General features: G+C 44.7%; 1 protein-coding gene across 1 annotated transcript; it reads right to left on the minus strand.

Moving 5' to 3' along the window:
* Positions 1-5,625: 5,625 nt before the first annotated feature.
* Positions 5,626-101,523, minus strand: MARCHF11 (membrane associated ring-CH-type finger 11; the record flags this gene model as incomplete). The annotated part of the gene is made up of 4 exons (XM_055325530.1): positions 5,626-5,948; positions 27,161-27,353; positions 99,899-100,054; positions 101,284-101,523. Coding segments are annotated over 4 exons (912 nt in total), but the record flags the coding sequence as incomplete, so codon positions are not given.
* Positions 101,524-144,179: the final 42,656 nt, after the last annotated feature.

The raw sequence follows: 144,179 nt of genomic DNA on the forward strand, positions 1-144,179 counted from the left end.
TGGGTAGGAAATATCAGAAAGGGAGACATGAAGACTCCTAACTCTGGGAAACGAACTAGGGGTGGTGGAAGGGGAGGAGGGCGGGGGGTGGGGGTGACTGGGTGACGGGCACTGAGGGGGGCACTTGACAGGATGAGCACTGGGTGTTATTCTAGATGTCGGCAAATTGAACACCAATAAAAAATAAATTTACTATTTAAAAAAACATGTAGATTTTAAAAATATGTAAGGATATAAATTTGAACAATATTGACCCGTTTGTCATAACAGAAATTTCTAGAATATCACAACTAACAATTGTAAGAACACATATTTTTTCAAGAGTCCGTGGAAACTTCATGAAATGCAGTACATTAAACATGGCCCCAAATTCATTGTCCCTCCTCTCGTCAAGAGGTAGCATCTGATTTTCCCACTTTTTAAGTCTGAGCTTGCCTGGTGATCTGCTTTAACCAATGAAGCAAACCAAGCCGAATCGATGTTAAACCACTTGTAAGTCAAGGCCTCCGAGGCCTTGTCGCCTCGCCCCACGCTCTTGCGAGGCTGTTGCGAGGAAGCCAAGGCTAACCCGGGGGCAGCCTCTCCAGCCCACTGCGGAGCCAGGCCTTGGTGACATACCCAGCTGGGGCAGCCGGGGGCCCCGCCACGTGCCGGGATCACAGTGCTTTTAACAATGGCACACGGTGATCATGACTGTGCCTCGTCCAAGCCAAGAATAATGGGTAAGGAGGGGGAGGTAGAGAAGGAAGCATCCCGAGAACTGCAGCCCCCAAAACAATGCATGGTGCAGGGCGTAGTTAAATGGTGTTACTTTCTCTTCTCCTGGTCTCTAGATCTATGCTTTGGCTCTTCCTTCTGATTAACTCTTGACATTCCCAAGAGTATGGTTGGAAGTGTGTCCCGTAGAGCATTTGCAGCCCCCATCCACATCGTCCTTGTTATCATAGCAGCTTCTGGGCAGATCTCCTGTGTTCCCAAACCCCAGTGGATCTGCGATGAGGAGCTAGAGGTGCCACCCCATAAGCCGTCTCCCCCCATGGTCCCGCTCACTCACAGCCGATGCCCCTTCTGTGGTCCAGCAGCTGGTTGAGCATCCTGCCTGATAGCTCCACAGCGCCTAAGTCACCATTATCCACCTACAAACATTAGGCTCCATTCCCTATGCATCTTGGAGCAGACCTCTTTTTTCTGCTTGCTGCATTAGAAAAGATAATTTTCCCCCTGAAAGGCCATGTCACATATAGAAAAACTTCTCAGAAATATGAAAACAAGAAAATTAAGTGACCACTAACTTGTTGTGGAAAATAATAAATAACACAGGTTTTGGGGTAAAGTTTATGATGTGCTTTTTAAAAAACACTGGGTCCTACATCTATACTTCCTAGGGGGAAAAATCCCTTAAAATAACTTTGAAGTCTTTGGCTAATTTACTAGATAAATCCACTGTGTATAAAATGGCATCTTTATGAGATAATGAATTAATCTCTAGGTTCCACCGGGGCCTAGAACTTTGAGCTTTGCTATAAATTATGGCGCCTGCTGCAGTTCTGTATCATACACACACACACGATGGGAACATTTTTTTCTGAACTGATTAATGGGATTGAACTAACTGCCTCAAGTATCTTCTTAAGGTTTTAAACCAATTATTCCTTAATATACCGAATATCAAATTATTTTTATGTTAGGTCATTTTTACAAACGTGTATTGAAAATTTAAAAAAAACCTTTGCCATGGAAGTTTGATACAGGATGAACTTGGAAGGAAAAATTTTAAATATCAGTTATTTGTAATCTACTGTCATTAAAATTTGCAAGTCAAAAAAGTAAATTACAAAGAAAAATATGGACAAATTATGACATCTGTTTAAAATGACATGTCAATTGTTATATGATAGCTGATCTAATTCTAGATTAACAAAGACACATTAATTTTGCTGTTTCACTTCATAGATAAAGGAAGATTGAATAGCACATCATCAGAAATAATAGGCTATGTTAATAGTGTGGGGAAAAAAACAAGAAGGAAAAGAATTGCAGTTTCCCGTATGGAAACAGAATCAACACAGAAAGCTTTTTTTTATTTTGGCATCTTTTTAGTTAATGAGACATATAGAAGAAAACAAATTTAGTTATGTTTAAGAAAAACCAGATGATAATCTTTATCCTGGGAAGTGTTTAGGACTATTTTCAATAATAGAGACACTTTCTTCTACTTCACAAGGTCTGTAACGTACTTTCCTCTTCAAAATTATGAGTGTTGCTGTCTTCTGGGAGAGGGAGGGAAGCCCATTCAATGCCCCCAATATTTTTACTGAATTGTCTAATTTATAGCAGTAGCGCCTGTGTGTGATCTCATTTTGCAGGATTTCTCCAAACTCTCTTGAGGATACGACCATAATCCATTATATTTTAGCCCCATCTTGAGAACAGAGAGTGTTGCCCACAGGTTTGGGGTTGCAGGACATTCATCCAACAAAAATGACCTTGCAAAGTCTTACCCCCTGCAACTCGAACACCTTCTTCTGATGGTCCCCTATGGAGTTCAGCCCCAGCTACCTTGTCAACCCCATAGAGATGGATCACATCTTCACATGTGTCTTCTGCTCCCCAATGTAAAAATCTGTCGTCATTACTGAAATATGCCTCTCTTTCACCCCCAAGGAGCTGTTCCAGAATGTCCTTCTCCTTTTGTCCGACTGGCAAGCTTCTACCCATGCTTCAACACCCAAGTAATGCCAGCTCCTCAGTGATGCCTTCCTTAGCCAACCCAGGGATTTCTGATTGCTCCTCTGGCCTATCACTGTCTTCTGCTCACCTGTATCTCAACACATATGCTGTGGTGCAGCACGTCCCTATAGTCTCCCTGTGTATGTGAGTCATCCTGTGGCCTGCTACCAGCAGTATCTGGCACCCAGCAGGTGCTTGGTACATGACTGTCCTCCAAATTAGTGGTTGAAAAGAGACAGAACACGTCTGAGTGCTTATAATATTGGAAAAATATTTTTAAAACAATTAAAATATTTCCAACTAATTTCCTTACCGTGTGCGTTTTTGATATTCCAGGCAGCTGGAGTTTGAATTACAGCATTTACAACAAATTTCAAAGTTAATTCTTTATATCACAACCCACATTGCATATTAAAATTTTAATTACTTTTAAGCAGTGAATTCAATTCTTTAAACGCATGCCCCTCCCCACCTGGAGTGCTCTGTTTGAGTTTCTACGTAATCATTTCGTGGAGAGTACATTTTGTTGAGTAGAAATTTTTGCCAGATTCTTATTTCAACCTTCAGTGGGTCGGATGTGGGGATGTGACTGTATGGGGGTGTGTTAGGATGTGGGGGCTAGGAAGGTGAGGAGGGGAAATAGTGCATGTAGACAAAACGTACATCCAAGGTGCAAGGGGCTGAGAAGCAGGGGAGCCTGGGAGCACATACTCCTTCCAGGTTGACTAGCCCACTCACACGGAGACGTCTCCACCTCACGCACCACACCTGACACCTCAGAGAGGGGTTTCTGTCATCACCCTTTTTTGTTTCTAGTGAGTTGATATGAAAACAAAGGTGTACACTGATTTAAAGGGCAGACTTGCTAAACGCAGAGCAGTGATAGTCTAGTCTGTACCTAAGACCTTTATCCAGTAGTTTTAATGAGATGCTCTAAATAGCACCCACAATTATTCTCCATTAATGGTGCTGTTGTTGATGGCTCCTCTTGGCGATTGAACAGTCTAGGACAAACATCAACACTTATGAGATACAAATAGTGGATTATTTCTTTGACAGCAGGTTGTCATTCCTGGTGTCTCTGTTACATGATCTGCTCCGATACCAGGGGCAGGATTCTGAGAGAGCAGATTTATAGCACCGACGGCTACCTCCCAGTGCCTCACCCAGGATTGTCTCATGTAATATGAGATTAAAACAAACAACATATAAGGGTGCCTGGGTGGCTCAGTGGGTTAAGCATCTGGCTCCAGGTTTTGATTCAGGTCATGACCTCATGGGTAGTGGGCTAGAGCCCCGTGTTGGGTTCTGTTGGGTTCCATGCTCAGTGAGGAGTCTCCTTGAAGATTCCCTGCCTCTCCGCTATTTGCAAGCTGTGTCTCTCCCTAAAATAAATATTGAACCCCCCCCCCCAAAAAAAACAAATGACATACTGAATGAGCATGTGTAATAACACTCTCGCTTTCCTCATCTGCCCCTAAAACTCTAGTTGCTTTCCTCCTTTCGTGACTTCCCGACTCCTTCCCATTTCCGCAAATGATCACATCCTTAACTCATTTGTGACAGCTGTTTAACTGGGGAAACTATTATTTCAAGTACTGGTGGGATTTGCTATGTGGGAACCACAGTGTTACCTAGTCACATTAACTCTCTATTATTAATCACTTGGAGGTCATTTTTAGAAAATAGAATGTAAAGCATTCCATTTCATATGCTTTAAAATCTAATCATCAATTACTTCAAATGCCTTACATGTTCAACTCATGTTTCTAAGGAAAGCACGACTGCCTGCCTCTTCATTTACTCTGTCATTGCTCATTAAACTGTGCCATTTCCCTCCATTAGGAGGATTAAAAGGTGGAAAATCTCCAGGTGCCACTAGTTAGCAAACTGTTCCTGGGGAATCAATAGTCTCATTTTTCTTTTCCTTTTTTCTTTAAAAAAAAAATACTTATCTAGTGAAAGAGAAACATTTCTCCCTGCTGGTGAATATATTTCCCTGGACTTCATTAAGCCAAGTAATAGGATCAGTGTTTAAATGATTAAGTAGGTATATAAGCTTTTACAAAAAGAAAATCTAATTAAGATAGGGCTCACAGAAATCAAGACACTAATAATTAACCCAAATGACTGCGATAGGTCTGTAAGAGGGTTATGCAAATGTGAGGCAGTATTATTATCATACGCGAGCAATGATGCAACGTTTTGGGGGGGGTTTAGGGTTAGAAGTATGCAGAATGCCCCATCTACTTGTATGTAATACAAGTATGTCATACATACTGGAGTAAAACTATTTTTTCCCACTCATCTTTAAGTTTTTATAAGCTCTCTGTACTGTTTCAGAAGCTAGAAAACAAGCCAACATTCCTAGAGCTTGCATTCCTGGTGACAGATTATTTCATCTCAGCAAAAAAGTCCTGCTCACATTTGCCAATAAGCATGAGGCACATGGAGGACCAATACGCAACATCGTGTCGCCAATTGGCACTTTGGCATCTGCCCACAGAGTTCTATACTCTTTCCCATTCGTAGCATGCCTAAAAAACTACACATGGAGCAAAAAGTTTGATAAAAATATATTTAAAACAAGCAAGAAAAAATAGTTTCAGCCTTAAGGATAACTTTCATCATTCATTTAACCAAGTAGAGAGTTAAATTATATGTAAAATGATTTCAAGTACCAACTTATAAAAGATGTGATAAATCAGAAAACAAAGAACCAGAGAACTTTTTTTTTCAGAAAAATGTATTTGCAATTCAAATGTTCATATAAAAAGCATAAATTTTAAAAAGTTCATAGATGTATGTTTTTAGAAGTGCTATGGTTTCGCCATTCATTGCAATTACATTCCAACATGTGCAGGGTGGTCTACACCAAGCCGCCTTACACTTTTGTCACACAGAAGTCACTCTCATCACAACCTCCCCTGAGCTATTATCTTCTGACAAATCTTCACGGGGCCTCATCCGATTGAACAGATGCAATAACACATAGCCACACTGAAACCTCGGGGAGGTCAACTGGGTTGGGTGGACCAAGTTCCTGTTCCGTAGAGCCGTCAATGGCAACCATAAAGTCCTGCTTGTGGAAGACTCTCCCCGGCTACTTTCTTCGATGTCTGTGGCTTTATCATAATTTAATACATCCCAGTGTAAGTTAACAGCTCGCCAGCGCTTAAATACTCTGTAAACTGCAGCTCCTTCGTGGACAATGAGACCTAAAATTCAAGGGGAAAAAAAAGGGGGGGGGGCTGATCATAATCAATAAAGTTAAGAATATTCTGTATACAAGTAAGTGATTAAAGAAATAGTCAATTCTCGGTTCCTCCTCATCATCAAGAAATATGGTATCCTGACTTCTCAAATATTATGGCTAACTTTCCAGATTATACAGGAATAATCAACATCCAAAGAATGAGAATACATTGACACGCACAGAGCAAGATTCCCAAGGACAAATTAACTTGCTCCATCACGGTGGAGGACATACATCGGGCACTTACATTGCCTTAAGAGAATCATTAGGTTTATTGATTCATTCACCATCTAATTGAGGGCCTACCGTGGGCCAAGCAATATGTTGGCGGCTTAGTCTCAACTGGTAGTTAATTGGGAAAGAGACATATTAAAGTCACTACCATCTTCCCAGTTCTTCAAAGTGTCCGACACGCAGGAGGTATGCTACAACTTTTTCTTATTTTTATCTCTTCAACAGTTCATCAAAAATGTATTTAGCACCTACTTGAGAGTTTCATGTATATGACCTCGTTCGGTTTTCACCGCAGCCTTACGAAATAAGTTTGAGCACGTCCCTCCCATTTACAAACAAGGAATGAGCTCAGGAGCAGACAACTAGTGACAGTGGAGGAGGGATTCCAACCCAGGTAGCCTGGCACCAGAGTCCTTGATCTTTGCTGATACAGTAGATTGGATGATTACACATTTCTGAGACAGACTCTCAGGAAAATAAGCAAGGTAACCCAAGAATCCCTGGGACCATTAGCTGGCAGCCTGTAAGTAGGATGCGGCACGATGACACATGGCTCCATCTCTGCCATCCAACCCAGATCTCACCACACCATGCATTTTTCATACATTCATATTTGAGCATGTGGCCCAAGAGCTTTTGAATTGGTGACGCCTCACAAGAAGAAATTCCTTGGGGAGGTCCCTCCAGATTGAGATGTGAGAAGGAGCTCTTCTCCTTCAGGAGCTGAAATTCCATTGAAATTTGGTAGACAGGGGTACCTGGGTGGCTCAGCAGTTGAGCGTCTGCCTTTGGCTCAGGTCATGATCCTGGGGTCCTGGGATTGAGCCCTGCATCAGGGTCCCTGCAGGGAGCCTGCTTCTCTCTCTGCCTGTGTCTCTGCCTCTCTCTCTGTGTCTCTCAAGAATAAATAAAATCTTATAAAAAAAAGGAAATTGATAGATCAATGAAGAGCCTTTTCTCAGATGGAATATGGCATGCAAGTACAGTATGTCAGTTGGCCACAAGCACTGTTTAATGATAAAATGGAAAGTGAGCAGATCCTACCTCCCACTATTTAGACCTTGAGTAATGGCTTAGAGAAACTCACAAATGTGAACAAGGAATCGTGTACAAAAATGTTTATTATGTAGGGGCGCTCGGGTGGTGCAGTCCGTCGGGTGCCCAACTCTTGTTTCAGCTCAGGTCATGATCTCAGGGTCGTGAGATTGAGCTCTGCATGAGGCTCCACGCTCAGTGGTGGGGTGGGGGACGCTTGAGATTCTCTGTCACCCTCTCCCTCTGCCCCTACCCTCCTTTTCTCTTTTTTTCTTTCTAAAAGATATAATCTTTTAAAAAAATGTTTATTATGTAATTGTTCGTATTTGATGGGGAAAATCCCAAACAATACCCAAGTGCATTCGGAGACGAAGGAATAAACTGCATTGTGTGGATGAATGGACACAGCAACGCAACTGAAGAGAACAAAGTCACTCACACTAACATGGAGAAATCTTACAAGAGCAGAAATCTCAAAGTTGCGTGAAGAAAAAAGTGCAAGTGTCAGAAAGAAATGACTCGGGTAAAAATATGCTACACAGTTTTATATATTCAGATATGTATGTAAAGCATATAAAAACATGCATAAAAATAATAACCATGAAAGACACGATAGTGGGGAGCAAAGAAAAGAAACAAGTCCAGGAGAGGCTTCAAATAGGCCTTTCGGACTGTATCTCTAATGTCACATTTTTTTATGCTGGGTGGTGGAGATGTGGCTGTTCAACATACTCTGCTTACTTCCTTGTGCCTGAATAATTCATACTTTCAAAAATTATAGAGAATTTATCAGGAAAATTTATCTCAGATGTATTGAGGCATAGACAACTAAAGTTGTGGAGACAAATAGGGAGGTTAGCACATTGCTTGTGGGGAGCAAAGTAGAAGCAGTAAGGAGACTATAGAAGAAGAGAGTAACACACTTGTCAGATTTAAAAAAAATTGATAGAACAGTAATGCAAGAAGCAGTAAGAATCAGAGTCTTGTATTTTTAAGGCTGGGTGAATGGGTGATTGAAAGCATGATAGTTAACTTTCCCTTAGGTACAATAAGTGTTTTGAACATGGTGTTGTTGGGGGGATTACTTCAATTTTTTTGTCAGCTAAAACAATGAGAGGTCGGTGATGGAGAGACCCAGTTTTTAAAAAATCACAACTACCAAATACCAGAATTTAAGTTTTACATCATCTCTTACTAAAAGATAAACTTCCGGATACACATAACTTAAGAACATTCCAAGAACATTCCACATCTATGTGAACATAGATCACTAAAACATGCATGCAGTCTAGTAAACAAAAATAGCTAAATAATAATTATGGAATGCCACCAAAATAATGAGGAGAAATGTAAACTTCTGTTAATCACAACAATTGCAAATAATTGTTTTGATCGATTCATTTTCCTAAGGAATAACTGACACGACTGATAGATATTTTTGGGAAACATCCAGAATTAGAAGTAAAGACTACCAGATATTAATTGATGATTCTATTATTAGCCTTCCGAAATCTCCGTGGGAGATGATTTAACTTTTCTGGCTCTATTTTTCCTCATTAAAACACGATCAGAGTACCTAATCTATACTTTCAGTAGGATAGTATGAAGACAAATTGAAATTCATCAATTATAAAGCACTCAAATTTCCTCAAGATGGTAGCTCTATAAACACAAGACATTATTATTAATTAAAAAGTCAATAGTGGATCTATGTGGTGAGAAACACTCATTCACACTAATCACATAACCATTATAGCTTGCAACAGGTTCATTCTGGAGAAGTGCAGTGATGCGGGATGGCTTCACCCCAGGAAACCACTCATTTTGCAGGATCCTATTCTTTTTTTATTGATTTCCTTTGAGAGGCCAGAAATCAGATCATTTACTAGAGCTTAAAGCCACTTTCTGGGAATACATTTCTGGTAGCCCTTTTCTAAATACATAAATCTACCCAGTGTGCAGAAATAAATCCCACAGGTCTTTGTGGTACATTCTGAACTGAATTTAGAGAGGGAGCTACTTGAAGTTTTCGTGAAGACATAGTCCTCTTGAATTTCCAGCTCCATGTGCTGTTTCTTAATCGCATTTCAAGTTATGAATGATGCTTAGATTTTGTTTTATTTCCCATAAGCGCTCAGAATTACTCCATGCCCTTTAGAAGCTTCAATTTTCCTGAAATAGGAGGAATGCCACCCCACTCCCAAGGTTGTCCTTTGTAATGTGCATTTTCCTCTTTCTTCTTTAAATCTTCTAGAATTACAGCAAATGCCGTTTTCACTTGAGGTAATGAGAACATAGGACAATTGCTGAAATCCAAGAGTAAGGATTCATTCAACTTTAGCCCATATGCTGAAAACCCAACTATTAAAAATCATACTGCCACACTTTCTTACTGATGCTCTTGTTTCCTCTTGTTTCACAACTGAGAAACTCCCTTTCTCCAGTCGCTTTGCTGAGTAATACCTCAAGTTAAGTCTTAAAATGAATTTGTCACCTTGACATTTCAGGTCACATAAGAACAGGCTTAGATTTTATTTTTGCATCTAGTCACTAGACCTAAAAGGAAAAGCAATGATAATGTCTATAAAATGTAAATATTAAATATTTTAGGATACTTGTTATATTAATAGCATGAACGTCAACAAAGTGTGATTCATAGGAACTTGGGAGTTTTGAGAGGTGTGTGTGTGTGTGTTTGGTTCTTTCTCTATCATTTTCCTTCCAGTAGCATCTAATTGGAGCATCCCCTTATTGATGTCAAAGGAACATTTTTGTTAGGGAATAATCTTCTTAAAAAAATGTAAGTTTAAATGTTTCTGGTTTCACTGGAATAAAAGCACAGTGTTTATGTATAGATAAAATATATCCCAAACCTGCGAGTGTTGCATTGGTTGAAATTCTCATATTGTAGTAGAAAATGAATTAATTACCCAAAGAAATGATGGGGGAGGCTATCAAGGTACATATGCTCACATGCACACACAAGTGCGCGCGCGCACACACACACACACACCAACACCACCACCACTTGTGTTTATTTCAACACAAACCAATGATGTGTTATAATTAACAGAAGCTTGAAAAATGTATAATCAAATACTAAAACATTTTTGATATTAACAACCGAACTACTGATCAAATCATTTAATGATTTGTATTACCAGTGTCAGCTCTTGTTCAAATAGGTTTGGTTGTTTTCAAAACTTAAATTTTTATCAAGGATCTATTTTGTGCCAAGAACCACACTAGGTGCTTTATGTGCAAGATTTCCATTTAATCTCGACAGCAACTCTACCAATAGATACCATGACTGAACAATTTCATGGTTGAGGAAATTGCGACTCAGGGATTCAAGAACTGTTCAACATCAGGAAGATATGAGAATAAGAGAAGAGATTGGAGCTCAGATGTGTCTACATATAAACCTTGAGTATTACAGTCCTATTCTTGATAGATTTCAATGTAAGGCAGTCTCTCTTAGTCATAGAATTAAAAGCAACTAAAAGAGTCCTTTCCATGGACTGACTGTCTCTCCAAAATTCATACATTGAAGCCCTAATCCCTAATGTGATGGTATTTGGAGGTGGGACCTTTGGGAGGATAATTCGGGCTATTTTAAGTCATGAGGGGGAGACTCTCATGATAGGATTAATGTCTTTATATAAAGTAGAAGAAACACCAAGGAAAGGCCACCGTTACATCTGTAAGAGGGCCAATGAAACAGCCCCCTCCTTCTCACCACCTGCAAGAAGAAAGTTGTTGAAGGCAACACTACAAGTGGTGATAGCCTCATCTGGGGAGCTGCACCCACCCTGAGCTTTCCCAAGAAGCGCAAGGTCCACAAAGGAATAAAGGCTAAAGCCCTGTGTGTTGTTCAATCAAAACGACCTTTGAGAGCGCTAAAGGACTTGCAACACACAGCAGATATCTGGCCAGAAATGGCTCTTGACTGTGAAGATGTCCGAGATTTCTAGATTAAATTTCACCACCATCCATTGCTAAGATTTCTGTCTCTCTCCCTCTCTCCCCACCTTGCTCAGTGAAATCTACACATATTCTATAAAACATAACCAATGTCATTCTGAGGAGTCATTGTACTTTGGAGACTTTGGGTCCCATTTAATCCCACTTAAGAACAATTTAGAGTCAATCTCATAAAGTGGACCCAACTTTGGCTCCTTAATTTCTAGTAGCTGAAGACCAGAGCATGGCTGCTCAAGAAACATTTATTATTAAGACTGGGGTCCAAGAGACCCCTTGTTGCATGATCTTTGCTAGAGTGTCTTAAAATATATTAATCTTCCTGGAGTATTTTCCCGATCGACCCCCAATTTAAATGGAAACTTAGATGTGACGGTAGAGGTAAACAGTTTAAAAGTCACTCCCTCATTGTTCAATCTTGTTAATATGAATCCGGAAGAAATAAACATGAGTGATTCCTTCTTTGTCTACTGAATACTTTTTGTTGAACTGAACATGTATGGAGCTTAAAGAAAAAAACAAAAATTCAAAAATATAAAACGTACAGAGATGAAAACTGAAAGACTATATATATATATATACATATATATATGTATATATATATATATAGAGAGAGAGAGAGAGAGAGAGAGACAGGCACATATTTGATGACCAGGCCAACAAGACCACGGAGGAATCAGCTGCAGTTAACTGGGACCGAAAATAAGCCCTTGTAAAGAATTTTAGCTCTTAGCCCCATATATATATATATATATATATATATATATATATATATATATATATATGCTAAAGTTACTAGATTCACAAAACAAAGCCATCATAAATTGGTATCTTAAAATCCAGGTCTTTGGGAACTACAATGTCCTGATTATACGGGGATTTTTGTGAAAATGTATTTCCAGTGCTGCTCATATCAGAACAAATAATGTAAAGAAATATCCCACATAAAAATGCACTTTCATCTATAAAAGATGAGTTGATTTTTTCATTGTTGAATATAAATTATATACATATATATATATATATACATATGTATGTATGTATTAATTCACAGATTCAACTCGAGAATGCCAGGTTGATCACCATGGCAAAAAGTTCAGAGGCTCAAACACTCAAACTACTGGTAATAAAATCTTCTGTTCAAGAAATGTAATAAGAATAAGAATTATTCACAAACTTCCCACAGCATGAAAACCCTTGCAGCTAGAGGCTGGGTGATTTCCCAGTACTGATGACCTGATCCTCCCAGCCCCACGGCAGAGGACATAACAGTGCCTCCGGCCAAAAGATTATCATCATAGTGAAGACCCTACGTGATCCTTTCTCTGAGAGCACACAGGAGAAAATTCACGGTGTCTGTCCTGTGACCCTGCCACTCTCTCTGTCCTCCTGCCTGCTCAGGGAAGTCTGCAGCCATCAGCCTGGATGCCAAGAGCACATCGGTGCTGGATCTTCAATGTTGATGACATCACTGCCTGGCGATGGAACAAGACGGCAGAGCCAAATTTTAATAAGGAGCGTGATAGCTTACTAACTGGCAGGGAGGGAAGCATCCTCTTTTCTGAAAGGTCCCGACATAGGTTGAATTTGCTTCTTGACCTACCATCCCCGTTGCCGTTAATGACCATCTTCCAAGTCAATTAAGCTAAAACCTTGGAATCACCTAGACTCCTCTATCCTCTCGCACAAAATTCTGCTAATTCTATCTTCTCAGCAACCGTAAGACAGAGACTTCTCTGGAGCGATCGCTCCTACATTTTCACAATGAACTATTATAAAACGTGCTTCAAGACCCACATTCTCTCGTGATTTCTTCTCTGACCCATTCAAAATTAGCCCTTCCCTCCCGCCATCTACCACCACATAGGAATTACCTGCATCGTTCTACTCGTTACCCGTTGTGGAATAATTTGTGCGTATGCCCGTGACCTCAATCGGCTGTGTGCCCCCTGAGGACAGGAGCCCTACGCCTACTTTGACGCTTCAGAGTAGAAGCTCAACAAATCTTCACTAAATGAGAGAGAACGAGAAAGAGGAGAGTAGTCATCCCTGGAATCTAAAGGAAAACAATGGTCAACTTAAGTCTAGTTGTGATGGTGCCACAAACACAAAGGTCTCAAGTATTGTTCTTTAAAATGGTAGAGAACTAGCTTAAGATACCAGATGGAGACATGCACTCCAAAGGGTTCAGCAATCAGGGCCCACCTTCCATACATATATGAGCATACGTATGTGTACACACACAGACACACACACAGCCTGCCAGGGGACGGAAGAGCTCAAATTCTTTACAAGGACTTATTTTCGGTCCCAGTTAACTGCAGCCGACTCCTCCGTGGTCTCGTCGGCCTGGTCATCTAATACGTGCCTGTGTCTGACAATCATGAGCCTAGGTAGTCACAGAATGACTGCGCTCAGGCCTAAAGCCTAAGAGGCGGATGTGGAGTCTTTTCTGCCATTTCCCGGCAAAACAGGAAGAATCAAAGAGATGCTGCCCGTTCATCTGACTACTTGCTGTTCTAAGAAGCCAATCCATCGATCAATTATTTTAATGATTTCTTTTATTCCTTAGTAGATACGAGACTCCTGATCTTTCAATTACTAGCCCTGCCTCTCAAATCTACCTTTGGCATAGCCGCAGAACCTTCCTCGAAAGCTGCAAGCTTTGTTACACGTTATAAAACACGCGATGCATTAATTTTTTAAACGGATTAAGAGGATTCACCAGAGAGAACTGTTACATCATCTAAGCTTCTACCCAAAGAGCCTGTGAAAAGAGTGACCTACGGATAGGATTATTTTGACAAAAGGAATAAGTAAGCCCAATGCCCTTGATGGTGACAAAGATATCCTGGAGTCCTCCTATGACTGGGAGTGTGGATTAGAACTAGTTTAATTTCAGCCGAATATAACTTGAAGTCTCTCCTTCGATTCATGAACTGACGAAACACCTTTTGGCAAAGGGGTGACATCATAAACAGTGATCGGCAGTGGACATAGTCAATTAATCTCAAAATTAAAAATTGTCGGGTGTGATTTAATCTAACTCCTTTTGGGGATGAGGACTCTGAGGCCCAAAGAAGTGACACGGCTCGCCCCAGGGTTCACCGCTAGTGCTAGAGCCCAGGATCAGAGCCAGACCTTTGATGCATGGCGCAGTGCGTTTTCCTCCGCAAGAACTCAGACCTCAGGAGCCATCCTTGGCCAAAGCCAGTCCGCCCTAGTGTCTCGTTGCCCCAAGGGATGTTATATCATGAAGCAGATAGAATCACAGTCCCTTCCGAGGCTGGGATGGCGCGTTCTTCTCTGGTCTTTATCTTGAAGGGTACGCTGCAGCGTTGGGAAGGATTACAGTGACCCTCACAATTTATAAAAGTAACTCCGTAAACCCCAGTGTAACAGAATTGGGTGAAAAAAACCCTATCAACGTCCATTTTCTGTGCTAAAGTTTTCCGAATGGAGAATCTACTTTGGTAGATTTCTACTTGTTTTCCACGTTTTGGTATATGGACTAAAAACAGTTCTCCCCCCCACCCCCACCCCTTACGTAAGCTCCATCTCAGCACGGAGCTCAATGCAGGGCCCAAACTCACATCGCTGAGAACAAGACCCAAGCTGAGATCGAGAGTCAGACGCTGAGCTGACGGAGCCACCCAGGCGCTCCAGACCAGACACGGTTCTTAGAAGGAAAGTGTCAGTGGGCTCTTCCTAGCGGCGGGCAGAAACAAGCACAGCTAATTTTCCTCCTTTTCCAATGGACGAACAGTCTACGGCAAACTCACAGAACACCATTTTATTAATCTCTGGAGTAAAGCAAACGTGTATTGGTTGTTCTATTTTTTCAGGGTGAGAATGATACTTAAAAAGATCTAAACTGAAATATCTAATTAAAACCCGTTCACCTTTGCATCTGTAATAGGCTACTGCATCTTTGTTGGCTTTGTTTCTCATTTCTCTTAAATCGTATAGGCGGTGGGTGGAAATTCCACACAGAAGCAACCACCTAAATGTAAATAAGAATTCTAACTCTTTGGGGTCCCTGGGTGGCACAGCGGTTTGGCGCCTGCCTTTGGCCCAGGGCGTGATCCTGGAGACCCGGAATCGAATCCCACGTTGGGCTCCCTGCATGGAGCCTGCTTCTCCCTCTGCCTGTGTCTCTGCCTCTCTCTCTCTCTCTCTCTCTCTCTCTGTGACTATCATAAAAAATAAAAAATAAATAAATAAATGAATTCTAACTCTTTGATTTCACTCACACGACATCAGTAAGAATTTTTTTCATTGAAAATACTAATGGAATTTTTTAACCTGAATATTAAAATGCTCAGAACTTCAGTTTCCTTAATATTCTATTCTGCGATCCAGCAACAAAATTCAAGGTTTAGATGCGATTCTTTACATACAAATTCTTATTAGAAAGTTGTTTCACTCACATCATTGGAAAGAGATTGGTCTTGGGACGCTGTGTTAGATGTTGCCCGACCTCTACTAATGTTTCAGCATGTCCTACAGGCTCTGTTGACTTAGATAAGTGAGCAAAGACTTCACAAAATGGCTACATTGCTTTGGATTTGGGGGAACACTTTTTCCCTCCATTTCTGATCTAAAATCAGCTCCCCCATACCTCAAAAACCTTCATTTCCATCGTTACGCCCTAGGTGTCTGAGACCGCAACTAGCGTGGTTTTGCCTCATGAACAAACATCATCCTGTAAATGAGTCATTGGAGCTCAGTGTATAAGGAGGGGCATTTGCTAAATAATAAATAGAATTAACTGAATCACATAAATATTCGGACACAGACTCTGGAGTGACAAGGTCTGAATTCCAGTCTCAGGTCCCTCTTCCAATCTGTGTGACCTTTGGCGGGGGGGGGGGGGCGCTACTTACTGGAGCCTTAGGTGTTCTCGTTTCTGAGATGAGAAGATCAACAGTACCTACGCCTTGTCGAGTGTTGGGAGGATTAAATGGGGAATTTGAAGAAAATTGCTTTGAATAATAACTGGATTAGAAAACATAACCTGAGATAGCACTGCAGGTATGGTCTTTAAAACCTTATTTCTATGTATTTGGAAGCAGCTGAAAACACGTACAGGCTTCAGTTCTGTGCTCATATCTGTGCTGCCTCGTGCCCTGAGTTCGTGTCCTGCTCCCTGCGGGTCCCCCCACACCCCCAAGCCTCTGTGTTGTGCAGTGAAGCATCATCTAGCAGAGGGGTCGTGCTCACATTCTCTTCAGTAAATAAAGTTCTTGGCTGCAAAATAGTTCAAAGCCAGGAGATTGCCCCAAAGAGGCAGGAGCCGGTTTGGAAGAATAATCCCCTGGATTCTAGGTTAAGGGGCTGCGTCTTCACGCCAGGGTTCCCACCGCCACGCAACCTACTGTGATCTCTGCGCCCAGGAAACTTCCCATTGCGAGCGCGGTGGCCTCGGGACGAAGCCGCTGTCCAGGTGGCCGGGGACACGCTCCGACCTGTCTGGGCTGCTCGGTGTGCGGGGCCCGTGCCCTCAGGCTCCCACCACCGTCTCCCAGGAAGCAGTAGCATGGAGGGAGGAGTGAAGTCGCACAGATGATACGCGGTGCAGCCCTACAGATGCCCCTTCCCGCCCCGCCACTCTCGGCCATCACTGGTGACCGTCCCCGGCTCCTGTGAGGCACACACGGCTGCAGGCCGGTGCGGACGGCCCCCCCCCCCCGTGACCTGCTGTGCACCCGGCCTCCGCTGCCTCCGGCCCTTGGCGCTCCCGCCCTGGGGACACGCACCCCGTCCGGGCTCCTCACCCACTGTCACAGGCTCAGTCCTCCTGCACCTCCCCTTCACTCCCCAGAGCCCAGGATGCACACCCCACCCTGCAGTGGCTCTCGGGGCGCTGGAGGCGGAGGTGGGTCCCCGGGCCCCCTGCTCCAGCCTGGGTGCCAGCTGTGCCAGCGCTCGGCCGACCCCCTGCAGCCCACTGCACGTCAGGGCCCCTCGCTCCCCCACGGTGCCTGGACCCGCTGCCGGCCTGGCCGCCAGCCCAGAGGTTGTGGGCCACCCCTCGCCGCAGCCCAGCTCTGCTCCCACAGGCACCCGGCCACCGTCCGGGGTCTGGTCCCTCTCTTCTCCTGGGGTGTCTTCCCGGGCCACCAAGCGCGGCTCTACCATTAGAACAGGCACCCGCCCGGCTCCATGCCCAGCATCAGCTTCTGCCTTGGGCACCCTGGTGCCCCCCTGGTCCCCCCCGGTGCCCCCAGCCCGCCTTCCCGCAGCCCGGCCCGCAGGGTCCTGCGCCGTCACCCTCCTCCGCCGGCTGCCGGGTCCCTGTGGCCTCGCCCGGTCGCGGCGCCCTGCACACCCTGCTCCACCCTACAGACTCTCGAGTTCCGAGCCGGTGCTGAGCTGCAGACCCTGCACAGAGCCCCCGGCCGCACCCCTGGGCCCCGCAGACATTTGGCGAAGATGTTCCGACAGACCTACCACCCCCCCAGCTGCCCGTGGGCCTCCCGCACTCCCGTCCGGTGCCCCCCACTCCCACTCTGCCTCCGTGGCTCCCACCACCCACCTGGGATCAGCGCCCTGGGCCCAGCGGCCGCCTGGTCCCCCTAAGGCAGGGCCCGGGCTGCCCGGATGGCCACTCCTCGGCCTCGCACACGCCCTCTGCGCCCGCGCCCCGCTCCTTCAAGCCCCCCCGCTGCCAACGCTCTTTCTTCAGTACCAGGCTGACCGGCCACCCGCAGCGGCCGCCCTCCAGGGGTCCCCACCCGTGCCCCACCCACAGGGCCGCTCTACACGGTCAGACCCTATCCCCGCTGTGGCTCCCCAGCAAGCATCTCTTGCTCTTGTCACGCTGAATTACGTGTGAGTCCTCAGAAATACACGATTTCGTGTGCTGACGGGCTTGGGCGGCTGCCTCTCTTTGGCCCCTTTCACGCTCTTCTAAATTTATCTCAAGACTTCTCCCCCCCCCCCCCACAGATTCTGCTGTCCCCAAGGACGCTTAACCGGGCTCCCACCTGCTCTCACATACGTTTGTCTCCTGGAACCTTCCATTTTCCACTTTAATTGCTCATCTCCCTGTCTCTCTCCAGCAGCTGGAGAGCAGGGAAACATGCTATATTCTGGGCTCCACAAACCTTTTCTGGAAAGGGCCAGACCGCAGATGTTTTAGGCTACGTGAACACTCCGGTGTCTCAGGGACGAGGCTGTAACTACTCATCGACAGCACAGGAGTGAGTGGGCGTGTCTAGGTTCCAAGAAAGCTCTACCGAGGGGCCCGAACTCTGTACGTGGCCTAACTATCATATGTCATAGGCCTAATTATCATGGTCTAAATATCATATTATCAAATAATACTCTTCTCTCGATATTTTTTAAAGACATTTTTCGAAATGTTAACAAGCATCCTTTGATCACGGGCTGTTCGAGAAGAGTCGGCGGGCCCTGTGCTTCATTAACGTGTCTGTCCTGCTCTCTAGGCTTAGAACTACATGGTCAACACTCGGAAAACCTCGGTTCCGGAGACGACTGGTTCCCCTTTGGCTCAAGTGCCCCCAGCTGAGAGAGAGATGGCTGAGAGGACCACATTTTCTCTGCAGATGATGGAAGTCGACAATGTGCGCAACTTTGGTCTTTGCTCCGCTGACTGTATCCACGTTTCTCCAAAAGAGCTTGAACTTCACATGGTCAAAGGGGAGGAGGGCAGTGGGTCGTCTTCTCCGGCGTGCGGAGGCCCAGAGGGTCCCAGAGGGTTGGTGTGCCTGGAGAGCCCACCTCAGGGGCGGCTCCGAAGGAAGGCCCAGTGGCGAGACCCAGTCCTTCTAGTCTAGTCCCTGGGCTTTGAGGGCAGCAACCCCTCCGGTGACTAACCTTGATGATAATCTTTAGAGAAATCGGCAAACGCCCGCATGGTTAAGGCGGAGTAAAGCATTTAATCTGTGCCTTCAGACAGTGCCACGGACGGAGCCCTTCCCAGAGCACGTGCAAGGCGAAGACGTGCTCCTGCTCCGACGCTTCCGACCTAGAGCGCCCCTCGGGCCCCCTCTGGGAGCCGACAGGGAGGTGCTCTGGAGCCAGAAATGCAATGATCGGGGCGGCCTCCTGCTTCAGACTCTTGCTAAGTGAGGCCGCGCTATGTCCGGGGCCTGACGCCTGCTTAGACCCGCTGACGCGGCCCGCACGAGCCAGCCCTCGGCCGGGGACGAAGTGTGGACGGAAGCCCAGGAGGGCTCGGGCCCGGGAGACGCGGCCTTGCGGCCTCCCTGCCTTAGTGCCTGGGCCCCGGCTCCCAGCCAGTCCCCGTCACTCTGCCAAACAGCGAGGGGCTTTGTCACCCGCCTGACGCACCCTGTTACAGCCTCCCGGGCCTGCGCGGACGCCTCCAGGGGCACCCCAGAGCCCTGCCCGTGGCTCCCAGACGGCCTCTGCTTCCCCACTTCTGCGCTGAAGGCCGACGGACGGACCGTCAAGCTCTGTTCTCTGAAATGGCTTCAGCAGCTCAGCTCCCAGGCGTGGTGCTGGTGACTGGGGTGGGAGAGCCTACAGGCCCAGGAAAGGCCGGCAATGGGTTCCCATCATTTTGTGATAAAAAAAAAAAATAGGGCAGCCCAGGTGGCCCAGCATTTTAGCACCGCCTTCAGCCCAGGGCGTGACCCTGGAGACCCGGGATCGAGTCCCACGCCGGGCTCCCTGCATGGAGCCTGCTTCTCCCTCTGCCTGTGTCTCTGCCTCAGTCTCCCATAAATAAACAATCTTAAAAAAAAATAAAAATTTTTACATATATTTGGAGTCTTCCGATCAAATTTGCTGACCGTGTTGAGTGGGGTGGGTCTGCCCTGCTCATGTGGACCTGACGTGTGGGGGCGTCGCTGGCTGACATCCATCCTCCCCGCTTTCCAGAGAGGAGGCCCACCCAGATCACCCTGGGTTCTAGGGTCGTGGCTCTCCGCTCCACCAGACGTCCTCGTCCCTTTGAGCAAGACGGTGCCTACACAGGCCCGGGAGAATGTGCTGAGCAGGACTGTTCCCTTGCACATTTTTCACCTGGACAGATTTTTGCATTTACCCATAAATATTGTGTCTCTCTACAATGACCCAAGGGCTGCACACTTTATCAACTTTGCCTAAATTTCTCTTTTAGACACTCTCATTCGCATGGTTGACCACCTCCCCCCGGGACAGTGTAAGAACCCAAGGCTCTCCTGTAGTCTCCAGAAAACTTCTTTTCTTTCTGCTCTAAATCACGGCATATTCCAACCTCCAATGCTAATCTCTTTCAAACTCCCTAAGTAAATATGTTGTTTTTCACCGAAAATACTTCATGAAATATTGTCAATTTCTGAATCACGCTGAGAAGCGCCAGAGAGCATGGAAAATTTTAAACAAGAGATAGTCCAAAAGTCATTTCTATTTTGCTTGGAATGCGTTTAGGATTCCTTCTCCTTAGTTGATTTACTTTCTTAATCATGCTTTGCTTATGCTAATTGGCTTGTATTTGTTGAAAGGAAGGAAGGAAGGAAGACAACCTAAAAGCATCATTTTAGGAAGAAACAACCCTGGCACATGAAATAGACCACTGGCCATCCTCAATGAGAAGAACTCATCCGTGATAACCAAGAGTTGGATTGTCCTGAAATTCTTGGCCAAAATTCTGCACATTCCCTCATATAATATCACAGAATTAGAAAAGGTGCATTTTTAAGTTTCATGTCAGTAAAAGGTTCAATCACACGTGTAACTTTTAGCTGCTCTGCCTGGGGAAAAAAAAAAGAAAAAAACCAGCACAGTGAAACAGTATGGAACGCGAGAGAGAAATATTACCTCGGCTTTCCAACATGTAAGCATATGTCTGATATTACCAAAGACCACAGGGATATGTGGTATTTATTTATTTGAACTTCTATAATGAAATGGGAATATATCACCAACTGGGTTCTCTACATTGTTTATCTGTGTGTGCCCAGGAACCTTGAGCTCCTAGATCATCAACTACGGGAAACAGATTTTTCAAAACTAAATAGCTGTAAGAATCCACATGATTTTTAAAATTAATTAGATTTAGAACAGAGGAAAATAAAACCTGACGTTGGAGAGGATGGAATTTCTGCAAAAGGAGCATTTTTTTCCCCAGTATTGACTATAATTGGTACATTAAGGAGAAGTTACTTTGATCTGATCCTCATCCAAGCCTCTATCAGGTTCTTTAAAAAAAAAAAAAATTCCCCAATCTCCACAGTCTTCAAAAGCAGGACAACATAAGCAATCAGGTTATACTTAATTTCATTATTCCACAACGGCCCCGGAGAGACTTTGGCTCCCGGTGGGTCCGCGTGCCTGTCCTCTAAGCTGAGGCGCGGCGTAACCCGGAGACGGGCAGGAGCAGACTCAGTACTTCAGCCAAGACCCAAGTGCCAGAGGAGGCAATTTTCCTAAAAGCAATTTCTGGGAGCACTTCCCACGTGGACAAAGAGGCAGACTGAGAAGTGAAACCCCTTGAGTGTTTGATGGTATCACAGATACAAGACGCTGGTCCTGCGCTCCTGACCTGTGCAGGGGGCAGGGGGGGAGAGGCAGCGAGCCTTGACCTCGATCCCATCTTCAGGCTTCACTTACAGGAAGAAGAGTGGGAGTGTTTACAGGGCACAGCTGGTGTGCGCCCCTCCGACCGCACCCCCAAAGACGCCAGGCAGGACAGGCCGCACTGAGAACACGGCTCAGGGTGCACGTCCTTACTCCCCTGCGAGCCCCAACAGTCACAGACAGACTTTCAGGAGAGCGCACTACGGGGAGACTACCAAGGAGAATGGCAGGAAAGTGGGGGCCCCTGTGTCCAAGCGTGGGGAAGTGGGGTTCTGGGCTGGCCGGGGCAGTGCGAGCCTAGGGCCCTCAGAGAGCAGTGAGGAGTGCACTTACTGCTGAGCCATTCGCCCCCTTGCCTGCCTGCGCCTGCCCACACCTGCCCCCTGCACCTGCCCCCACCTACCCTCGCCTGCCCGTGCCTGCCCATGCCTGCCCCCACCTGCCTGCACCTCCCCGCGCCTGCCCACATCTGCCCGCATCTGCCCGCCCAAGGAAACACTCCCAGGCCATGGGTTTCTACCTGCGCAGGTGCTGAGCCTGAACACCCACCAGGACGAGGACGGTAAGCGGTCATCCCTGGGCCCTGACAGGGAAGATCTCTGGGTCATGCGGCCGCACAAGGCGACCGTGTTTCCAACGAGCTGAGCAGCCCCATCCGCTTGCACCAAGACACCCACATATCCAGGCCCATGCACACCCGTGAGAGTGAATGCACCCCCCCCCCCAGTGGAGGCGGCAGGGCTGGTCTACCTGGAGGCCTCCTGTGCTCACAGGACGGGTTGTTCAAACACAGTCATGTTGATGGCACATGGACAATTAAGGACAATGTTTTTAAAAGAACAAGCGTGATCTAAGTTTTTAAGTTTTAGAGGCGCAACTGGTCTCTTTTCGGGCATCTCAAGGAAGACCGAGCCATCCTGCGGGCACGCGGTTGGCCCCAATGTGTGGCGTCAGGGCCACGAGGCCCGGGCTCCACTGTCCATGCTCAGGAGGCCGCTCACGCAATGGGCTTGCGGTCTGGCTTCGCCGCTGGGCCATCGTCACCAGGTCCTCCCGGACGCGGACGCCACCCGCGATGGCGCTGTCCCGTGTCAGAAGACTGGTAGGCAGTGGCCCCCGGTGCCCGTGGCTAGCTCCATCCCCTGCCTTCCATTCACCACGACGGGTACTGTCCTCGTGGAACGAGCTTCCTCTGAATCCCGCGCCAGCGCACGGGGCCGCCTGCCCTTCTCTCCGTCGTGCAAAGGCCGGGGCCAGGGGCCAGCCCCCAGCCTCCCAGCGCCACGCCTTCCGCCGGGCACCTGCCCCCGACTCAGGGTTTGGAACCTTCCTTGGTCCACCGCGCACATCTCAGGAGGGAGCCAACCCGGCCTGCTTCAACCATTCTCCGTAAATTACTGCCCTGGGCTCAGGGATGTCAATCCTGGATAGCGGGTTTCCTGGGAACAAGCACAGCTGCGTGCGGGTGTCTAAGTGTTGAGAGGGCTCCCCAGGTGTAATGACGCGTGATCGCTCCACACTCCGACCTCCGTAAGACACACACGCCCCCCTCCGCTCTCCGACCGCCTCTCGGCCACCGCCCGCTCTGCTTTACCAGCTCTCCCTCAACCTTCTTCAGTTCTAGTCTTACTTTCTTCACCTCTCTCGGCACAGAGCTTCCTGGTCATTTAGGAAATACAACCTGTTTATCCAGGTGAGGGCAACGGTGTGACTCGAAACCCTTACGCGTTTCATTTCAATCATCGTCTAGGCTCTGCGCTGTCTAGGATGATAGGCACTAGCCACGTGTGGCTACTTTATTGAAATTTAAGTTAATTTAAAGAAAATTAGATCGGAAGTTCAGTTCCTCCTTTTCACCAACCACATCCAAGTGCTCCAGAGCCAAATGTAGCTCGGCGCTGGCGTCTGCAGTGCTGGACACCGGATATACATTTTTATCGTTGCGGTAAGTTCTACTGAGCAACCAGTGCCCGGGCATCTCAACTCTCATAGTACCCAGACCCCTGCGATAATTCGACACTTGAAAATGAGAAAAAAAAAACGGAATCTTGGGAAAGGAGAAAAGGCATGAATTAACAATAAGGAATAAAAGCAAAAAGACAATTTCACTGTGTGTAGAAATAAGTAAACAAATTTCCCCCAAGTAAATACGCTTTCGACAAATCTTTGAATTTTCCATTCAACAGTCCAATAATAATAATGTCTTCCTACACGTTTACAACCCCTGGCTGGATTATACCACTTCTTCACTCAGGAGCAATCTTCTCTAGATTTTCAGAACTTTTTTTTTTTTTTTTTTAAACAGAACGCTTATGAAGCCATCAGTCTGCTCCTTCTCATTTAGGTATAAACAAGCTTGAAAAGCTTGAGCAAATGGGGATGTGGGAATGTTTCCATGCACTCGAAGGCCCTCTGAACAGGGGGAGCCAATCTTACATCCTCCAACGGTGACAAGGGAGCCGCCTCCCCACTTGCTAAGCGTCTATTCACCTGTCAGCCTGCTTGGCCGTCCCTTCCCCTTGGACTCTGCCTGGAACCACCCCCACCTTGCATCAACACCCCGGCACTCACGTCTCCCTGCTTGTCCAGCTACCACCCCCTGCACATCCTTCTAGAACTGTGCACATCCCACCGTCTTCCCATCACCTACTGACGTGCCTGCCCCCCTGCGTGCCCGGGAGCTGCTTGGGGGCAAGCCAGTGACCGACCCTGATTCGTGTCCCCGGCACCTCGCCCCGTGTCCAACACAAAGAAACTTCTCAATAAGTATTTATTGAACTGAGCTGAGCAAACTGGACCCAAAGCTATAACGTGCTTTCCACCCTAACTCAGACCCTAAGTCCTGCAGGGAGGGGTATCTGAGGTATAATCAATGCCGTCTACTTCGTTACCGTCTACATTTAATTTAACAGACATTGGAATTAATCTGAAATGTCAGCAGGAGCGATTACTGGCTAGGATCCATTGGCTATGGATGGTCCACGTGTATTCGCTAACTTGACTAAAGTAGTTTCCCAACTTCTTGAGAAAAAAAAAAAAGAGAGAGAGAGAGAGATTTTCTCTGGGCCCAAACAGGCTAGTTAATGTGATTACCAAGTGAAAGGAACAATGTTGTCCAATCTGAATTCTTTGACATTTTTCAAAAACACAAATAAACCCTTAGGTGATGAGATGTGGATTTAATGAGTCAAAATGTAATGAAAGGTATTGTCAATATTTAAAACTTCAGTAAAAATTCACCCTCCAAAGTGCAAGCCAGGAAAATATCAACTGGTTCTTGTTCCCAAGAAACGTAACTTTATAAAATGGGCGGATACCCAGATTTCAAAAGGGGGAGCCCAAGTGGGTCATGTTCTGCCAAAAAATCATTAGCTCGTATATGCATGTACTTTTAAAACCAGAATGTAATGATCTTGATTAAAAGACTGGCATTCGCAGTCAAAATTTAAGACACGGTGACTCAGCACTAAACGCAAGCTGTGAAAACCAGGAAAGTGATTTCCTAATCAGGACGTGGGTCTGCGGGTATGTCCTCTTTCGTGCGTACGATATCAAAAGTCACCGGGGCCCTTTCCCTCCAGCGTGGCCTGGGAGCCTGATGGTTCCTTTGTGTTTTTTTCTTTCTTTTTTTTTTTTGATTTATTTTAATTTATTTTATTTTTCCTTTGTGTTTTCCTCTCTCCTTTTCGTAGCAACAGCATATATCACATTTCATATGACATTTATGTTGGAAGACCAAATACGTATATGATCTATCTCTGAACTGATTGAGGAATTAATTTGTAGGACAATTTTGCGACTCTCCTTTATTTGGAGCAATACCCCGGAGAGTATATTTGTCTAGAGACTTAGCATTTTCAAATGCTTACAAGTGCATTACCACATTTAATGCAAACTGTTCGTATACATGATTAGCTCAATTATTCAGGCAACATCTGCTCAGTTTACATATTATTCATGACATTTCCCACCTCCCCCCCTTTCTTTTTTCCTTCCTGGCCTGAAATGTGATCATTTTCCTTCCTATTAGTCTTGTACGAGTGGCAAGGGAGGAAGGAAAGGAGAGGAAATTCAGGCTAATCCTATTTTAAAATTTATAGAGTTCTTTTAGGAAAAGAAGTCACTGAGAATATTTAAAACTTCTGGTTAAATTAAGGCTCTGGTGAGTAGAGGCATTAATTTAAATGATTCAAACTATTTTAACATTTGCGACTTATCCAAATTTATAACTTCCAATTAATAACGTAATTGTTTATGATCATGATTTCCTTTATTTAGGCCTCTGTGCTAGCTCTCCGCCTTCATGGGCGAGAAAACAGGACACAGAGAAACCGCGCGGCCCTGCCCCGGGGAGGCCAGGACTGGGAGCGGCACGGGTCCTGTCGCGCCGCTCCCCGAAAGTAGTGGTTCCCAAGCTTGGGCGGGTGGCAGCATGGCAGTGGGCTTGGGAGGCGCAGACGCCGGGGGCCCCTAACCTGAATCTCCTACCTGGGCGGATGGGTGGGGCCCGAGAATGAGCATTGCTTAAAAAGCAGCAGCGGGACCGCACTTTGGGAACCGCTGCTGTAAAGCAGGGCTGCCTCCCTGCAACCTCCACGCCCCGCAAAGACACCTGCACCCCGAGAGGACAGCGAGCGCCCCTCTGTGTCCCTGGCCCTGCCACCAAGCAGCCACCACCTGGGGCCGGGTCAGCACCTCACACGCCACGTGGCGCTGCGTGGATCGGCTTCCGGTACCTCCTGGGACGGGGAACAGCAGGTCGGCCAAGAGAAGCGTGTAAGCAACCTTTTTGGTAGGATCTGTTTAAAATGTTTGATCCTTTTCCTCTTCTAAGCCACTGAAGTTATTAAGCAAAAAAAAGGAGCTCAAGACAGAGAGGAAAGCTGACCCCTGGTCCCCACCGCTCAGAGAGCACTTCATGCCCCCAAGGAACCGAGGCGCCCGGCCAAGAGGTGAGGCCTGCAGGTGCCCCTCCGTCCTCTCCCCAGATGCCCGGAGCACCCAGCGTCCCTCGATGCTTCCTTCCCGGGCTTGCGGGAGGGGGGCTGATTGGCTCTCACGCCGTAGAAACAAATGACTCTCCTTATCTCGCTCCCCCCACCCCACCCCCGTCCTTCCTTCCACTCCTCCCTCCTTTAAATCACTTTAAATGGGCGTCGTCATCCCGTTAATTTTGTCGGACTCCTCGGGAAGAGAGATATTACGCTTTTGGAGGGAGGCGGGCAGATTGTGACACCCCAACAGTCAGGTAACTGGAGAACCAAGGTCACGTGAACCACGACATGCTATGTCAGATCCCCCCGGTGGCGGTGGCGACACGGCAGCTGCAAGAAATGCGTTACTGACAGTTAATGTTTAACGTCATGGTCTTACCTATGCACACTAGATCCATAAAACCATACATTCCATAGCAGATTTGAAAAAGGATGTCCTTCCTCTGCCACACTGCATAGGGGCTGAACGCTGACCAGAGGAGCCAGGTCACACTCGCTATTAAGAACAGGGATCCTAGGATTACAGCAATCATCTGAACTTTCTCAACCAGTGTTATAGAAATGCTTTGCCACTAAAAGAAAAACAGAGGCATGTGAGAAAAAGGTGCTGTGTTTAATTTAAAAAGAAAAGAACATTTTCAGCCCCATGTTTCTCTTCATAACATTAGACCCTTTTCAATCTGATCAGCCCCCAAATGAATTTTTTTTTTCCATTTCATCCAGGCTATAAAAAATAGACAAGCAGATAAAGATTAATGAATTGCCTTAGCTTCATTATTTTCAGTAATTCACCGTTCTGCAAATTTAATCTAGTTTTATTCCAGATAACAGGGCTGAGAGTGAACGGCTGAAGAATATTTAGTGCCCGGGATCACATTATTATCTTTCACGCATGCACAAAATGAAATACACTCTGAAGATACGTGTGGAAGACTCCTTTATTCGGAAACTTATTTTGCTCTTCAACACATTTGGCAACTGCAAAAAGGGGAACTGTCTCTCATTTTTGCAAAATAAAAAATGCAAGAAACAAATATATAAGTTACATAGAACCGTTAAGGCAGCACACTAGAATTATAAGGGAACTAGAAGATCGTACATTACCCGTCATTGGCACATTTCATATACTCAGATATTACTGAATTTTAATTATCTGAAGGGTAATCTGTAAAGCCATTTTGTCGAGATTTAGAATTTGAAAACAAACGGAGTATCTTTCAAATTCACAAATGAGTAAGTAGCACACTATTCAAAGGGGAGAATAATTTGGTGTCCTAAGTATCAGTGTTTGGGAGGATTTTACAGTACAGATGATCAAAAGTCTTTCAAGGGTGTTATCAACTTGAAAGAATTAATTAGTCATGTTCTCCCTTTTGCATAATTGAGACAGAAAGAAAACTAGAATTGCTATTATGGTTTGTCAGTAAACAATGAAACTCAAAACAACCTGCACAATTTCATTCTGTGTGAAAGAGCTCTGGCTGGTGCAACATATGGCTTGTCAGAAGAATTCCTAAACAGTTTAAATGAGCTTTAAACACAAATGAGCTTGAACAACCAGTATCCGTTGGGCGAATTGGACATTTCCTTAAACTCTTTACTTACCTGAGGTCTGAACGTGTGCATCCCAAATGGCAAGTCTATCGCTACCCATAACCTCCCTCTCTCCCTCACTGCTTCTGTCTCTCACCATAGATAATTTGCACATTGTATTTAAATGTGCGCCTTACCTGGCATATTCATGGGTGTTATTAAATTCTACATTTGTTAAAGATTAAATACAAAAATGGACTTGAAATATTTAATTCTCTGAAGTCATTTATTTTTCCTTTAAAAATTTCAGAACCAGAACAGACTGGGTGGCTCAGTTGGTTGGGCATCTGCCTTCAGCTCGGGTCCTGATCTCAGGATCCCGGGATCGAGCCCGGCATCAGGCGCCCTGCTCAGTGGGGAGTCTGCTTTTCCCTCTCTCTCTCCCTCCCTCTCCCCGCTTTCCCATCACTCATGTTCCCTCTCTCTTTCATAAAATAAAATAAAATGAAATGAAATAAAATATAAAATAAAGTAAAATAAATATAAATAAAATAAAATATAAATAAATAAATATAAAATAAAGTAAAATAAAATATAAAATAAAATAAAAATAAAATAAATAAAATAAAATATAAATAAAATAAAATAAAATAAAATAAAATAAAATAAAATAAAATAAAAATTTCAGAGCCAAATGAGAGTTTGGTGGCATTCTACAACAAGGGTTTAATATGCAGATTCCCTTACTGAAAAATGGGTTTTACCTTTACAATTCTGGATGAGTAATAATTAAATTTCTTGACATTATTTTATCATTTCAACTGAATCAATTCATTTCAAGCATGTATTTGAAGTTATTTTTCTTCTACTAATTTCCTGTCATAATTTTAAACACGCTGATTTCAAACTGCCGGGCATTTGGATTTAAAGCCATTTTAAATTTGGTGTCATCGAACAAGTATGAAGTGTCACTGTTTGTTGGCTTTGTTTAGTGTCAGGGCTCACTAAAATTTGCATTGAAATTCAACAACATGGTAAGCAACGCAGAAAACTACTGCCAACTAGCACTCATTCCAGAGGGATCCTATCATGTCTGTATGCATTACAATACTCTTTATCAATTTATTAATCACATCAGATACATGAGAACAAAGCCTACTTTTAAATCCATGAGGCAAAGGTACACAGTCGTGTGTGTGTGTGTGTGTGTGTTGTGAGTGTGAGAGAGAGATTTTCACACGGTGAGCTTTATGTTCCAAAATACGTAAGTCTGAATCACAGGAGTCTTGGCTAAGCAGTGGTGAGTAAGGAGGATTTATCAAGAATGGTATTGGGCACCTGACTGGCTCAATTGCTTAGACATCTGCCTTTGGCTCAGCTCATGATCTCGGGGTCCTGGGATTGAGCCCCACATCTCACTCTTTGCTCAGCAGGGAATCTGTTTCTTTCTGGCTCTCTCTCAAGTAAATAAATAAAAATCTTAAAAAAAAAAGAAAGAAAGAAAGAAAGAAAGAAAGAAAGAAAGAAAGAGAGGAGAGAATGGTTTTACGGAGATCTACTTTCCTTTTCCGGAAATCCTTTATGTTCCAGGTTCATACTGTAATTTCAGTGGAGTTAACTTTGGACAGCTCAATATTGTACAATTAATTATCTTTAGCTTCAATTAAGCTTACTAATTAATGGATCCAATACTGCCTGTATGACAATTTAGAAAAACCTGGTAGCCACAGGCCTATGTGGTGAGGTCCTACTAACCGCTTAGAGTTTGGTGAGCTGCTCGGGACGGAGGGATGAGGCTGAGGTGTCTCCTGGGACACGGGAAAGTGTGGGTGGTTTACACCTGAGAGTCAGCATGACGGCAGGCCACACTGGGCCTGGAAACTTCTGATGCATGAGGCTTAGCTGTTCCTCGGCCGGGAAGGAGAATGAGCCAAGGAACAGACTTACCGGGAATAAGAAACATTGTGTTTCACACTTGTTTGATGACACCAAATTTAAAACGGCTTAAAATTCAAATACCTGTCAGGTTGGAATTAATGTGTTTTAAAGTTATGTCCAGAAAGCTAGGGGATAAAAAAGAGAACAATTCTCAATTTCAGTTCACCGAGATGCTTATTTATTATTACCATAGAAATTGTTGTTTTTTTTTTTTTTGTGGTAGAGACAGGAAATAATTTGAGATTTCTGAAGCTTATTTCTCAAGAAGGATAAACCGCTCGATCTGTAATAAGCTCCCTGAAATTTTTGGTTTTATATCACTCCGGTAATAATGCAAATATGCCAGCGTGTCTGAAAGTGCATCGATGCTCTTCATACACTGATGAGCCTTAAAATTAGCACCACTTCACTGCATAGCTAATGAGGGCAAATCATTATTGAGACCAAAATCATTAAACCGATTATGAACACAGGGATTTTCCCTTTGAACGCTGATACCATCTTGGTAATTTCTTTGCCCATTATATAATGCTCTTTCTTACTGTTACCACCATGTGCAAAGAGTGGGATTGTTCACATTCTTCCCCTAGGAAAAATAATGCTGCTTTCCACCACTAAGAAACACCCACCTGGCGTCTTTGCCCTGGAAGCCACGCATGATCTAAGGGGCTCAGCCTCAAGAAGCTGTGTTAATGGACCATTAGCGTAGACAATAAAAATAGAAAATGAGTCTCTCGGGGCTTCTCTCTCTATCCCAATGGTATCCAAGGCCTGGATTTCAGTCTGTAAGATATTCCTGAATCTTCAACAGAATTTGTCAACTGTGGAATGTATTTTTCACTCCTAAAACTTACTACATATGGATGTATGTATATATGTATGTGTGCCTGTATCTGTGTGCGTATGTAGTTATTTAAATTTCTTTCCAAGTTTAGAAAGGTAAGCACTGTACCAACAGGCAGATTGACTCTAAATAATTGCTATTATTTCTTTCTTTCCATAACATTTGAATGCATTTGACTTTTATATTCCTGAAAAGACGTTCACTTCTACGCAAACTATTGGACGTATTGTTGTTTCTAGCAAAAGTGGGACCTAGTGGTTCCTCTTCTGAAAGTTCATCCTCATTTGGTGTATAGAAGCAGTTGAATAATCAGTCTATATTTATATATGGCCAATATGTCCCAGGCACTTTTCTAAGAGGTTATGCATACTAATTCATTTAATCCCACAACAACTCTGTGAGGAAGGTACTATTATAATCTCCATTTTAAAGATAAGTAACCTGAGGCAGAGAGAGGACAAACAAGCCAGGCAGTCTGGCTCCTAGGTTCATGCTTTTACATTATAGGGCTGATCCTTGAACAACACAGGGGCTAGGGGTGCCAACCCCCGCCACAGCCAAAAATCCATATATACCTTCTGAGTCCCCCCAAAACTTTACTAATAGCCCACTCTTGACCAGAAGCCTTAGCAATGACAGGGGTGCCTGGATGTCTCAGTCATTGAGCGTGTGGCTCTTGATTTTTGCTCAGGTCGTGATCTCAGGGTCGTGAGATCCAGGATCCACACTCAACAAGGATTCTGCCTGGCGAGTCTTGCCCTCTGCCCCTGCCCCCCTTCACCATGTGCGTCTGCATAGTCTCTTAAATAAATAAATAAATAAATAAATAAATAAATAAATAAATCTTTAAAAATAAAAAAGAGACCTTAGCGATGACATAAACAGTTGACTAACTCCTATTTTGTAAGTTATATGTATTATATGTTCCACTCTTACCATAAAATAAGCTAGAGGGGGAAAAGGCTAAGAAAATCATAAGGAAGAGAAAATACATTGGCAATATTAAACTGGATTTATCCACAAACATCCACATATAAGTGACCTCACGCAGTTCAAACCTGTGCCGTCCAAGGGTCAACGGTACTATATAATAGTTCTACTGAGCTCTGATGACAATTAACTACATACACCCCATCTTTGCGGTGACACCACAGTTTTCCTGGTAAACAGCTTCAAGGCTGTCTTCTCTGGTCTCTTGAAACAGCTATCCAGCTGGACTGCTAGCCACGAGTCATTTCCTGATCCCCCATGGCACCCCCAAGTCTACACTCCTAATGAAAGGAGCCCCATGAAAGAGGGCTATGTATGCAGCTCAGTAGATACCCCCAGTGCCTGGCATATAACTGTTGCAGGAGAGAAGGAAGGGATAGAGGGATATGACGAGGAAGAGAAGGAAAGAAGACGGAAGGGAGGAAGAAGGAAAGAAAGGAGGAAGGGACGGAGGGCGGTGGAGAGGGACTTGTACATTCCCCAATTCTGCTTGATCGGCCTCCCTGTGTTGTCCCGAATGCCATGTACTCTTCATTTTGGTCCCTCTCTGCCTTTGGGCACTTTCCTTTCTCAGCGGGCCATGCCCTTCTCCCCTCTCTCCTGGGTGGAAATCTCTCACCCACCCATAACTGGCTCTCATGCCCCAATCTGTCCTCGTGCAGAATCCCTCTGTCTGGACCCCATAAACCACTGTTTATACTTCTGCTTATTGCGGATTTCTCTTGCATCCCAGACGATTCTCTCCCCGTTGTCTACAGACTACAAGACTCATGAAGGCAGAAGCTGAGTCTCAGAAAATGCTTGACTGCTTGGCATCCTGACTTCGGTTTCCATCATCTGACTGCGCAACGTCATTCTCTGCACGTCCATTCTATCCTCACTACAGGATCAAGTTCCAGCTCTGGCCAAACCACCAGCAAGTAGACAAGCAAGAATTTACATTCTGATCAGTTTTCAAAGCCCAAGTACTTTCTAAAATCCTCTTCTCTCCACCTACATAAACTGACACATCCTACATCTGAAAGCAAAAACAAACTGGGCATAATTATACCTCTCTAAAAGGTGGTTGTACAGTTAGGGAAAAGTCAACAAATGCAAAAAGCAGTTGAGCAGAGCAGAGTGCCAACGAAATGGGACCAATCATTTTCTAAATGGCGTTCTCGACTACTTCCTCAGTCTGAAAGCTGCAATTTGTTAAATGAATATTAACATAAAGAAGACAATCTCAAGCAGAGAGACCTCTTTCATTTTACTAAAGTTTGAGAGGAATTAAATAAATTCACGTTGGAAATTACTTAATATTCTCACTATACAAGCTGTTCAGAGATGCACCAAGTTAGGTCCACCAGGCCTAAAAAGACACAGACAACGCACTTGGCCTGGAATTGGGTATCACTGTGTGTGACGGTCCATGTCAGTGTGACATTCTTCATGGGAAATTAAATAGCTACCCCAGTAATTACCACAGACTTCTTTGAAACCACGGCAAAATGGTTGCCTTTCCCAATGAAATCTAAGTAACACAGATTTATAATTTCCACAGAGAAAGAAGGATGAAAGAATAAGCTGGGAATTTTCTGTTAAGAAATGACAGGATCCCAAGCCAAGGTAAGACCAAGTCATCTCCTCATATAAATCACTTCCAGCCAGTAAGATAAGAACTGGAGAAAGGCATATACTCCATCAGGCCTCCAGGAAGCTATTTAGAAGGATGTACCTGTCATTCCATTGTCTGAAATAGTTAATGTACCTTCTCAATTTAGAACCCAATTTCCTCCCCGAAAATAACACATGCTCAGAGGGAATGAAATTGAACTCAAAGAAAGTAGATTCGTTCAGTGTGCATTAAATCCTTCATTCTAAAGCACCGTTTCACCTTTGTTTTTAAAAGGCAGGCCAGATATGAATCATAAGCTAATAGTTTTGTGGTGTGATGATTTATAGCATGCAATATGACAGGTGGGATTACTTACCAGTGTCACAGGAGAGAACACCTGCTCTTAAGAAATGTCCTCTTCAGAAAAATAAATTTAGCTAAAACCTATTTTCAATCATTTTTAGATGGTGTTTAAATTGAACCACTATAAGTTGGGATTTGAAATACTGGCAGAAACATCTCTATGTGTAATCAACCTGACATGTGGATACAACGTTCAGTTAATTATATGCCCATTCTTTGTAGAGTTGTATTTATAAGCTGCATATTAAACATGATTTCATGCTTTGGTGTGGGTCTTCTCTGCTAGAAAAGCATCTTCATAAACTTATCAGAACTGAAATAAAAATCAGACAAAAAAATTTTGCTTTGCCTGAAAAAGGTGAAAAAAGATTTTTTTGAGAAAGGTGAAATCTAAACAATTCAGGGAAAATAAATAGGAAAACATGAAATTGCTTCTTTAAAATAATTTTTAAAACTGATAAAACTCTAGCAAGGCTAATGAATAAATGTAAAAGGAGGTATAAAATAACTGCTCCTACAGGTAAAAAAAATAGCAAGGGAATATCATAAACAACCTTATGCCAATTAATTCAATAACATAAATGAAATAGATAAAACATAACTTATCAAAACTGACTCAAGAAGAAATAGAATTTATGACTAATCCCTTACAAAATAATTGAACTTATAATTAAAAGCCTTCCACAAACAAATGAACAAACACCTCAAGGACCAGATGGTTTTACTGGAGAATTTTATCAAGCATTTGAAAAAAATAATATCAAAGTTATATATACTCTATCAGAAATAAAAGAGGGCAAAATATTCCCAACTTATTTTATAAGGTCATGCAAAATCCTCATACCAAAACCCAAAAAAGCAAAAAAAAAAAGGTTATAAAAAAATTCAGGGCTAATATTCACTATGAGCATAAATGAAAATTAATCCTCTACAAAATATAGGCAAATCAAATCCAGCAGTATATAAAAAGAATAGTGTGCATCCTGAATGAGTAGGATTTATCCTAGGCTTGAAATGTTGATATAACAGAATGTCAATCAATGTAATTAATGATATTAAGAAACTAAAATAAGAAAAAGATCCTCTTAAAAGATGCAGTAAAATTATATGACAAACATTCATGATGAAAACTAGGAACAGAAAGAAAACTTCTTTACCCAAAAAGGGCATCTACAAAAGACTTAAAGCTGGGATCATAGTTAATGGGGAGGAAAAAAATGCTTTCCACCCTAAGATCAGGAACTGGGCAGACATGTCCACCCTTATTATTCCTATTCACTAGGGAACTAGAAGTCTTAGTCAAGGGAATAATTCAAGAAAATAAAAATGGTATAAAGACTGTAAAGGAAGAAATATAAAATTATTTCTATTTGAAGATGACATGATTCTCTATGTAGAAAATCCTAGGGAATCTACCAGAAAACCTAACAGAATTAGGAAATTAATTTAGTAAAGCCTCCAAATACAAGGTCAATAAACAAAGGCCAATTGTACAAAATACCAACAGCAAAGAGTTGGAAAATGAAATTACAAAAAACAATACTATGTAAAAAATATCATCAATCATAAATTACTTAGGACTAAAATTTTTTAAAGATAATCTACAAATCGCTACTAAAAGAAATGAAAGAAGACCTAAATAAATGGTCATTATGAAGACTCACTATTATTCAGGTAATTATTCTCCCCAAATAATTTAGGTTCTACAGTTAACCTAAATTAACTCATTAATTTAACTTTAACTCAGAAGCAGAAGAAAAAGCAGTATCAGAAAAATAAGATTCCTTGTTTCTGCTTACATTTTCAAAACAGAGGCCACTGGTTTAGAACGATCACTAATCAGAGTTGACATTATCAATCTAATTTTAACTCACAGTGATTAACAATGAAAAGCAAATCTCCGAAGCATTGGTTGCAATTTCTGCAAGAGTTCAGCAGAAAACCCTCCAGACTCTCTCGTAGGGAACAATCTTTCCCGCCATTCCCTTGGCTGGTGGGAGTGTCTCTCCTGCGAGGTACCGTGTCTTGGCCACAGAACATCACTTTGTTTAGTTAAAGTGCTTGGGACTAGATCACGTGACCCACAGAAAAGCAGAGAAGTGGATGGGCAGCTCCCCATGTGTCCTAAGGGATGTCATGAGGGCTTCATTTTATTGTACAGACCTCAGAGCACTGATGAAGTTTTTTTCTTCTAGAAACCTGGAGATACCAAGAGGTTTGACAAGCCATATTCCAGGACCACAGAGATCGTACTCAACACGGTTTGCAGCTCAAGAAGAAACTGAGCACCTCATGGGGAGGGCCACCTTGGGGGTTCCTGGGATGAGTGTCAAGGACTATGGGTCTGGGTCCTGAGATGGAATGAAGTAGGAGAGAAATGTTCTTTCCCCAGAATAAAGCCCCTGGGAGAAGACGGCCTCTAAGACTTTCCTCTGGTAAGAAGGTTCTTCCCACTTTTCCTCATGACAATTGGGCTCAACTGTGCTAGATGCATAAATAGGCAAGGCTGCACTTTGACTTTGGGGTCAGGAGAATAAAGTCCCGGGTGAATTGGGACAAAGGTGAAACTGGCCCAAGGCCACAGAAGGCAGCAGCGGGATCACCTACCCAGAGTCAGGGAGGCCAAAGTGACCAGAGAGTCTGCAAAGTTTGAAAATGTAGTTCTGGCAGAGGGGGTGGGGGAGGAAGTGAATGTAAAGTAAAGGTTTGGTTACTGAGAAGCAAAACTAGCAGAGCCCAGAGGTGTGGGGTGGGAAGGGATGCTGCATGGGAGGGGGGCATCCGTGAACGTCCGGGGACCAGGACACTAACTACACAAGGGAGACAAGCCTCCTAAAGAAATGTGTGCCCAGAAAAGGCCCTCGAATAAAGGCTACCCTGTATCCCAATGCCAAATCTCCAGAATAGGAGACGAAGTCCTGGTGAAGACCCTATCTGGCTGTCTCCAGACTCACAGGACGATGGTAGATCAAAGGGGTGGACGCTGTGAAACGTTTTCTTACAAGAGATGAGTGTCCTTAATTGCAAGGGTCTGTCTGGGAAACATCTCTCAAGTGGCCATTAGCAGACGCAATGACGCTTGAGCTAACAAGCATTACTTTAGCAACTACAGGGCACAGAGTCCACAGCAGAGACACCAAAGATTCCGGGTCTCACTTAAGCAAGAGCACATGGAGTCTCCCCCTTTTTTTTTTCCTCTTAATTCTTCCAGAACTATCCCCCATCTCATCTCTCAATGTTCTCTCTTGTTCAGTTGTTGTGATAGTTCTAGAATATGCCATCATTGCCGGAGGCTTGTTAATCCTCACTTCATAGTTGGAAAGTTAAGGTGGAAATACACTTTAGCTCTTCGGTGTTCAAGAGCTTATATTGCTTTCTCCCTTTCTGCTAATTCTTTCTCTAACAAAAGCAGGTGCGGGTCTATTATTTCCAATCAGGGAAACCTGCTCCAAGTGCCAACTGCCTTATAGGGTTTCGTCTTAGTAACTAGATTTCATCCCATATGAATCAAGAGTGCGCCTGGTTATAATCCATTTTTAGCTCATTATTCTTCTCAGTATTCAATATTATGTTTAAAACCAGATTCCCTGGGAGACTTCTATCCAAGTAATTAGTAGGTGGCCATAACCACATTTAGGTGTTTTTCTCCACAAAGAGTTGAAAGCTACCTTTGCTAAAGTTACTTAAACTCTCAGTGGATTGTTGCTGTTTTCAGCCTTGATTTTGGAGCAGAATTGTCATGGCAAGCAACTATCCTCCCATTTGAGATACCTGGGCTCAAGTCCCCCAGCCTCTGGGTGCTCTGGTGGGGAGAACAGTGCCCTTGGGAATTAGGGACCATCGCACGCGGTGCATCACCTCTTCCATGGAGTTTGTGCAGACTCTTTACCAAGTGGCTTTCTCTTAGCTACGGGGAGACAGCATAATGTGCTGGGACAAACACACAGCTGTGAACTGGCTCTAATAACAGGTGGAACTATCCTCATAAGGATCTCAGTGTTCTTCTCTACAAAATGACATTTGACGCGGTCTCTCAGACACTCCATGTAGCGACACTCCATGCCTTGCTCTCCTTCTTCACTGGGTTCTGGGGACTGAAGGAGTGGCGGCAAGCCCATGAGGTCATGAAGTGGCATCCGTAATAGGAGGCCAGCCCATCACACTGAGTATTAAATGCACAGTGTCTACTCCATGGCCCTGGGCTTCGCCTCAGTTCCCTCTAGCCCCAGACCCTCCTCATCACCATGAGATGACACCACCACCATCAACGTGTGCACAGAACAGAACCCGCTTTAAATTTATGATATGTCTAAATGTATCCCTTCAACATATACGTACCAGCTGCCTATTACATGCCAGGCCCTACAGCAGGTAAGTAGGCTGAGGAGAAACCCTATTCTCACGGGAATCACTATCTAAGCATTAAAAAGAAACACAAGGGGCATCTGGGGGGCTCAGTTGGTTAAGCATCTGCCTTGGGCTCAGCTCATGAGCCCATGTCGGGCTCCCTGCTCAGCATGGATCTGCTTCTCCCTCTCCCTCTGTTGCTCCCCCTGCTTGTGCTTTCTCTCTGTCAAATAAATAAATAAAATCTTTTAAACAATGTTTTAAAATAAATTAATTTTTTAAAGTCAAAAGAAACACAAAAGGCTTTTAAGACAAGGCAACGGGTGACCTGAGTTCGAAAGGATGGGCAGGAAGCATCTGTTCAGCGGAGAGTACGCTGAAGACTTGGGGGGGATGGGAAAGGCCGGCAGGAAGAGAAGCATGTGCAAAGGAGCTGATGAGTCTGGAAAATAATGAGATTTTTTATTGTTCCTGGAGAGAGGAACCCGTATGGGCAAGTGCTGGGAGCCAGCTCCTGAGGGGCTTCCAGAACTGGCTGTGGAGTTTGAGCTTTGTGCTATCAGGCAATGCCGACCAGACAATCACAAGGAAGAACCAGGTCTGAATATGGCAGGATGACCCTGAGGGGTTTACCTGCCCGGTTCTGCTCTTGCTCCTGGTGTTTCCCAAAGAGGGACACAACACGGCCCACCCCACATGCTCTTCCGCCACGCGGCCTTGCCAATCCCCGTCAAGGAGAACCCATTTCTCCGCTCTCTGAGTAATGGAGGCTTTAAGCAGCAGATTATGGCAGAAATGACCCTAAATCAATTCCAAGCACAGACGGTACCTGTCAGGGCAGCTTTTACTTGGGAGGGATGTGGCCACCTCAAGGCCGCCGCGCTGTAAGGATCTCAAGCCCCGAGAAGCCCTGGGTAAGGACGATGCCATGTGAAGAGGGAGACCAAAGGGCGCTGGGGTACCAGACATGTGAATGAGAAGCTATCTTGGAAGTGGCTCCTCCAGCCCCAGACCCTCCTCGGAAACCACAGCGATCACAGCCACCCAGCTGAAGCCTTTCCAACCACAAGGTCACGAGCAAAAGAAAATGATTATTTTAAACCACTAAGTATCGGGATGGCTCTTTCAACACAAGAGACTAGTGGAGCCGCTCCCTCCACTGATGATTCTTTGCATCGTGGCAACTGCAGGAGCCACAGGCTGAGGATCAGAAAACCAGACTCTCGATGTGCCACCAACTCACTCTCAGGTTCCCCAACTTCTCAACCCTTCTCACCCTCACTTTTAAAATGAAGATTTCAATTAAAGAGCCTGTAAAGGTCCTTCCTGCTCTAAAATTCTCTCAGATACCCCTTTTTATTATGTAACCTTACCTTCCCACAGTGCCTCAACCCTCCCCCATCTCCTCGCCATGACACCGAGGGGTCCCAAAACAAGTTGTCCTTAAAAGCATGAGGAAAAAATACATAAATAAATAAATAAATAAATAAATAAATAAATAAATAAATAAATGCATGGGGAGTTCTTGGGGCAATGGAAATCATCTAAAATTGGAATGTGTGGATGGTTGCCCAAGCCAATGTATTTACTAAAAATCATTGACTTGTGCACAAAAAAAAATGGGTTATTTTAGTGGTATGTAAGCTATATTTTAAAACTTTTTAAAAAGATTTATTTATTTATTTTAGAGAGAGAACGCTAGCAGGAGGAGTGGCTGAGGGAGAGGGAGAGAAGCTCAAGCAGATTCCCTGCTAACCGTGGAGCCCGGCATGGGGGCTCGATCCCAGGACCCCAAGGTCAGGACCTAAGCCAAAGCCACCCAGGTGCCCCTCAATGAACTATTTTCAACTCCTCAAAAAATCCTTAAGATAGCAAAATGAGTGAAAATTTTTCAGCAATACTTGCTTGGTTGGTGTGTGCTATCTTTTATCATAAAATACTTGAAATGTGTTTAATTTGTTAATCAAACATAATTCCTAGTGCAACCTGGGACAGAGCCCGTAAGGAGGCCTTCTACCCAAATTCACTCTGCTTAGCTTTCCAATGCCCACGAAGGTACACGCTGGAGAAAGAGTTTGGGCTCTGGGATGGGATTTGAACACAGGGTCCCATATTTCTACCTCTCTGCTGTGTGGCTTGGGACACAAAGAGTCTTTTTTTTCTCTCATTTAAATAGAGGTAATAGTAGCTATGTCAAACGTCGTGGTAAGGATGAAATGAGAGTACACAGACAGACAAGCAGACAGGCAGACAGAGGGCACAGGACCACTGCTCACTTGGCTATGATTATTATCACAAAGGCCAAAGAGCCCTAATTGAGAACTGCTCTGAGAGAGGGAAATCTCCGAGCTGCCTGCTTCTAGATGCTTCTAGATGAAGTCTGATGGAAGAATGATCACCGGAGTGTGTGTGTGTGTGTGGGGGGGGGGGCAAGGCTGCTCTGCCCAATCCCCAGTTACACCCCAAACCACGTCCCGCTTCCTCACATGCTGCCATCACCAGCACACCCCTCTGCTTGACTGTGAAGAAATCCTTTCCACGGACGTAGGAAATCTCTTAAGTGAGATTCGGCAAGGGGGGAAGGGGGGCGAAGGGGGGGCATAGCTAGGACAGCTTCTCATATTTATTTATTATTTTGAGTGAAACTTGAATAAAACACACAAATGCCTTCCCCATGATTCCAGGAATTCCTCACTCGCCCTTAGTTTTCCATTAATAGGGGCTTTATAGGAATAATAAAGAAGAAGCCTTTCCTCACTACCGAGATCCTCCCTTCACTCACATTCTGATGGGGAATCCATCACGTGCGACGCCACGCACGGCGAGGCCAGGGCGCTCCCACGAGGTGCACCCGCCCCTGCTCCACCGCCTGCTGTCCAGTGAGGAGCCTGACCCACGGCCAGGGGCCGCCGGGGACCGCCCCGCAGTCACGGCTTGCACACGACGCTGTCACAGCAGAGACACTCTGCAAAACTGGAAGTGACGGAAAGCACAGAGAGGGAGGTGACCTGTGCGCTGGGGTTTTGAAGCGTCGGCAGAAGTTCATCAGGTGGAAAAGAAGGTGCCACACAGGGGACCAGGTGCCTGTCATTCTCTAGCTTCAGGTCGGCCTCAACCACTCCCCTTTCCTAATGGTTTTGAGTTCTCCTCCCGCACCAGCTTTTGCGAGCCGACGGCAAATAGTGACTCGCTTGGCCGCTCGTGCGAATAATCTAGGCTCACCTCTGGCTTGCATCTCAGGTAGCCCACGCCCTCCCGAGCCATTAGACCGATGCCTGGCAAGCAGGGGGCCACACGCTGTACAAACGGCACTGCCTGTCCTCACGCCACAAACTGCGCGCAAGGGGTTGTGTCTTGGAGGGGGTTTGGTGGACCGTCATCGGCCTAAGCCAAAGCAATCTGGAACGGCTTCCTGGAAGAGACAGGGAGGCCTGCCAATGGCGGGGGAATTCAGAGATGGGAGAGTCTGAGCAAAAGCCTAAGCAAGAGCAACGTGAACAAGGCTCTAAGGTGGGAGGACGAGCAAGAGCTGTTTCTGTGGCGCCCAGTTCTACAGAACAGGCCTGGGGAGGCAGGAAGCTGGGAAAGTCATCTGAGAAGGGGAAAGCGGGGTCAGTGAGAGTCGGCTTCGTAGGACTTGGCAGAATGACTGTCTTCTCCCCGTACGTCCTGTTGCGCGTGACCCGTTACACACCGGTCCCCCGACGACCTCACTGAGCTCTCTGCACACGGGGCCGGGCCTCACTGACGTCGAGTCTCGGTTCCCGGGCAGCGCGGTGGCGCGTGGCGGGAACTCGAGAGACACTGGGTCAGTAACCGCAGCTTGGGTTTTGCTTTGTCTCTGGATGTGACTGACTTGTTGCGGCAGCATGGAAGGATCCCAGAAGTCCCGTCAGCTTTCTGCTTCAAGCCTGGCGGTCCTCAACCAAGGATGATTTTGCCGCACCCACTCCCCGATATCTGGGCACGGCTTTGCTTGTCGTTCCTGGAGATGGAGCTCCTGGCATCTGGGGCCCAGGAGCCAGAGACACTGCTCAACACCCTACAATCTCCAAGTCAGCCCCCGCCGCAGAAAAGTGTCTGGCCCAAAACATCGCAGGTGCCGAGGTCCTGAAGCCCTCTTCTAGCCTATCGCACTGAAGACTAGAACGGATGCTGTGCCCGGACTGTTGGCATTTTAGTTGTATTCTCTTCTGAACATAAAGCAAAATAAAGGAGGGTGGGGGAAAGAGCTTGATTCTTCTCAAGATAATTGAACTTAGTTTCCTGGGAAACTTAACAGCGGAGACATGCAGGATGGGCCACGGGTCATCTCCTCGGCCAGCAAACTACATTACATGGTCGCTGAGTCTGGAAAACGTGGGAGACACGGTGCAGAGAGGACGGTGTCAGAGGGTGGCTCAGGTGCCGGCCCACACAAGGTCACATTCCCCGCGAGCCGGTGCGGCCAGCTCCACGGATCTGCGCTGAGCTTTACAGTCTGTGAGACGAGATTCAGCAGAGCATGGACGAGGGAGGGAAAGGCAGGCTGCTTAAGGGGAGATTTCTTTGTACCATAGGAGATGTGGACGGGGACGGACGGACGGACGGAAGAAAGCGAGCGGAGTGTGGGTGGGGGGGTGGATGGATGGATGGACGGGTGCCGGAGAGACAGACGGGAGCCAGGCCGCTGTCGCGGGAACAGTGTGCTGCTGCTCGGCCTCCCGCCTGCTGTCCCCGGGGTCCCCCGAGGCCCGTCCACCACGGCCCGGGGGGAACGCACACAATTCACAGCGTCCCCTGCGAGCACCTGCGGGAGGCAGGTAGGTCCTCGGCGCTTTCCCTTAGGCAGAGAAGCGGCCCGGCGCCAGGTGCGTGGTCCCTAAGCGGCCCCCGTGCTTCCTGCGCCAGCTCTACCTGGAAAACATTCCCACGTAGAGTGAAACCTCCTCTGACAGCTGCACCGGCTTCGAAGCAACTTTACTGACGAGCAAGATTTATCTGATGGAAGCAAATTTTCTAGGGTTTTCCCTCCCCGGAAAGATGTTTAGAGTGAAAAAAGAAAATCAACAAAGTGGTTTGAAGATACGAAGAGGGCTCGAGGGAAGCACTATTGATATTTTTGGAAATCGTATTACCATATTGTTGCTTTTTAGGAGGTTACGTCCCTAGCAAAGGATAATTTATTCTTCAACAAATTTCTTCGACGAGTTCTGCAACAGAAGGACCAGAGCTGAGCGTGCTTTGCAAACAGCAGGATGAGGTGACTTGTGCCTCCACGTACCTCCTCCAAGTATTAAATGGCTGGAGTGACGCTCGATGCTCCTCCTGCCACACACACGAGGAGAAATGAAGCGTGTCCCTGGGCACTGCGGGCAAAGCCCAAGTGAGAGGAGAGGGCGGGCAGGCCTTGGCTGGCCGCGGTGGCCTCAGAACCTGGACCATCCTGAGCGTCTGCCAGGGACGGGGCGGGGCCTGCTGGTGGCAGAGCTGTGCCGGGGAAGGACAAGCTTGGGGGGGGGGAGAAGGAGCCAGGAGGTCAGATGCGGTCACCTGCACAAGCCCCGGGGGCCGAGGCCAGGGGAGGCGGGCGGGGGGACTTCCAAGTCGGAGACTCAGAGGAGGTGCCGAGGCCGGTCGCTATCACCGCGGGTGACCCCTGAAGCTGCCCCCCCCCACGACGTTAAGAGGCCGGGAAGGGGGAGAGTGGGTGACGCCAAACGGGGCGAGCGTATTCCCAGGCAGCTGCGCTGGGTGGGAGGTGTCCCTCCTGCAGGGCCCTGTGCGAACAGCCCGATGGAGACGACACTCGTGCAGTGTGTGCGTGTGCGCGTGTGCACGTGTGCCCTCATGGCCACGGGCCTGTGTCCTTCGACGGGCGCTCGTGGCGCTCAGTGTCAGAAGCCTCAGTGTAGCGGGGCCTCAGTGACAGTCCCGACGGCATTTTCTGTATAACCTGGGAAGTCGGTGGGACATTTCAGAGCCTCATTTTGCAAAATAGGGATGATAATACCGACGTGCACAACTGCTGTGAGCATCACAAGAGATAATTGGTATAAAATGCTTAGCAGCATCCCTGGCACATAAGGGCTCAGGGAGCAACATCTCGCTATCAGCTGTTAGGAGGACGGACTTCCCAGAAACTCACCAGCCGGGCTCTGAGGGAGGGCAGGCCCAGGATGGTTTATCACATGCACAAAGACACAACTACCCCCTCATAACTTATCAGTGGAGCCCCATTTTGGAGAATATATTTTCTCTCTGGTTCTCTAGAAAAACTGGGCAGATTATATTCATATATTTTGTTACTAATTTAGAAAATTTTAGAACATATGCAATTTCAAAGGTCTCCTTTAAAAGACAAAAAAGACAGTGCATAGAATTTTTGATTAGGACACCAAGTGAGACCAAGATCATATAATTCAGTTTCAGTATCTGTAAGATCATTTTTTTTTAAGGTGGGGAGGGACAGTGGGGGAAAGAGAGAGAGAGAGAATCTCAAGCAGGCTCGTGCCCAGCCCAACACAGGGCTCAGTCTCAAACGAAGACATCATGATCTGAACCGAAACAAAGAGTGGGATGCCCAACAGACTGAGCCGCCCCGGGCAACCCCGTAAGATCGATTTCCACAAGTGAATCCTTAAATCGTGTCACTGACTCAGCGGGGATCGGATGTAATGAAGGCGACCATTCATCCCATATGCTCTTGCACTTTCCCACCAGTGACATATGGGCCAGTAGTTGTAGGGAAGAGCACAATCATAATACACTATGATAGAACCGTAGCATATACAATGGGTATTTGTTTGGACTAGAGAACATTAAAGGTTAAGAAAAGGTACTTTAGAAACAATCTAGTCCAAATCCCCATTTTACATAAACTGAGAACAAAGGTAAAGCCACTCGCCCAGGATCACACAGCTAGTTAATGGCCAACGTAAGTTACAGATCTTTTTCTGTTAGTATTACAGGTCTCGTTTATTATTATAATTAATGATAAACAGCAGACTCAAAATGGTGCGATTTTATATTTCTAATCTCCAGCCTCTGAAGTAATGGTTACTGCTCCCCTTCAGGTCCAACAAGAAGACGATTCATTCCATATCAAAAGCAGAGGAATCAAAGAAAGACACAACCAGAAAGCATGGCGGTTACAGTATCCATGGTAGGAAACTGCTCGTACCGTGGCCAACACCCCTAGGAAACTAAAGTCTTTGCAATATGTTGAATCTCTAAAATAGATTTGTCTCTGGCAGACATACTCTTTTTTCCTTAAAATTATTAGTAGCTTAACATAATTTATAGAATGCTCTTTATATATTCAAGGTACCTCATGCTTTTTTTTTTTCCTTTTGGTGGTGGTGGTGAGGGGGGAGTTGAGACTTCCCATCCGAAGGAGGTCACCTCTATCTAACCTATAGTTACACATTTCAATGCAACAACCATAACTGGTGTGAAGTAGTAACCAGATGAAAATTATGACTAAAATCTGGAATATTCCTGAGCATAGTGAAGAAATTCACTATGGTATTATTGCTCCATTTTTAAAAAGATAGGATTTATTTTATTTTTTTAAGGATTTTATTTTTAACATGGGGCTCAAACTCACCACCCTGAGATCAAGAGCCATAGGCTCTACTGACTGAGCCAGCCAAATACCCCTAAAAGATAGAATTTTAGAAAGATAATTTTTAGATCAGAGTCTATCTTCCCCAGTTAAAAAAAAAAAAACAACACATGTATCTGAGTGAAGATTAAAAAAAAAAGGGGGCATAATTAACGATTGACACGGTATTAGAATCTCAACACCACACAGTCTTTGAGAAATTGTTAACAATACAATCCATTCTCCTACTTCCAATATTTTATATCAGGGGAGTATTTTTATTTTCAAAGGAAGGTCATTATCTTACTTTCTCAACAGTCACAGAGACCTTGGTTTTAAGATGAAAACAGAAATTAAACAACTAAAGAAAAATGGTATAGAAAGAGTTTAGAATCTGAAAGAGATTCTTTTGTGTTCTGTTTTTGTGCTGATTATGTTTGCCATCATTTCCAAAATGCCCTTTTTTGCTTACTTCTCATTTGTTCCTCACCCGGAAAGCATCTTTACTCTTGGGAGAGTGGCAGGCTCCCCTTCGCATTGCACAACCAGGAGACGTGGAGGACCGACTGGCATGAGTACCAGGGCTGACACTCTTGGAAGTCTTTCTTTTATAATCAAGAAGCAATGGCTGCCTTAATTATTCGTATGAAGATGAAATACGACACGACTTCTCATATTTTTTTTTCGCCAAGATTTAATTTACTTCGATTATTTGGATTATTGTTCTTAAGAATAAAACACTTGAGTCGTGAGATGAGAACTGAGCTTTGCCGGTTGACAATATTCACCCACAGCATTTAACCGCACACCCCGGCTCACACCGTTGCGACTGTTTCACCCTTTTCCAGTAAATAAATTCCTGTCACCGGTGAAGTTCATGAATAGGAGTAAGAACCTTGACTTGGCAGTGACATTTTTAACGAAGACTGAGGTAGAACTCTGCAAAGGGCATTTTGCACTAAGAATCATGGAAAATGAAATATTTAGTCAATCTACTCATTAAGAGAAAATTTGTGAGTCTGATTTAGAACGTTACTTTGTAGTGAGTGCCCTCTCCTTCCTGAATCCATCCATTTTGGTCATGACGCTCGCACTGGATATGCACTTGGATTCTCTCCCCGCGTGTCCCCCAACGGCGTATTGTGCGACGCTGGCTTTCTCCTCAGCTGGGGAGCACCGTCAAGAGCAGCTTGATGCCATAGCCTCATCGGTTTATGAGAAAAGAATGAAGTCTTCATGAAGGCTGAATCAGGAGCTCTGGAATGTGGACCACAGCACGGAAACAAGAGCACGGAAGGGGAATGCTTTCCTTGGAAAGAGCTTTCCTTGAAAGTTCTCCGTGAAGGGAGAATCACTTTTATGATTCGCTCTAACAACCCCAAATATCTCGAATGGCTTAGTTCAGTGAGACCCCTACCCCTAAACTGCAGAGAACTGCCGTCATTCACCTACCTTCATACAGTAAAGAGATCCTATAACGATGTTAGAGAAATTAATCCTACTGGGATCGCCAGTAACCCCTGCTATCCTGTTGCGTATGATGACAAATATGTTGGAATATTTTGAGATAATTCGAAAGTATATCCTCATGTGCTGATGAACAGTAGCACAAAGCCGTCTTACGTAGGTTTAGATACCTTAGTCGAATGTTTAAGAAATTGGAATTGGGTAAAGTTCCTGAAGAACACCTCTGTAACAGAAGTTGTTTTCTCAGAAATAATGTCACCACACCTCACGCAGGGGCAGCACAGGGACGAAGGCTTTCGGAGCGTGGAGGCTGCCCAGCGAGGACATTTGAGAAGGGCGGGGACAACGGAAGAGAACTCAAGTCTAATGCAAAATGTCATTCTGGTGATCAGAAGCGCAGAGCCATCGTCAATCACAAGTTGGAGGGGCGTCTGGGTGCTTCAGGCGGTTAAGCATCCGCCTTGCTTCCGGCTCAGGCCATGATCTCGGGGTCGTGAGATCAAGCCCCGCGTTGGGCTCTGCACCGAGCAAGGAGTCTGCTTACGGTTCTCTCCCTCTCCCTCTGCACCCCGCCCTGCCCAGCGCTCGTTTGCATTCTTTCCAAAATAAATAAATGGATAAATGCCAACAAGCCGGAAACACACTGAAGAGGACCCGAGAGCAAGTCCTGCAGAGTAACCGCAGCAGGGATCCTCCAGGAGTCGGAAGAGCACGACGAAGGATGAGTTAGCAGCTGCTCTGTTGGAAAAGAATCACCCGACGTTACGCATGGAGGCGGATGGTGGGGGGGTGGCGGTCAGCTCAGCACCAGGATTGCCCTGGAAAGTTTCTCAAATTGATTTTCTTCAACACAGAGATTAATAAAATATGACCGGATCGGCTGTGCTCTCATACGGCTCATTCGGGAGGCTGTGCATTATTTATTCCTGCCCGTACCCACTCGGCATGTTTATTCACGAACCTCTAAAGGCCATCCGATAAAGAGATGCAAAGCTTTTCTTAAGCTGATTTATTTGGGCAGGATGCCGCAGGACTAGCTGCTTGCTTCACTCTCCTGAAGAGTTTTCATGGAAGCCTCCGGAAAAAAAAAAAAAAAAAAAAAAAACCACAACACAACACAAGCTCATGTGTCTGGGAGGCGGGTCACACAGGGCAGCAGGGCACAGTCCTGGGCCACTTGGACTGGCCGGTCCCTCGGGGAGGGCGCAGGCCCACAGACACAAGGGCCGCTTCCTTCCAGCTCCGCTGTCTTCCAAAACAAACGATGAAACAAAAGTCACTGTTCACCCAAGAACAGTGTTCGCGCTGCGCCTGGTGCCCGCAGAAGAGCAGAGGCCCAGACACCAGGCCCAGGGCCCCCGAGGGCTCCCGAGGGCCCTGCACACGAGGGCCAATGGCCACGAGGGCCAATGGCCACCAGGGCCCCGGGGCCTGCACGGTCGCCCCGACGGAGGAGGGCGCCAGGGCTCCTGTGGCTTTGGGCGTGAGGGGCAGGCAAGAGGCCGTCCTTAGCAGGAGAGGGGGCCGGGGCCTGGACACCTGCGCACCGCGAGGTGGCGGGAGGAGCTCGGTGTCTCGGGCGCCCACGGCCGGAGGTTCTCCCCCCCACTTTCCTGGGGCACCAGCCACCGCCGGGCTTTCAGGCAGAAGGCGACGCTTCTGGGGGGTCGTGTAGACAGAGGCTTGGGCAGGGCAGAGACGGGAGCCCAGTTACAGGCCATCCGCTGTGCCACTGAGAGGCGGCCGTGGTCCTGGCCCTGTGGCTCCGGAGGTGGGTGCATGGGGGGCACATGCGGGCACGGGGAGCCGCCGGGGGCCAGGGGGACAGGGGCCAGGTGCCGACGGCCAGTCAAGGTTCCCACGAGCACTCAAGTGGGACGTTGAGTACATGGTTCGACTTTGAAGCACGAGACAGTTACCGTAGTTGAGGGAGAAGGAAGATCTGAGAACCGGAATGAAACAGAGCAGCAGGCGGGTCAGGGAAGCAGGGGGGGGGGGCATGTGAGCAGGAGGGGGCATCTGAGCTGGGGGAGCATCTGAGTGGGAGGGGGGCATCTAGGCGGGAGGGGGCATCTGAGCAGGAGGGGGCATCTGAGCGGGAGGGGGGCATGTGAGCGAGAGGGGGGCACGGCCGCGGCGGCAGGCCCTGCACAGTCGGGGACTCCTGGGCCTCGGCGAGCACAGCTTGGGCCGCAGCTTAGAGGGGGCAGAAGAGGGACGGGGGTGGGAATGGCCTCAAGTGGGGGCCTGGGGAAGGAAAGGAGGGCAAGCGGCCCGACGGTGCGTCCTCCGGCCGTGGCCCGCACCCCCGCCCCTGCACCCACTGCGGGCCGGCCTCACGGGTGGGACACACGGAGGCCTCCAAGCAGAGAGGACGGCCGGGTGCGGGCCGAGCCCCGGGGAGGAGGCGCCGGGCTGGAGGGGGGGGCTCTCCAGGGGCGCGGGGCGGCCAGCCCTGGGAGGCAGCACCCCATAGTCTCTGCCCGCACGACTTGAAGGAAGATGGACCTGAATTTTTCCCAGGTCCTGGAGCCCCGTGATTGGCAGCCTTGCGACGTTAGGCTGTTCAGGGATGTCTGCGGAGTCCCGATCGGCCCACAGAACCGTGTTACCGCCGAGCGCCCAGCACCACTTAAGGATGCCCCAATTCCGAGTTCACCCCACCAGGTATCCCTCTGAGGCAAAGACCCCAAGGCTCTGTGTTTTACTACTTCTCCTGATAGTAATAACGACGCACCCACAGATGCAAGTAAACATGCACAATGCAGCAAGATGAAGTAGCTCAGAATGTGCTGCCGACTAACCCCTCACGGGAAGACCCCCGAGGCCTCCTGTGCACGCGTCGCCTGTGCTCAGTGCGCGGGGACGACAGGAAGGGGCCCGCGTCTGCACAGCCTGCCAAGCGCCACCACCAGCTGCCCAGAGCCCGTGGGGCCCCACGGAGCTTCCCAGAACGGGGTTCTATTTCTCCCTGCAGGTTCACCTTGGAAGTCAGAAGTTCGACAGACTCATTCATTCAGTAAATTGGTGCTGAACATGTGCGATGTGCCAGGCCTGGCCCTGGGCACTGAGGGCGCTATGAGAATTAAGGCATCCTTCACCCACAAAGAGCTTTCGATCAAGGTGACAAAAAAAAAAAAAAAAAGCAGCAGCAGCAGGAGACGGTACCCAGGGTGCATGTAGACTGCGGTCACCTCTCCCCACCTTCACCAGTACCCTCCGGTGCAAGCTGCTACCAGGCTGCTGAGGTCATCACAACAGCTCCGTAGCTGCTCTTGCGTCCCGGCCCCGACGGGCTCTCGTCCACAGAGCAGCAGACAGAGCTTTCAATCACGAAGTCACATCGCGTTAAAGCTCCCTCCAGACTCCCAGATGGCTTTCCAACCCACATTGTCAATGAAATCTAAACTTACACCGTCCGAGGCTGCCCCACTCTCTGGCCTCCTGGCGGGGGGGGGCAGACGGTAAAGATGGCTCCGAGGCTTTGCGGGTCTTCCCACCCAGGGGTGGAGCCGATTCCCCACCCTTAGAATCTGGGATTGGCTGTGAGGTTCGCTTTACCGGAAACAACATGGCACCAGTGACTTGGCCTTGTGGGCCAGCATCTGATGTGGACCAGGGATGAAGCATCCGGCCAGAGATCCCCGGTCAGTACTCAGCTTCCTGGCAGCAGCCGGAGACACACAAGGGCCTAGTCAAGACCAACAGAACTGCCCAGGTGAGCCTGGCCAACTGCCAACACGTGAGTCACTAAGTTTATGAGCTTCTGGGGCACCTGGGGGCTCTGCAGTTGAGCATCTGCCTTCGGCCCAGGGCGTGACCCCGGGGTCCCAGGATCAAGTCCCACGTCCGGCTCCCTGCAGGGAGCCTGCTTCTCCCTCTGCCTGTGTCTCTGCCTCTCTCTCTCTCTGTGTGACTATCATAAATAAATAAAAATTTTTTAAAAAAGGAATATATATAATATAATGGAGTGTCATCCAGCACAATGGATGACAGGGGACACACGGGGAAGACAAGAGTTTCTTCCTTTAGGAGCGGAGCCAAAACTAGAGTCCTGGCCTGTTACCCTCTATGCTCCATTAGGAAAGATTTCTACCCCCACGGGGAAGGGTGACACACGCTGCCCCAGGGAGCCTCACATGTGGCCACTGCAGTGCCAGCCATGGGGCCTGGGGCCTTTCCTCTTGGTGGCACAATCAAATCAAAATCCAAGGCGGCCAAGACTCTTGGAAACGCAGTCACCAGTCCAGGGCAGTGAGAGATGAGAGCCATCTGATGCACGTTTGCAGACATGGTGAGAACGATCAGCTTTCATAAAACCTCCAAAAAGTTTCCAAGCTTGTGAACAAAACTGGTCTGCGCTGCTCAAATGGGATTTGAAACTATCTTTGTAGAAACAACGTAAGAGGCTTGTCTCCCTCTCCTGCATATCAGACTCTGAAAGAGTCTTGGTAAGTGTCAACGGGTTTACAACCCAGGTTCCCAGATTTTCCAGATTCATGAAGCCTTTATTTTTTTTTAATTTTTCTTTTTAAGATTTTATTTATTCCTGAGAGACGCAGAGAGAGAGGCAGAGACCCAGGCAGAGGGAGAAGCAGGCTCCCTGCAGGGAGCCCGATGCGGGACTCGATCCCGGGACCCCAGGGTCACACCCTGACCCAAGGCAGATGCGCAACCTCTGAGCCATGCAGGGGCCCCGGTTCATGGAGCCTTTAGTGTGACAGTAAATTTTCTTACGACACTCTGAGCCTAAAAGAAATAGCTTATAGTTCTGTTTATTAAGTAGTTGGATCCAGACAGCTTAATAAGTATTTATTCCTTAACTTAGTAGCCGTTTGAAAAAAAAAAGTAATATTGTAAGTGTCACTATTAAATGACTACGACCACGTGTAACAGGACCTGTGACCCTGCACGTCTTCTCCATCTCGGGGCTCAAATAAGACACCGCCACTTGCATTCCCTGTTCTACTTGGATCGCCGAGGGGCACTTGCGTTTTGTCACAGCAAATGTTGAAAATCTAGCTTCACAGATGTGCGATATCGTCAAACGGGATGGGCACGATCTGAGGTTAAAATCCGAAACCCCTGGGCTGCCCCGCACGCGTAATCCAGCCAGCGCCCGGCGGGTGACGCTGAATTTTCCTTGACATCTTCTAGTAGCTGGTGGCGCCCCTGGGAAGTCCTGGCGGTAAGTTTCCCAGGCGGGGACTGGTGTTTATCTAGTACACGACGCTGCACTCAGGGCAAGGTTTGCAATTAACAGTGGAAGGTGCAAATCCACATTCGTAAAAAACCTCTTACTTGGTTCTCGGATTTTGGCGTTTTGTCAGATATGATCAGATTTGTCTTTTTTTCTTTTTTTTTTTTTTTCCTAGAAATACGACTACACCGGCACCAGGAATGCCCGTTTGGCCATGTTCTTACTGTTTGCTTCGGTTTGCATTATGATAGTTTCCTTCAACCCAAAGTTTCTTTGCAGGAGTATTTTTCAGCCTCTTGCCAGTTAGGTGATGATAAAGTGCAGTTTAAAGCTTGTACTGTGATGTGCAATATCAGCCTCAGGGGGCCCTGATAATTGAGATATTACGTGAAGTGCGGGTGGTGTACGGCGTGAGGGAATGCCAACAGCTCCCCTGCAACACGGCCGGGCCACCTTCATGACCCTCTCGGGTTTGAACTGAGCACTGGCACAGACGCCAGCCATAGACTAAGCGTTGGTACTGCTGTGGCTGCGTGCAGTGGGATGACGCACGTAACTAAGAACCAGGATGGCATGTGGCTCAAGTTCAATAAATCCCAATATTATCATTATCCTAGAGCCCTCGGTGCTAACAGAGTCCCCAAAATAGCCCCCTGCCTTGTGGCTTTAAAATGGTTAAGGACTTATTCGTTCATCAGAGAGAGAGAGAGAGAGAGAGAGAGCAGGAGCAGGGGGAAGGGCAGAGGGAGAGAGAGAGAATCCCAAGCAGGCTCCCCATCAGCGTGGAGCTTGACGCGGGCTCCATCCTACAGTCCTGAGATCAGGGCCTGAGCTGAAACCGAGAGTTGGTCACTCAACCAACTGAGACACCCAGCGCCCCTGCCGTGTGGCTTTTGAAGCGTGGAATCGCTGCCCGGCAATTCTTGGGCTGCCACGAAGACTCTAGTCCCCAAGTCTGGCGTCCCGGGACGGATTTGGAGCTTGAATAATGAGTAGCCGAGGCCTCACGGGGGTGGGGGGGGGTCATCCACGGTCAGCTCTCAGCTGGTGGACCCTGGCTGTCCGACCACTGCTTCATTTCAACAGCAGGGGGACCCTTGTCAAGAAACCCAGAATACGTGGCCTGGTTATGAGGAAATCTAGTTGCTCTGTGCGAGAGAGAAAAGCCACCTAAATAAGCCAGCAGAAACTGAGTACAAATCCTTTTCAGGTTCGGTTGATAAATACCAGAAGGCCCGAGGTAACCTACATTTTTACTTATCTCAGGAGAAGAAAGTTACAGCAAAGACACGATGCCCCTGAAATCTACAGATACTAAGTCAACGTGATGAGAATTGCCTCGTTCTGGTTTGTGGGCATAACTTCTTGCTTGCAAATCTTTAGAAAAATAATCATTCTGAGTGTTCATTGTGAAGATTCAGATGAATCCCTTAGCTTCATAGTTGTTAGTCAGGATTTCTTAAATAACATCGCTCTGACTAGCAGTTACTATGCACACTAAGCACTGCAGGCTGGTGCAGTCAAGGAGAAACCGTTAACGAGCAAAGAGCGTCATGTAAACCATGGATGGTTTTACATCGGGATGGTGGATGGAAGGGGCGCACGAGGATCTTGACATCTAATAAAAGGAGAATCAGAAATTCAGATAAATTATTTTCTCATTTGCACGGTGCTCACCAATTCCATGAATTCACATGCCAAGAATGTACCATATAAATGCTGCTAATGAACAACTAAAGCATTTACAAGAAAATGTTGGCAGATAGACTAATTTTTAACACATGAATTATTTTGTAATTTATTTCAAATTATAATACTTTGCATCTGGATTTAAAGTTCTTAATTGCAAAGCCCCCCATTTGATAGCGTTCTTATTGTTACAATAGCTCCCTTTTTTAGTGCCTTACATAGACATTTTACAAATAAGAACTAGCAGCTTTTAAGAATGGAAAAAATAGCATCAGATGGTGGGTCCTATACTTTCTATGTCAAGGAAAGCTAGATAATATAGTCTTCCTCTGGATTTCTCTATGGTCCTAAATATTTAGTTTCAAATATTTCAAAATCTCTCATGTAGTAGATATGTAGAGTTAAGATTCTAATTGCAGAGTTAAGATTCTAAAAGTACCGACATTAAATCAATTTGCCATATTAACTGTTCCCATAATACCATTCATTGTTCTAGCCTTAAGAAATGGCATCTACGATAGTCCTGCTTTGGTTAGCACCTACTTGCAGCAGGTATGGACATTTTATTACAAGTCCAATTAAAATCTTGATTAAAGCATTAATATTTGCTTTAATTGATACTTGTAGGAATATTTTAAAGGACTATAAATCTTTAATAGCATAAATATACCTACTTATGTCATCTCAACCCAGTCAAAAAAAAGCACCTTCCATGGTTCTTCCATGGTTCTTCCAAATAATGAACGGTCTATATAATTAAACTTGCGTGGCACTTAAAACTTAGATAATTAAAGTAGCACATCTAGAGTAACTGGTCAAACACTTCACAGGACATGGTGCAAATTCGTAGGTCAATAGGAATTAACGGATATGTGCACACATGGGGGCCGAGTATTCGGTTATCACGTGTCAAGGAGAAGCAGCTCACTCTGGATTATGCTCATTGTTGGGATTCGGGCCCAGAACAGGGACTGTCATGCTCTTCAAACGTCCTGCCTTTCTTTGGATTTAGGTTGGAGCCATGTGACTACATACATAGTCAATAGGATGTGAGTGACCAGATCAGCCACATCAGGCCAGGCCATAAAGTCACCTTCTATGTTCCTCTCTGCTTCTTCTCTTCCTTTGCAAATTTCTGCTTGGACCGAGCTCCTAGGATCCATAGCTGGTGGGCACGGGACAGGGAAGAGGGAGGAGGGCTGTGCGCCAAACACTCTTCATTTGCCCCATGTCCATCCTTCTCTGCCCTGATCTTTATGAGACCATATTAGCCCCCTACCCTCTGGTCCCTGGAGGGATGGGGAAGGTGGAGTACCTGCCCCCCACTCCCTGGACGACTATTGGGTGGCTCCAGCCTCACTCATCACTCAGTCCCCACCCTCGGCCACCGCTCCGCACACAGCAGCCGGGGGCTGTCACCTGCCCTTCCCCTCCTGGGTAGATCTGTCATCTTCTTGGTTCTCCTAACCGGCTCATCCCACCCACAGACCCACTGAACTATCCGGCCTTTCCCCACGGGGGCTGATGCGGTCTACATGTAGCGAGCAAGGCTACCATCTTCACCGGGGCTCAGGAATAGCCGAGGCCCTCCAGGGCGGCACCACCACGCCAAGGGACCCAACTGAGGAACTGAGGGTCTCCTCCGGCTCAGGCTCCAGGCAGGGGCAGCCCACCTGCTGGCTGGCAGAAGTGCCCTTGCCCAGCCCCCCAGGGCCCCAGGGCGTCTGCAGGCCAAGGGGCCCCCGGGATAGGAGGGGGGACGAGGCTCAGATGAACAGAAGCCAGCGCTCATGACGCCTCGCACCACCTAGGTAATGCTGAGCCTGGAAGATACTCTCCCCTAGTCAGGTGGCGTGGGAAAAGTCTCTGAGTAAGGAATGTGCCCTAACAAAACAAATAACCACCTTGAAATGGATTTTAGAGTTCGCTGGTCATATGCCAAACTGTCTGTGCACGTGTGCGTGTGCGTGTGCGTGTGTGTAAGAACACCACTTTCAAATGCATATTTCAGAGCTCATAAAAAAATAACTGATCCAATATTCAAAAATTTAGGAAAAAAAATGTGAGCAAGCTTGGCCATCTGTTCATACAAGTAATTCATAAAACACCAATTCCAGATGGATATTTAAACCTTAGACATTCACTTTTTCTACCCTTTTGTGCCTCCTTGTTTTCATTTTACCAAACAGTCTTTTAGTTTGGATGTAAAACCACTCCCCCTCTCAACATTTATTTTTTTTATACAAAGAAGTCCCGTCAACCCTTGACTCGCAAGGGTTGGCTAGAAGATGCGCTTTACTACCATCGTTTAGTCCTTTACATGGTGACGCAGAATGTGTGAGCTGCTCGCCGCGGTTCACACACTGGCCAGGTGATTGCCGCGAGCCAGTACTCTGCGGCTTATCTAGGCGCGCTACTGTTTTTAATTTTTATTTCTAAAGAGTCATATGTCTTGGAAATGTAACAGTGTATGCTGGACTGTCCAAAGACATGTATAGGTTTAAAGTTGTGGAACAGGTAGGTATGTTTTCCATCATCTTCACACTTTTACCAGTGTTTCTTTGGTTGTATTTTCACGGCACTGCTCAGGAAATCTTTTACTAGCAGATAGTTTGCACCCTTCTTTATATATATATATATATATATATATATATATATATATATATATATATATATCAATGTATTAAAATAAACAAATTTTAAAGTCATACTTTACTAAGGGAAAAATTTATTTTCTAATTCAAGTGTTTTATATTGAAATAGCTATGTCGAATTTAGCTTTACTTAATATGAAGATGTCCAAATAAAGACATTTGAAAGATTTATCTTAGGGTTATTTTACATTCCCAGTATGCCGTAAGTAAATTATTTCTCTAACAACTTGCTGGCTTAGCAACACTTCATTTCTACACTAAGGTTTAGCCACCCAGAAAAGATTTTACAGAATTTAATGTAGAATTGAATAAGATATTTGTAATACCTTGCTTGAGTTTGTCTTTGGTATTTCAGTAGAGAAACAGTGATTTCCAAATGACATTCATTTCAATGAGCTACAGAATTCTTTTGCTTAAGGTCATTTTATGACACCTGTCCCAACCTACTTTTATCTGTCCATGGCACTGTGGGGATGTTACCCGAGTGAAGCATAGCTATCAGTGAGACAAGGACCTGTCCCCCAAAAAAATAAAAAATTAAAAAAAAGTATACAATCAAATTTGTGCTATGAAATCCAAAATAGCTAAGATTTTCATGCCTTCTCTTTTTTGGCACTTTGAGGATACATTTTTCTCTGAAATTAATACCAAAAAAATACTTCATCAGTTACAGAGAAAATGGGAGGTGATTATTTGCTGCTCCTAAGATTTTGTCAACTGCATTATGTAAATACACATAAAATTTCATGTTAATAAATTCAATAATTATATCTAGATTCGATTTCAGAAATTTGGTCTATCTCTCAGCTAACAATTCATATTAACTGTGGTAGAGATGAAAATACCATAAATTCTAGGTGATCAACACACACACATACCTTCATTAAACAATGATTAACCATTAGCCCATGTTTCTAACCAATGAAGATCACAAACTCTTCAGGGAGACTGAGTGTGCACAAACCCTGAACTTAAATACTTCTGCTATGCTAAATATGCTTGCAAATTAGAATATTCTGATACAAAATGTTGTGCTTGTGAGATCTGGGCATTAGAAGTGGTTTTGTTGTTATATGGGCTTCTGCAGAGCTGTGGGCTGTTAACAGAACATAATCAATGCAGGGTGCTACTAAACACAGGACAAATCCCTCTTTGGAAAACAAAACACCCTTGGTTCTGGTTTTAAAATATATATATATATCTTGATACATTCATGAAAGGAGCAGACATAAAAGGGCAAAAGGCAATAACAATTTCATAGATGGAAACAATCAAGAAAACACTAGTAAAGGACATTAGGGGTGTTGGAAATATGCTCCCCACTTGTAGTTACTAGCGTAGAAGACAATCGTCATCACCCACAAATCAATCCAGTGTCACATCACTGCCAGGGTTGGAAGCTGTCAGCCTATCTCTAGATATGTTTAGGAGGCACCACATTTCCCCCTTCTCATTGAAATTCACTTCCTAAATCTTTTCCTATCTGGCAAAATTTATTTTAATCCATATGCCCGAAGCCTCATGTTAATTCACCATGCAAATATGATCTGATGGAGCCTTCGTTTTAAATAGACGAAATAATGTTGAATATTTACACAGGCCTTGAAATACACATTTTAAAGCCAGCAGTACCTTGATTATTCCACTTAACAGAGGATAGCCTGAGGAAGTAAATAGAAGGGGGGGGCAAATTAACACGAATCCACATGTAATATTGGGGCCGGGGTTATAACAGTTAAAAGTAATTCTTTTATTTTGTTTTATTTTTTATTTTTTTTTAAAGTAATTCTTTTAAAAAAAGTTCAAAGTACTCTGGGCACCTGGCTGGCTCGGTAAAGCATGTGACTCCTGGTCTCAAGGTTGTGAGTTTGAGCCCCAGGTTGGGCGTAGAAATTACTTAAAAATAAAATTAAAAAGAAAAAAGTTCAAGATTCTAACTAACCCCAATGGTGATAACTCCGAATTCAGCTGTAAGGAAGAACTCAGACAGCCAGCATGAACGACAGAGCATTTGGTTCGGTATGTAGGAATATAATCCTCATCAGAATTACCTTGTATGGAGAAATGGAAGCGGAAAATTACAGTTTGTTATTTATTATTTTCTAGACAATAAGAGAAGACTGGAAATGTTTTCAGTTTTGAAATATAATAAACAGACAAATGTGTAATTATACTAGGACATGGGTGAAGAACTTGTACTGTGGTAGCAGAAAGAGAAGGGGAAATACAATATAAGATGAAATGCGACATTATCAGCAAAGCAGTGTGAAGACCTGGGGGGCACGGACAAGGAATAAAAGGCAGCAGACTGAGGGGACCAGGGTGCACTCACATATTCTGGGAATACGGCCATTTCACAGAGGACGACTTAGAGAGCTTTTTACTTTGTGCTCAGGAATTCGAATACATGTCCTTTTATCCCCCTAAAATTCCTAATTTCTGCCAACTTCTGACGTGGGATAGTAAATGGTGGTGACGTGGCACCGTTTAAAAGAGAGGCTCAGTAGTTAGGCCACAGATGCTCTGAGGTGGGGTCAAGTTCATGGGCAGAGAGAAGGGAACAGGAAAGAGAAGCGGAGCTGAAGCCACCACCTGCAGTCCGTGGGGAGAGCCCAAGGCCACCAAGGACTCCTGTCACCCCTGAGAGGAAAAGCCCCACGGCCAAGGCCAAAGCACCCGACTTGGGCTGGAGAAGGCAGCCAGGCAGCTCTCCTTCCGCCTGCAGAGCATGTATGTTGCCTTGTTGAGAACCAAGAATAAAATGAGTTATTCTCAAGGTGTTTAAATGGCCTACGAGCAAAGATAATGAGAGGAAATAATTATAGAGCTGAGAGGGAGAAGGGACAAAGTGTGATGAGCAGCTGTCTGGACACGTTCCTTTTGGCCTGATATTATCAACCTCAGCTCAGTGGCGTGGGGCCTACCAGTCAACCCAGCACCCCATGCCTTGCTTGTCTGGGAGCTTCTACTTTGTGTCCGTCTTTGGCTTCTTCCTCCTATGAAGCAGCCCTTGTAACCTTCCCCCACTGCATGGATTGCCAAAACAAGAGGAGTCGATGATGGAAAGATTATGCGTGGCTATCAGGAAAGCTTTCTTACAAGCAAAGCACTAGGATATGGAAAAAGTTTGAGTAACAGGAAAACAAAGGGCTGCATTTAGCTGCGGATGATTTGTATTCAAAGTGTCGGAGGAAAATACAGCATGGTGGGCTAGCCTGGAGATAGAGAGTATGACAGCTGAGGTCTTATGGAAGGAACCCAAAGAACATTTTAGAAGACTTCTTAGAAGCTTCAAAAATACGAAAGGAGGGGCACCTGGGTGACTCAGTCAGTTAAGCATCTATCTTTGGGTCCCAGGCCCTGGGATTGAACCCCATATCGGGCTCCCTCCTAAGCAGGGAGGCTGCTTATCCCTTCCCCTCTGCCTCTCTGTCTGGCTCATGCTCTCTCTCTCTCTCTTACTCTCTCAAATAAATAAAATCTAAGAAAAGAGAAAGAAAGAAAAGAAAGAAAGAAAGAAAGAAAGAAAGAAAGAAAGAAAGAAAGAAAGAAAGACCTGCAAAAACTGGAATTAGAAAATAACAAGGGGACAAAGTCCTTAGACGAATAGTCAGTAGGAACAGAGATAAACAACCAGCTACAATAGAGATAAAGATAAATAACTGCAAGGAAATAACACATAACGGACAAATAAAAATTCCAATTGCAGTAAGCACTTGACATTATGACAGACAACAAGATTGGAGGATAGAGGAATAGAGGCAATAATCAAAGACATGCTTTCCTGCAGTTAAAAACATAAAGCAAAATTAGTTTCTAAATGTCTCTTAAATACATCCTTTTGAAACAAAAGGGTGAAGAGATATCCTAAAAAGATCCAGAAAAGAAATAATAATAATAAAAAAAAACCCACCACCAAAAAGCCATCTACCTACTGTGGAAAACTGGAAAAATGGCCACTATTACCCACTCCTCCCCTTGTCTTTTGCAAGGTACTTTGTATTTCCTCCCATCAAGAGGTAAGAGTCCATTTTCCATCCCTTGAATCGGGTCTGGGTCTGTGACTTACCTTTCCCATTACGAATGCCAGGAAAAAGGAAAAAGGAAAAAGGAAGAAGAAGAAGAAGAAAGAAGAAGAAGAAGAAGAAGAAGAAGAAGAAGAAGAAGAAGAAGAAGAAAGAAGAAGGAAGAAGAAGAAGAAGAAGAAGAAGAAGAAGAAGAAGAAGAAGAAGGAAGAAGAAGAAGAAGAAGAAGAAGAAGAAGAAGAAGAAGAAGAAGAAAGAAGAAGAAGAAGAAGAAGAAGAAGAAGAAGAAGAAGAAGAAAGAAGAAGGAAGAAGGAAGAAGAAGAAGAAGAAGAAGAAGAAGAAGAAGAAGAAGAAGAAGAAGAAGGAAGAAGAAGAAGAAGAAGAAGAAGAAGAAGAAGAAGAAGAAGAAGAAGAAAGAAGAAGAAGAAGAAGAAAAAAGATTCCCAGAAATGTCGGAAAGAGCTTTGTACCAGTTCCAAGCCTCTCTCGGAAGACTGCGTTTGGACAAGCCACGCCAGCCTGGAGACAGAGGGAGCACCCAGGTCATCAGAGTCCAGCCAGCCTTGCCCAGGCCTTAAGTGTAGGAGATCTCAACTAAAATCAGCAGAAGGATCTCTCTACCCTATGGTGGACCACAGAGGCAGGAGAGAGTCCAGCCAAGACCAGAACAACACATAGACTACACAATGAAAGGATTTCTGTTGTGAGCCACTGCGTTTTGGAAGATTTTGTTACACAGCACTAGCTAACTAATTTACCTGAAGAGGAACAAAAAAATTGTAACATATGCACGTGGACACACACACACACAGATGCAAGTACACGTACACATCTACAAAAACATGAAAAATGTTGAAATATTGAAAGTGCCTTTAAAGGAAATAAGCAAAACTTTAATACTCCAATAGATATTTTGGCAAAGGTCTCTTTAGACAATTCACAGAAAAAAATACATATGAACATCAACCATCTACTCAACTCTATTGGTAAACAAATTAAGGCAAAGAAATGCCGTTGTTACCATATTAAACTGACAACAAAATCTAAGACTCATATAAATGCTGAGGTTGGCGTGGGCAGGCAACCACACAAACACACTCCTGGGGAGAGGTAAAGGGGCACAGCCATTCTCATCGGTCTCACTTTACATCTTCAGCCTACAGATGCTCACACTCATGTTTTAGTTCTGTGAGTGCAGCTTTTCAAAATAAAACACGTGGAAAACAACCCAAAAACCTGGCACCAAAAAAGTCTTCATGCTCACCTACTGATTCTACTTCTTAGATGTTATCTCAGTGAAATACCTCTAAATGTGAACAAAATCTGATAACAAGAATTTCAACAATGAGGGAGTGACTAAGTAAATTCGGGTATAGCCTTATAATAGCCTTATAATCTAAAAATTATGTGGTCATTACAAAAACCACATGTAAAGAATACTCACCAAAATGAGATAGCATGGCAACATAAAGAGAAAAACCTGATACCAAATTTTAGGTGTACACAGAAGGACTATAATTTAATAGAATTATATGTTTGTAGGCATATTTAAGACTGAAAGGAAATGCAAAAGCCATGGTAAGTAATCTTTATACCCTTAGGATCAGGATTATGGGTGATATCACACACACACACACACACACACACACACACACACACCGTTTTCAAACTTCCTACAGTAACCATACATTAATTTTATGACTACAACCAATAAATTCACTTTTTTAATGATTGGTTTCGGTTGTGAGTGAATTTAGAGGTCAATTCCTGGTCGGGTGCATTTTATGATCTTTTCATCAGTGATGACACGTTGGACAGTATATAAACTTAACAGCTTTGGGTCTTCTACTGAACCAGAAGACTTTATGAATTCAGAATGACATTGCTAAATGCTGAGGTGATCAGAAACAAAAAAGATGAGATGTGGGGATCCCTGGGTGGCTAAGTGGTTTAGTGCCTGCCTTTGGCCCAGGGTGTGGTCCTGGAGTCTTGGGATCAGGTCCCACATGGGGCTCCCTGCATGGGGTCTGCTTCTCCCTCTGCCTGTGTCTCTGCCTCTCTCTCTCTCTGTCTCTCATGAATAAATAAATAAAATCTTAAAAAAAAAAAAAGGATGAGATGCCAAAGGGACCTCTGATGGGTCATTTACAGAGGATTACAGAGGATAGGTAAATCACACAACATAATAGACAATGGGTACAGGTGTGTCTCAAATAGATCCAGGAGTTAGTAAACCAGAAACTGAACATGAATTTGAAAGCTGTGTGTAAAATCAAGTGCATTATTGAAACCTAAATCGACAAGTAAAACATGAGATTAATCCCCCCCCCAACCCTACTGGTCATTATAGGCTTTTATGAATATCATCTACAGTTTCTATAGTTACAATTCAAGAAGAAAGAGTCAAAAGAAAACATTATAAATAATAGTGTTTCTTCAGAAATGAGATCATGGAGCTCCTCCCACCACCAAAACCAAAACTAAAGCAATCCTTTATTTCTTATTTCTTTAAAATAATTTAAGTTTATTCTTTAAATAAATTAATTTCTTTAAAAATCCTTTATTTCCCAAGATTTAAATCTTGGGATAGATGATAAGTAATTACCATGTAGCTGGGAAAGGCCAGGTGGTCTCCATGTTTACTAATAAAATGCCCCCCCCCAAAGGGCAACCCTAGTGGCTCAGAGGTTTAACACCTGCTTTGGGTCCAGGGCGTGACCCTGGGGTCCCGGGATCGAGTCCCACGTCAGGCTCCCTGCATGGAGCCTGCTTCTCCCTCTGCCTGTGTCTCTGCCTCTCTCTCTCTCTCTCTCTCTCTCTGCCTCTCATGAATAAATAAAATCTTTAAAAAAAAAATGCCCCCCAAAAGTATGAGTAAATCATGTGATAATCACATTATCTCCCCCTTCTCACCACCTCTAACCCCCTACCTGGCCCCAAACAGACACATTTTTATATTGAACATGTTCCTCAGCACACAGATGTGAAAAAGCAATAAAAAAGAATAAAGGAATGGACGGGGAGAGAAATGAGAGAGAGAGAGAGAGAGAGAGAGAGAGAGAGAAGTCGGAGGAGTAAGGAAGGGAGAAAGAAAGGGAGGGAGGGTCTAGGGAGAGAAGGAGGGAGGATGGGACAAACTTGGAAAGATCCGAAGTAGGAAGCAAGGTGCTCATCTGGAAAGACAGAGGAACACGCACCTGGTTTTGAATCCTAGCCAGTCCTGTGGCTCACAGTGCCTCAGTTTCTCATCCCTAAATTAAGGAATATGCTCTCAAAAAATTGAAGGAGAAAGTGGTAGCAGTTAGACAAAGAGAAACTATATTTGTACAAATGGTGGCCCGGAATAAGAAAAGAGAGCAAACAGGACAGAGAAAGAAAGAAAGCAGGGAGAGAGCGAGGCAGGGCAGGAGGAGAGTGTAATACAAGAAAATGCTTGAGAAATAAAGGAACCGATTGAAAGTACACGCTGGACACCAGAAATAAATGTGATATATAACAACAAACATGAAGTGAGTAGACTTCCGCGATAAAGAACAATCCTTTGGGCATCCGGCCAGGAGAAAGAGAGACATTTATCTTGAAGGGAAAGACATCAGCTAACCTTGGGCTGCTCCCAGCAACGTTCAACACTGAGACGTGGAACAAGGAGTCAAGCCCTCAAAGAAACTCAAGAGACAAATAAAAACCCTGAGCAAAATGAGAGCGGGGACCCCTGGCTGCATTTGCAGGAGGAATGGGAGGGAGTTAGGGGGTTAGGGGCACCGAGAGAACTTGCCAGAACAGAAGGGAAGCACCTGTCCCCCGACAGGTAGAAAGACAGGAGGCGAGTGCCTGACTGCCTCACCTCTCACGGCTCGGGCAAAAACATAAAATTTAAATCTGGTAAAAGAAAAAGGAAAAGAAACACAAGCATATTAAAAGCATAAAGGTAGGGATCCCTGGGTGGCGCAGCGGTTTGGCGCCTGCCTTTGGCCCGGGGCGCGATCCTGGAGACCCGGGATCGAATCCCACATCGGGCTTCCCGTGTATGGAGCCTGCTTCTCCCTCTGCCTGTGTCTCTGCCTCTCTCTCTCTCTCTGTGATTATCATAAATAAATAAAAATTTTAAAAAAATAATAAAAGCATAAAGGTAAATAGAGAATAGCTAAAAATATATAGTATAATCAACTAAAATAAGGTGTAGAAGGAAGGAGCGTAGAGTAGAAGGGGAATGATAGTTACTTCTTGGTGACTCTTGGGGGCAGAAATAGATACTGTCTAAAGAAACATCATTAACTAAATATATCTATGAAGCTATAGTTACAAAGGTTGTTACTAAAAGAGTTACACCATAAAAGATAGGAGCTTTCCAAATAAGAGGGAAAAGCATACAGTTAAACCAAGACCATCTAATAAGAAATTAAGAAATAAAAGAATAACATAAAATATGATCACAGAATTAAGATTAACCACATCTATTTTATAAGTAAGCTTATTTGCAGTATATTAAGAAACCCAAACAAAAAGATCCCCAGACTGGCTCCCAGAGGGGGGAAAAACCAAATGGTACGCTCTTACATTATTTAAGAAGCACCTAAAATAAAATGACTCAGAAAAATTGAAAATAAAAGACTGGGCAAAGACCTACCAGGTGAGATCCAATCAAATGCTGTAATTCTGGATTTTTAAAAAGATTTTATTTATTTATTTCAGAGAAAGAGAGAGCATGCACCCGAGCAGAGGGAGGGACAGATGGAGAGGGAGAAGCAGCCCCCCGCCCAGCAGGGAGCCTGATGTGGGACTCGATCCCAGGACCCTGAGGTCATGACCTGAGCCAAAGACAGATGCTTAACCGACTGAGCCACCCAGGCACCCCTAAACCTTGGAATTCTGATCTAAATTTCAGATACATTGAATTCAAAGCAATTTGCATCCAATAAGAGAATGCTACTTTAAAACTGTAGAGACTACGATCCACAACGAGCATCTAACAGTTATAAATATGGCATCACCGTTTGAATAGCAAAACCTGTATGACGTACAAAGTATAAGAAATACAGAAGTCTTGAAATTTATCTCTTTTGGCAGAGGGATGATCACATGGACAAAAAATAAGAGTAAAATCATAAGACTCATAACTGATTTATAAATGTAATTCCATATCTTAAAAGATGCAAGTTCTTTCCAAATCCATGGAATATTCTGATCATTAATTAAACAGAAAATAAAGCTTCCATCAGAAGTGAAATAAAAAATAACTTCTGCTCACAATGCAATAAAAATTAAAATCTACAACAAAACCGGAAGATGAAGGAACCCTACCATCTGAAAATTTTTAAGCCTTCAAAATAAACTTTGTGTCAAAAATAAAATTAAGACCAAGAATACAGAATATGCACAAAATAGCAAAAATGGAATGCTGTAGATCAGAAACTGTGGGATACAGCTGTGATGGGCTCAGAGGAAATTTCACAGATTACACTACTTATATTAATAAATAAGAGACAAAGAGTCTGTTTTTTCAAGTCAAGAAATCTAAGGCCATTATATGAGATTAAACCCTTAGCTCACCAAAATAAAGAGGAAAAAATAATCAAGAACATAGAAATAACCATGCATTTTTCAGGGACTATGTGAATCATAAAAATTACTGTGCTCCAAAATATTATAATAAATGCAAAAACCTAAATGAATGGATGGCGTTTATTTCATACGTTACCAATGACCACAAATGACACGGCGGAGTGTTTCCAAAGAAGAGCCCCTCCCATAACGCACCATCGGTTTCACACTCGAGAATTCTGCAAATCCTTAAAGGAACGGATAATTTCGATGCTATTTACAATGCAGATAGAAAATGAGGGGCCGCTTTTGATTCCTTCTAAGAAGCCGGCAAGACATCGACACCGACATCTGAACGAGGCAACACATTTACACAAAAGGAAACCACAGACGACGTTCACTTACGTTCTTAGTGCAAAAATCTCAAATATGCACCAGCTCAATTATGCAGCACAATGGAGCTCGCAACAAGTGCGCGAGGAGCGCTCAACATCATCAAATATGTCAATATGATTCTTCATATTAGTGAGTAAAAGAGAAACTTTATGTTGTCTATCAATGCTGGGAAAGAATGGGACAAGATTTAGTAAAATCTCAAATTTATCCATGTTTTAAAATTTTCTAAGACGTTTGATAAAATAGAAAAATATGGAGATACCACCAATATCACGATAATGAGTAAGACAAGGGGCATTTACGGAGTGCGCCATCGGGTGCCTGGTGTGCGGTCAGTGGACGTGTGCACCTACTCAGAATTGTTTTTTTTTCCCTTCTTCTTCTAGAGTCATGGTTAAGCGAGGCAATGGCAGGGGCAATGAATCAAGGCGGGGGCAGCGGGTAGAGCGATGCTGCGGGACTCTTGATTTATTCTGAAAGTTGAAGGAATCATCTAGATGCCAAACTAACAGAGGAAGCAGCCTCCCAAGCCCACCGTCCAGGATTCTTCCAGCCGTCGTGACAGGACACCTGAGGGACTGTGTGTAAAGCACTCTGCTTTATCTAATAACTGGCGTGTGACACGTCGGAGAGCAGACACATTCATTCAGTGTGCAAATATTTATCGGCTGCCTGCTGGGCGCCAGATGCTGTTCCAGGGGTTAGAGATAAACCAGTACCGATAAGTTACCTTCATGCAGCTCACTTTCTGGTCCTGCACCGAAAAGCAGGAGGAACTTAGCAACATAAAGTCTCTTTATTGGTGGTAAACACGCCCCAGATCTCAGGTACTGGGTAAAATAACAACAAAAACGTGGGCCTTTCCTGTGAGGAGCCCACAGTGTCCACAAAGTCGTGAAGGCGGTCTGGGAACCAGCACCCTGCAACCACCTCAGCCACGTTCTTTTGGGAAAATCAAAGAAGGATGTCCTTGGAAGGTCATCAAGCGAAAATGTGAGAGGAACACGTCCTTAGAGGCTAAAGAGCTTGGGATACGCTCATCTGCCCAGCACGTTCACTTTAATATTGGGGGGTGGGGGGGAAGATGACATTTAAAAAAAAAAAACATAAAATCTATTTTCCGTTCACCTTGAAAATGTGAATTGAAACTCAAGAGCCAAGAAACACATGAGAACAATATATTCTGACCTTGAGCAAAAAAAAAAAAAAAAAAAAAAAAGAATTGGTGGCGTTGCCTCCAAAAAACATCTATGGTGTGGAAAGTACTTTCCAGTGTCCAAGTTCTTCACGTTCTTTATGACCTCATGGCACAAGGACCCCCTCAGGGCGTTCAGCAACCAGGATGTTGCCTGATTTTTAGAGGGATTTTTTTTTCCATCTTCCTGGAAAATCACTTTAATAATACAAAGATTTTAAAAGGCAAAACAGAGCCACCCTACGGTTTCCACATGACTCACTGCCAAAAAGTTAGAAGACAGCCCTGTGATCATTTTTAAGAGGAAAAACAGCAGATTCTATCTTAGTCTCACAGTATCAATTCGGGTCAAAATGACTAAAAACCTCACTGGCATCACTATTTCCAAAACCAAAATAATTATCAACAAGTATTTACACCTGGGGGGAAATTCTTAAACTGTGCTCTATCTAGTTCACAAAGGCAAGCGATTCCTACGGTGAGATTGTAGGAGGCAAAAGCGTCCAAGAACAGGCAATCCCAGCACAGTTTTCTGCATGATCCAGGGCGCGCCTATGTAATCGTCTCCTCCACCCGAGCTCGCCGCCCTTGTGACAATAATGACGTCAAAATTAATTCTGCTCTAGGACCATTGGGACAGATTTCAAAAATCCCTCCTCCGAACTCAACAGTGTCTTCAGCCAAGCAGACGGCTCACAGAGGACCAGATAACAAAACACGCCGTGGGGTGTGCCAGGCGGCCTGGTGGTGGCCTGGGGTTCAGGCAGCCTCGAGCCCTGGAGGCCAGGGTTTCGGCGGAGGCCAGTGCGCTGTGCCATCCGGTGAACCCAGGGAGGTCCACCATCATCGCTTCCAGGACCCCGACTTCCCTCCTTTGTTAGCACCGCTCGGAGGGAGAGCAGGGCTTACCCCCTGTGCAGGTTACCTAGTAACGCGTACAGGCAAGGCCGTCAGACCTCCAGAGGGGGAGGCAGGGGCGCCGGGGGGCTCAGTCGTTAGGCGTCCAACTCTCGGTTGAGGCTCAGGTCACCATCTCACGGTTGCAAGACTGAGCCCCAAGCAGTCGGGCTCTGCGCTGGGCTGGAAGCCCGTTGAGACCCCCTCTCTCCTCGTCCTCTGCCCTTCTCCTGTCTGCCCCCCCACCCCAGCTCACGCTCTCGCCCTCTCTCTAAAAAACAAGTGGAGACATCCTATGCCCCTCTGTCTTCTTTCTCCTTTCCGTGTTCCTCAACTGCCTTATCTGTCCGTGGACCTTCGTTCTCACCAAGCTCACCTCGCTTATCCCTTTGTTCCGTCTCTGAGTTCCGTCTCTGAGTCCTACGTGAAGACACTACCGAGGTGGAGGCAGGCAGGGAGGTAGGAGCCGGGTGGGAGACGGTGGCTGATGGGGAGACATGTCTTGACCTGCCCTCTGCTTCTACTGCCCGGTTATTCTCTGTCCTTCCAACAACCCTACATCCGCCCTTCTGGGCCAAGGCAATGCCACTGCTCTGTACCGTCTCGCCATCTTCCAGGAGCAGGCCTAGTGGGCCACTAGACGTCAACAATCCCCTCTAGGGTGATCTCTCAAACGGCTCATCTACAAGAACATGCCCGTGGAAGAGAACTGTCCTACCCAACCAAGAGCTGGGCCCAGTTAGTGTTCCAAGGAACACAGGCCTTTTTCCTCAACTATAATTTAATCTTTCCCCCTAAACCAGAGAGAGTAATAACAGAGCAAGGTCAAAGACAGGGAGGTGGGCATTTGGGAGAATTTTGTTCAGATCTAAGGGAATAAGAGCAAGGGGTGGGAGGTGCAGTCATAATCCTCAGGCCTTGGTTTGGGTAAGCACCCCTTTCACTAAAAAAGAGAGGTGGCTTAAACATCTTGATAGCAAAATCTCTTTAAAATACCGGTAGGCTGGGATCCCTGGGTGGCTCAGCGGTTTGGCGCTTGCCTTTGGCCCAGAGCATGACCCTGGAGTCCCAGGATCGAGTCCCACGTCGGGTTCCCGGCATGGAGCCTGCTTCTCCCTCCTCCTGTGTCTCCACCTCTCTCTCTTTCTATGTCTATCACAAATAAATAAATATGAAATAAAAATAATAAAAATAAAATAAAATAAAATAAAATGCTGGTAGGCTTTAGGTAGTTTTATTTAAATGGAAGGCAGTAGCTTCACGGATGCATGACTCCCCCCGGCTCAGCAAGGAAGGCTGCTCCCTCTCCTTTAGCTGAAACAATGGGCTTGAATTGAAACAAACTGAAATTCCTGGTTCTTGATCCCTGAATAACTAAGTCCTCCTTAGGCCTCAATGGACCCATGTGCAAAATGGGACCGATGATAAAATAAAATTAACACCTCGGCTGCTGCTCTTCTTCTTCTTCTTCTTCTTCTTCTTCTTCTTCTTCTTCTTCTTCTTCTTCGTAAGGGATTAATGAACTAACGCATATGAAAGGACTTAATCCATGGAAAAACAAGAAGCAGATGTTTGTTACTATTTCTCAGAGAAACTCAGAATGAACACCGTAAAATGAGTTTAGTAAATACAGAAGCTGAGAACATGTTCTCGAATGCTCTCTGAATATCCGTTACAGTGACTGTGGTCTTTCAAGCAGAATCTATCAAATTGCACCCGAATGCCCAGGTCACACACTCTCTCCCAGCGTCCCACCCCCCTCCATGTACCAGCAGCAGTGGTCCCCGCCCTCACTGCCACAGAGTGCTTCCCTTCCCGACAGCATCACCCCACACACTCCCTGTTTCCTCCTTCATTCTCTCATTAACTGCGAACCATGTGCTCACTGACCTTCTCTCCTCTTTATCCTCTAATCCTACCTCTTGTCTTTCCATCAGCCTGTTTGATTGACTTGGGGGTTTTAGCTTTTAGTTAAAGCGTGCGTTTTGATTCTTAATCAAAGCAACATATTGCAATCTGTTTATCGAGCACACAGAGGAATGCTCACATGAGTCACATGGCTCCACATCCAGTGAAATTACACCCTAGTTTAATAGCAGAGCGAGGCATTCACAGTGCCAGAGTAAGCATATCACTTAGCAATGCCAAACACTGTGATTCAGAAATGCTTTTCAGGGCGTTATTTGAATTTTTAGGCTATTAGGCAAACATTTACATTAAGTGGGAACATGGGGATAGCTGCCTAACTTTTTCAGTCTTAATCTAGATTTTAAATGCCATGTGCACACAGCAGAAAACCTGCAAAATGAAGAGTGACAGCTGACAGAAATGAGAAAAAAAAAAAAAAGATGGCATGTAGAACTTGTGAAAAAAATCACTAGACAAAACCTTCCCGCTAAAGTGTTAGAATTGAGATGCTCTTATATCAAGTTAACAGAAGAGACAGGAATATGTTCAGTTTAAAAAGTTCACCATCTTCCACCCTTTGAGTGTGGGCTGTACCGACTGACTGCCTGACTGGTTTTCAAAAAGTTTATCGTGGAGGGGCAGAGAGGACAGAGTGGCTTTCGGTGAGAAACCTGACAAACATGACCGCAAGCCAACCAGTCAAGGTCACCATCCACACGGACCCCATTGACAGCACGTACCCCTGATATGATGGGATTATGGTAGCGCTTCATCTAGATGGACTTCCCCTCAAAAAAAAAACCACAATCTCGGTCCACCCTACAGAAGAACAGCAGGCAAACCCAAATGGAGGGACATATTAGAAGACACCTGACCAATAATCCACCAATTCAAGGTCATCAGAAACAGGGGAAGTCGGGGAAACGGTCACAGCCAAGAGGAGCCTAAGGACACCACAACTAAACATAATGTGGGACCCTGGAGAGGTTCTTGGAACCGAAAAAGAATATTAAGGGAAAACTAGCGGAATTTTAGTAAAATGTGAAGCTTAGTCAATAATCAGGTGCCAACATTTCTTTCTGTTATAACAGAAAATGTAGTAAATACGAGATGTTAACAAGGGAAGCTGGATGTGGGGTGTACAAGAACTCTCTGTACTACCTCTGCAACTCTTCTGGAAACATAAAGCTATTCTAAGATTAAAAATTTATCAAAATTTCAAAGATCACCAATGCTGGAAAAACTAAAATAATTGCTTTCTTTTTTTTTTTTTAATTTATTTTTAAGCAACCTCTATACCCAGCATGGGGCTCAAAATTACAACCCTAAGATTGAGAGTCCCATTCTCTACTGATTGTGCCAACCAGGTGTCCCAAACAATCAGAAGCATTTTGTAGGGCTGGAATAAATAACAGGTACATTATGTCCTGCTGTTGTTTTGTTTCTGTATCCTCAAATTCCAGATCAGGCCTCATTTTCTTCTTCTTCTCGTCTTCGTTTGCACCCTGGTGCGAGGCGTCTTCTGCTGCCACCAGACAGGCCTCCGTCTCTATCTAGCCAGCTGTCACTCACAGGACCCTAAACTCAGTCCCTTTCCTGATTCCCTCACTTTGACCTTCCCTCTCTTCCCCGGGGAAGAGCTGATGTTAATGTATCAACAGCTCTGAAGTCAGATCTACGATGCTACCTGGAATAATGTTTAAAGGCAAAGAAGTGAATTGAATGTGGAAAGGCCTGTAAATTTGGGGAACAAAGCAAGATTCTCTGGATTTTTTTTTTCATCATGCCCAGGGAACGTTAAAGAGCTCACTCTTCACCAAGACATCTGGTTGGAATTTATGAACTAAATCTCAGTATCCTTGCCAGACTTTAAATGGAAGTGCCAACGAAAAGGCTTTTGTTTCATAGGTATCCACTTTCAGTCCAGCAGTACTTGCTGTAGACAGAACTGTGTCCCCCACAAAAGTCATCGTTCAAGCCCCCATCGCCAGTGAGGCTATACTTGGAAATAAGAACTTTAGGAGGTATTAAGGGGAAAGGTCACGAAGATAGGGGGCCCTAAGCTGAAAGAAATGTGACCATACAAGAGGACAGTCCTCCACGGAGAACATGGGAAGAAGGGGACCTTCTGCAAGCCAGAAAGGGAGCCACACCAGAAACAGAATCAGCCGGCACCTTGACCCTACATTTCCCAGCCTCCAGGACTGTGAGAAATACATGCCTGTTGGTGAAACCCCCCAGTCCGTGTGTTTAGCTACAGCAGCCCAAATGACTAATATAGTTCTTTATCAAAGAAAAAGTGGTTTTAGAATACAGCACCAAACACAGTTATGCCGTATAAAATGATATGTGGGTTGAGAAGGTCAGTTTGTCAATATTGATAGAAATATATTTGGGAGGAAAATATAAAAAGTGTCTATTATTCCCCTTTCCAGAAGATGCCATTAACCAGATAAATGCAGAAAGATGTTTTTCTTCTTCATGAATGTCAGTGGTGCTACTTTTCACAGACTCACTATCTCTACATTTCAATATTCATGCATTACATGACCCCCAGATGGGTGCCCTAGTAATAAGTGTCCTTCCACTTCTACACAAGATTTGTCCATATTTGTCCAAGGGAAATAATTATATATGACTTTACCTTTTTTTATGCCCTGGGTCTTTAAGAGGGCTCTGTGTGGAAGCATTTTGAGTCTCTTCTACCTAAATTCAATGAACACTCTTCCAAATTTCATAAATGTGGCCATCTTTCAAGAACAGCAGAAGATTGCTTGAGTTTGTCAATAATCAAAAGAATTGGAACATAAGGTCAACCTCCTCAATCATGAGCAGGTGATGATGTTAATCTCAAGACTCGGTTTGTTTCTATCTTCTCAAAATAAAAGGCCAGGCAGTGTTCCCATGGCCTCTCACAGTGGCTTTCTTCATATTTACCAAATCATTCCAACTCACAGAAGATGAGGCCTGCTACACATGAGTTAAGATCACAAATTAAAAAAAAAAAAGGTACAGTTAAGCAAAACCTTTAATTTGCTAACAGCGCTCTATTTTTTCTCTTTAGCTCTGATGGTTGAAATAGTTTCACAAAGAATATTCATGCTGAGAGAGAAAGACGCCAACTCAGAACTGGAGAATGTCCTCTGGTTCACTACCACTTAGAGAAGAGAGAAAAGACCCCTGGACCCCAGGAGCCAGGACTTTGGGGCTCACTCCACCAGCTTTATGACTGTGGGGTTTGGAGTGTGTGATGACTAAGGTACCTACAGCTCTAACAGCTAAAAATCTCAAACTAATCCAAAGTTCTGATTTGAAAGACTGTGAGAAGCAGAGAAATTCTTCAGGGTGGGCTGTTTCCAAGTTTTTAAGTTGGTGGCACAGGAGCTAAACTGGGGGATCATCAATAACCTCAATGTAGGCCTTCGGGTCTAACAGTTTAAAAGCAGGCCGGCCTGTGCAGAAATACAGGCTTAGCACTCCTGTGCTGTAAGCAGTACAACTCTTGCCTTCCATCATACAGTACTCCGGAGGAGACTAGATAACTGGAAAGTCTAGCTTAGCTATTCCGTGCTAAAAATCTTTAAAAAATTAAAAAAAAAAAACCACCATATATAGAGAGACAGACAGACAGACACAGAAACAGAGACAAAGAGCAGATGCTTTGTTCAAGTGTACGGGAGCGCAAATCCTGGAAGTATCTCAATAATCCTTCCATCAATTTTCTCAAAGGAAGCAACATTTCAAAGAACCCCCTTTCATTTGATACTGTGGTAGATGCCATGTTTGAGGGAACTGCGTGTAAAGTAGGGCACAGCCCCAAAAGAACAGGTTTTCGCTGGTCAATCTAGAGGGACTTTCAAGAACACCTTGAATCCGTACTTAGTCTTTCTCTGCCTTCCACCGTAAATCCCTTCGTCTAGAAACACTGCTAGTGACAGCTGACATTTATGGAGTCCTACTGCATGCACCACTCTGCTAAATGCATTACATGCATAGTCTCATCTAATCCTCCAAAACCGTATGACACAGTTACTGCTATTATTATCGCCTTTTGACAATCGAGAAAACTAGGGCACCATGATGTTACAAAGCAGGCCCAAAGTTACAAAAACAATTAATGTAGAGACTCAAAACCCAACCCTTGGGCTTATTAAACCATGCCCTTTGCCTTACATCATGCTTCTTGGAAGAAACAGGAGACCCTGGTTCTAGGCAGGGCTCAGCCACTGTCTCTGGGAGCTTGGCTCCCTCATCTCCTCTTTACGAGGGCTGGTCCAGAAGGTCTTTAACATGTATGTTAAATGACCATGAATAGCCCCTCCCCCAACCCAAGAGGAGCCCATCCTAGATGGTGGAGTCCACAGGATCTATTTTTGCTAACTAAATATTGTGTGGCACACACAGCAATTCTGAACACTCTGCATATGGGTTTGCAGTTAGTCATTTGGGTTCACTAAGTCCTGAGTATGATATTCATTCAACAACCACATGTGAATGGATGGAATAAGCTACAAAACCCAAGGAGGGACAGCTGGTTCCTAGTTCATACAACCGTATACCCTAGGAAACATCTACACCACCTGCAAGGCCATGTAGTACACTGTTGGCCATGAGCAAACTCCTATAAAGTGAGTCATTTCTTCATCTTCTGCCCCTGATTTATATTGCACATTTTAGGGAATATTAAGGAAAAACTGGGGGAAAGGTGCAATCAACAGCAGATCCGATAAAGAATCAGAGTATGAAGTAAGTGCACTGTTAGGAAACAGAAGGCATGAACCTACTTTCTGTTGAGAGAGAACCCACTTGTAGGATATATATATATACACACACACACACACACACTTAGATATATATATATATATATATATACACACACACAAATACAAAAACATTCATCCTACAAGGTTTGTGTGAAGCAGTGAGGCAGACACTAGGAATCACCTGTAAGTCATAGCTCCCAGCCTGGAGGAGCTTATAGCGTACTGGAGAATAAAAGCACATAAATCACAATCCAGTGTGGAAAACCTGTCTCGCTCTAAAGGTCCTGTGAGAGTAGTAAAAATGGGTACTTCAGTGTGGTGAACAGGGGTAGACAGTGAGGGTTGCGTGAGGGAGGTTTCTAGAAGAAGCGGGCACGTGGCTGTTACTCTTACCTATGATGCGGCTCCTGCCTCCCCAGACTCTGCTAAATGAATCAACTCAAGTGCTTCCCACTGTGTGAACCCCTCTTTGATCTCCCGGATCTTTCCCTTCTCTGAAAACCTGTGACCTTGAGTCACTGTAAATATCTTCCATTACTCTCCGACAGCTTCTTTTTTTGCACGTATCTTGCCAGCAGGATTTTAATTACCAATGTCCATATTTTAGCATTTTTTTCTCGCTATCTCCGTACTTCCAAAGATGCGCTGGGATATGTAGGTAGAGGTCTACCTATCTAATCTACTACTAAGTGGAATTAGAACACACACATGCTCTGTAACCTGCTCTTTGTCCTCAACAACAAGTCGCGGAAATTTTTCGAGTCAACACATTTCGTTGGCTTCACAGTACTCACTGCATAACCATTCACCAGTCCTTACGGATGAGCATTTAGGTCTTTTTCACTATTTCTCTGCCACAAACAAGGCTGAAACCAATATCCTCAAACACACATCACTTCAGACTTGTGTAATCATATCCTTAGAGTAAACCTCTTGGGGTGTGATTGCCAAGAGAAAGAGCTGAACATATTTCATTTTATATTCAGGTAAACATTTTCTAGACCACTCTCTGAAAACACAGTATCAATTTATAGGCCCCAAATCTTCTTCCCGGAACCACTCCCCCACCATACCCCACTCTTTGAGACTGATTCACTATTTTGTCTCCTAGAAGGACAAAAAACCGGCAGCCTACAGTTTTGCATCTTTGCCTTAAGAGCCTGTGTGTGTGTGTGTGTGTGTGTGTGTATGAGAGAGAGGGAGAGGGATGGAAGCTTTCGAAAGCCAATGTCAATTAGAATTCTTCCTTCCGTGTCTCGTTATTGCCACAAGTAAACGTTTCATACCTCACTCTTAACATTGCCAATAAAACATGGAGAGATACCTAATCTCCCCCACTAACCAAAGGAATGTAAATAAAATAATAGTGAATTTTGGGGGGTTTTGTTGTTGTTGTCGTCATTTTGGGATGAAGGCAAAGGGTGGTCCTCTTTGCTGTTGCTGGCTGTGAGAAAAAGAAAGGCACCCATGCCCGTGTTCTGGCTCTTTCCTCAATGTATTAGTTAGCACTTCCAGAACAAACTCAGAGACCAGGGTGCCAGCCATGTTCCCAATATGTGAGTCACAGAGCACGAAGAGGTTTTCAGTTGAGTTTTATATTTTTATTTCTATTTCGCTTGCGGTTCTATTATACACAAATGTCCTTTACCAAATGCATCTTGTATTTATTTATTTTCTTTTAAAAATATGTATATTTTTTTTATTGGAGCTCGATTTGCCAACATATAACACCCAGTGCTCATCCCGTCAAGTGCCCCCCTCAGTGCCCGTCACCGAGTCACCCCATCCCCCCGCCCACCTCCCCTTCCACTACCCCTTGTTCATTTCCTAGAGTTACGAGTCTCTCATGGTTTGGCTCCCTCTCTGATTTTTCCCACTCATTTTCTCTCCCTTCCCCTATAATCCCTTTCACTATTTTTTTATATTCCCTGTATGAGTGAAACCATATGATGATCGTCCTATTAATGTAAATACATAGTAATTAATATGTCTATGATGAGCGTGATGCAAACCAGACAGTCTCCACCTGCCTACCTATCTACCTAACATCTCTACCTGGAGACGAGATAGGTATGAGACCACGAGATGAGACTATCTACAAACAGCTCTCACGGTAACATCGGGGATCCATTTCTTACCCTCCACAGAGACACAAAGGGGCTCAAGAAGTTTCATCACCCCCCTCCCAAAGCTGGTGAAATAAAGTGCCCCCTGTTGAAGCCAATGGCCGGAACTGGCATTGTTCCTAAATCCTGCTTCCTCTATTTGGCAAAGAATGAGTCTGTTAAAATATTAAGATCCAGTAAGTGGTATCATGCTTTCCCCTGCCACCTGCAGCTGGTTACGCGATCTTTGAACTAAATGCGCCTCTCAGCTTATTACGATGATCAAGCAGCAACCATGTCACTCGGGCCACACAGAGCATAAGTTCTGTTAGCATAGCATGATAATGTAGACTGGATAAAATAAATATTATGACACTAAATGCACACATTTTACAAGCAGTCAATCATTCACTTAATTTCCTTTCTAGATGTATTGTTCACTGTTACTATACACACGGCTGGGCGCTATGGAGAATGGAATACTAAGGAGCCAGCCCTGCCCCCGAGTGCAAGGTAAACGTGCGTGCACAATCACAGAAGCACAGAATAGATAAAGCGCTGCGGCAGTCGCAAGGTGGAGAAGATGACACACATGCTGGAGTGTTCAAAGATGACTTGGTAGACAAGAGTCCTTTAGATTAGACTTGGAGAGCAAGAGGAGCTTCTCCATGTAGAAAACAGAGAAGGGGCATTTCTAGATGAGAAGGGAGTGTCTTCAGCTCAGGAACTAAGACGGGACTCCTGGTTTGTGCTGGAAAAACAAGGATAACTCCTTGGCAGGAGCACGGAAGTGATCAGAAGCAAGGAAGTAGGCTCACGTTTGGCAGCTTGCTTGCGGCTAACTCGGATAAGAAGTGAGCACCATGCTGGGAGCATGAACGTCACTCTGCTGGTGACCGGGAGCTGCCAGAGAGGCTCCTAAGAAGCATGCTCAGAGTTGTGTAGGAGGGTGCAGAAAAGGTGAAAGTCTAAGTGTTGTAGCAAAGATCCTACACGAAATTAATTTTTTTAAGATTTTATTTATTTATTCATGATAGACACAGAGAGAGAGAGAGAGAGAGGCAGAGACACAGGCAGAGGGAGAAGCAGGCTCCATGCAGGGAGCCCGACGTGGGACTCGATCCCGGGTCTCCAGGATCACACCTTGGGCCAAAGGCAGGCGCGAAACCGCTGCGCCACCCAGGGATCCCCCCATACACGAAATTAAGTGTGGTTTTCTTTATACTTCAAGACACTTGATTCAATAAATTGAGTATTAATTGATGGATGTACAATTGACAGAATTGGTGGTGGCAGCGACTGCTAGTTGATGCTCGGTACCTACTCATTCCTTTCTTGTTAAAAAAAATTCCCAAAATTCAGTTGGTCACAGGCTGGCCAGAATGAAAACTACATAGTCCTTAGCTTGCCCTGATGCTAAATGGCCTCTAGATAGACATTTTTAGACATTTCTAGAGGGATGTGCTTTCCTTTCTTTTGCCTTCTTCCTGGCTGGCATATGGATGTGATGTCTGGAGGTGAAGCAGCCATTTTGGGCAATGAGATGAACCTGGGAATGAGGTCACATATTTCAGGACAATAAGAGAGGGAAGAGCCTGAACTCTGACACATGGAACCCCTTCACAGCTCAGGAGCATCATCGCTGACACTTCTATGAAGAAAAGAAATTCCTGTCTCTTCTGAGTTCCAGATAGTCTGGGTATCCACCACCGGCATCTAAAGCAAACCTTATCTGACATGGTTAGGAAGTAACACAAGGAGCTTTCTGTAGCTCCATGTCCAGCAAATCTCTTAGTTTCACCTTACATGGGAGCTCAAAGAATTCTGTAGGGGCTGGCGCAAGCCCTAACGGACCATCCAATCAAACCTGAGAAACTACATCCAACAACCAGAGAAAACATACTCTTTTGCAGCACAAATGACACAAATGTAAAAATTAACCACACACTTGGCCGAAATTCAAGTCTCAGCAAATGCTGAAAGAATGAATTCATAACATCTCTATATTTTCTAGTCACAAGGCAATTAAGCTAGAAATCAGAAACACAAGGACAATCCTGATATACAGTTTAAAAATCAATGGCATGACAATCTGTTAATTTCTATTTCCCCATTGGATTGTAAGCTACGTAACAGAAATTGACAGATCAAGGTGACCCCCCAAAAAAGGGGGGAAACTCTTTTAATGATGTAAATATAAATTTTTAATTTATTTATTTAATTTATTTTTATTTAATACTTAATTTAATTTATTTAATTATTTAATTAATATAAGCTTGACTGCAATGAAAACAAAGGATATGAACATATAATTCCCAAGTACAGAGAAATACCAATGGTCAGTAAGCATAGAAAGCGAAGCCCAACCTTACTAGTAATCAGGGAAATGCAAATCAAAGTAACAAGGTTTCACTTTTATGCAACATTAATCGTCAATTTCTTAATAATTAATACTTGGTAATTTCCCATGTTGGTCAGAATAGGGAAATGGCCCCTGTCCTACAATGCTGATGGAAGGTCATACTCACAGGGTGCTGACAGTGGGCAATTTGGAAGTATTTTTCAAAACTGTAATGGTGCACACTCCATAACCCAACAGGTCCGCAGCTGACCCCACTCTACAGTAATACACCCAATGTGTGTACAGGGTTCACTGTAGCGTGTTTACCCCAGTGAAAATTTATCAACTACCTAAATGTCCCTCCACAGGAAAACTGTTACATAAATTGTTGGATTCGTTGTGAAGAATATACGCATCGGTTAAAAAAAATAATAGGGGGTCACATGTCAAGTGAAAGAAACCACAGAACAAGGCAGGCAGTAGGGAAAGAGAAATACTATAGATACACAGAATTCGTGTATACATGTACATGCATTCTTCAGAAAGTCTTAGAAGGTGATGGACAGGGATCCCTGGGTGGCGCGGCGGTTTAGCGCCTGCCTTTGGTCCAGGGCACGATCCTGGAGACCCGGGATCGAATCCCACATCGGGCTCCCGGTGCATGGAGCCTGCTTCTCCCTCTGCCTGTGTCTCTGCCTCTCTCTCTCTGTGTGTGTGTGTGTGACTGTCATAAATAAATAAAAAAAAATTAAGGTGATGGGCAGTCTTAACAGGGATCACCCGGATTGTGCTAATGAACGGGGTGTGGGCCCAGGGAGGTAGATAAAAGGAGGGATTACCCACTTTTCATTCCACTGGTTTCTTTCCTATCTGAATCACTTAAAATCTAACATACATTTTAACAATATTACATTTTCCTGAATTATCTGTGTGATTCAAAACAGTCTAGTAAATCCTTAGACTTACCCCGAATCCCATAGTGATGTGGGGCGGCTCATGGACCAGTAGGGTTCGGGCTCCCTCACTGACGGGGAGGCATTCCTCCCTTTTTCCCAAACTGATTCCAATGTAATCCTGTAGATCTTGGCACAACTTAAGCTGAAGCACCTCAGAGTAAGACACATTTTTCTAGACCGCTCATTCTTGGGGCAGTTTGAGGAGGAAACGGGCCAATGCCTCTTGAGCACCTTGCACGGGGCCTGGCGCCCGAGTGCGCACCAAGTGGCAGCTCCTATCTCTCAGTGAGGATGCGCCTAAGCAGCCGCTGCAGCGCGACACACACCTCATAGTCACCTTGCCCCCTCCCAGGTCATCGGCGGCTCAGCCGTGGACACCGCCAGCAGGTGCGTCCGGCCGAGTGCCCCGACTTCTCCTTGGCCTCCTGCTCCGCCAGGCCCCCAGCCATCCTGAAGCGTGGTCCAGGATCTCCCTCCCGTCCTGGAAATGACACGCTGCGATTCGCTCAAAGTAAACGCGCGTCTCATCCACGACGTCACTTCCCACGGCTGTTTACTGTGCAGTCAAGTCCCCTTGAAGCCGTATCTGGACGTCACTAGACTGGACGCCACTAGAGCAACAGAGTCGCTGCGCTGACGGCTGAACGGATTTGCTACCCGAAAGTCACAAAGACAACGACCGTGTGCTCTCATCACGGGACAGACCCTTTGCTGGCCCCGCTAGGTTCAGACCAGACTTCTGGAAGAGACTCCGCTACCAGACTGACAGCGCGAGGAGTGAGCCCTCTCCTGTCTGAAGTGCTAGAGAAACCCAGACCCCTGCTTGGTAAGGAGCGCTGCGTTTCTTTTCGCATCACACAACTGTACCCGTGTATAGTTGGCGCCTTGTCTCCAAGTGACAAACGGAAATGCCTTAAACCACGGCCAGTGTTCTCTTAGTCCTTCGTGGGACTAGTGATCTTCCGGAGATGGTTTCAATACAGAACACGCGGCGCAGAGACAGTCTCCGTGTAAGCATTTCTCTCCTTACGCTCAATGAAACCTTATTCTGTCTTGTTGAAAACTGGCCCAATTTTGTGGCAACCTTTTGCTGTACTAGTGCCATAAAAATTTAAAATGCTCAGCATCTGCTCAAAGTTTAACTGCTAAAAACCTGTTATTGACCATGTGTCAAAATCTGATGAAGAATATTTTTCAAGCCACCCAAACTAAAATATACACTAGCTACACCAAGACGTTCAGCTGCAAATTAACGACACTAATGTATACGATTATTATCATATTTAGCTTTCCTTTTAAGTATTCTTTGGAATTTATTTTGGCCTACAAACGTATTTCAATTTTTGATAAGGCCAAAGTACTATATGTGCAGTTCTATGTCAAAGATACTGTTTTTATTTCATGTATTTACTTGTTCGCTTCTATTCGCCCACACTTTAACCCTATTTAAAATACATTTAATGAAGGTTATGGCCGCATCATGATCCAACGGCAGCTTCATACCCCTACAGTCCTCAGTCCCACCGAAGACTCTTGGAAACGACAGTGGAAATGGTTTTCCCTGACCAAACGTAACATCCCTTGTACCTTTTGCCTTGTACACTCTCCTGTACTATTTAATAAAAGAGTTACTTAGGGAGGCAGGGACAGCCTACAAACCAAGGTCTTGGAGTCTCTATGCGTCCTTTACTTTCAGTAACTAACACGTCCTATTTTCTATGCATCAAAAGAAGAGTGGTCGTGGCCTCCTTGATCTGGGAAGGACATACACATGACTCCAGACCAACAGCATTTGTCTAATGCTCACTATTCGTGTTCTTGAAATGCTTGTACCTCTAAACTAAAATATATTTCCCAATTAGAAAGAGAAATTTCTACTTATCTCTCCTTTTTCCTTCTTCTGTTTCTTTGTTATTTCCAAGGTAACGGAGACCTTCCTGGGGATTCACAACCAGCCAGAGAGACTCGTTCTCCATATCCCTTCCCGCCAGTGATGAACCTCAGGAGATGGCCAGTGCCTAGTTACGGCTTAATTACAGTTCCTCTGGTTGTTAACTAAGAACTCAAGCTGCTTGGAAAAATCTTCTCCCTCAAGCAAGATGACTTGCCATTAGTAAAACAATCAGCAGTAATTAAAAACCTCATTTTCAAATATAGTTCATAAGTTTTACATCAAGAAAATTGTTTCTCATCTAATTCTCTTTTAAAATGTTGCCCTGAGCAAAATAAAAGGCCCTCTTTAAAAAAAAAAAAAAACTAAAACCAAACCAAAAAAAAAAGCCAAAATATAATCGCTATTTTTTCAAAAACAAAACTGCCCCAATGTTTATGATTCCAAATAAAGGATTTTTTGTCTTGCTGACAGAAATATCTAATATACTTAATCATGAATATTGCAAATATTTTGACAGAGACCAAATAGGTGGTATAATTATCTTCTATTTAAGCTTGTGCATACTGCTGGGGATTTACCCCAAAGATACAGATGCAGTGAAATGCCGGGACACCTGTACCCCGATGTTTCTAGCAGCAATGTCCACAATAGCCAAACTGTGGAAGGAGCCTTGGTGTCCATCGAAAGATGATGGATAGAGAAGATGTGGTCTATGTATACAATGGAATATTCCTCAGCCATTAGAAACAACAAATACCCACCATTTGCTTCAATGTGGATGGAACTGGAGGGTATTATGCTGAGTGAAGTAAGTCAGTTGGAGAAGGACAAACATTATATGGTCTCATTCATTTGGGGAATATAAAAAATAGTGAAAGGGAATAAAGGGAAAAGGAGAAAAAAAATGAGTGGGAAATATCAGAAAGGGAGACAGAACATGAAGACTTCTAACCCTGGGAAACGAACTAGGGGTGGTGGAAGGGGAGGAGGGCGGGGGGTGGAGGTGACTGGGTGATGGGCACTGAGGGGGGCACTTGATGGGATGAGCACTGGGTGTTATTCTGTATGTTGGCAAATTGAACACCAATAAAAAATAAAAATAAATAAATAAACTTGTGCACAGATACTCAATGAGCAATCAAAATGTGTATGCACTCCCCTAAATCACTTTGTGGTCTTGTGGTTGTTTTCTTAAGATTTTATTGATTTATTTGCGGGGGTGGAGAGCAGAGGCAGAGGGAGAAGCAGACTCACCCACTGAGTCGAAGTGGAGCCCAGTGGGGCTTGATCCCAGATCTCTGGGATCATGACCTGAGCCGAAGGCTGACGCTTAACTGACTGAGCCACCCAGGTGCCCCACTAAAATCACTTTAAATGGATTTAACATTCTGCTTGAGTTCACATACTTCATATTTTTAAACTATTTAAAAAGTGGTTGTGCAAAATCTTTGAACAGAGTAAAATTTAACTTCTCCAAATTGCAAAATATAAAAAAAAGAAAGAAACAGAAATGTTTGAGTTAATCAAATATAATCAAATAGAAAAATGGGCACAGTTTTTGAGACAAATCAGGTGAACCAAAACAGATGTCAAAGCCTTTTAAGTAAATGGCACCTGGGCCAAATTTATTTTCAAACAAGATGGGAAAAGTAGAGAAACACCTCAAATGTGATGGAATTCTGTGCACCATGAGACACATTTCAAGAACACAACTGGAGTTAACAGGAAACACTAGAGGGCGGAGTTGCATAGTGAAGCTCTTCTGACATTTAACTATAAATCTTAACTCCCCATGAAATGACCATCACTTTTCTCCTGAATAAAGGATTCTTCATAACCCACTTTGCTTATGGCCTCTGAAAGCCAAGGGTTGTAAGTTATGGATGACACTTCCCATCAAATTTGGGGAACTGATTATTCCATTTTGGTTGACTAAGTACCACAAGCTCAAACAAAATGTCTTCATATTATTAAAAGTTTTCTGAAGAGAAGGAAGGAGTGTTCACCCTTCAAAACTCCTTTATATTCATATTCTCTGTCGATGGCAGAGATTTAAAAAGATGGGCTGCCCAGCATCCCACTGCACTGATTAATGGAAACCATTTATTCCAAGCCTAGATGTCAGTTTCCGTAGCTCCAGAAGCAACATAAAAAGTCATTTCCCGTCTTCAGGTCAATGTATGACTTACGTAGTGGGCAAGTCACGTCTAGTATCTCCCAATCATGTTACCTTGAAAGTCACAGCCTCAAACATTCATTCTCCAAATAGCTAAGTTTTCTAGATGACATATAATGGGATGATGGAGCTTCTCTTCAAAACAATCCACCTCAGAAACTGTATGTTTTTCAAAACCAGGAGAAAATCAGCCCGATATTCACTTTTTACTTGTTTTATTATCACTATACTTATAAAAGTCATTATTAGAAATAAAATTATAATCCAGGGGTGCCTGTCTGGTTCATTCGGTGAAACATATGACTCTAGATCTCAGGGTTGTGAGTTCGAGCCTCATGCTGGGCATAGAGATTACTTTTAAAAAATAATTGTAGTCCAAAATAATTTGGATTTCTCATAAGTCTTGGGTTTTACTGTAAAATCTTAACCCCTTGATAATTCTGTAGATTGAACAGTGAATAACTCAGGAAGAACAAATTGAGCATCTGTGACTCTAAAATACAGCTTCACTATTCTTCTTCTCTTAATATCTATCTGATTGTACTTTTTCCTTGCTTCTAAAACCAATGTATTGAATCTTTACCACAATAACCTGGATATTACAATGGATTAAGGAAACTGGCCACTATCAAGGCTTTTAATATATTGATGCAAATCATAAAACTATAGGCTATAAATAACAACCTTTCCAGTTCATAGAAAACTAAAACCGAGAATGAAATGTGTTTCAGCAGGAGAACTAGTCACAGTGAATATTCACTAGCATACCCTATTTCTAGAAAGACATAAATTTAAAAATTCTGAGAATCAAAGTCAAAGATCATGGATTGGTAAGCATTCTTTGACCCACCTATCTAAAAATTTAATCGCCCTTTCCGAGGATTTAATCTCTCTCCTTCTTTGCCCAACATTTTTTTCCTTAGGACTCACCGCCAATTAATTTGTTGATTATTTTAGTTGGACTTTATGTATTTATCCCTTTCTGGATTGTATGCTTTCTGAAGGCAGGGATTTTCTCTCTTTTGTTTCCTGTTTTGTTCATCCCCAGCCACTGGAAGACTCCCTGTCAGTTAGTAAATATTTGTTGTATTATTTAGAGAATGAATGAACAACAAATACAAAATATGGCAGAATTCTCTGTGTTCCAGCTCTTGTTCTAACAAGGCTAGAAGTCGGGGATTAGTAAGGCACCATCACATGCCAAGAAATCTGAAAATGTTTCTTGATTCCCAACAACCTGATAAAATTAATACATATGGCATCACTGCCGGCCACACAGCTGTGTGAGTGGTTGGGCTAAAATTTGGGCCCTGGTCTGCATATTGCTGAATTCCATGCTTTTTTTTTCTCCTAATATCACACTGACCCTCATATAATCTGAACCCCTCTGGAAGATGTGTAACAAATTTTTTTAACGTATGGGCTTAAGTTACAAAAGCTAATTTGTCAACATACTCATACTCAGGAGGCTCTCTGGAGAGCTGGAAGAAGCAGCTGAATATTTATGAATGGCAATAACCATCTCCTACTTATTGGAAAACACAGAGGCCCACCACTCCCCAATTACCCACACCAAGTCTCAGGTGACTGGGGAAAAAGAAGATAATGAAAAATCACACAGTTCCTTCATGATTATGGGAGAGGACAACTGTACAAATACACAGGTTAACGGTATATTTGATTAGGGATTTGAAACACATAATCTCATTCAGCACATAATCACCATGATTGAGGAATCACAGACTCTCCCTAAATTGATAACTTCACAAGGAAGCTAGCTCAACAATATTTATTGATTTTCATAAGGCTCGGTTCCAGGAATAATCATAAGCAGGTCCAGGTTCCCTTAGCCGCCAGCAATCCAGCTATATATGTGCTGTCTGCAAGGATACGCTTTAGGTTCAAAGACCAAATAGGGTGAAAGTGAAAGGATGAAAGAGGATATATATCCAAGCAGTAACCAAAAGAGAGCGGGAGCGGCTATACCACTCTAGTGGTTGTTACCACAATATCAGACAAAACAACTTTAAGATAGAAACTGTTACTAGAGACAAAGGACATTTTGTCATCATAAAACAGTCAATCCCTCAAGAAGATATAAAACTCCTAAACATATTTGCTTCTAATAACAGAGCCCTAAAATACAAAAAGCAGAAACTGACAGGAGGGATAATAATAGTTGGAGATTTCAATACCCCACTTTCAACCAGACAGAAGATCAACCGAAGATAGGAGCCTTGAACAATACTATCAATCAGCTACACCAAGCACACGTTTATAAAGCACACCACTCAACCACAGCAGACTAGGCATTCTTTTCAGAAGTACACGGAACATTCTCCTGGACGGATCATGTATTAGGCCAAAATCCCCTCCCCGAAATACTTTGGGCCATGTACGTTTCGGAATTTAGAACTGTCCAGATTCTTAAAATGTGATATGGTACATTTTCAACATAAATGGAGCATCCCACATCCTCAGCAAGGTCTAGGCCAACATCGTATTAACTAATCATAATATGTCTATGGCAAAACACGTGAATATTGGCCTTAACTGGTGGCAAGTTAAGGCCAAGTCGATTCAGATATTCTGTTATCAAATAAATTACAAAAAAAAAAAGAAAGAAATTAAAGCACCTATTGCTTCAACTTTCAAACATCTTTCAAATGGACCCACTTTCCCTCATCTCTGCTGCCATCATGACCTACTGCCAGGTCCTTCCCATCTACTCGCCAAGGAAGCCTTCTCGCAGCATTCCTGTCCCAGCCCATCCTCTCTCCAATCCAATCTCCACAAAGCAATCAAAGACATCTATTATTACTGCTAGATTATTCCTCTGCCTGAGACTTTCCAATGTCTTCCCCTTGCTCTTAGAATGAAATATGAATTTCTCATGAGAGCCTGCATGGTGAGGTGCACCTCTGCTTCCCCAACGGCATCACTTGCTCCTCCTCGGTCATGGTCCTCTTTTCATTCCCTCAGAGCACACACCGAGCTCTTTCCTACTCTCTTGAATCTTTGCTTTAGCCGCTTTCCCCTTCAGCACGCTCTTCAAAAAGTTTTTCAAAGGTGGGATTATCATCAACCTTTAGGTCTAAGCTCAGATGTCACCTCCTCAGAAAGACTTTCTTGACCCCTTCTACTACACCTGGATAGACTTAGACATCCCCATGATCTTTTTTCTAATAAAATGGATTTTGGAGTATTTTTAGGCTTACGTTAAAGTTACAAAGATAGCATAGAGAGTTCTTACGTACCCTGCACACAGTTTCCCTCATTGTTAGCATCTTACTATGATACATTTGTCACAACGAAGACACTAACACTGGTGCGTTACTATTAACTGACAAGCTCCCCACTTTCCTAGGATTGCACTAGTTCTTCTCCAGTGTCCTTTTTTTTTCCTGTTCTAGCTCCCCATCCAGGATACCACAACATTACATTTAGTCATGATATTTCTTTAGCTCCCTCTGGTCTGTGACAGTTTCTCAGACTTTCCTTGTTTTTCCTTCACAGTGTGGAAGAGCCTTGGTCAGGTATTTGAGAAGAAGACCATAGAGGTTAAGTAGTCTCATCTCATCGTAACAAGATGTTATGTTATGAATATGACTTACCATGGAAAATGTTAAACTTGATTACCTGGCTAATTTGTAGTTATTTGCCAGGCTTTTCTACTGGAAGGCCACTCCCCTGCCTCCTTCCACCTTGTCACCTATTCTTGGGAAACAAGTCACTAAGTACATCCGACACTCAGGAGAGTGGAACTCCTGGAGCACAACTCCTGGAGTATGATATGGAAAATATATATATATATATATATTGGAATTCTTCAGTTAAGGAGATTTGTCTCTTCTCCCTCACTCATTCAATCATGTTTTACATCTATGCACTCGTGCATGTTAATGTTACAGTTTGAGTTATAATCCAATACTACATTATTTATGTCATTGCTTCAAAGTGTTCCAGATTTAGCCATTTCAGGTTGGCTTTTAAGTTGCCTCGTTATGCCTCCACCCTTTTGTTCTGAGCACTTCTTTACTTTCTGGTACAAGATACTCCAGCCTCATCTTGGGTAAGAACAGCATTTTGTATGTGACTCGTTCCCTTTATTGGAAAATGGTATTAGAAACCAAGATCTGGCGCCAGGTGAGTTTACTATTACTGGAGTGTCACTACCATTAGGCCCTCTCACCAGACAGAGCTGGGAAATGGATGTGTGCGTACTAACCCATGCCTAAGCACATATCTATTAATATTTGTACCTATCTTAAGCAAAACATGAATTTATACTAATGTCTCCAACTCTAATCCAGTACCACACGGCTCATTCTAGCATGTCTTGTTTTAACCACAGGAGAAGTTTATTTCCAGGAGAAGTATTAACATGATCTATAATTACCTAGTTTTCAAATTCTATATGCTTACTTGTTTACAGTCTGTCCCTCACCATCAAGGGTTTAAAATAAGAAGCAGAGGTTTACCTAACTGTGTAGCTCTAGGGCCTAGAACAGTGCCTGCTACACAACAGTGGTCAATTTGTTGAATGAGTGAAAAAATGATCAACAGAAAAGTATTGATTGTGTAATTTTCAGTATAAAATAACAAAGATAAAGTGTTTTTAGGCTAACCTCTGAAAATCATCTCTTAGGCCAAAAATAAAGACGTATTAATCCATCACTGTGCCCTGTTGTATTAATAATCTCCATGTATTCATCACCACTTAGCAGTGAAGTTTTCCCTACAAGCAACTCAAGGAATGGTTGTTTTCCCTCTAAAGTTTGCTGTCATAGAGCTTAATCATGTCCAGAATGAAAGTAGCATATTTCTATCTCAAATTTCCTTTTCTGTAACAACAGTAGGGTGCAGACCAGAGAGAAGAGGCAGGCAGGAGGTAGGGAGATGAGTCACCCATTGTTACATGTTTCACCAAATTACTCAAACAGTTTTCAATATCCAAGAGTCTTTCTCCCTCCATAGTCTAAGAATCATATGTCTTCTTCCAAAGCTACCCAAAAAATTCTGGCACGATTACTGATAATCTTGTTGGCTTAGCATTTTTTCACTTATTTTTATTTTTATTTTTTTTTAAACTTTTTTTAATTTTTATTTATTTATGATAGTCACAGATTGAGAGAGAGAGAGGCAGAGACATAGGCAGAGGGAGAAGCAGGCTCCATGCACCGGGAGCCCGACCGACGTGGGATTCGATCCCGGGTCTCCAGGATCGCGCCCTGGGCCAAGGGCAGGCGCCAAACCACTGCGCCACCCAGGGATCCCGCATTTTTTCACTTCTTTATACTACTTCTCAAATTGCTGAGAAGTCTTGTCTAGATCTGAAAATGAATTCAATAGAAACTATAGGAGTAGGACTGAGACTCCACTGCGAAAGGTAAAGGAACACAGTTTAAGAAGGGATGAAAAAGGTGACTTTACGTTCAAGATTTTCTTTCAATTTCCAAATATGAGCTTGGGCATGCTTGGTCCTAGAGGAAACAATGTAAGGATCAATAATCTTTCCTCTCTAAAAGGACTGGAAAACCCCCCATCTACTTGTTCCCACTAAAAAAAAAATAAGGGAAGATGTTGTCAAGAAAAGGAAGAAAAAGATGGAATGAGTATAAAATAAATATTTACTGAATACTGAATATATTCCTAGTAAATCTTACGCCGTTTTCTATTCCACTATAAGCTTTTAAAGTTATTTTTTTCTTTAAACTAAAGAGAGATGCCTCTTACATACATATTTATACAAAAAAATTGCAAATGTAACATAGAAAAAGTTAATACTGGGGAGGTAGCGGGGGGAGAGGAAAGAGCAAAAGTATTTTCTATGGTTTCTGGAATATTCTCTCACAAGAATATAAGTAAGATTCCCTGATACTTGCGAGAAATGTTATCATTCCTAAAAATCTTTTTTTAACAGGCTGAACAAACCAAGGCGGGCCTGTATAAATATCTTGAAATAGTTCCTTGTTTATTTGAACTATAATGTAACTCAGAGTCATGACCCAAATGAGTGTCATGGCACAAGTGCAAGTCCATATATAACAAAGGAGTGCCTGAGGGTTCCTGTAATAAGAGCTAGATGCATAGGGGAGGCCCCCCTGCGCCCGATTTAAGCTTTGGCCACTTGCACATAATTAGCATACCAAAATGAGAAACAAAACCAAAAGGCACATTAAGAGAAAATTACTAAGAGAAGGATACACTGCCCAAGTGTTATCAAGGTGAACGGTCTTGAAGAGATAAAAACTAGAGAGAGAGAGAGAGAGAGAGAGAGAGAGCAGGCTTTTAGACAGGAGTTTCTGGAGCAAAGTATCCCTAAAAGGAAGGATGGAATAAGAAACGTCTCCTCAGTAAATTTTCTTATTGACGTTGCCTACAGAGAAATGTTTCCAGGTTTCTGTCCCGTCTTCCCACGTGACTGCTTCCTGCTGAGGTCGTCTACCCGTACTTGCATGGGACTTTGTTCAGCTAAATCATGTAGAACAGCTGTTGAATTAGAAATTATGCTCACAGGGAAGATCCTGTCAAATATTCAAGGATACAGAAAGCACAAGCCACAGTGCAGTTTTTCATGGAAACACCTCTGAGTCCAGCATCCATTTACTTGTGATTGTAGGTGACCATCTCCTGTGGGTCCACTCCCTACCGCCCTCAAGGGTCAGAAGCACACTCACTTTGCCCTCAGTTACACCACATTCTCCTCTTACAAGGTCCAAAAATAGAAGGAAGTTGACTTTATCAGTCACATCACAGCAAATCCACATGCCAAGCAGGAAATGAGCAAGGAAGAAATAGTCTGTTCTCTTGCTACATCTCCCTGCGCTGGAGTATTGTTATCACCAGTGGAAAAGCACTTTTGAAGTTATGTTACAACTGTACAATCTGTCAAAAAAGAAAAAAAAAGAAAAGAAAAAAAGACACCTTGTTTTCAATCTGGTGACAGATTCCACACCAAAAAAGCTATACCCAATAGACATTCTTACAGACATCCTATACCTATGATCATACAGCAAAATTTCCAACAAATTTTTTAAATTCTCTGAACAAACCCTAGATGAAATCCTTCAACCAGTGACAACCTCAAGAAAGCAAGTGTGTCACACATGGGTAATTTCACATTCACAGAGTCTTTTTTCATGACATTTGATTTTGTGAAAAGAGCAGACATGTCTCTCTGGAACCTTTTTTTTTTTTAATTTTAGGTTTTTAAAAATAGATCCTTCTATTACTCTTAAGACTTTCTCCAGTGGTCTGAAGAACTGAACATACTTGCCCAAGCACACTGAAAACAGAATTATTAGAAGAGCAATTTAAGAACAAGAACAAGTTGGGAACTAACAGCCAGTAGATGGCTGATGTGTGAGCAATGAATGCAACTCATTTTCCTTAAGACATATTCTCCCTGCACAAATATGAACATGACCCCCATGGTTCTGCTTGTCTAACAAGATACTCACTTACTCATTCATTCATTCATGCATTCATTCCACAAGTATTCACTGAATGACCACAGAGTGACCAAGAAAGAGCAGTTTTCCCAAGCTGTGTCGAACTGTGTTACGGAATTTGTTCTAAAACTCTTCCCAGTCACTGATAAGCTTGCCCTCCCATAAGGTAAGCTTGGAAACCCCAATCAAACTAAATATCATCTTAAGACATTCAAAAGGGGGTATTCTGAGCATACCTGTTGGGTTGCAGACAGCCTGGGAGGACTTGCTTTAGGAATGGATCACGAATACTCTAAAATGCATTCTACAACTTAAGGAGATAAGAAAGTGGCCTATTCCAGGGATGCAAGGGGCTAATTCTGGGATGTCTCTGTCTTCTGCTTCTAACTTAACTAAAGCTGCTCCTGGGAATGGAGGATTTGAGTCTGATACAACCAAGAAACAGTTTGGAAGAAGGTCGTAGCATTTTGTTATGGAGCTATCGTATCACCATCTTCTAAATGAGATAGGTTTATGATGATTTCACTCAAAATTACAAAGAAACACATAAAATCTTGGAAAACTTCACCCATTTCATTTTCTAAGAGATCAGAAGTCACCTAAGTCCATATCAATATTCAATTTGTTAATTTTTTAAAAAGATTTTATTTATTATTCTTGAGAGAGAGAGAGAGAGGCAGAGAGAGAGAGAGAGGCAGAGACACAAACAGAGGGAGAAGCAGGCTCCATGCAGGGAGCCCGACGTGGGACTCGACCCCGGAACTCCAGGATCAGGCCCTGAGCTGAAGGCAGCACTAAACAGCTGAGCCACCCGGGCTGCCCCTCAATTTGTTTAAATCAGGGGTTGGCAAGCTATTGCCAAATCCACTTTGGCCCAATCCAGCTCACCACCTCATTTTGTGTTGCCCACGAGTTTTAGATTTTAAACGGTTGAGGTTAAACGGGAGGAGACAGAAGGAGGATATAATTTCCTGACACATTAAGGTCATACAAAATGCAAACTTGAGGGTCTACTAAGTGAAGACCAACTGGAACACAGACACACTCATTCCTTCATACAAGGTGTATGACTGCTTTCATGTGAGGACAGTAACTACAGTATTTTAGGCCCTCAAAGCCTAAAATATTTACTCTCTGGCCCTTGATAGAACAGATTTGCTTAAAAAAAAAAAAAAGAACAGATTTGCTGACCTCTAGTCTATATAACAAGATAAATGTCATCAAGCGAAGACATTCTGTAGCCACAGCAAGGTTCCTCTACACAACCACTACCAAATTTTCTTGCCACCGTAACTTGCTTTGACCAAAAAGTCTGCCCAGTCCTATCCCAGTCGGGGTCGAGTTTCTTTCTTCTACAGGCAACTGGGTGGAGTAAAGAAAAGAAAGGTATCAAAATGGAAATACACTTAAGAAAAGGTAGGGTTGTAGAAAAGCAGATGTATGTGGAAGACAGTTCTGGAGAGCATCACCCATCTGGGCAACACCATCCCCAATCCTCTTTCGATAAAAGGTAGAGGCCGACACCCTCACACGATGCCTAAATGGACTCCATCTCCTTTTACTATCATCTCAGAATAGTCTGGCCTTGAGACAGATTGTAAAGTCCCTGTACATGGGGCCTATACAATAAATAAGATGGCTTGTAAGTAGTACACAAGGTGTAATTTACATATTTTATTCAGCAGAGAACCATTAATCTGTTCTAGTGAGTAAAATGAAGATTCATGTGTTTTGAGAATTAGTAAGCAAATGAAACAAAAATAATTTCAAAGGCGAGCAAATTGCCTCATGATGTGTTCTTTGTTTATTTTGACATTTTAAATTACCTATAAAATATGCCAACATATGCATTTAAATATTCCATTTTAATGCTGTTTCTCAGTTGTTCAGGCATGGTAATGAAAAGCTTCTCCTCAGCTTACCATTTGCTAGCAAGCCCACAGAGAACGTCAGTAAGAGCAACAGTTAGGGAAAAGGAGGAGAGGGGAGAGGGGCGGCTCACCACACCAGCCGGATTGTATGTGTGCGGACATTTTTAAGCCATAAAAGGCAAATGCCTTGAAGTATCTCAAATGACAGCATGCATTACAGATAAAGTTCATGCTCTGATGTTTTCTTACTACACTTTCAAAATCGCAGTCGATGTTCTATAACAACTTGCTGCCTTCTGGTGTATCGGCTATATCGTGAGAACACATGACTTCTGGGGGTAGACCGCCCCTTTCACGACACAGCCTCACTCAGAGAAAATAGTGACTACGGGGTTCCTAGAGCAGCTAAGGTTCTATAAACACTTTACGAATGAGGTCCAGAACATTAGCCAAGAGGAACCCGCCTGGTGCCAACTTCCTCTCTAATCTGGAACTGTCACGAGGAGCCCCAGGGTTTTAAGAATATGGATAAAAAGGAAAAACACTCTCAGGTCGTTCTTCCTCCTAGGAGACCTTCCAGTCATTCTTACTGCTGTGAGAACACCTGTTGCCGACAACGCACTGTAAGTGTTGAAAGGAAAAGCCATAAGGGGAAGGCTGACAAAAATGTTACAGGCCAGTAAAAACGTCCAGGGGCCTAATACTCGCAAAGGTATACGGCCCGCATGCAGCTCTCAATGCCATCCAAGGCAAGTTCCTTCCCCCTCCTTTCCTTGGGTGCTCTAAGTAAGGGAGGAAGAAGGAACGCTGATGGACGCCGCTATTCACTCTGACTGATGCTCTGCCAACTGTCTGAACCTCTTTGGGATCACCCCCCAGGGATCTCTGGGGCTTCTCCAATCTCCTCCTACTCACACACACATCCCACTCAGCAGGGGGATTTCCAAAGTGTAAACAAATGATGCTTCAGAAGCTGAACAGCACTGCTCTGTGCGTGGCCACCTGTGAGCTGAACGAACCAGTAATAAGCATCAGAGCCAACGTTAAAATGGCACCTGCTATGTGCTGGGCCTTACCTCAACCACTTTGCATTTATTAGGCATCTAGTCCTCAAAACAATGGATGAAATAGGTGCCATTAAGGTCTTTTGAAGATGAGTTAACTGAGGGATGCCTGGATGGCTCAGCGGGTAGAGCCTGCGACTCTTGATCTCAGAGTCATGAGTTCCAGCCCAATGTTGGGTTTCGAGATCACTTTTAAACACCGAGGCACAAAGAGTTAAGTGAGCTGTGCAAGGTAATACAGCAAGCACCTTCCAACTAGAGTGTACTCTCCTATGCTGAGGCAGTGCGCTCAGTCTTCTAGCACAAGTCTTAGGCTTCCCATACAATATGTCACCAAATAAATGATATCTCTTCAAACATCTATATTTCTTGAAAAAAAAAAGTACTGAAAGCATTCAAAATATGGCTTGGATATAGCTTAATTAGTCAACGTCACCAACATCTCCAGAAAAACTTGGTTTTATGTATTCTTAGATTCTACTAACTTCATACCATACTATGAGATTCAAAACAGAACTAGCTTTTAACTCTTAAAATATTATTAGTGCACCATCTTGAATATGTTAATCAATAAAATAGATCCTGCAAGTAGGTAGGAGGGTAAATGCATGTTGATTACTTGGAATGTCTTAATTAACTCCTGCTGCTAATGACACAGCAATTAAGGTTTAAATATGTTTAGAGGATACATCGGTTTTCTACTGGGTCATGTTGCTGAACATCACTGAAATCTGATGGAATGGGGTGTTTTAGACCCACGTTCTCAAAGAACTCTAATCTCAATGAGAAAAACAAGTAAAACTAAAGTTTTGGACTCTTTGCAGCACGTTGCCCTCACACACACTCCTGCTTCCTGGTTAGCTGCTCCTTTCCCTCCTCTGTCCCCACAGGCCCCTGAGCACCCCGGAGGTACCTCAGGGTAGTAATCACTCCTGAAGGCGCTTGAGCTATGCATCAAGCACCACTGATGAAATCAACCTCCCATACTTTTTTTTTTTTTTTTAAGCTTTCTTTATTTCTGAGCCCTGGGAGGGAAGTTATGGTGGCGTCTGTTGACCTACCTTACAGGTACTCAATGCAGAGACCAGGGTAGGCCGATGGAGCTATTTTTAGAAGCTATCTCCTATTGTGGATTAAAGATAGCCACTCTCTTTAAAAGAAGGACCGATTCCAAAGGTGAAATCTATTTTCCCTTCTCTTCAATGTGGGCTGGCCCTGTGATTTGCTTCAGTCGAGAGAATGCAGCATACATGACACTGTGCCACTTCCAAGATCGGGCCTCAAGAGAGCTGTATGTACTTGGAACTCAACCAAAATATCGTGAAAAATCTGAATCACATGGAAAGAGAACTGAGGCACCTCAACCACAGCCCCAGTTGAGCATCCAGCCAACAGTCAGCACCAAGAGCAAGTCATGTGAGTGAGCCACCTTGGATGCTCCCATCTAGTCAAACCTCTGGATAACTACAGTTCCAGACGGACATCGTATGCGGAGAAGAACCTTCCAGCTGACCTCAATTAACCCAGGCTCTGCAGAGATGGAAACCGATTGCTGTTTAAACTACTAAGTATTTGGAGCAGTTTGCTATACGACAATAAACAGTCAAAGCCTTTCTAGATCATCTTGGAGACCCTGGCTAAAACCAGCTCCTGACTGGCTCAGTGCTGCTCAGGACGAGCCACGATAGGCCCAGAAATGGCTATGATGCAACTGAGAACACTTTTTACTATGGGGCATGGACCTCGGAGCCAGACCGACTACATTTGAATCCTGGCTTTGCCTTTGACTGGATATATCCCTAGTAGAAGTTATGCAACTTTCCTGTGCCTACCTCAGTTTCCATTTGTGTAAAATAGTGATTATACTGTTCCCTACACCTCGTAGGTTTGTTATGAAGATTAACCATCAGTATCAGCATATGTAAAGCACTTAGAACAGTGCCTGGCACAGCTTAAGTGTTCAGCAAGTGTTCTCTATTAATATTATTATTTATTCTCTCTCCTGTTCTCCATCCAAGGAACCGCCCACTCACAGCTATGGAGGGCTCTATACTTAGGGCAGGGGGATGGGGAAAGTGAACGGGAGTGCCAAAACATACTTCCCTTTTGATCCTACACCAGGAAGAAATGGATTCCTGCCAGGTCATAAAAGCATCAATGTGATAAATGCTAAATCTGATCGGCCTCACAACAGCAAGGGAGAAAAACCAAAAATGAGAGTAAGCGTTCAGTTTGCAGGTCATCCATAACGGAAGTGTCACAGAACTAATGAAACTTTATCTGAGAATAAATTGCTCCTGGGTAGAAGAATCCATACTCCAGGAACCTCGTAACTGATTTCCACTCGTTAAGAGTACTGAGCGTCTTATGCACTTAGCATAGTCCTGGAAAGTTATTTTCTTGGGCATGATCTGAGCTATCATCATCACGTTAATAGCAACTTTGATTCCAATTATTATTTTGTACTTCACTCTCACAAACAGGTCACGTTACAGATCATGGCTGTATTTGCCTACGTCATAATAAAATTAATTCAGTGTATTAGCCACACTGGGTTAGTTTTGGGGTTTTGGTTTTTTTTTTTTTTTTAATTTCTTTAGCACATTTTAGGGAACTGCTCTTGTTAAATGACATTGAATGGTTTGTTTTATGAATGAAGCAAAACATAGTAGAAATCAATTCATTTTGCTATAGAATTAGTAAACAATATTTTTTGTCCCAGCCCTTTGTTTCTTCTCTATTTTAAAATTATATCACGGACCTACTTCTGCTTACTTCAAAACTAATCACCTCACATGAGTTAATATATAGTTGCCATAAGTGTCTGAAATACTTGGTATTCCATTTGAGCTCTTGAATATCTGGCTGTAGTGCTTATCATGCGGCTTTTCACTGGAATCCCAAATCTTCCTTTTTCTCATCCCCCCATGTTTCTAGTCATAGAATTATTGTAAATCCAATGATACTACTCTTATCATTTATCTGGACGTGATTCTGTCTGCTTTCAAGACAACTGTGATAGATCCATAAATTGATACCCACGTAGTTCAATCAATTAGAAGTTCTGGGAACATGTGCCAGGTTTGTGCCTATCTCCAGCATGATAGCATCATTCATCCACATTAGTTAGTCTCCTTTCCAAATTATTTATAAGCTTTCGGTCAACTTGAAAAAAATGCACATTTTCATTTCATGCCTGCTAATCATGCTTTAAATGATGACTATCAGAAATGCAAATTAATTGCAAGCCATATGAAGGATGCACAAATTAAAACCTATGAAATCTAAACTATTAATGCAACAGTAATTCAGCTTCCAGGCTCCTCTGAAATCACCAGGTTTCACCTATTTTTATATTACTCAATGCAAACTACATTTGTTAATTTAAACAAAAACAGGGAACACTAGATTTTATGACTTTCTTACCCTCCCAGCTTTTCAATCCCCTTCCTTCCCTTTCTTCCATCGTCTCCTTTGTCTCTGGTTTGAACCTACTCTTTTATGTCTGCTTAACTTCAGCCCCATGTCACTACCAGATCTTATCAATTATACACTATTCTGCTTTAATTTAATGTCATTCTTAACGCTTTGAATTTTATATCCCACCAGTCTCTTCAAAGAGCCTGAATCAGTTCCACCATGAAAAAAACCAAAGCTTATATTTTCAAGGGCATTCGGAAGGTTATGGGTATTGTGTTTTATATGACTATACATAAAAAGTTTAAGGATATACACAATTTCAGTGATATTTTTGAAACTGTTGGAAATACTTCTGCATCCACTATGTAGCAAAGGATGACAGTAGCCAAAGCTTCTAAGCATGTCATCATATGAAAAAGAGCCTATTTCAGTGAAAAAAAGTTTTCAGATAAAGCTAATAGATTCAACTGAAGTTTCCAGACTAGTAAAGTCCTGCTTCACTTGCATGTATTTTCCATAAGTGGATCCCATTCTGGGCTTCAATGTTAAATCAAACAAAATATTATTATTAAAATAAATTGTGTGACATTTCTAATTAATAAAATTAATGTAATTGAACTACAAGACAGTTTACCAACTTTGCCCTTTTAGAAACAAAATGGTTATAATTTTATCAAAAAGCAACAAACTAATAAGGGAAACCATTTGAATAAAATGTTTCTAGAGTTTGATAAAAATGTCACAGGTTTCTCAAAGCACAACTCAACAAATCCTAAATCTTTGATTTGCATAAAATGTTTTTAAGTAGCATATGTAAAAATCCTTGGTAATAACTAAACTCAAGTGCACACACACATGTTTAGCAAAATCATTTCAGGAAAAAAAAATGTCACAAATGTTTACCTGGCAAGGTTGTTTCATTTTAATGGCTATGACATGGTATCTGTAACAGCAGAGCTCGCAGGTCCAGGAACCTCTCTCACTGATCCACTTTAGCAGACACAGCTGATGCGTGTACCGAACTGACCCATCACATCGGCAGGGATTTAACAACTCCCCCTGGGAAGAAAAAAGCTCATGTGAGTATTTATATCTGTGTCTCTATTAAACACACACACACACACACACACACACACACACACACTTGCTCTTGCTTTTAAAAGCCGTTTACCCAGAAGGATACAGCATCAAACTACCCTAAAAAATGAAATTAAATTTTTATACCTTTGATGGGAAGGAAACTAAAGTCTTAAAACTATTTCAAAGATATTGCTTAGAGTTATGACATAAATGTTGTACCGACATACCAAATGTCTGCAAGATATAGCTCCCAATACCCTTGGGGGAAAGCTGTACTATTAAATCTCTTTAATAACTTTTAAGTGGATGGTCAGATGCATTTCCTCTGCAGTTATTCTTAATCATCGCTAAAGAAGAAATGCCTGGCATCCCAGAAAGTAGCTTCCAATAGCATTATGCTTTTATTTTCTTCTAAATGTAGCATCATAAATATTGACTTGGGGCACTATATTCCTGAAAGCCTGCATATTCTTACGCAATTTCCTTACTTTTAAAAATATTAAACCTAATGTTTCCTCAGACCACACACTTTGCGGGAGATATGTTATGCTGTTGTCTGCACGATTATTACTTCTCGTGCAAGTTTGCATGCACCTCTAAGGGGAGTTTTTAATTACTGACGGAATACAAAACGCATTACTTCTCGTGCAAGTTTGCATGCACCTCTAAGGGGAGTTTGCATGCACCTGTAAGGGGAGTTTTTAATTACTGACGGAATACAAAACGCATTACTTCTCGTGCCAGTTTGCATGCACCTGTAAGGGGAGTTTTTAATTACTGACGCAATACAAAACGCATATGGTTAGCCGAACAGCCTTTCTTTCACAAGGTCAAAGTACGTCCCTAGTCTTCTTGTAAAAAACGGTGAGGAGCTCTTCGCGTCGGTGAGATCAGGTCAGCCCAGTGTGCAACGTGCAGAGCCTGCCCTTTTTGGTTCCGACATGACTCATGCTCAGTTTGCAGTCTAGGGCTACCTGCCTCGGGATGCATTCGGAGAGAAAGGGGATGTGGGTCACTTTCCGTCCATAAAGCAAAGGCCACTTAGCAGCTGGCCGAGGAGACGCTTAGGGCACTCCCATCCAAGCACCTGAGGAATGCAGAACTGCGAAACCAGGTGGGGGGGGGGGCGGGGCGGGGAGGGAGGACGGGGAGTGCGGCTGGGGCGGGCGCTGTCCGCGGTGCTGAAGGCCGGGCCGCCCGGGCCTTACCTGCTCGGCGCCCTGGAAGCAGATCTTGCAGATGGGCTGGTGGTGCTGGTGCGGGAGCCCCGCGCGCCGCTCGCCCCCGCCGCTGCTGCTGCTGCGGCTGCTGCACACCGAGCGCGTCTCGGGGTGCTCGCCCTCGGGCTCCGCGGGGACGCCCTGGCCCGCCGCCCCCGCCCCCGCCCCGGGGTCCCCGGCCGCCGCCCCCTCCGGGCCCGCGGGCAGCTCGGGGGGCGCGGGCGGCGGCGGGGGGCGGGCGGGCGCGGGGGCCGCGGCGGGCTCCCCGGGCTCCCCGGGCTCCCCGGGCGCGGGCGGGGGCGGGGGCGGGGGCGGCCCGGGGTCCCCGCCGCCCGCCCCGCCGCCGAGGCCGCCCTCGGGGCTCATGCTGGGGCCGCCGCCGCCCTGTGCAGCCCCGCGGGCCGGCAGGCTCGGGCAGCAGCCGCAGGGCACCGGGGGGCGGGAGGCCCGGGGGGCTGCGAGGGCGCCGGGGCCGGGGCCGGGGCGGGGCGGGATGGGGGCCGCGGGGGCGCGGGGGCGCGGGGGACGCGGGGGGCCCGGCGGCGGCGGCACAGGCTGCTGCTCCTTGGAGCCGCCGGCTCGGCTCTGATGGAGGCGGCGCCCGATTCGGCTGCGCGTGAGAGCCGCGCCGCGGGGGGGCGGGGGAGCTGGGGAGGAGGGAGGAGGGGAGGGAGGAGGGGGATGGAGGGAGGGAGGAGAGGAGGGATGGGGAGGATGCAGGGAGGGATGGAGGGCGGGAGGGAGGGGGAGGATGGAGGGAGGGGGAGGATGGAAGGGGGAGGATGGAGGGGAGGGGGCAGGAGGGGACGGGGAGGATGGAGCCGCGGGGAGGAGGGGGCGGGGGAATGGAGGCGCCGCGGGGGGCAGGGGAGGGGCGGGGGATGGAGACCGGAGCCGCGGGGGGGGGCGGGGCGGGGCGCGGAGGAGCGGCCGCGGGACGGGGACGGGGACGGGGACGGGGACGGGAGGGGAGGCGGGGAAGAGCGCAGGGGGCGTTCCGGGGGCGGCGGCGGGCGCGGGCGCAGCTGGGCGCCGAGACGCGGGGCGGGAACCCAGGGAGGGGAGGTCCCCGCCGCCTCCGCGGACCCGCCCGGGCGGCTCACGTCGGTCCCGTCTCCGAGGCGGAGGGGCGCGGCGGCCGCGGGCCGGGACCGTTAGGGCGGGGGCGAGGGCTGCGGGGGCTGCGGGGGCTGCGGGCGCGCGGGGCGGGGGCGCGGGCGGGGGCGCGGGCGGGGGCGCGGCGGGGAAGGGCGCACGAGCCGGGGCGCTGCAGCCTCCTCCTCCCCTTCCTCCTCCTCCCCTTCCTCCTCCTCCTCCCCTTCCTCCTCCTCCTCCTCCTCCGCCGCCGCCGCCCCGGGGTCAAGGGCACCGTCTCCGACCCTCCCGAGCCCCTCGGTGCTGCGGCCAGGACCCGGGGGCGCCGGCACCCTCGGACCGCCCCGGGCCGGGTCCCCCCGCGAGGCCCTTCCCCAGGGACCGACGGGCGCCCAGAGGCCGCGCCCCGCACCCGCACCCCGCACCCCCGCACCCCGCACCCCCGCACCCCGCCTCAGGGCCCCCCGTGGGCAGGCAGCGTCCCCTCCAGGGAGCGGACCGAGCGGCACCTGCTGCGGCCTCCAAACCCGCCGGCGCCGCACCCGTGCGGGGCGATGTGCCCCCAAGTCACTGCTGCTTCTCATTCCTCTAACAACGCCTTTGGCCCCGGGCGCTCTCTCGGGCCGGCACTCAGGCTGCATTTCCTAGCTGAAGACCCAGGATCGGATGGGCAGCAACTCGGTCAAGGTCACCGGGCTGCCAGCAAACAACTTCTGGGCTCCCTGACTTCAGATTCTCCAGCTCAAACACCCAATGATTTTTCTCTCCCCCAGTCCTCTGTCGTGTCTCCTAGAACATGGTATGTTTTATGGCACCGACTCCCATTAATGGATGATCTGAAACGACGGAGATAAACTACCGGGGCTTAAATTAATTTGTCTGTTACACGTTTTGGCAGTAAAGAGTATATTTGGTTTAAAACACACACACACGCACACAAAGAGCAGTCCTGCTTCTTATGACATAAACTGGTTTGGCTGCAAAGCAGAGGAAGAAGGTAGTAAAAAGGAGTTCAGAAAATGCTTTGTCACAAATGGTCCTGAATGAAATAGTTCCCAGGAATGTCCTCTAATGCTCAGCCTGCCTAAGACTGGCTTATTTTTGGTAGCAGAGTGGCAGCCAGCAAGCATATTTTTAAAATAATAATCCCTGAATGCCCTCGCAACTTATCACATTGAAGAAATGTGGTTGTGGATACGCTTTCATTTTCAGCCTGCACCTGTCAAAATGACATTGCCGTGTGTGTACACTGCCACGGTCTTAAGATAGTCATAAGCCTTGATCCTAAGTTAATGAATTAAAAGCTGCCTATATTGTCTTTTTAAAAAAAACGAAATAATTCAATTTATAGCAAGTTAGTTTCTGCCAAGTATGATAAAGTCCATTATTATTTAAAGGACAGCATAAAAGCTGTGGGTTGTGTATAAACACTGTGGAAAGATTTAGACAGCAGAGTAGCACGGATAAAGGAGGAAACAGCCAGAGTGCTAGATGAGTCCTCTTAATTGATTGTTTCGGAAAAAAAATAATTCCAGTAAGAGAAAATTAACTTTCATTGAGACACTGAGTGGCCACGTAAGAGCATTATTTTTTGTAGCTTCTATGACCTCCAAAGCTGACCCTTCCCTGAAAAAGGGATATTTGTTCCTGATCTTTCTTCAGTTAACTGAGTGAATCTTAAACGGATCAAGGAAAAACACCTTTGTAACTCTAAACGCATCCTTTCCTGTAAAAATAGAGAAAACATCAGGGAGCACAGAAAGGATGAACCACTCTAGCTGCTGGCATCCGAGTGAAAGAGATGATAGAGACACAGACATCTGATAAACAGCATCAGGGCACAGCAGCCACTGACAGGCATCCAGTAGCCAAAATGCATCTACCAACTGAAAAATGAATGAGAGGAGAGGCAGTTCTATCAATCTGAGCAAATACCGAAAGGCACATCCAACCAGCGTCAACCTAGATAGAGAAGAAAGATATAAATAACTTAACAAATGCTTGAAGAGTCTCCCTGTCTGTCTCCCTCCCCTCACACGCACACAGAGTGAAATGGATCCTTCACCAAAACAGGTCTTTCATAATGAAGTTGCAAACCCTTTAGATACCGGGAGTTTCTTGAGCGGAGTCCAAGAATGAAGGATAGATAGGAGGGGCCCAGGCAAGCATGTCCCAAAAGTTACGTGGCGACATTCGCGGATATCTTTAAGAATTCTCCTTGAACTTCCCTTGTTACCCCATCCTGAACCTGTCCTATGGGGTCACTTCAGGGATTTTAGATAGAAAATGATCCAGGCTACACTAGGTCACGATGGGTTCCATGGCCTTGAAGCTAGATAATGTGGGATGACTTTGAAATGCCCTCCCATAGGAGGGTTAGCAATTGGAGAGTTAGCCTGGAGAGCGCTTCAGGATTCCTTCTCAGTTCTTTTACATTAAACCCTTTGAGGTGTTCCAGAATCGTACACTTGGCACCTTGGGGTACACTCATTTGTTTTGTTTTGTTTTTTTTTTTGGAGGGGTGGGGGGTTAGCTTTTCTCTCCTTTAAATTCCCTTTGTGTTTCTTACTTGTGCCATGAATCCTGACATTTAGTTTAAGATAGTCTTGCGTTTTCACAAAATTATTTAATGGAGACATTTTTCTCTTTCCCAAACTGATGAAGAATGCTCTTCGAGCTGTACACTACGCCATATTTGTAAATATAAATTCATGGCCAATATTCATTATACATATTGAATAATTTAGTGATTAAAAGATGAATAAATATATGCAAGGTGCATGGTGGTTACATATTTTTGAAAAATGTTTTAGAGAATATTTACTTGGCTGGGGCGCGCTAATTTGTCTCCGTGGTCAATGAGTACAATACACAGAATTCTCAACTGCCTTCAAACACTTAAGAGAAAAGAACTCTATGTTATAGAGCAATTAGGTTATGTTGTCTGGGTGGGAGGGTGACTTTTAAAAGAGGATAGTGAAGTGCAATGTGTGTATTGTGAGTATCCAGTGCAGAGTGCAGCTTTGTTGTACATCAATACAAAAATAGCTTCAGTATCAGACAAAACGCTGTATGCAGACCAGTCCACAATTTATTTCTCCTATTCTCTCCTCTCCCTAGGACCTCACATTCACGTATCAAAGTGTCTCCTTGACTGCTCTCCTTAGATGCTGAAGAGCCATTTCAAACTAATCCAGTCCAAAAGCAAACAACATCCCAAACCTGCTCATTTCCCAAATCTTCATGCCAGTAAGCGAGTCGTTCATTCGCCCAGTTGCTTAAGTCAAAATCCTTGGAGTCATCCTTGACTTTTTCACATCATACATTCAGTGTATCAAGAAATTCTTTCAGATGTACTTTCAAAGTACACTCCAAATCTCACTCCTACTTTTCACCACCCCACTTTCACCACCATCCCAATTCAAACCACCATCACGGTGCTCCAGGAAGGTCAAAGTAGCCTCTCTTGGTTGCTCCTTACTCTTGACTCCATCCCCTGCAGCAGCCGCGGTGATCCAACTCAAATGTGGGCCTGATCACGCAGACCCCCGCCCAGGACCCACCAGTGGCTTCCCATCGTACTTTGTGCAACATCGAGAATCTCAGCGTGGCGGCCAGGTCTTCAGTCTCGCTAGCTTCTGGCTACATCTCTGAAGACGTGTCCATACCTACCCTCCTACCCCAGTCCCCCTCCCTGTCATTCATTCCTACTACACTGAGCTTACAAATTTACCACTTCCCAAGTACACTCCTTCTTCACTCCTCTCTTCAGTCAGTACGGATGGATCTCTCATTCACTCAATGACCGCTCAGACGCACCTCATCCCAAGACCTTCCTTAGCTTTCCTATCAGAGATGGAATCCTCCGCTGCCATTTTAACTCCAACCCTTGCCTAGTTTTATTCTTTTTCATATTGCCATTCAGCATTATATGCAGGCATACCTTGGTGTACCGCATTCACTTCGCTGTGCTTCACAGAGGGTGTGTTTTTTACAAACTGAAGGGCTGTGGCAACCCTGCATTGCGCACGTCCGTTGGCACCATTTTTCCAATAGCAGTAGCATTTTCGTTACATTTCGGTAATTCTCACAATATTTTGAACTTTTTTTTATCACTACCGTGTTTGTTACGGTGATCAGTGATTACAACTCACTGAAAGCTCAGATGATAGTTAACATTTTTGAGCAATAAAGTAGTTTTTAATTAAGGTATGTACTTTTTTTTAGACGTAATGCTAACACATGCTTAATAGGCCACAGTATAGTGTGAGCATAGCTATTATATGCACTGGGAAACCAAAAAACTCACTGGGCTCACTGTATTATGACGTTTGCTTTATCATGGTGGCCCGGATCCAAACCCACGATATCTCTGAGATGTGCCTGCATTTACATATTGTGTGTATTTTGTTTGCTTCTTTTCTTATCTTATATCTTCTACTGAAGCACTGGCTCCATTGGAGACTTCTGTTCACTGTTCGGTCCCCCATGCCTAAAACAGTGCCTGGTTCAGTAGTGTTCATAGAATGCTATTTATTGAACAAATAGATGAATAATTCAGTCAACCAAGCAGGTAATCACTAACCAGCCTCTGTCTTTAAGGCACTGTGCATCTGGGTAAACCATAGTTCCCAGGTGGAATTGCAATCTGTAGGACAATGAAGGATACCATGCACTATATATATATATTTTTTTCCATTGCTTAACCAAATTAACTAAAATTATGCTATTCTCTTAGCAATTTGTAGCTAGTTAGTCATTTTCTACCCTATAGAAGTGAAATCAAAGTCTTGACTGACCTTTGATGGTAAGCAGATTACATGACCCCAAAATATGTCATTTTGGGATGTACATTATTATGGGGTGAAGGTAGATGAGACCCAGCAGATTCAAGAAAAATTTTTCTCTCCCTTAACTACCTAAAGAATTTAGGTAAGGGGCACAGCCCAGAAAGAGAACTATTACCAGAGATAGTTTTATCTAAAAGTTAAGTGGCAAGGCAAACATCTAATTACAAAACATCTACTCTTCATATTGTCCTGTCAATTGCCCTCATCCCTTCTGACTCCTCAGGCCCCTATCCCGTTCCCTAACTCAGGATGGCCTGGTAGCCACACTGCTTCACTTGCCTTTGGGTATCCTGTTTTATGGGGTTCCCATACTTACATAATAACGTAACAAAACAAAAACAAATTTATGGCTTTTTCCTATTAATCTGTCTCATCTTACTTTAACCAGTAGATCAGCCAAAAGAACCTAGAAGGGTAGAAGGAAAAATATTGCCACCCTACACCTTGATTTTGTATTCAATGAAGATGTCAGTAATTTGAAAATGCATGTCACTGGTCTTAAAGGAAAGTGAAGGGGTATGGATGGATGGGTCTCCACATTTGACCAATCTAACAGATCACCCATGATGGACCCTATATGATTTTATACAACACTGCATTCTAGCATTTCTCAATTCTACCCATAAGTTTGGTCCCATACTTTCCTGCAAGTCTTTCTATCTCTGTCACTTTCATCTCTCCATCATTCTCTGTTCCCACTGGCTATTCCACTCCTAAACTATTCCAAATCTACACTGACTGGCCAGTCATCCCTCTACCTTCCCTAGGTGCCTTGATCTTCATTTAACCTCCCTTCAGGGATCCCTGGGTGGCGCAGTGGTTTGGCGCCTGCCTTTGGCCCAGGGCGCGATCCTGGAGACCCGGGATCGAATCCCACGTCGGGCTCCCGGTGCATGGAGCCTGCTTCTCCCTCTGCCTGTGTCTCTGCCTCTCTCTCTCTCACTGTGTGCCTATCATAAATAAATAAAAATTAAAAAAAATATTTAACCTCCCTTCACCCATCATCTCTCCCAGAACTTGGTATCTTCTCTGGACACTCATGGATATCTAAATTCTACATACAAAATCATCAAAGTAATGGAATAATTAACATCCTAATTTCTACCCAAAACACTTCCTATATCTTCTCCCAATACTCTGAAACCTTCAAAACAATAAAATATTAAAGGCATGTGTGATTTTTTAAAGAATCATATTGCATTTTTAAAATTACAAAAAAAAACCCCACACACATTATTTTCTGTCTTAGTCTCACTACCTTGAAACTTGGTAATGCAAAAGGGATTTTTACCAGATAAGTTGAAGGCAGAGAAATCTGTGGGATAATTATATATACTGAATATCCTAAGGCTGACTGAGATCTGGAATGCAGTCAAATCAGCATGACCCAGTAGGGTCACCCAGGCTTTAGAAGGACCTGAAATAAAGCCAGCCTTGATTCCCCTCAGCTGAAAATCGTCTATTTTTATACCAAACTTGCATATTAAATTAGACTTTTATGACCTTTTTCACATTATGCCTTACATTGCGGTTAGGTATGTACACTTATCTGGATTTTTTTCACTCTTGCACTAGATTGTAAGCTACTTGGAATTCAAATCTGTCTGTTTAAATGGAGTTTCTCTGAAGCATGTACTATGATGGCTGATATTAGTGGGAACACAATAAATGTGGATCAAATAAGCAAATTTTAACTGAAATCTCACTTCTGTTAAAAGTATTATTTACTTTTTCTAAAGTTTTTGATAGAGTTCCCTAAATAAAAGGTAGCTATGCTTCTGTGATGTTTGGATGGAGAGCAGAGAATTAGTTTGCTAGACAAATTCTTCTAGAGAGACTTTCATCAGAGTCCCTAAGGTTCAATCTAAGATTAATAAGTACAGTGAGGGGCACCTGGCTGGCTCAGTTGGTAGAGCATGCAACTTTTGATCTTGGGGTTATGAGACTGAGCCCCATATGGGGTGTACAGATTACTTAAAGATAAAATCTTTTTAAAAATTGAATTAATTAAGTACAGCAAAACACTCCCGTTTCCTTTTCCTCCTCCCTTTTCCCTGTGCACTCTCCCTCAGGACACTTCTCTTACCACCTGGGCCACCACGTGGTCAGTTCAGCACCAGTCTGAGAAGAGCGGAGCCATGAGGCCAGAATCATCAAGGATGCTATCCTGGAGCTCGGCTTCAACTGGGTACTGACCTGAACCCTGGTTGCTCTGGCCATAAAAATCCTTGGGCCTCCGCCTCCAGTCTGGAGAACTGGTCTTATTCTGGAATAAGAATTCCCTTTAGAGGGTCCTTGTTCAGAAAAGAGGAGGAGGCCCCTCCGTGCTTACACCAGATCATAAATCCCATGTCCCGCTTCCAACCCTACCATGACCCACCCTTTTTCAGACTTTAAAAGTTTCCGAAAATGACCTGAGAGACTCAGACTGGCCAATCACCAAAGGTAGACTTTGGCAGAATGACATGGCTGGTATGGCCAAATTGCTACTCCTCGAGGGAAGAGAAATGTTTCCAGAGACATGACTTTTGACAGAAACGAACAGATGCTAACCCTCCCCCCATCTTGGAATTTGACTTTTCGCCCATTGGATTTACAGTACTTGTCAGCTCCTACCTCCTGCCCAGCAGAACGCTCAAACTTAGCCCCTCCCGGCTAAACCGACAAGGTGACATTGCACTCCAAAAGATACTGAAGCACAAAACCTAAAGTATGAAGGTTTCTTAAATGCAGGAATTTGTGAATAGGTGGACTAGGTTAATACAGTTAAAAAATAATTTTTGATGCTATAAACGTGAGCTCAATGTGCTGGCAGGGGGGATAAGTGAGTGGGGGAATTGGAGGATCCCACAAATGATAGGCATTATCAAAAAAGGATTGAGTGCAAACCATAAAACACCATATTTTGTAAAATCAACAATTACCAAGTGACAATTTTTTGGGTAATGGACTTTGAGAGATGAATGGACCTGACTTCAAAAGAGCCATAGTCCAAGTAAAAAGGCAGGCATACAGACATGAACATGTTGTGCAGATTAAGAGTTACAGGAGGAAGATTAAAATCATAATGGAACTACACATATAAACTATTCTGCAGGAGAAACATGATTATCGTAAGAAAAAGTTTCTCCGAGCGAGTCATTTGAACTGGGCTTTGCAGGCTAGATAGGAGTATGCCGGCTTTGCCTCCATCTCAGCAACTCACAAAATCAAGAGGCGAGAGAAACTGCTGTGGATTAGACTCACGTATGAGGACTGCAGGGACAAGGAAGGGTGACTGAGGGTACAACTCAAGTTCATAAGAAATAAAGGCAGTGATAAGCAGGATAAACGTGAACATGGTACATAGTGAAATAGTGGAAGACTTCCGCTGGAACAATGTCACTACGGAAGACGGTAGACCACTTAATTACTGAGAAGTCACTATTGCGTCGAATGCGACCTCGAACCACCTGAGAATCAGGAAATAAACAAATCGGCCCCCAGAAGACCATTGCAGCCCGCCCCACGCTCTTTACTTTCCTATCAAGCGAAACCACTAGATCTGTTATATTTGATCTTAAATATAATCCTAATATCTCTGCTCGCCTTCCCTATCCACAGCAAATTACATATAACGAATCTAGAAACATAAGCAGAGTAGGAGTTTTGCAAAACAACAGCTAATGTTCCAGGTCTCCTCCCAAAGAAGCAGAGCCAGTGATTTAAGAGTCTTAGCAAGGGGGGCCCTTGCTGGCTCAGTCGGAAGAGTATGTCACTCTTGATTTCGGGGTTGTGAGTTCCAGCCCCACGTTGGATGTAGAGATTACCAAAAAACAAATAAATAAACTACTTTTAAAAATAAAGTATTATAAAAATAAATAAAAACCTTAGCAGTAAGAGTTCATTTAAGAGCAAACAACTCTACTATAGGCAGTTTACTAAGCCACTGGAAGTACGCTCGCCTTGTGGCTTTGCATAATCACTGGTGTTTACAATGAAGGGCATGGCACGAGTCTCCAAGAAAAATTTACAGCCTGGGCAATCTGCAAAGAATGCGGAGGCAAGTGTTCAGAAGATTCCAATATTGTTGATGACAATTTAATTTAAAGATTATTGTCAAATTTTTTTAAACAATATTGTTGATAATTACGAATTTCCAATATTGTCCATCATTGTTAATTATCAATTACGAATTATTGTTTCCCAATTTTGTGTATTACAAACCTGTTAAATCGTTATTGTTAATTACAAACTTGTTTCGATATTGTTAATTACAAATTTCTACCACTTAAAGTAACCAGATTTAAGAAGTTTTGTTTATTTTAGAGATAGTGGAGGGGTTGCAGAGGGAGAGGGAGAGTCTCAAGCCAACTCAGAGCTGGACACGGGGCTCGATCTCAAGACCCTGAGATCATGACCTGAGCCAAAAGCAAGAGTCAGATGCTTAATGAACCGCACCACCCAGGCACCCCTATAAACTTTCCTTACAGTCTTCTGGGCAGCCCTCTGAGTCCCCCTCCCAGGTGGAGCAGGGATCACGTAGGTCCCTAGCGAGCCTGGGCTGCAGCCCTCTCCTCTTACTCTCTCTACTTGTCTCTCTCCACCAACAGATCAGAAGTTATTATTTTTTTTTAGATCAGAAGTTATTGAAGCCAGATCATTTATGTACATGTGAAATGTATGGTTTGCTCCCAGTGCTAAGTACAAATGCGTTGGTGTTAATGGGTAGCCCCCCCCCAAAAAAAATTTATATAATGAACAAAAGAAACGAAGTGATTTTTAGCACTTTTAAAGATCTATGTTTAAAATGAATGAACCTTTAACTACATGAACAATTCTCTTGCACTTAACCAACGATAACTGAGAGTGATGGATCGTTTACTGGGTCAGGAACCACTCCACGCGCTGAGCACGTGTTAATTTATTTCATCTTCTCCACGGTGCTGTGGAGCAGGTGCGGTTATCCTCACTCTCCTGATGGGAGAGGAAAGCCGGAGAAGGTGAGTGGTGCCCATTCAGGCAGCTAGTCAGCGGCAGCAGACCATCCCCTGACCTACTCGCCTGATGCCTCCGGTGCTATCTAACTGATAGCAGACCAAAAAAGAAACTTCTGCTCCTAGAGGTGGCCTTCTCATTTAAAAAAAAGAATCCTTAGTTTTTAACCACTCTTCTGTGAGTTGGACATTTCTGGATTCCATATACACGTGAGACCGTACGGTATTGCCACCTTAGCGTCATATCCTCCAAGTCTATCCGTGTTGCTCCAAATGGCAGCATTTCTTTCTTTTTTTGAGGCTAAATGATATTCTACTGCGTATACAGAGCACATTTTCTCCATCCATGTATATATCTCAGCTATTGTAAATAAAGCTGCAGCGAACATGGGAGTGTAGTGTCAAGAGGTAAGTGGAGGCATATTAAAAATGTTAAGTTTGAGCAAAAATCGATGCTACCCTGGAAGCACCCAATGCAGCAGATGGAAAGGAGCTCTGAGCAGCTCTGAGCAGCCGTACAAAACGAAAGCCTTGGCAGAAGAGAACGGGAGCAAGGAAGTTACACTGAGCAAAAAAGTGGGTTGGTTATTGCAAGGTCACTTTCCCTTCGGGCTGGCGGGGGTCCATGAGGCAGATGACCTGACTGGTGCTGGTCGGGAGATTCCTGATTGACAGGTTCAGATTCCACTTCTGGGAGAACAGAAACCATAATTAAGTCTTGGATTGGTAATGTGGTGGTTAGCAGAGGAGTCCCCACTGGGGGCCTGATGTCTTGTTTCTGATAGAGGTAAACTTGACTTTCTTTTTTTTTTTAATAAATTTATTTTTTATTGGTGTTCAATTTGCCAACATACAGAATAACACCCAGTGCTCATCCCGTCAAGTGCCCCCCTCAGTGCCCGCCACCCAGTCACCCCTACCCCCCGCCCTCCTCCCCTTCTGCCACCCCTAGTTCGTTTCCCAGAGTGAGGAGTCTTCATGTTCTGTGTCCCTTTCTGATATTTCCCTCACATTTCTTCTCCCTTCCCTTATATTCCCTTTCACTATTATTTATATTCCCCAAATAAATGAGAACATATAATGTTTGTCCTTCTCCGATTGACTTATTTCACTCAGCATAATACCCTCCAGTTCCATCCACGTTGAAGCAAATGGTGGGTATTCCACGCTTTCACGTCTCTGCTCTTGAGTAGCAGGGGGTGAGGACAGGGCACCGGGGAGGTAGGAGTATTATGGGCCCGACCTTTGGAGATTGAAAGCCTGAAGTATCAGGGCCATACTCTTTCAAAGTTGTGTTTTGACGACCAGTGGCAGGGAGAAAATAACAGAAGTGAAGGGTCATTGAGTTGAGTAAGTATGACACCCTCGTAGGCTCTCAGCTGTGTGCCGCCTTAAACAAATATCCAGGTGTAAAAGGCTGGTTCACTTTCACGTTTCAGAGAATAATTCATTTATAAATCATGACTGAGAAATGGCGGCACAAGCCTAAAACCCACCCTAATTCTGTGGATCTCCACCGGAAGCGACTTTGCCCACTTGTGTCTCCTCCCATCCCATGGGATACTTGTCCATTCTGGAGACTCTAGAGCTGGCTTTCAGGCAACCGGGTTGAGCAATGGCAACTTGCTCCAGGCAAAAGGGCCCACAGCGATCCCTGAGCTGAATACAGACAGCCCTTCAGGCAACCCACCCAAGATACCCAAAGGCCTTGACTAAACAATGGGTTACCAACCAGGCACAACCACCAAAAAAAGAGAACTGCACTCTCGTTCCTCTTCACCTTCCTGCTTTAAATACAGCCTCTCTGGGCACCTGGGTGGCTCAGTGACTGAGCGTCTTTCTTTGACTCAAGTCTTGATCCCAGGGTCCTGGGATGGAGTCCCCACATCGGGCCCCCTGCAGGGAACTGCTTCTCCCTCTGCCTGAGTCTCTGCCTCCCTCTCTCTCTGGGTCTTTCCTGAATAAATAAATCAAATCTTTATTTTTTTTAAAGCTTTTTATTTTTTTATTTATTTATGATAGTCACAGAGAGAGAGAGAGAGAGAGGCAGAGACACAGGCAGAGGGAGAAGCAGGCTCCATGCACCGGGAGCCCGATGTGGGATTCGATCCCGGGTCTCCAGGATCGTGCCCCGGGCCAAAGGCAGGCGCTAAACCGCTGCGCCACCCAGGGATCCCTAAATCAAATCTTTAAAGATAAACACATCCCTCCATCCATGGAGCTCTCCTCCACTGGCCTCACTGCCCCCCTGTGGTGTGCTCCGTGAACGTCTATCTCCTTTGTCCTGCCTCGGCTGAATCCTTTCACCACCCGTGCTGCAGGCTTCCAACCTCCTGGGTCTCCACACACTTGCAGGCCCCTGTCCGATCACCCCACAGAGACGAGATGGGGGTGTCCCAATCAGTGGGCAGTGCTTCTGGAGAGGAGTTGGGCTGCGAACCGCGGTGCTGCTGAATCGCCTACCATACACAGAATAGCTCCCTCAAAAAAACCTGTCTGGCCCCAGACGTCCATAATGCCAAGGTCCCATCCCAAATAACTGCAAAACTCTTCTGGAAGTATGAGTATAGGAGAAATAGTCAAAATTTTTAAAAAGCAGCACTGAAAAGGAAATTATAAACTATTCAAACAAGGATATTATGAAAAGTTTTAGAAGTAAAAAAAAATGAGTACTTAAGTATTAAAGTTTTTTTTTTTTTTAATTCTGAAAGAAGTAGAAACAATTACAAAAGAAGGACAGGGTCCAAAGACATTTGGACCTTTGCATAATACAAGAACACAGGCTTAAAGAGCTAATTTAAAATAGATTGAAAGTAATGCACGGGCAAAAGGTAACTCCTCACAAACTGTTGAAAGTCACTTTTGGCTTAATGTTTCATCTTTTCCAGTGCTCAGTGAACAAGCTTCCCACTGATTTCAAAGACTATTTTGGTTCTGACATTAGCTTCATGGAAGCTAAGAATTAGATGTGAAGAATTATGAACTCACAATAATATAGACTTCAAAACTCCGAAAATAGAAAGATATGCTTCTCTAATTCATCCTGAAATTCATGTACTAAACAGTAAGTATTTTGATGAAAGCGATGGGAATGACCCCTGCATTTCTAAGAGAGGCAATAGTGATGAAAAGGAAAAATTTGACTGGTAGAGGAAAATGAAATCTTCATAGGGTGGGTTTAGGAACAAAAACACTTAGAAAGAAATCCCTAATCACCAGATGTCATATTAGTAACTCTTAAGACAAAAAGAAAAAAAATCTTAATAACATTGATAATATTTTTTTCAGATTTTCTATAAGAAGGGAAGACAAACATGCCACCCCAAAACATATGCCTCTTTGGACTAAAGATTATCTTGAACTGATTTTTTTTTAAAAAGAAAAAGCAGCCACAGCAAAAGCCCTGGAAAATAAAGAGGTTACCCTCATTTAGGGGCCTTTATATTTCAGAGGGAAATCTGCAGGCGTAGGGGTGTTTCCCTCTGGTACCAGGAGGATGACTCTAAAGCCCATGGAGAATCTCGTCAATGGAGAAGGCTTCAGTTTACATGAACATAACAAACCTCACCGTATTTCCGAGCTTTCCCTGGGCACCTCCCGCAGCATCATTCTGTCTTTAGCTTTCAGGTGATGTTTTGGGGGAGGGAGGTGTCTCCCATGTATCTACAGGGTTAACCTTCTGTTTGTTTTTCTCCTGTTACGCTTTTTTTTTAAATTTTTATTTATTCATGATAGTCACACACACAGAGAGAGAGGCAGAGACACAGGCAGAGGGAGAAGCAGGCCCCATGCACCGGGAGCCCGACGTGGGACTCGATCCCGGGTCCCCAGGATCGCGCCCTGGGCCAAAGGCAGGCGCCAAACCGCTGCGCCACCCAGGGATCCCCTGTTACGCTTTTATTACAGGGAGTGGGGAGGTTCTCAGCCAAGAACCTGGAAGAGTAGAGGGAAATTTATCTTTCCTTCCCTGCATATGTTATTTGTTGAAATTTTGAAAAATACAGAGAATAAAATAGAAAAAACAGTGATGTGATGGCTGCTTCTATTACTCAGGCGTAATAAACATGCCTTTGCAGTGTCGGAGCTTTTCTGTCCACTCCAGAAACCCCTTCCCAGGAGGGGTGTTCGGTAGGAGCAGGAAAAGAGGCAAACTCTCCACTGTAGGAACAATGCGGGAGGGGGTGGGGGTCAAAGAGGGGTCCCTGCTAAGGGAGAAAAGTTAGGGTATGCAAATAAACACTTCCTTTTTGTTTCATCAGGGCTTCTCCCTAAAGGGCTGGAAGGCATCGGAGCTCTTCCCCAACACCCTTGGGAAAGAAAGACAAAGAGGGATTTCGGTGTGGGGCAGGGGTGGAGGGGTGAGGACGGGACACCAGGCGTTCATAATAGGAACATCTATTAGCAGAATATGAAATCTCCACGGGCTGGTCTTGAGGAGTGCGTACTCATCAGAAAGATTTCCTTTAGTGAATCAGCTAGGCCCTGTCGTCCTCCCAAACATCATGGCTCAGCCAAGGGAAGTCTACTCCACAGACAGTATATTTTGATCATTTCCTCATATTCCTCTAAGATATGAGGTGAGATTGATGGTGAGATTGATGAGAGTGCAAAAGGCAAGGGGACAGCCCACATACCACCCAGCTCCCGCCACAGGTGCAGTAATGCGGCACATTCCTCAGGCACTGGTGACTGCCCAAGAACAAAGGGCAGGGAAGAAACAAATGGTCAACTGATAAAGATCACAGTCCTCAGGACAGAAACTCCACCACAGTTTGTAACTGTCTTAATGATTTACGAGTAAAACACAAGCTTAATAATAGCCGGACCTCCAGGAACCTAGAGACTCAACTTCCTGGAGCCCTAAAATCAAGTTCCCCTCCATAGGCTAGAAAATCCTATATAATCAGTCACTCCTCACAATACCAGCACCACTCTTTCGGCCCACGGGTCCTGTCCCTGTGCTGTAGTAAAAGCACCATTTTGCCTCATAAACCATCTCAAGGATTCCTTCTTGACCATTGCACTCGACGACCCCACAACATCAAGATGGCACTAAACCATGTGGAGGTCCCATTTATTTTCTCCAAGGACATTTAGAGGATTGTTCATTCTTCTCATTTTTTTTTCTGTGTTTGTCATTGTTGTTTATTTGGGTTTTTATATTTCAATAATAGTTGTATGAGCAAAAATAGAAAAATTTTTCTTTGTGTTTTCTGATTATTGCCTAAAGAAGAATCACTATATGAGAACCAACAGGCCAAGCAACATGGAACAGAAGCCGCTCTTGTATTAATGATGGAGACAGTACAAATGTAAAACCAAGCTACAGTCACTCTTTTGAAACAGCAAAATAAGTAAGAGTCCTAACTTTGGGAGGGTCACACTGTTAATTCCATAACAGCAGTTATGGTGCCATTGCCCTTGCTCCACAGCGCTTCAGCTGCCTTTGCGCTTGACACGTTTGCTCATGACGTGATCAGTTCCACGTCCTGAGCGTTCACATCGTTTGCCTTAACTTCCTTTTCTGCATCCTCCTCTTATGCAGTTGGAGTCTCTATTTTTCTTGACTGTTCTAGGCAGCTTCACCTTGAACTTTGAAATTCTCAGCCGCTGCTAGATGCACGTTCTGACCCTGGCTTTTCCCCCCCAGATTATGTAGGTGTCTAAAGCTGGGCTCCTGTAGACCTGCGGCCTTGTGATGACCAAGAGAACGTTCTAAGACTTCTGGACGGTGACTCTAGCAACCTGTGTAAACCGTTGCGGACTTAGTTTCGAAATGGCCTTCCGCTGACTTCTTTTCACTCTGACTTCGTTGCTCTCCTTTTCCTGGCGGGTTCCTCCATTTCAGGTGCTAGTCCCAGCCGGGCCTGCTATGTGCTTGCCTGTAGGGGTCCTGTTTCTCCTCCGCTGATACTGCTTCACCCGTGTCAGATGCTGATCTTACCCTGCAGGCTGACGCCGAGGCAACCGTTGGCTCTGGGACGGGGACAGTGCTGGGCGGGGACTACAGACCCAGGATGGCAGCAGGAAGAGTACGAAGGCTTATGGACACAACTTTTGGTGCCATAGCCAAATGGCGTTCTAGAAGGAGACCTAAAATTACATTAAACGTCTCTTTCCAAAATACCTTGGATATAATTCTTTTTAAAACCGTAGTCGTTAATTCATATTTTGAATGTGCTTAATTTATGTAATGGTTTAGAGGTGTCCATTGTTTTTCATAGGAGGCTTCTACTAACACATTTTGTTTGAATATTTCCATACAGAAGGTCTCTGGAAGTAGAAATCTAAAATAAAAAATAGATGGCACGGTTTAAATTTTGATAGGTGCTGCCCCAATACATTGCAAACTGGTTCATTAATTTATCTTCCACCTGTTTTCCTTCACCTCGCAAAGAAGAGGATCTAATCCAGCTCTTGAATATTTGAAATTATAATGCGGACAGAGAGAGCACCTAACCAGTCTTCTGGTTTTTATCTGCATTTTCCTGATGACCAGTGACGTTGTGTTACTTTCTGTTTATTATTCATTTTTCTCCTTTTCTGTGAATAGCCTACTTTTATCTTTTGAATATTTTTTTAAATGTTTAGTTTTCTTATAGGTGTCTTTTAAGGGTAATTTGTATACGTTGGTCACTAATCCCTAATGCTACATGTGTAGCAAATATTTTTTTGCTCTCTCTTTGTGAGCTTTCCACCCTTACGTTGTTAGCCTCTATTATTCAAAGATAATGATGCAAAGTTTCACATTTTATTTGAAAAATATTTATAATTATGTCCTTAAGCCTAATAGTTTATTTGTGCTGTCTCACTTGTGACTTCTCAAAAACTGAAGTTTTGATTCAATTAATTTTATTTTTGTTGTTGTTGCTGTATTTTGAAGACTATAAATAATTTTTGAAAGTATTGCCATAGCAGAAATCCACTGCTTTCATTCAATTCTACAATGTGATTTCTGTTTTATTTTTTCTTTCACTTAGATAGTATTTTTTAATAGTTTAAAAATGTTCAGAGACCATATATTTAAGAGAAGAGCATACCTTTTTATGATTTATTTTTGCTTTTATATCATTGTGGACTGAGGACGTGGTTTCTTTGCTTTGGAAGACTTAAGATTTTCTTTGTAACCCGGTACTTGTGGTGAACATTTGTAATTTTTCCATAAGTGCTTGAAAAGATTTCAAGTTCTTATTTTGTTTGGTACAAAGTCATGTATATGCTGACAATTGTTCTCTACTTGACATGCTGATTTTCAAGATAGCTCTGAAAATCCCCCAGTAAGTCTGTTGGATTTGTATTCATTTAGTTTTATATTGAAACTCTCTGAACATGCTGATGATTATTTATTGAGCTTATTCATTATTATGTTTATATGATATACATTTATATTTTATTTTTAAAGTCATATCTTTTAATATAACATATATATGTAATGTTTACATAAACATGCACATATTATGTGATATAATTATAATAATTATTTAGCTCTTTCTGTTGCCTAATTTAGTCTGGAAGGATTTTTGTTTAGTTCATGTTTTCCATTCAACACAGCAGTTGGTGCTGAACGGAGTAGAGAGAGGGTGAGAGCTGGAGGGAGGGGAGGCAGGCAAGGTGGAGAAGAGAGGCATGCGGACAGTCAGACCCACAGACACAGGGCTGGACCGGCTCTCCACGTGCGTGGATGTGAGCTCTCCACGTCCCTCAGGGGGTCTCGGAGACGTGGGCTCCTGGGGCACCTTGGGTGCTTTGGAGCTCCGCGCCGACGGCCCAGCGCCAGAGCTCCCACCTACACCAGCAGCCTGGGAATGCGTTCCAGGGCGGCTTGTCTCTACGAGTGGGGACAAGAGCGCTCCTGTCCGGCTGCTGCCGTGTGTCACCTGGCACGCCACCACCGCCCCTGCTTCCTCCTGTGCCCGCTGACCTCTTGGAGCTCGAGTTCCAGTGCAGGAAGGTGTGGGCTGGGCGTTCTCAGCTCTGTTGGCACTCACGTTCCAGAATTCCCTGTCCTGTTAGGCCGCTGGCACCCCCACGGGCCTTCCATTGTCGCATGGGTTTGCTTGCATATTTGCTACGTTTTTATAGGGTTGGAAAAGAGAAAGTCTTTATTAGGCCGCTCCTTGTCATTTATAAACTGGACCAGAATTCAAAAGCTCTTTATATAAAAAGAAGTTTGCCTCTGTTCAGATTTGGGCTCTGTCACTTAGCAGCTGGACGACCTGGACAAAATCCTGGGCCTCAGTTTCCTCATCTGTAAAGTGTGGATAAAAGTACAGGGTCGTGTCATACAGAGACATCTAGGACACCCCGGAAACGCCAGCTGTTATTGTTCTGTTTGTCGCACATACTGTAAGTTTTTCTTGTTATACCGCCTGCTTGTACGTGTGTAAATATAGGAGCATGTTCATGTATCTTTACGCTTTTCGATGATAAGAGCGAGAACTTATGCAGTGCTTACCCCGTAGGTACCTATTTTAGCCCTTCACGTATATCGATTTATGGTTCTGGAGGAGAAATCACAAATGGCAACTAGAAATCATTCTTAACTGGTAATGAAAACACAACCTAAGAAAACTTCTGGGGTGCATTTCCCACTTAGGTCTCCTAAAATTAGCTTGTTGGTGTCTTAAAAATGTTTTAGTTTCTGTTCATTTATTTTGCATCAGGTGTCAGCACTGAGCGGAGCCTCAGGCAGAGGTCTCGGGAGCTGCTAGTTTATTAGGAATTAGCATTCCCAGGAGTCGGAGTGAGGCCCAGGGCCGCCGGCCGAGGCCATGGGAGCGTGGCTGCGGAAGTGGCTGCCTGCACGTGGGCAAACTGCACCGCCTGGTCTTTCCGGGGGAGGGAAGGGCGAGGAGAGGGAAACAGTTTCTCTACCAGCTTCCAGCTTCTCCTTCCCCTCTGGGATATTAGCCCCTCAGCTCCCAGCCTGGGCAGAAATCCAGGTCAATACGTTGGCCTCTCTCCAGGAGCTTGGCCCCTTCCTTCCAAGCTGCTTCCACGGCCTCTGAATCCTTCAAACGGCCCCTCTTCTGCGGTGCAACCAGCTGTGGCCGCTCCCGCGGGGACCGCTCGGCCACGAACTCTACCTCTGAGGTCAGAAGTAACAGCTCACCTGTATGTTTTGACGTGTGACTTTCCTTTCATTGCCCCCCGCCCGCCCCCCGCCCCATCAACAGTCTTGGTCTTGGTTACCTGTGCACCTAAGACTCATTAAGAAGTAGTTCGGTCTGTTTTTGACTTGGTTTTCTATCGCCTCATAACAAGCTCTGTAAAACCGAGCAGATTCGAAGGACATGGCCTATGTCACCATCTCCATGGGGCGGGGACCGGGGCGGCCCAGCCCGTGGCTCAGGCTCAGCCTGTCTCCCAGGACACAGTCAAGGTGTCAGCGAGCTGGGAGCTCCCTCCGGGTTCAGGTGGGGCAGGATCTGCCCGCAAGCCCCGGGCAGGGGCCGTGGGCAGGGGTCCACGTTTCCACCGGATGTGGAACCGAGAGGGACTCAGCTCCTGGCCTGAGACGCCTCCTGTTCCTTGGGGTGGGGGTGGGGGGCAGCTTAGCCCGGCAGCCCGGGTCCCTAAGTAGCCAGTCGGCCTTTGGGACCTGGTCGGCGCAGGGCTAGCCCTTCACTTTTATTGTGTTCTCTTTATGAGAAACACGTCTCGAAGTCCAGCCCGCACTCCAAGGTGTTTCCTGTTTTTAGTGATGAAGGTTCTCCCCCTTTGGCCAAGCCGGTGCCCCGTACAGGCCGAGGCGCACAGGCACCCCGAGGCCCCGCTCCAGGCCGCACCCAGTCCCCGACCTGGCCACCAGGCCTCCACGCCCAGCGGGGCCTCCGCAGAGGTGCCTGAGCTCAGCCTCCGCCCGGGGCTCCTGGGGCCCCAGAGCTCGCAGCCGCCGCGTCCAGGCCTAGACGGCCCTGGGCCTTGCTGCCCGCGGCCACCGCTGTCCTCATCCCGGGCAGCCCGCGGCCTCTGCACGGCCACCTCTCGTCGCGGTTCCCCGCGCCCCTCGTACTCTATTTCCGTCCTCTCCCTGCGTATTCCGAGGTGTTTGTGTTCTCTCTCACTGGTGATTTGTCTGCAGCAGCCATTAGTCTTCCAACGACGCTCTTACCTCCATAATTTCATCTTGGCATCGTGTTCATTCCTCCCCACCGCATCCAGTTACCTTTTATTTCCACCCACCTCTCGGGTACGTGCCTACCCGGACAACGCTGGGACTTTTTCTTTTAATTAATTAATTAATTTATTTATTTATTTTTATTTTTTTTAGCACTGGGACTTTCCTCTTGTCATCAGTCTCTTATTTCACAGAATTCACGTGCTGCCGCACTTTATGGGGCATGGAAGCAAATGTTTCCCCGAGGTAATCTCTGTTGTTCACAGTAAATATTTTTTAAAAGATTCTATTTATTTCAGAGAGAGAGAGAGAACACTTGAGAGAAGGGGGAGGAGCAGAGGGCTCCAGGGGATCCCTCACTGAGCCTGGAGGCCGACGCAGGGCTGGATCTCGTGACCCTGAGGTCATGGCCTGAGCGGAAACCCAGAGTCCGACGCTCAGCTGACGGAGTCACCAGGTGCCCCCACAGTAAATATTTTCAAATGGAGACTCATTTCCTGTGTCTTAAGTGCTCTGTTCTTTATCCTCTAAAATGTCAGTAGAACTTTCTCAGAGATCAACTCTTTGTGGTCAGATTCTACTTGAGTGTGCTCGTGCCCACTGGCCGCTGCTAGAATCTTCTTGGATTTCACCCAGGAAGCATGCTGGCACGCACGGTTCCCAGCAGACAGTTTTTAAAATTCAGGTTAAATCAAAACTCTCAGAACAAAATAGTGTTGACTCCCAGACAGGGAACTTCAAAGGTAGAACAGGTTGCTTATAAAATAAATTAATGGGGGCACCTGGGTGTCTCAGTCAGGTTAGCGCCTGCCTTTGGCTCAGGTCATGATTCCAGGGTCCTGGGATCCAGCCCCACATCGGGCTTCCCTGTCTCCTGCTTCTCCTTCCCCTGCTTGTAGTTTCTCTCTCTCTCTCTCTCTCTCTCTCTCAAATAAATAAATAAAATCATTAAAAAAATAAATCAATGAAATAAAAAAATTCCACCACAACATGATCAAAGTCAACCGATAAATAGGAAACTGCAAAAAAATATTGGCCATATTCATGTAAAAGTTAATGTCTCTAACTATATAAATAGATATATGATGGTTACTATAAATATTATTGATTTATTATAAATTTTTAATAACAAAACAATAATCCTAGGCACACAGAGAAAGTTCATGAATAGGTAAATTCTCAGAAAAGAAATATGAATATCTTTATACTTAGGAAAAGATAGTGACCCCAAAATAAGACACTTGCAAATGAAAACTACAGTAAGATACCATTTCTCACCTGTCGTATTGGCCAGATTCTGTAAGACACTGAGCTTATTGGAAAAATAAGCACATGATACATTGTTATCGGTGTACAGTTTTTTTATGATCTCTATAAAATTTATCAGTAGATATTAAAATTCAAAATGTGTGTATCTCCGCAATTCTGAGTGCTTTTATCCTACAGGTACGCCTGTGCCTAGACAGTGTGGTCGACTACTAATTGTGGCACGTTCTATGGTAGCTAAAGATTAAAACTTAAACATCCATCAATAAGAAAATGATAAAACATCATATAATGGAATCCTAGGCAACGTCGAAAACAATGAGGAAGTGCCAGGCATTGTAACACAGAACGATGGCCAGCGTACGCTGGATACGGTGGGAAAAGGAAAGAGGGTGCTTGAGAGCGTGAGTATCATGTTATCGCCCGAACGAGAGGAAGAAAACAGAGGCACCTACTGACGCTCGTGTGTGCCTTGAGTATCTCTACAGAGGGACAAGAAACAACTCAGATTGTTAACTCTGGGAAAAAGCCCTGTGGGACCGGTGGGCAAAGTACAATATAGGGCTCCTTTTCACTATATATCCTTTGTAACATTTGATGTTTGACCATGTGCATAATTTCAAAAATATAATAATTACAGTTGCGATGAGGGTGCGTGATACAATTACCTATTTTTTATGTCCACATTTTGTTTCAACTGTTTTGCTTGCCTAGTTTAATGGTAAAAATTGAGGCAGGAATAATATGGCCTTTACAGTCTCACAGGTCTTGATCCTGAGATTCGCAGGTAATTTTGTAAACCGAAGAAAGTCTATTTAAAAAAATATATATATATGGAAGCAACAGTGTCTGCAGAGGTAACTTGACAGTAAAGTCATTGGGTAGTAAAATAGTTCTGAGTAATAAAGGGCTGATGCTCAGTGGTGGCCCTTTGAAATTAAACTTCATTTAGAACTTGAACCGATTCCATTAAAAGAGTCTGTTCTATCAAGAGGACATAAGCCCAGGCCTCCATATGCGTGGACCCACAGAGCACATACGGTACATTCTTTGGCTTCCTCACAAGATATCAGGCCTTTGATCTTTCCTCTGAAATAATTTCACCTGGGTTGATGATTTCACATGAAAAAAATAATCTTGGTCTTAATCTTGCATTTTCTTTCTTTTCTTCCTCTTTACCAGTTAAAATTAATTGCCTTTTTTTCCCCCCATCCGAATAGGAATTTTCTCTTTATTCAGATTTCTGGACTGAGTTCACAGTGTGCAGTTAATCTAGAGCAGTCTTTAAAATGGCACACCAAGATTTTGAGAGAATTGGAATTTTATGAGTAAGCGTGGCTGCTTCATTTGTAGTGTTACATTCAGGAAAAAATTAAAAGGCCTTCAAATCATTTTTCTCTCTAACAGACCGAGAATCAACCGAGTTAAAAAACAGGCAGGCACACCTTGTGGCTAATGGGGTGGCCAAGTTCAGATGGTTGAGGAATGTTTTCACTCGGAATAAGTGAAACAGTATGGGTCATAAATTCATAATTGTTGAAGAAGGAATTCAAGTTCAGGGGGAGGGCATTCAACCAGTCCCTCTACCCCTGTGCGGATTGAAATCTTCCACTCTTAAAAAAGTGTCGAGCGTTGTTTACCCCAGGTCACCTAGATTTGTAGTCCCCTCACTTCTCCTGATGCCTCCTCCTCGTCCCTTTCTCCAGGAAGCAGGAGGAGCAGGTGAGGCTGCTCCGTGAGAGATTCCCAGGACGATCTCATTCATTCAACATATATTTCCTGAAGGTTTCCGTGGGTGGCTTCCAGACTCTGTTCTAAGCTTGCCAACCACAGTGTAGACAAGAAGCTCCTGCCTTCATGAGTCTAAATCCTAGAAAGGAGGACAGTGACTAAGGAAGTCTTCATACGTAATTTCAGCTGGTGATAGCTGTCTGTCTCCCATTGCCGTTCAACCCCAAAATTTAGTAACATAACATGCAACCACTTATTTTCTTATGATTCCGGGCACTGGCAATTTGGGCTGGGCTCAGCTAGGAACAGTCCAAACCGTTCCAAACCACGTCAGCTGGGTTCGTGTATTTACTTGCAGTTAGTTGGAAAATCGCCTATAGGCTGGTTGGTCCCGGAGAGCCCCTTCCCAAGGGTGCCCGTTGGCGGGGCTGGAGGCTGGGACACCTCAGTCCTCACCACCTGGCCTCTCCAGCAGGCAGCTCAGCTCTCAGAATTCTAAGCCCAGCAAGTGAGGGGCGAGGCAGAGGAATTTTAAATCTATGCCTGTGTCATATTTGTTATTCTTCTATTAGCCAAACAAGTCAAAGTCACTAAGAAAGGCGACTGAACAAAGGCACGAACACAAACAGGAAAATTGTTGTACCTATTTCTGCAAAGTATATATGTATACAGATATAAAGCATAATATAAATATTATTATATAATATATATGATATCACGTATCACATTTTTTCTACAAAGCACATTGACTGGGTTCAAGCATATATTTTATGATGATTTTTATGATCATATATATATATATATATTTCATATATATCATGTACCAAAGATCCTAGATTTAGGCACTTTCATGCAAGTGCAAAGCACAGGCTCTCACGAGGGCCTCCTTACATTTTGCTTCTACATGTCTCAAAGTCTTTTTTTTTTTTCCAAAGTCTATTTTTTTTTTAAGGGAAAAGTTTTCTTGCCCATCAGAAACGCTGCCTTAAATAAAATTACACAGTGATTATTATCATTATTGCCAGCATGATTCAGGGCGTGCCAGGGAGTTTAATATGCCAGTGTGCTATCGGAATCCCTAAATCAGGACTCTCTCTAGTATTTCGCAGACTTTTTTTGATGCTACCGGATTCTGACAATTGTTGCTGTCAAGATGTGGACCCAGTATAGCTAGATCTCCTGGGCTTTCAAAGGAAGCAAGAAAGTTTTTTTTTTTAATTTTGTGTGAAATTTCTAATTTATAGATATTAACAACTTGTTTCAATGTCTTTTAAAGATTTGTAATAAACACTTTTTAAAAATAAGCAAAATACAACTGCAAATCAAATTTGACTGGTTGGTGACTTACACAGAGGCCCAAGGAGCCTCTCGGAAAAGAACTCATGTTGACAGAAGGCAGAGTGGAGGCTCAGCGGTTTGGCCTCACAGGAGATCGGCCCTAAGGCGAAGGCAACACAAGAATGAACACAAGCCTAAGAACTGTTCCCCATAACCTCCATGGGTACCAAGGGCTCAGAGAGTGAGTATCTCTGGTGAGAATATTGGTGGCCTAAGGTCAGTGACCTCAGCATCAGTGTTCCAAGGAACCAGCAGGAGGGGAAGCCCAGTTCTTCCCAACAGGCACCCCTGTCACTGGTTTGTTGCACGTCAATCATACCAGAGATGGGGGGGGGAGGTAGTCTTCCCTCCTGGCTTTTTCAATAAAGCACATTGACTGGGTCCATTCCCTTCCCCAACTGCATTATATATATATTCTGGATCCCAACGTTTCTGGCACTAACTGCTCCCCTCCCACATCTGTTTTATGTTTCCATCTCTGTCAGAGTAAATTGTGATTTCCAAAATAGTGCTGTCCACATCTCTAGCACAAAGTGACCTTGCCAACCCCCCATCAACAGGTGGAGTCCAGTCCCTGTCCCTAGCCCGGCTTTGTGAACCTCCTGTAAGCAACGGGGGAGAAGTGACCCTGCGTGGCTTCAGAAGGCCTTACAACGGCTGCTATTTCTTTTGGGTCCTTGGATCTACTACAGAATCTCTCAATATCAGCACTATGGACATTTCAGGCTGAATAATCCTCTGTGAGGAAGAGTGGGTGGGGGTTGTCTTATGCATTATTGGATGTTTAGCATTGTGAACCCTCAGACTAACCCACCTGCTGACTGAGTGCCGCTAAGTAATCTCAAGGTCCACCAGAAGCGCAAGAATCACCCAGCTGAGCCCTGCCTGCATTCCCTGCCTGCAGAATCTGCGACGTTTGCCCCTCAAAAGGCTGCTATTTTCACCTACTGTGCTGGGACAGTTATGTAGCAATAGTGACTACAGCACCCATATAGATGGTGAGAAATATAATATTACTTTGGTATTTAAAAAAAATTAGTATCCATTGGTTGTCCGTGGATGCTTCTTTTAATTTTTCTAATTTGCTGTACAGAAAATGAAGTTGCTCTCACTCGTTTCATGTATTTATTGAGGACCCCTCTTTGTGCCAGGAACCAGTTTGGATCCAGAAGTGTATAAATAAACATAACCTTTTGTAATTGTTACAGCTGTATAATTTCTGTCTCCAGTATAATTTCTTGCTATCCTTGGTTTTATGAATTAGGGACCTTGAAAGGACCTTCACTCTTGGGTTTCTTTCTTCTTCTCATTCTAGTCCCCTTCCTGGAACTTACTCTTCTTCCTCCTTTTCCTCCATCTTGTCCACATTAGGGCCAATCCACCTCCTCCACAAAAGCTTGTCCTATGCATTAGTCAAAATGATTTCTACCTCTTTTTTTGGTCTTTCACATATTTCCTCCTCTCCTTGCACTCCAAGTAATATATATTATCATCCTTACTTGGTATCTGGCCTTTCCTCCTGCTTCAAAGAGAAAGCAGAACCCACAAGCACTGAATTCTGTTGGCTTCTAGCTTTCGGAGCCCCCAAACACATCTGCATCTATGATGCAAGCAAGACAGCCATACCTCCTGTATTAGGGTTCTCCAGGGAAACAGCACCAGCAGGAGAGAGAGCTAGAGCCACAGCTGCAGAGATATAGACAGGAGGAGATTCCATAGAGGAACTGGCTCACAAGGCTATGGAGGCTGAGCAGTTACAATCTGCCCTCTGCAAGATGAAGGCTGCCAGGAAAGCCAGCCTGTAATCCAGTCCAAGTCTAAAGGCCCGAGAATCAGGCTGATGGTGTAAGTCCCAGTCTGAGTCCAAAAACCTGAGAACCAGAGGCACCAATGTCCAAGGGCAAAAGATAGATGTCACAGCCCCAGCAAAAAGAGACTGAATTCGACTTTCCTGTGCCTTTGTGTTCTAGGCAGGTCCTGAGTGGGTTGGATGATACCCCCCTACCCCTCACCCCATGTTAGTGAAGGCAGTTTTCTTAGTCTACTGACTCAAATGCCAGTCCCTCTCCTGGAGACACTCAGAAACAATGTTTGACCAACTATCTGGGCACCCTTCACCCTACTCAAGTTGACCACACAGAATTATTTTTTTAAGATTTTTTATGTATTTATTCAATAGACACACAGAGAGAGAGGTAGAGACACAGAGAGAGAGAGGTAGAGGGAAAAGCAGGCTCCATGCAGGGAGTCGATGCAGGACTCGATCCCAGAACCCTGGGATCATGACCTGAGCCATCCAGGTAGATGCTCAACCGCTGAGCCACCCAGATGTCCCGACACATAGAATTATTAACAATCCCACCTCCTAGGCTCCATTTTCATTGAACAAACTGTTCTGTCTTCCATTGAAAGCCACTCTCATCTCTGCCCTGGACCCATATCTCTCCCTGTCTCTGGGAGCCAGAGTCCCTTTTTCTCTGAAATATTTCTCTCTGTCTCTGTTCTTGTTTCTTTCCCATTAGCTTCAGCCTAAAATAATCACCAGAAGCCTCTGCCACTTGCAAAGGGGACGATGCTTTCTTGGTTCTATCTCTAGTTGTATTCACTTTCCTTCTTGTCATAATCAACATTCTTGAGAATTCTCTCCAGTTACTTTCTCCACTTTTTAATCCCTCATGTCTTCTTTAACCTGTTACAACGTCCTGCCTCCTCATCCGTATACACAGTCCTCATCCTCATCCCCATCCCCATCCCCATCCCCTACACACTCTAAAACTTCTCTGAGGATGGCCACACACCTCACTGTTCCAGGCTCCATATCACAAAACTCTGCTGTCATCAACTGCTGCCCACTTCCTCCCACTCACAAACCCATTGGCATTCCAGGACACTGCTCTCTCTTTATTCCCACAACTCTGTCTTGGTCTTTTCTAGAGGGGGCTCTTCTCTGTCTGCACATCAGCATTAATATTCTCTCTTGCTTCCCTCCTCATGCTCTCAGATACTCCCGTAGCTTCTTCAGTCACCCAGACAGCCCCTGATTCAGTGATTTCCAGTCCCAACCATTCTGCTGAGCCCTAAACTCGGACTCAGCTGCCTCCTGAGCATGCCCACTTAATTGTCCCTGACATATCTCAAATGCCCTAAGTTTAAGACCAAATTCATTATTTGCCTGTTTAAATATGCCCCCCCGCCCCCCGCCGCCAAGTCTCCCTCTAGAGGAATAGCACCACTCTCACGAGAGCATCTGACCGAGCCACCATCCCCTACCAATTATTAGACCGTAAGGATTCGGCCTTCCTTAATTTAGCTCATGTCCCTTAACAATGACTCTGCCTCAGCTCAGATCCACACAATTTCTGTCCTGGACAATTGTACCCGCCTTATAATTAACCCCAATCTCCAACTTTGCCCTCCCTCCTAACCATTCCCTACTCTGCTGCCAAATTCATCTTTCTAATACAAACATTTGATCATCTGGATAACATGATGAAAATCTCCCTTGACAAGAAAGTGCAAGTTCCTCAGTCTGGCAGACAGGGCTTCGTGATCTGGTCACTGTTCACTTTTCCCACCTGACCTCTTGCTGCATCATCCCCTACACACTGGCCACACGAGGTAGGTTTACAGGTCTGTGAAGACATCACCCTCTTCCATGTCTATGACTTGCCAATGTGGTATTTTTAGCGCTGTTTTTCTTTCTGGTATATCCTTCTTCTATCTTACCCCTTTCTCAGTTGGCTATAATTAAACTAGTTAGATTCCACAACTATTAACAGATTATTGCTGCATTTAGGAGATGTGTTTGTAATCTAACGAAGCAATGAAAATATTAGAATTTGTTAAGGTGATTTGGTGCTAAAATATATTTATCATTTTGGTTCCCACATATTTAAAGTTTCAAAGCAAGTTCAGCAGCTGATATTAGCTTATTTATCTACTCACTTATTCTTTCTCTCTCTCTCTCTCTCTCTCTCTCTCTCTATATATATATATATATATATATATATATATATATATATTCCAGAGATCTCAGGTGCGCTGTTGCTGTAGGTCCCAGAGGCCTAGAGCAGTGCCCAGAAAGAGGGTGGGAGTCATTCCCTATGTGTCAAATGGAACAGTGAATAAATGCTCAATCTTAAAGAACTCAGCCCTGTAGTCTTTTGGGCATCCTCCCCTGATGCCCCCAGAGGAGGACATATGGGATCATCTTCTCTTGTGACCCAGCATACCCTTGGCTTCTCTCTATCACAGCGTACTGAACAGCATGTTGTGACTTTCCATAGCCCTGTCTCTTCCTGCCCCTGTGACCTTATTGTCACCTCCTTGAGAGCAAGGACTGTCTCTTATGTCTCTATTTGCAACTTTAAGCATAGTGCCAGGCTTATAGTAGATGCGCAAAACATGTCTAAAGCAATTAACCCTGTTGCCCCTTCTAGGGGAGCAATCCACATGCATTGTCTCATTTCGCTGGCCCACAAACATGCTTTTTTTCTTTTAATTTAAATTCAAATTAGCCAACATATAGTACATCATTAGTTGCAGATGTAGAATTCCATAATCATCAGTTGCATAGAACACCCAGTGCTCATCACATACCTTAATGCTCATCATGCAGTTACCTCATCCTCCTGCCTCCTCCCCTCCAGAGACCCTTGGTTTGTTTCCTAGAGTTAAGAGTCTCTCAGGGTTTATCTCCCTTTCTGATTTCTTCCCAGTCTTCCCTCCCTTCCCCTATGATCCTCTACACTGTTTCTTATATTCTCATATGAGTGAAACCGTATGATGGTTGTCTTTCTCTGACTTATTTCATTCAGCACAATAACCTCCAGTTCCACACACATCAGGGTAAATAGTAAGATTTCATCCTCCGTAAACATTTTGAGAAAAGGAGTTCTATCTTGCTAATCTCTCCTACTGCCTACTACCATGCTGTTCACATTCTAGACACACAATAAATGCTGAGTTAAATTACCATTAGTGTTTCATATGCTCAGATAAACCTAAATGGTGTTCATCAAAAACAACAAGATGCTCATTTTTACAATGCTGACCAACAGCATGATGCCATGATATTGAAACAGATGGTTAGTTGCAACTTTTATAATTATGTGAAATACATTCTTTCAAACAACAAATTGTTGTAGGGCTTTTGGCATCTAGTCCATATCTAATAGTCGGCATTGTTTCTGTTAGGATTTTGTGCAAAGGTGCTCCTTATCTTTAATCAGAACCTCCTAGAAGAATAATTCTCTACAGCTGGAATGTCCAACCTACCACAACCTGGATAAAATGGCCTACAGAATGAGTCAACTCCCTTTGCTGCCGTTGCATGTTCACCAAGCCTATGCATTATTAATTTGTTGGACTACAGAAAGTAGGAGATTTCCTGGTCTGCTTCCTGGACAGTGTTTACTTAGTCCTGAAAAATTCTCACTCTGAATCTCTTCTTGTGAGATTTCACAACTTTTGGAATATTACCCCTTACCTACTAAAATTGTATGTATCAACATTTATCTTACAGTAGCTATAACAAACTTTTTTAACATCATAAACACCCTTACACCTAAATTGAGATTTGGGAAGAAAAGAGGGTTTTCATATGATTTTGAGGGTAGATTGCTTCAGCCGTTGGCTAATTCCATCCAAATTATGTCTAATTTTTTATAATTTCTAAGGTACATAAAAACATGTTCGCTTTTACTAATCCAAATGTTAACCTAACATATTGATTATCATGAAGAGAATATAAATTCCAATCACAGTAGAGTCATACTCTACCAGATGAGATTCTAAAGTCAGTCAACATGATTTGGTAAAAATCATGTGTAAAAAAAAAAAAAAACCCTTACCCTTGACAATCACCCAAACAAAGGTAGACATATTCTTTCTCTGCCAATCCCAGGCCCCCAAATCTCTCTCACGTTACCACAGACTGCTGTTTCATCAGTTCCACACCAAATGAAGCTCCTGACTTGCATGTAAAAGCCATTTTGTATGAATAACATCTGTCTGCAAAAGAAGAACCATTTTCAGCAGTGTGAGATGTTCATGCAACCAGACCCCCAGGACCAACAACAGATCCGTCTTCCTTTTCATTCTCGTTGAAGGCTCTTTGATGGAATAGGGAGCAGAACCATCGTGCTATTCTTTCTCTCTCTATCCCTTCTCTCTCCCTCTCTGAGATGATTCGTAAACTCAAATGCACATATTTTGTGTCTATACTGGGAGTTTTCTTTACTGTTCTCAATATCTTATTACAGAACCAACTATAACCAAGAGCTTATCTACTCACCCCCTTCCAACAGTTTTCCATTTCTGATCATCACAGTGTGATTTCTTTTCTGGAGTTCTGAGTTCCCCGTACCCTGGTCATATAAGAACAAACTGGGTGTGTCTATTTCTTCCAGTTTTTAATGAACACAGAAGAGAGTTCTGGCGACATTCTCTGGGGTTGTATATTCAGGACCTGGTCCGTTTTCTCAGAGCTAATGGCACCCACTATGGCATACACCTGAGGAGATATGCTGGGTATTTGGGGTATGGGAAGTGGTCTGTTCACTTACAACAGGGGCTTCTTTTAAGAGATTTTAAGTTCTAGCTCTGAGGATAGTCTTTAATTTGCTCCCTAACTGAGCTTCTACAAATTTAATTAAAACTTCATCTGGCATCTAGCTGTGCCCAGCTCTCACTGAGAGGTCCACTGCAAAGACAAAAGACGGACAAGAATTTTTTAAAAGAAACGTAATGTGGATAGGATTTGAAAGTCCCCACAGATGAAGAGGAGCAGAAGGGACAGGGCTGAAAATATACAATGTTTTTAATCCTCTTTACTGCCTTGAAAGCTGTTATTTTTTCCCCCACTTTACAGAGGAAGAAACTAAGGTTTAAAGATGTTTGCTCCAAGCCACACAGATAGTAGGTGGTACAGCAGGGATTCAGGCCCTAATCTGTCTGGCTCCCACTCTCTCAGCTTTCATCAGACCACATGATTAGTGCTACTCCTGAATCTCACGGTTTCACCTTTCTCAAAAAGGTACTTATTTCTATAGCATGTTCTTCCTAATGAATCCATGAAATTTGTAACTGATTCCTTTCAAAAATTTCCATACAATAGGTGAGATTGTTGGACCACTCCAGCTTTTGAAAAGGATTAGAAATCTTAGATAAAGTACAAAAAAAAAAAAAAACAAGAAATCAATTCTCAGGCCAAGAGGACAGGTCAGAAGAGCACTCAGTCCAGCTTTTGTTCTCAGATCCTTTGGCCAAAGAGATGCCCTAGGGTTCTTATTTTTACAGACTCAGCAGACACAGGGGACAGAAGATAATAAGGTCCATGGTTAGCCCAAGTGGGAGTCCCAACAGGTGATGGTCTAGATGAAGAGGAGATTCCAAAGGGTTACACCCTAATATGGGGGAAGTCTGGAAAGCAAGACCCCTCCCCCTGAGTCCAAGGTACTGCAGGGAACAGGAATGGTCTCAACCCTCGGCTCTGAGCAGATCACAGGGAAAAAAGCCCTAAGAATTTGGAGCTACCAGTTGGTCCCTGTGAGAAGGTAAATCCAAATTCAAACTACCTGTGAGAAACCAAGATCCTCAACCCCAAAATATCATTGAGAATCGGGGTCTTCATCCAGTGAGGATACCACCTGACAGAAGAGATATTTGGAAATGTTTGGGGAGTTTTTTGAGTTATACTAGGAGCACCGCAGGCATTCTTCAGGTAGAAGCCAAGACTTGAAACCTCTATCATAAAGAAATGTGCCATCCAAGATGCTGATAACACGCCTTGAGAAACACTGAGTTAAAGTAGTTAGATGCGCAGAAGCCGCAGGGACCTGAAAGAGCACGGCGGTAAATGCCTAGAGGAGCTCACCATGATCCCAGAACTCACGCTCTTTCACAACTGCCAAGGAAAAACAAAACCATAGTCAACAATAACAAAACAAATAATAAAGCACAACCCACAACGGACACGTCCCATTCCCACCCCCCCCCCGACACCCACCAGGTGATTGCTCTTCTTTTTTTTTTTTTTTTTTTTTTTTTTTGGTGATTGCTCTTCTGTGGTGGTTTGTGACCATGGAGCAGGTAAGAGGTCTACGGTGCTTCCCACTGATAAAAAAAAAAAAAAAAAAAAAAAACACTTTCATTTCTGGACTTACATGACTTGGGTTTCCCTTCCCGGCTTCCTTTTCGACCTCCTGGACATTGGTAATTCAGTCACCGGCTGCATCTCTTCCAGCTACACGTCCAGTGGCTCCACACAGACCGCTGGAAGTCCACCACGGTGGGAGCACTGACACCACAAGAACTGGTAAATGCTACCAATCAGGGTTTGGGGGTCCCCCCCCGAGACAGTCGGTTCTTAAATAGCAGCACATTACTGCTGGCAATCCTGGTTGTGGATTTCTCTGGCCCTCAGTCTGCCTGTCCCGAAAGGGGGTATGACACCCCCCCCCCGCCTCCTTTCTTCTCAGAGATGGCGAAATTTATCCAAGATAAGGACAACAAAGATGTTAAACTATTCAAATATTGCGTGACTTTTGACAACATAAATTAGTTTTTATCATTTTAATGAATAACATCTGACTATTAATGACACATTCCCTTTCTTTTCTGAGAACAGAACAGGACATACAGAATCTTGCCTGGCTTTTTATTACCCTCCACCCTCTTCCACTCAGGAGGATATTCAAAGGATTTCTCAATGAAAGATTAAATTGCTCATCTAGTCTGAAGGCAAAAACACCCTCCAACTGTGTGTATAATACATTATTGCTTTATATTTGTATACAAATATATTTTACAATGTGCCTTATCTTATTTGAATCTACTAACACCTATTTTTATTTTAGAGCCCAACACGACTCTCACCTTGCGTTTTTCCCCTTTCCTTACAATATAAAATAGAGGTTCTCCGACAAAATATGGCCTGAATTCCAATTTCAAGTGCAGAGTAAGGATGCACGACGACTACATTTAGACCCATATCTCGGGCTTTGTGCTCTGTGCTCCCAACACCTGAATTAACATCAACTCTGTGTCCCTCATTGAAAATAGATGTTGACTCAGGACAGCGTGGATATTTATCATCGTGAAGAAAAATATGCAATTCAGACATTAGAAAACTACTACAAAACAGGTGCTTTTGTAATTTATGGCATGCTTTTGAGAACCAGGAGGAGGGGACAGACGGCCCCTGGGCGGGCAGCTGGGGGCAAAGCAGGGCACAGACCAAGTAGACGAGTCAGGAACAAGCGGCAAGAAGGCAGCGGGCTCCTCGGGTCAGGAGTTACTGGCTCTCAAGCTTGTTTCTCTCCTCCTAGGGAGAGAATGTTACTCGAGGACTGGGTGCACAAGACTCTGGAGACATAATTCTGAAGACAAATTTGCAAGAGATGGATCTGCCGAGAAAAGCCTAAGAGAAATATGTTTTCCACACGGAAGGAACAGCCTTAGGAAATTTGTAGGGAGAAGGGGAATATCAAGATCTGGACAAAACGAGGTAAAGACTATGTATGGGCAAGGGGACCATGAAAACTGGCCAAACGAGGAAAGGAAGGGCTCCGGGGCAGAGAGGCTGCGTCACGGAACACCCACATCGGTCTGCCGACGAGGCTGGCTGACCCAGCTCCTGTGACACAGCTCTTCCCTTCGACAACGGGACGGAGATCGCGAAGGATGCCACCTGCAGAGACTGATCTTGAACTCTTGCCCGCCCAGGTGGTTGTCCCATCTCCCTGTCCAGGTGCCAGTGGGCGCTCGCTGAGGTCTCTAAGCCTCCCCTCCGATTTAGGATGAAGAGCTTGGCCTCGGTGGAGGAATTGCAGGCATCACTGTGCGGTCAACAAACACTCTTCACCCAAGCCCATGGGAACCACCACTTGTGTATCCTGCAGATTTTTAACTCTCTTGTATCCCTTGAAGCGGGCAAATATATATATATATAACTTGATGACTTACCCCTTTTAGGGTGAAATAAGTGAGATGAACACGCAAGGTGATAAAAGACGCATGTTGGTTGCAAACCTGGGTAGTGTAATGGGCGTGGGCAAAGGGGAGGGCTAGCGGCCCTCTTCCTGGGAAAGAAGGGAAGGGGGTTCTCTGCCATCCGTGACCCCGGGAAGCCCCTGCGAGCACAATCACGGCAATGATCTGTCTCGTCAGCCTCCCTCCGTTCATTCACCCCACAAATACTTCCCGAGCAGCCACCCCGTGTTAAGCCACATTCATGCTACGGTTGGTTTCCTGCGGTGAACAAGGCAGGAGAGGGGCCTGCTCTTGTGGACTTTGCATTCCAGGCGAGGGGAAGGCAAGCCACGAACCCCCAAGGGGGGTGTCAGCTGGAGACGCAGTGCTCGTGGGACCCCACGTGCTAGGCCAAGGCCGGGGATGACCCTAATCGTGCCAGCCAGGAGGTCGCTCCAGAAGGGCGATGTTTAGAGTGAGCAAGTGCACATGCAGGGTGGCCAGCAGCGCCCCAGGGGGCCCGGGAGAGGAGGTGCATCCCCAGCAGGGCACCTCGGGGTCGCAGACACAGAGGCGCTGTGACTGGAGCACTGGGTGGGACCCCATGGAGGCCATGGCGCGGCAGGTGGCCCGCGCGAGCAGGAAGGCAGTGATGGGACCTTCGCGTGGGGGCCTAGGAAGGGGGGAGATCGGCTTGGTGCTTCCACGTCACACGGGTCCCAAGCGCAGGTGGACGATGAGGGTCAGAGAGAAGCAGACGGACAAATGCCCACAGTGAGTGATCACGGACCTCGCCCTCGAGGACTCGACAGCCACAGTGACAGCCAGCAGTGCCCGGGCCAGGGCACATCTCAGCAGCACCCCCGGGACGGGCCACATGGAAGGAAAAGCGGGAATCACGAGCCTTCGGCTGGTGGCTGCCAGCAGTCCTCGGCCTGGGGCGGCATCGCCTGACGTCCTGCCTCTGTCTTCTCACGGCTGCCTTCGCTCTGTGTGTCCGCATCCCCCTCTCCTCACGATGACCCCGCTCATGGGACTAAGGGCCCATCCTTGTCCAGTGTGACCCCATCTCAGCTTTTTTCTTTAAAGATTTTATTTATTCATGAGAGACACAGAGAGAGGCAGAGACACAGGTAGAGGGAGAAGCAGGCCCCACGCAGGGAGCCCGACGTGGACTCGATCCTGGGACCCCGGGGTCATGCCCTGGGCCCAAGGCAGACGCTCCACCGCTGAGCCCCCGGGTGCCCCATCTCCATCTTAGCTTGACGACCTCTGCAAAAACCCTATTTCCAAACAAGGTCATATTGACAGCTCCTGGGTGGAGGGGGATTGCAAGGACACTGCACAACCCCGTAGAGCAGCGAGGGTGGGGGCTGCAGGGCCGTCCTCGAGAAACGCTCTCTCTCGAGCAAACTCACGGAGCAAGTCTTATTTTGGGCATCTCTAGGAGTCAAACGGCCCCACAGACATACAGGAGGGCGGAGGGAACCAGGGCACGGTTCTATCTTCTAGAAACACATTTCTTAAACCTTCATGGCGGAGCTTCTGACCTGATTATAAAGGATTTTTTTAAACGTGTTTATCATGTACAATTGACTAGTTTTACTAAGTGCAACTTGCCTTTCAAGAATCAGTAGAGATTAGTGGACTTTGGTCTGATGCCAAAGGGAAAGTGGCCTTGTCGGGTCACCGTGTGCTTCCCCATCCGCCTTCGTCCACCCTCTGGGATGCTGGTATTGAAGAGACGAAACACAAAACTGCTGTGAGAGTAAATGATATTAGCCATTTCTGGGAAAACATGATTCGTCTTTTAAAAACTCGTAGCAATGTTCTGGGCACTGCAGACCTGGCTCCCGACGCTCCCTGCAGCAACAAGAACCAAGGCTGTTGCCGCCCCTCACCTGTGGTTTCTGGTCTCCCCAAAGGCACCGCGTCGCCGGCCCAAGGCCCGTCCACGTGGCTGCCACGTGGGGGGTTATTCTGACTCCGGGGAACAAGTTGGGAGGCGCAGGCGACATGACCTCACGGTCGGTCCACACCTTCAGCTCCTCCTGGGTGGCCCCCTGAGGAAGCAGCAGTGGGAACGAGGCGGCCCCGGCAGGTGTCTCCGGCTTTGCCGTCTCCATCACCAGCCTGGGCCCACATGGAAATCTGCAGTCACAGGCCTGATGCTGAACGGGGGGGGGGGGGGGTCGCTGCAAGGGCGGAGGGGCTCCCCCAGAAGGAAACCACGCAGCCAACAGAACTCAACCTGGCGAGTTGCTCCGGGCTCCCTGGAGACCCAGGGACGAGTCCCAAACCCGGACTGTCCATGGGGGAGTGAAGTCAGTCTAACGGGAGTGTCCTGAAAGGCCTGAGGGCCACGGGGAAGGCCACGCGGGGCAGGACCGGGCCGAGCTAATCGTGACGGGCGCTGCCTTCCCAGCCAGGAAGGGAGAGGCCAGCGGCCCGAGCCTCCTAGAGTGGGGCGGCCGCGCGTGGTGCTCCAGGCAGGGTTCACGGGGGTGTGGAGGGGGCGGTGGACGGTGGGCAGAACAAGGGGCGTGGAGGACTAAAGGGGAGAAACGCCAGCTGGCCACACTCACAACTACTTGGGTTCCAGAGAGCGGTGTGGCTTGGTAGGCAAGGCCTTCAAAATCGCCCTGGCTGGGAGGCTCTCGTTGGGCCGCTTCCTGGTTGACCTTGGGCAAAGGTGAAGCCCTTCAAGCCTCAGCTTCCGGGCCTGAAAAAAATGAAGTAGGAGGAACACTCGATTCTCAGGGTTGTTTGAAGAAAGAATGAGAGAGTGCGCGGCAGACGTTGGTACAAGCCAGGCCCCAAGAAGGATTGAAATCTCGCCTCTTGCAGCAACACGGATGGGCGGATGGGCCTGGAGGGTGTCCTGCTGGGCGGAAGCTTCAGACGGACGAAGGCAGACACGTACGATTCCACTTATACATGAAATGGGAAAACAAGCAAACAAAAAACCGAACCAGAAACAGAGTCAGACACAGCAAACAAACGGTTCGCCAGAGGGAAGGAGGGCCCCTGGGAGGGGGATGCAGCAAACGGGGGAGCGGGATTCGGAGGTGCAGGATCCCAGATATGAAACAAATGAGACACAGGGATGCAACGTGCAGCATAGGAATGACGTCGATAATATCGTAAGGACTTCGTACGGTGGCGGATGGTAAGTAGACTTATTGCGGTGACCGCCCCGTAGCGCGTGGATGCCGCGTCCCTGTGTGCGCACCTGCGCCTAGTACAGTATCACATACCCGTGGTTCTTCAATTAAAAAACAGAAATTAGTACAATGTCTGATATATAAATTCTCAGTAGGTGCTAATGACAACAAATAATGATGATGATGATCCACACATAACTAGGGTTTTTATAGTAACGTGCGAACACTTTAGTCAAAAGTCCTCACCTTCGGTGAGGGATGATTTGTGCGTGTGAATTTTCTAGACCTGACATTCAGCGCAGAGTCTCCAGCCGACATCTCACAGCCCCTATGCTGGCAAACTATTCATTTTAAGTAGTTCACTGTCCTCCGTCACTTTCTCTGCCACATAATTTTACCATCTGTCCTCCCATCCCTTCTTAATCAGAATAACCCTAATAGGCAGTCCTGGATCTAGTGATTTTTTAAACCACGAGAATACGGAATGAGAACCAGATGGTAAATTTGAGCATATCTAGGACAATCACTTTTTTTAGCTACAAAAACAAACAAAATTAAATAGTGGTTTCTCTTTTTTATACGTTGGCTTCCCTGGCCAGACATCTCCTTGAACTCTATCCGATGACGAAAACTTTCCATCTGCGCATCAAGTCGCACCAAACTACAGGTCATCAAAGAAAGCGTAGTTTGCTTGAGCCATTTCAGAATCTCAGGTGGTTGTTTCTTACTGCCTGCACCAATCAGGCATCTTCTGTGGCTCTCAGTTGAAGGGCAAATGGGAGAGATTATTCTGAAAAAGATAAATGCTTGAAGAAAATTTCGCGTGAACCAAGGGGAGATGGACAGCGCGTGCTGATACACAATTATGTAAATGACCAGGCTCTAGAGCTGCCTCCTTTTTTTTTTTTCTTTTTTCTTTTCTTTTCTTTTTTTTTTTTTTTTTGGAGCTGCCTCCTTGACGTCTGCATGCTGACCCACAGCCTTCGCAGACACGCGCAATGATGAGGCGCGCTCCCACAAAGGTCCTTTCCTGGGGTCGGAGCCTGGTGTGCCCCTTGGGATCTAGAGCCTACTGTACTAGTTAGCAAGACCAGTACATTCCTTTTTCAATTGAAAATTTGTGCTCCAATGACTTGATCAATCTGATAACACTAAAAAAAAAAAAAGAAAAGAAAAAAGAAGAGAAAAGAAAGAAAGAAAAGAAAGAAAGAAAAGAAAAAAGAAAAGAAAGAAAGAAGAGAGAAAAAAGAAAAAGAAACATTCTGGTCTCAAACATTTTCTTCTGAGGAAAGCAGTGAATGACATAATACTTCTATACATAGTCCAGACATGTCGATTTCTTTTCCAAAATTGGACATTTTTTGAAGAGTCCATAAAAACTATCAAGTCAATTCTGGCAGAGACATTACCTCAGGATAATGGATCAATCATCTCAAACCTTTCCGTGTCATCTTGGATTTTAATGCCATTTAAACCATTTCCTATACTTTCGGCTATTCCCACTGAGACACTAAACTATTTTTTATGAAAAATTATTAAATTTAGAGGTTTTTTTTTTTTTTTAAAAAAAAATGCATTAGCTCAACAAACGTGTCCCTTTCCCCCTGTTGTGTGTCTCCGTACAACACCGGAGACGGCGATGATGTTTTCACATTTATGCTTTTTATCAGATATTCAAGGAGGGGTCTCCCTCAAGAAAGGAGAAAAACCATGCTCCTGCTCTGGAAATACAAACATCAAAAGATACCCTCTTCTACTTGGGAATTCAGTCGCATTAAGAACACCTCGTGGTTTAGGGACATGTTTTTCCCAACATAAAAGCTGCTCATGTGTTCCAGACATGCACTGATCAGCCACGCAGCTCTTGGCCTGCAACTGAGAGGGAGCTTCCTGTAGGCTCCGTTTGAGACGTTTTTGTAGCTTATTGAAACAGAAATGACCGAAAGCCGACTGGCTTCCCACTCGTCTGCTCCGGGTGACAAGCACACAGGCCTACGGAATCGTCCTGGCCTGGGGACACGCAGTTTACACGCGTCCCATCTCCACACAGAGCAGGATCCCGACGCAGGGCTCGATCCCATGACCCCGAGATCACGACCTGAGCCAGAACCAAGAGTCGGGCGCTTAACCATGGAGCCCCCCGGGTGCCCCCTCCTGTGGGTTTTATAAGGTACCCCCCCCACCCCCTGCTCTCCAGGTATGGCGAATAGCATATTTGGGTTAGTCCTGTCATGTTGATCTGGCCTCTCAGTTTGGGGTAAACAAGTTTTCTTGGACAACTTGTCTGCATTGACTAGCGGTTTCTCTGGGCTTAGAAAAGCAATCAGAAAGAATAAAAATTCATTTTTCACTTACACACGGTGCGTTTCTGAGGTCCGTGTCTGTCTTTTTTACCAAGTGCTTTGAGTAGGTAAAAGTAGTTCTTGATTTTTTTTCATAGACACATTTTATTAGAAAAATACTCTGAGGAAAAAGAAAAATATTTCGTTCCTAAAGTGTCACTTGCATTTTCTTTGATGGGAAAAACAACAACAACAACAACAACAAAAAGCTGTTTACTTGGAAGAAAATAGAAGACCTCCTGTAACACCCAAGTTTTGCTTCTGTCTCGTCAATGACTCCAATGACTTCCGGCCCCCGTCAGCATCGAGGTGTGATGTCTTCCCCCCCTTCATCTGCCATCGGGTGATCGATCTTGTTGGGGAGAGTTTGGAACGTTTATGAACTCTGGCTTGTACCAATATGAGTTATTATGCCCCGTGTGATTAAATCATACATTTCCTGCTACATCAAGGTTATCCGGATGGAGCAAATTCCATTTTGTTGTAGGTAAAAGCAAGCTGCCCTACATGGGTCTGATAGCGCAGCACTAAATGTCTGCTACCTTAGGGGTGTTTTTGGCTTTTTCGATTAAAATGCCTGATAAAGACATTTATATACTTTCATTTGCCATTTATTGCCTGTGAGTTGGAAGTCTATTCTCCCAAAATGTCTTTGGTTATAGGAGAGAAAAATTTGGAGGCAGCGTCTCTGTTACTTCCTAGAGAAAATGAGTCCTTTATTTATATCATTAAGCCACTTCTGTCTCTAAATTGTTCTGCTAGTAATGGATACGTGGTCCTCTAAAGGTTTTTACAGCATGAGTGCTGTGTTGCTTTAAAAACAGTTAAGAAGTACTTACGCACTTGGAATTCTGTTCCTTTAGGAGGGAAATTAAAAATGAGAGAGAAGGGGAGAGGGAAAAAAAACTAGTTTTCAAAGTGTTTAAAGTTCAAGGTTTGCGGGGAAGAAACATATGAAATGTAGACAAAGAAAACAATGAAAAACAATGTTTGATAAGTGTTGAAATTCAGAGTGCAGGTAGCTGCTCATCTGCGCCACAATCACAGGGAACTGGAGCCTCTTTCAGAGCAAGGACTAGAGGTTTTCGGCGTCCCAGAACCATCTGCAAGAGAATGCAGACACTTTCATAACTCTATTTATTTGTTTGTTTAAATTCAAGTATAATTAACATATAGTGCCAGGTGTACCATCTAGTGACTCAGTAATTCTGTACATTTCTCCGTGCCCTAAAGAAGCCTGCTCTTGGTCCCCTAGTCACCTATCTCACCCATTTCTCCCCACCCCCACCCAGCCCTCTGGCAACCACCAATTTGTTCTCTGTATTAAGAGTCTGGGGTTTTCATTGGTTTGTTTGTCTCCTTTTTTCTTTATTCATGTGTTTCTTCAATTTGCATATGAGTGAATCATACGGTATTTGCCTTTCTCTGATGGACTTATGTCGCTGAGCATTATACCCTCTAGGCCCATCCATGTTGTCACAAATGGCAAGATTTCATTCTTTTTCACGGCTGGGTGGCATTCCTCTTCTTCATCCACTCATCTGTCCGTGGACACTTGCCTGCTTCTGTATCTTGCTATTGTAAATAATGCTGCGATTATCATCGGGGCGCATATATCTTTTCAGGTTAGTGCTTTTGTCTTCTTTGGGTAAGTACTTGGTAGTGGAATTACTGGATCCTATGGCATTTCTATTTTTAATTTTTTGAGGTGCCTCCGTACTGTTTACCAGAGTGCACAAGGGTTCCTTTTTCTCCACATCCTTGCCAACACTTGTTATTTCTTGTGTTTTTTACTTTAGCCATCTGACAGGTGTATTGTGATGTCACGCTGTTGTTTTAATTTGCATTTACCTGATGACTAGTGATGTAGAGCATCTTTCTGTGGGTTTGTTTGTCATCTGTATGTTTTCTATTGAAAAATGTCTATTCAGGTCCTCTGTTCATTTTTTAACTGAATTATTTGTTTTTTTATTTTGTTTTGTTTTTTGGTGCTGGGTTGTACAAGCTCTTTATATATTTTGGATATTAAT

The sequence above is a fragment of the Nyctereutes procyonoides genome, unplaced genomic scaffold (assembly GCF_905146905.1).
Source record: "Nyctereutes procyonoides isolate TBG_1078 unplaced genomic scaffold, NYPRO_anot_genome, whole genome shotgun sequence".
In the NCBI taxonomy this organism is placed as follows: Eukaryota; Metazoa; Chordata; class Mammalia; order Carnivora; family Canidae; genus Nyctereutes; species Nyctereutes procyonoides.